Source organism: Chaetodon trifascialis, chromosome 4 (genome assembly GCF_039877785.1).
Source record: "Chaetodon trifascialis isolate fChaTrf1 chromosome 4, fChaTrf1.hap1, whole genome shotgun sequence".
Taxonomy (NCBI): Eukaryota; Metazoa; Chordata; class Actinopteri; order Chaetodontiformes; family Chaetodontidae; genus Chaetodon; species Chaetodon trifascialis.
The window spans coordinates 12,960,717-13,088,288 of record NC_092059.1 but is presented as its reverse complement, the minus strand read 5'-3'; the positions used below and the strand labels follow the sequence as shown (position 1 = coordinate 13,088,288).

The 127,572-nt window shown below is 43.1% G+C and overlaps 8 protein-coding genes across 9 annotated transcripts; 5 read left to right on the top strand and 3 right to left on the bottom strand.

The window, feature by feature from the left end:
* Window positions 1-12,897: 12,897 nt before the first annotated feature.
* Window positions 12,898-15,645, top strand: LOC139330149 (claudin-19). The gene is made up of 4 exons (XM_070960888.1): window positions 12,898-13,273; window positions 13,661-13,825; window positions 14,593-14,671; window positions 14,790-15,645. Exons 1-4 carry the CDS (start codon window positions 13,072-13,074, stop codon window positions 14,953-14,955), a joined length of 612 nt encoding a protein of 203 aa, XP_070816989.1. The 5' UTR covers window positions 12,898-13,071; the 3' UTR covers window positions 14,956-15,645.
* Window positions 15,646-18,557: 2,912 nt separating this feature from the next.
* p3h2 (prolyl 3-hydroxylase 2) lies at window positions 18,558-77,444 on the top strand. The gene is made up of 15 exons (XM_070960699.1): window positions 18,558-19,144; window positions 59,299-59,451; window positions 60,166-60,355; window positions 66,329-66,460; window positions 69,409-69,536; window positions 72,493-72,582; window positions 72,950-72,990; window positions 73,557-73,648; window positions 73,794-73,921; window positions 74,124-74,219; window positions 74,382-74,532; window positions 74,705-74,822; window positions 74,964-75,039; window positions 75,282-75,422; window positions 76,167-77,444. The coding sequence occupies exons 1-15, from the start codon at window positions 18,728-18,730 to the stop codon at window positions 76,257-76,259; spliced, it is 2,046 nt and encodes a 681-aa protein (XP_070816800.1). The 5' UTR covers window positions 18,558-18,727; the 3' UTR covers window positions 76,260-77,444.
* ccdc181 (coiled-coil domain containing 181) lies at window positions 77,440-81,815 on the bottom strand. Its single transcript, XM_070960701.1, has 6 exons — window positions 81,617-81,815; window positions 80,767-80,876; window positions 79,415-80,416; window positions 79,141-79,287; window positions 78,606-78,763; window positions 77,440-78,395 (listed from the first exon to the last, which is right to left on the bottom strand). The coding sequence occupies exons 2-6, from the start codon at window positions 80,866-80,868 to the stop codon at window positions 78,224-78,226; spliced, it is 1,581 nt and encodes a 526-aa protein (XP_070816802.1). The 5' UTR covers window positions 80,869-80,876; window positions 81,617-81,815; the 3' UTR covers window positions 77,440-78,223.
* Window positions 81,816-82,616: 801 nt separating this feature from the next.
* cpox (coproporphyrinogen oxidase) lies at window positions 82,617-86,139 on the top strand. The gene is made up of 7 exons (XM_070960698.1): window positions 82,617-83,390; window positions 83,542-83,685; window positions 83,809-83,919; window positions 84,029-84,170; window positions 84,991-85,209; window positions 85,329-85,433; window positions 85,521-86,139. Exons 1-7 carry the CDS (start codon window positions 82,823-82,825, stop codon window positions 85,603-85,605), a joined length of 1,374 nt encoding a protein of 457 aa, XP_070816799.1. The 5' UTR covers window positions 82,617-82,822; the 3' UTR covers window positions 85,606-86,139.
* Window positions 86,140-89,227: 3,088 nt separating this feature from the next.
* Window positions 89,228-93,753, bottom strand: prrg1 (proline rich Gla (G-carboxyglutamic acid) 1). Its single transcript, XM_070961388.1, has 4 exons — window positions 93,676-93,753; window positions 92,781-92,821; window positions 91,780-91,940; window positions 89,228-90,512 (listed from the first exon to the last, which is right to left on the bottom strand). Exons 2-4 carry the CDS (start codon window positions 92,788-92,790, stop codon window positions 90,048-90,050), a joined length of 636 nt encoding a protein of 211 aa, XP_070817489.1. The 5' UTR covers window positions 92,791-92,821; window positions 93,676-93,753; the 3' UTR covers window positions 89,228-90,047.
* Window positions 93,754-97,315: 3,562 nt separating this feature from the next.
* tmem47 (transmembrane protein 47) lies at window positions 97,316-104,231 on the top strand. Its single transcript, XM_070961496.1, has 3 exons — window positions 97,316-97,765; window positions 102,074-102,214; window positions 102,448-104,231. The coding sequence occupies exons 1-3, from the start codon at window positions 97,540-97,542 to the stop codon at window positions 102,624-102,626; spliced, it is 546 nt and encodes a 181-aa protein (XP_070817597.1). The 5' UTR covers window positions 97,316-97,539; the 3' UTR covers window positions 102,627-104,231.
* A 70-nt stretch (window positions 104,232-104,301) lies between these two features.
* tab3 (TGF-beta activated kinase 1 (MAP3K7) binding protein 3) lies at window positions 104,302-111,522 on the bottom strand. The gene is made up of 7 exons (XM_070961519.1): window positions 111,337-111,522; window positions 110,445-110,616; window positions 108,930-110,202; window positions 107,501-107,661; window positions 107,000-107,093; window positions 105,652-105,735; window positions 104,302-105,203 (listed from the first exon to the last, which is right to left on the bottom strand). Exons 2-7 carry the CDS (start codon window positions 110,544-110,546, stop codon window positions 105,058-105,060), a joined length of 1,860 nt encoding a protein of 619 aa, XP_070817620.1. The 5' UTR covers window positions 110,547-110,616; window positions 111,337-111,522; the 3' UTR covers window positions 104,302-105,057.
* A 7,139-nt stretch (window positions 111,523-118,661) lies between these two features.
* Window positions 118,662-127,271, top strand: nexn (nexilin (F actin binding protein)). Of its 2 annotated transcripts, XM_070961154.1 has the most exons (13): window positions 118,662-119,033; window positions 119,146-119,343; window positions 120,807-120,891; window positions 121,000-121,148; window positions 122,771-122,971; window positions 123,103-123,276; window positions 123,383-123,571; window positions 124,888-125,079; window positions 125,381-125,425; window positions 125,732-125,926; window positions 126,128-126,349; window positions 126,476-126,664; window positions 126,782-127,271. In XM_070961154.1, exons 1-13 carry the CDS (start codon window positions 118,677-118,679, stop codon window positions 127,163-127,165), a joined length of 2,580 nt encoding a protein of 859 aa, XP_070817255.1. In that variant the 5' UTR covers window positions 118,662-118,676; the 3' UTR covers window positions 127,166-127,271. The 2 variants fall into 2 exon arrangements, with proteins under 2 accessions (XP_070817255.1, XP_070817256.1); XM_070961155.1 differs by lacking the exon at window positions 125,381-125,425.
* The last annotated feature ends 301 nt before the right edge of the window (window positions 127,272-127,572 follow it).

Sequence of the window (127,572 nt, the reverse complement as noted above, 5' to 3'; positions counted from 1 at the left end):
TTTTTATACAAGATTTTGTTGCTCTTTCCACACACTGTTCCCTTAATTTCCATTCCCCCAAGCCTTCCTGCAGTCACTTCCAGTCCTCTTCTTTGTCTCAGAGGCAGATTTCACTTCCTGCCTGCAGAATAAGCAAACATTCCCACAATAGATCTGGATGGAGGGAAATCAGTCACAGGACACAAATCTTGTATCACTGCTCAAAGGAAACCATTTTAGTGTTTTTACTGCTCCAGGATCCATGACGTTCTGTTCATATTGAATACGGATGATAAGGAAAATAAAGCACCGTCAGGCTTTTGAGGTGATTGAAATGTTTGTGATGGCCTCAGTGATTCACTGGAGTGAACATGCAGTGCTGCTTCCCGGGTTGTCATGTTGTGATAAATGTTGCTGAAATCACTTCACAGAATGATTCCCTCCGTGTTCAGAGAGCATTAGCAGTTTTCCTCGCCCAGGTGTTCGGTGTGTGTATTGCTGAGGACAGACAGACGGGTCGTGTTGAACTCTCATCTGTGAGACTTGCTGTAGACAGACTGAGATTCGTGCCATATGTTTGTCATTTTTTTTCAGGGACTTGAAAATGGGAAAAGCTAAATATTTGCTGTGGTTGTAGCAGAGCTGCCACACCCACCGAGGTGGGACTCGTAATTTATTTGGTGAGAGCACCACCTTGTGGACATGTCGACAATTGAGAAAAGTGTACAAAAAGGATCTGATGAGGACGTCTTTGTGTATTTGTGGATGTTGTGCGTCAGACTTTGGAACCGAGTGCTGTCTACATCAAACATGGAGTGTTATGTTTTTTTTATTTTCTTTAATCCAGGGCTTGTATGCAATCAAATCATGATTCAGCACAAATGTGTTGGCACTTGCTGTAACAGAACTTTTTTAAGTACAATGAATTAACAAGTTGCTTTTACCTATAGCATCTCAAAATGTAATAAACTGTATCAGCATTTCCACTGTTCATCAATACGACTCATTCATTATGTCACTGAGCACACGAGGCGTGCAGCTACTGTAATAAAACAGCTCAGGCCTCCAAAACCTTTGAAAAAACACCTCAAGGCGGCTCTAAAAGGTTTCTTTAGCACCCGTTCATTGCTAGAATGTCATCTAACCACAAAGATGACACACTGTCTACCTGTAGTACAGGTTTTAATCTGCACAAGAATGGCTAACACTGCCCACAGCAACCAAGAAAAGATGAATTTGTGTGTTATCTTCAGCCTCCACCCTTTGACCTGCGGAAACCTTTGGGCCCAGAGGAAAATCTGCATAGTAAAAGGCACAAAAGACATTTACATTTTAAATTGTGGAGGTGTTGGCTGACACCTAGTTTCATCTCACATTTGTTCTGAATGTTTACTAACTGTTGGACAACATTTGCACAGGTTAACTAATTAATGATACTAATTCAAGCCAGAAGACTTAAACCGTCCATATACAGTGCAGTAACTGCTGCGTCATGTTTATTTTTGGTGGCACAGATACACAAGCACATAGTCACTGAAAGCATTTGCTGATTTGCAGCAGTTGTCTTCTATAAGTTTAGAAAAACAGACAAACACTTTGATCCCGTGCTAATTCTTTTATGTCTGTCATGGAGTCGCTGTGCAGTCATTTCCTTGTGTGAAGTGCTTCCTGTCAGTGGCGGGTTGTCTTTTATTGTCAACATATTTAATAAATCATGCCACTCTCAAGGAAAGTACAGAGTTACACCCATCAAATGAGAACGGCTGAGTGGAGCTGGTTCATCAACATACCTGACATACTGATGCTTCGTCTGCATGTGGTAACACCACTGCCATGCCCTCAGTGGGATATGTCACAACCAAACCACTGGAAGATACACCCCCCATAACCAGAAAAGTGGCTGCTGCTGAGATTTGAGATTTTAAGGCTTTAGTATCTGTTGAATTTTCAGCTGAAATGCTCCTCAGATGAAACCAGTGTCTGACGTATTAAAAGCATTAGACACCAAGCCTTCCAACATTTAGCTGGTGGCCTGCAACGTCCAATGCTGCTCTAACAGATATTGACCAATTCTGCAGTGATGATGCAGACTTTGGCTTTGCTTTCCAGACAGCTGAGCTCTGCAGCGTTTCAGGCGGTTCATGTTTTTACAAACATACGAAATCTTTCAGAAGCACAGTTCAGCCTCGCACCTCAGCCTGAAAACTACAGCAACAGGAGGCTCCCAGGGAGAAATCCGTCCAGAACCCCACTGCGGTCCCTCTGCTGGACCTTGGATGCACATTACACACACGACCAGAAACAATGACTGAAATTTATGAGCACACAAATTCCCAGGCAAAGTTTCCAGCTGAGCGGGTAACAGAAAGGCTGTGAAAGAATCCTGCGAAGAGAAACAGAGTTATTGTTTTGTATAGAAACAGTATATAGGCCTGCCTGTGTGTGCGGGTGGAGGTGTGTAGTACATGTTTGGTCGTGCTCTTCTTTTACTCATACACCACAAAATACACACAGCAATCCTCCTTGCTGCAAGCAAATATTTATTCATGCTCAGGCTCAAACTTTGATGTGTTGTCTTGTCAGTCAGACTGATGGCTGTCTGCTGCAGCAGGCCAACAGGTGTTTGCGCTGAAAACTGAAAAGAACACGGTGACATGGCGTCATAACTGCTGCTGAGACCGTCCATTACCGCGCAGATAAAACTCAAGCATATGTACATACAGGTGAATGAACTCACCTGTCCTGGCCGGTGTCATCCAATCAGTCGGCGGCCTGCGAGTGATGAAGACGCTGCTGTATTAACCGAGTGAGAGAAATTAGCTCTGAGGACTGAAAGCCGAGGCTCACCTGGCAGGTAAAAAAGGTGAGTGCAGCTGTCTATCAACTGAAGCACGCCGTGTTGAGACACGAAGACACACCCACTTATTAAAGAGAGAGAGAGAGAGAGAGAGAGAGAGAGAGAGAGAGAGAGAGAGAGAGAGAGAGAGAGAGAGAGAGAGAGAGAGAGAGAGTACTAATTACACTCTGATGTCCTGTCTATCCAGACCAGATCTTTATGGAAACGTAAATCATCCCGAAAGAAAAAATAAAAATAAGTGCTCCATCCACACTCTTTGCTCTAAAGCAGAAAGCTCCAGACATATTTAAGGCGGTGTACTGCATGCTCCTCTCTCTCTCTCTCTCTCTCTCTCTCTCTCTCTCTCTCTCTCTCTCTCTCTCTCTCGGCCTGCGCGGTGAAGCCTGCGGCGCGTCTTCAGGAAAAACTGGTAGAGGTGGTCATAGAGCCAGTGATGGGAATCACGTCTCCCTGGAGGGATCCGCATCTTATGGCTGCCTTTCCAAGAGCCGTTCAAAACAAAGACTTCTCGTTCTTTTATTCTTCTTTTTAATGGGCGGGGTTTGGTTTATCTGCTCAATGATCAGGACCGGGTAAGACCTGGATCAGATTCAAGCTTAGACATCCCACCAATGTCATTTCATTTCGCATGCGGACAAGGTTTAGCAGCACTAAAAGAGCCACAATCCCAGACCTAATGGAAATGATCTGTAAACAGATTCAGATCAATGGCAAACAAACAAAAATAATGGCTGCTCCCAAAGAGGCTTGATGCTGCTGCATCATCAGTTAAATCAGAACTTCCACCAAATTTGAAGTAATAATTATCATAGACTTGTTTTTCATGTTCTGTCCTTCTCGTTGTTACCTAACCCAAAATAAAACCTGTTAAATGTAACCCAGAAAACACAAACACTGCTCAGAGTGTGAAAATATGGTCACCCATCATGAGGTTCATTGATCTGATTGGTTGAAGTGAGCCTGTGATGGAGACACAAGTCTTCCAATCAAACTCTAAGTATTTATCTGTTTATTTGGCTGTCAGGTAATGAACTGATTATTGATTAATGAGACTTAATTGTTAAAAGAATCTGATCATTCTCTTTACGCTGTACCTATAAACCACTAGATGTAAGATTGTCCTAATGTTGCTAATAATGACAATGACTGTTGATTCATTAATTCTAACTACAGAGCACTCGTTATATCTGAGGGCACGATCATAACGAGAACCTCCAGAGTCTCACCAAGTACGACTCTGCTGCTGCCTCAAAGGGAGGGAAGCAGCCTCTGTCTTTCTTTAATGTGAGGGGATCATTGCAGGCAGAAATAGGAAATTAACAATATGCCGTCTAATAGGCTGCATCGCATCGAGGTCAGCGTCAGCCCTCTCTTTCTGTGTCAGTTATTCATCCTGCACTGACAGGTTGCATCAGCAGAGGGGCCACACCTGCAGCCACAAACTGTCTTTTCCAAAATCAGTCATAATTGATTTTACTGTGAAACCTGAACTCAAACGTGTCCACTTTGCATGTGCAGAGCAGATCTCACGAGCCTGCACTGAACTTATTTATTCTTTTCAGATCACTTACATAACCTTATATTGTAAACTCATGGAAAGATCAGATTTTGTTATTCATATTGTGTATTCATATGTGTTTGCATAATGTGCATGTTATCTACTCACTTTTTTAATCTACCCTGGCTCAAGACTTTCTACATTAATCAAATGAAGTGTAGAATGACACTCTCACAGTTTCTGAGGAGTGTCTGTCATACTTTGAAGGTTGAAATGGAGCTGCAGTGGGTGACGGCTCCTGAATGTTGGCATGTGGACAAAGGCAGACATTCTCATCATGAGGTGTAAAAATTAAGCAGGCCGTTTGGCCTGAGGCGCTCTGTTGCTGTGCCTGATGCAGGAATGACATCGGACTGGTTTGTAGCACCATAGGCCCATCTGTGCTGGGACTCACCCTTGTGTGCTTGCCAAGGCAATCCTCAGGTGCTTTGTTTAAGCTTGCACAAAGGGACTGAGTACTACTGAATTTATTTTAGGGTATTGATCCACTGCTACAGCTGCAGTTAAAAGACGAAGCTCTACAATATGGATGTTACATTGACTTTTCATTGTTTAGTTTTTTTAATCAAGTTTAGCCTTTTATGTTAATCTTTTAATTTCAATGACGGTTTGCCTGGCTTTCAGTCGTCTACAGTTGCCACAGGTGTGCTTGTAATAGGTCTCTTCCACAGCAGATATTTTGGTGTGGAAAATCACAGGTCTAAATAATTAACAATGGCTGAATTCCATTTAGCTGCTTCAGTTTGAGGGTCCTGGTGTCATACACGCTGGCTCGTTTTTAATTTAGTTAATCAGTAACACCTGTTCTTGCCCTAAAATGACAAATCACAAAGTCTGCTGTGAGGCTGGTATGCATCGACTTCAACAACCTTACACTTGGCAGCACGCTCTGGGTCCTTGCTGAGCAGCTTTTGAGTACTTCACAGGTCTGACACAACTTGAAAAATGGCATTTGTAATGGTACTGGTGCAAAATGAGGACTGCAGCCTGCAACCCTGTTGTTCAGGAGAGCACACCTGACTGTGACAGCATGAGAACATGCTGTGAAAAGGTGCTGTTGTTTTCAAAAACGTCGCTTTCCTGACCTTAGAGGACCTGAAGCAGTCCAGCTGTATTGCAGCAACACTTAACTGGTAATCGCTTTTATGCATCTTCCATCCACTTGAGGCAGCACTGAGTGCATCACTGCTGCTGAGCAGGACTACTGCAACTACTGTCTGCAGACAGACCTATTTGCTCCTGTCGTTCCTGCATTTTTTATTTTTACATGTTGCGCTGTGTTTAATGAAAAAAGTCTCTCTCTGACAGAATTTGTCAGGATTTCTGGCGCTTTCTGTGCACATCACGTAACTTTTTCAAAGTCGCTGAGAAGATAAGCACATGATGTATGTACAGTAGCACAGCTTGAAAACCGAGTAGACTGCAGACATTAATGTTATATGTTACACCTGTTTCTGACTAGTCAAACTAGTTCACCTTCCTTACATAAGAAAAGCGTACTGGCTGTCCCAGTCCTCCCAGAAGCCACCTCTGACCACCAGGTGTTGTGACATTAATTGCCTTATCATATAACATCAGTGCAAGAGTGAGAATGTTTCTGTATCATTTTAATCTTTAAAGATCTCAAAATGATGAAAAATAACCTCAGTGACACAGTCAAAGCCTTTCTAGCAGTATATATTTGAGTCGCCTGGTTCTACAGTTGTGTATTTGATGGTTACACATTTTTTGTACTCTTGACTTTGTGTCTGTACAGCAGTAAAGCATTAGAAACCTCAGAAAATTAGCATATCATTTTGTATGAGACATCAGTGCTTTTCTGTTTTCTTGACCCCTCACATTTATCTTATGATCCCTTAAAGGGGTCCTGGCCCTCAGGTAGAGAACCTCTGGTATAGCTCATGCAATTTATATCAGTGTTTACAGATAGATTTTGCTGTCAAAGCTGCAGGTTGATGTGCTAATTTACTGAATGCGTTTGTGCAGCCACATTTTGTTAATGGAGCAGGTGTAAAGAGATGCCTGGGATCCAGCCTCTAACCTCAGAGACACTGCAGTCAGATTCGGGGGTTGTGTCAGGTGACCTGCACCTGATGGTTGTCCTGCTCAGAGCAACCACTAGATGGCATCTTCCTCACATATTTTCCAGTGTGAGACGCATCTCACCAGCACTTTGCTGGTTGTGAAACTGGCCTTTGCGCATGTAGGGTTTGCCTGGCCGGTATTTGAGAAGCCTGTTGACTCACTCATTATGTTGTAGCGTTTGTAGGTGTTGGCTGCTGTCCTTTTTGGGAGACTGTTTATTTGTGTGCACTGTAAAACGGCCCAACCTGTTGTCACATTCTTTAGTCATTAAGACCAGAGTTACAGAAAGGCACTTTAACCCACTTTCGATTCCGTCCTCTCTACTCAACGGCTCAACTAAATAAATATTTGGGTGTAATTAACTCTGATGGCTCAACGCTATTCCCAGAACTGAGATTACACTACAGTACCTCCTCCCTGATCTCGGCTACCTCCTTTTCTGTGATGATGGAGTGCATTAGACAGCACTTGCAGGAAGTCACACTTAAACTGCCCAGAGAAATCCTGGGAGGTGAGGCAGTGAGAAGGACGGGACCTCCATCCTTTTACCCCTGAGGTGGGAAAAGTATTTTAATGGTGAATTATGATGATGACCCATATTTACTGTAAATCAGACAGGAGGTTAGAAGAAACCAGTGCTTGTCAGTTCCAATCTAATCAGTTTTCTGTAAACAGTTGGTCTTTGGTTCATAGGAGCACATCACCCACAAGTTTAAATTGTAAACTTCTTACTCAGAAGTCACGCTTGAACTCCCAGAGCATCAACCTTGCAAGAAGGAGCTAAGAATAGGAGTGTGTCTGTGTGTCGTGGGTGATTTTACAACCTGCCGAGGCTCAGACACCTCTGTGTGTGGATGATAGATTAGATAGGAGGGTTGACTGGTTAGGTCACATGTGCATAAACAATAAGTCAAACGCATTACAGAGAATAGCTCATGAGAGATGCCAAAATGTGCAGCTCAGTGCATAAATGATTTTGTGGGACATACATAAGCACCACAGCACAAAACAAGGCACCGTCCACAAAGCTTTGATAGAAAACAAGTAAGAGTTTACAACTGATCCCAAAAGATTTAAGTTTCCTTTAGAGAAAAACAACCTGCACTTTACCTCTTTAAACACCACATTTACACTTTGTGGCCATTTCATCTTTCACATCCATTAAACAGCCAGACATTTATTTGTTTGAGGAAACAATCTCAGCCTGCTGATTTTTGATAAAGACTGGAATAACTGCCTCCTACTTTGTTTGGGAGGTCAATTCGGGGAATGTTTTTATGTGTGTGATAAGGTTTTGTTATTTTCCCTCAGAAACTGAGAGTCAGTTTTTCCAAATCTAAGTGCTAGTATGTGTTGTCATCTTAGCACTGTGCATTGGCTCAACTTTGGCCTTTATCCATTTAGGGGATCTGGTGTAGGCGAGACAGATTCCTCCATGTAACTAAGAGACTGAGAGTCTACTGCCATGCTAACGGTTCGGTGAGCTCAATGCTAAAACGCTCACAGTGACTTTGCTAACATACCGATGCTAAGCAGAGGCAATGTTTTATCATGACCATCATCTTAATTTAGCCTGTTAGCAAGGGCTAATTAGCAGTGAACATTAAGAGCAGCTGAGGCTGATGGGAACAAATTAAAGTCCTGAAAAAATTAAAATTTTGACCAGATGATGGTGGAACATTCAACAGAGTAGCAGATGAGGTAATAGTTTGTGAAGATTTCCTCATGTTTTGCATCATACTGTACTACTAAGATGTTTCCTGATTAACTAGTTAAACATCATCCATGGTGTCTGAAGTGCAGTGTACAGTCAGTAATCATTTTCAACATTTTAATGCCATTTCATTAAACTCTTAAAGGCAGATTTGCTATTAGAAATGAATGGTCACACTATTAGTGTCTGAGGTCCTTGGCGTGTGTGTGTGTGTGTGTGTGTGTGTGTGTGTGTGTGTGTGTGTGTCGCAGTGGATTTTCTTGCAGATGTCTTCATCTCAGGCGGATAGACTCTGACTCTATATGACTGTAGGAAGTGGGTGTATCCGCTGATCAGGCATCAGAGTCATTGTCACGCTGACCAGCCTTTTCATTGTCAGAGCAGGAATACGCGGCGGCCTCTCCCCTGTTTTGAATCACACTATGAAAAGTCATGTAGTTAATGTTACAGAATAAGCTGCACATCCACACACACTCTGTGACCTCTTCCCTTTTTGTAACATGAGGTCATGGAAAACAGCCTTGTTGGAAGCTTGAAGGGAAGTATGAATTCAATTTTGGTTGCAAATTGTGAAGCATATAATGCCCATGACACGATGGCTGAATTCGATTCTGCATCATGGTGATTTAAGCACTGCATTACTATGTCAGTGTCAAGCAAATGTATTAATGCAGTTTATTGGGATGTTCTTGTACTAGTATCACAAACCAGTTCCAAAATAGTCTGAGTACCATTGGTGAGCCCTGAAGTGTCCTACAAAGCTGAATCCTGTTCGCCAGGATTTTTCTCTCAAGCTGTGAGCACAGTTGCATGAATGAGGAAGGGTTTGTAGCAAACACCTGCCTGCAGAGATGACATCCAACATCCACAGACAAACATACAGCATCAAACATAATCAACATGAGGTATTAGGAAGTCAATCGCCAGAATAAATGTTCACATTGCACATTTCTGCAAACCTTGGATACGTTGAAACTTTACTTTTCTTTAAGTTTCAGTTTCATGTTGTGACAGCTCTGTGGTTGAGGTCTGGTTTGGTTTAGGCACAAAAGTCACTTGGTTGGGGTGAGGAAAACATCCTGTTTTGGCTTAAAGTACCTGCTTCAGTCACCACAAACACAGCCACGAAATAAAACGCTACTTGGCAGTCATTTGATTTTCCCACCACCGCCGTCCCCTCCACCTCCCGATGTAAAAAACTCGCCTCATATAGATGTGTTTGTGGTGAAATCAGGTTGTTTCGGTGACTACAGATGACATGATGCAGTGGGGTGCAGGATATGCTGTAGAAGCACACATACAGAATATGAAAAGAGGGAATTCAGATGCAGTGGTCCTGGGTTCAAACCCGGTGAACCTGACGCTTTGGCAGGTCTCTAACCTTTGTGTGTTCTTCCTGTGCCTAAGTGAGTTTCTTCCTACAGTACAGTATGTACAGTACAACTTGGCAAGTCAGTGTGACATTGTAAAGGGTAAGCAGATACTGACAATAAATGGAGAAGTGGCAAAGTCCTGGTTACTGGAGCTTAATTTTTTTACTTTTTTTTTTTTGTCTTGGCCTTTTCTATGTCCCTCATGAAAGAGAACATAAGACAGATATGTAATCACAATGTCTCTGGTTCACTTCCAGCCGGGCACCTTTGCTGCATCTCATCCTCCTCTCTCTCTCTCTCTCCCTGCATTTCCTGCATCTACCTGCACGGTCACTATCAAATAAAGACAACATACAATGAGCTAAAAACCCTCCTAATAAAGCTTGTAGACGGCAATTGGAGCCTTTCATTTAAGCTTTTTTGGACAACGAGCTCAACATCAGAGATTACAAAGAAGAAAAATATGAGATACTGTAAACAAGATGACACACAAAACACTGATTAATCTAGTAAACATGCAGACGGAGTCCAAAAGAGTGAAAGATGCATCACACTGCACAAACCAGCACCTGTTGCACATGTTGATCAGCACACACACGGATCATCATTACCATCACCATCATCACCTCACAGCGTCCTCCTCCTTGGATGTGATTCAGTCATCATTGCACACATCCGGGAGGTACCGCTGTCACTTCTGAAGCACGGCTGATTTACAAACACCATGTTCACGTGGGAGGACAGATTGCTGGGATGAGAGATGACAGATCTTTTCTACCTACACAGTCCTCTGGCTGTGAGCATGCTGTTCATATTTTGACAGAGGCCACATGGTTTGATTCAACGGTTTTTACCATGCATTTTTTACTATTTTAACACTTGATGGATGTTTTTTGTTACGCAAGAACCAGAAGGATTAGATAATCACAGGGAAATTGGTATACTTTTCCTGATATTGTCACTAACCATCCGGTTCTGCCTGCAGCCTGCAAATATACAACAGGAATTCCTTGAAAATAAAGTTTGACCCAGGCCGAAAGTGATATAAAACAATGGGAGTAAACTAAGTGCTTGTAAGGCAGGGATACAGAACAACTTGCTTTCGGCGAATTCAGATGGGAGCTATGACTTTAATTGCCGCAAATTGTTTTGATGGACGCCTATTACAGGAAAGGGTGGACACTGATCCAACTGAGCAGACGAATGCAGAGTGTTTACAAACTGGCATCCCCTTCACCAAATATGGTCAAATAATTTGGTAATTGTCTGGGTAAAATGAAGACTGAACACCGAGCTGGCTGCTGCTAATTGTGGAGGAAAGGAATTACAATTGAGCATGTGAACCTCTGCTTGTTTGGGTCAACAGCAGCAATCAGGCTCTGTCCTACTGTACAGTGAGTGGTTTGACATGACACACCGTACACAAGCAGGCTTTTAAATGCAACATCCAACAGACGCTGATAATGTGCTAAATTAAAAATGGGGGAATTTGTTTTGTTCATTCGTGAGCTAAAGAGTGATGAAGATACACAAAACATGTCAAAACTGCAGATGAAAGTGGATCAGATGAACTGAAGCTGAATGATCAAAGCCTCAGTCTGATTCTGCATGTTCTCTTCAAACACTACAGTCATATTTTGTGTGTTTTTTTGTGTATGTGTGTGTGTGTGTGTGTGTATGTGTGTGTGTGTGTGTGACCAGGTATTTATCACATTGTGGGGACAAAAATCTGTTTACACAGTCACATTGTGGGGATTGACCTCCCTTATGGGGACAAAATGCAGGTCCCCTTAATGTAAATCATTAAATTTTAGGGTGCAGACTGAGGATAGGGTTACGGGTTAGGTAAGGTTAGGTTAGGTACAGGTTTAGGAACAGGCAAATAGTGGTTATGGTTAGGGTTAGGGATAGGGTTAGGGTTAGGGTAAGGCTCCAGGAAATGAATGTAAGTCTATGTAATGTCCCCACAAGTGATTTAAACACAACGTGTGTGTGTGTGTGTGTGTGTGTGTGTGTGTGTGTGTGTGTGTGTGTTTTGTGTGTGATTTTTTTGGTGTGTGTTTTCTGTCCCTCTCTCTGCATACCTGCCTGCAATCAAACCATCACCTCCTGACTGCAAGACCCTGCACTGACAGTGAGGATCCATTCTTTGTCTATGTGCCACATTTCCAAATCACAAATATTTGTCACTATCGTCCTTGTCAAGATGTCTGTATAACTACGTGTTTGTGATTGGCTAACAGCTGGGTCCCCTTTATACAAATGTGTTCTGTAGCTATAAATGCCCCATGCCCCACATCGGCTATGCTCAGTCCACGTGGTGACCAGCAGATAACCCAGTTTGATTTGCGCCAGCCCATCACAACCCGTTTGCAGCAACAACAGCATATTGTTTGGGTTGATGCATCCTGTGGGTGTAACCAGAGACTGTGCATTAACACTGAGCTACAGTTTCAGTTTTCAGTTCAACAATAACAGGGCTGCCCAAAGTGGGGCCTATGGGCCAAAGTTGGCCCCCCCATAAGGTTCAATTTGGCCTGCCAGATGTTTCTACTGATAAACAACTTAAAAATGTATTTGAAAAAAAAAAAAAACTAATTATAATATAATTGCTGTTTATGCTGTTTTCTTTTTCATTTGGTAGAAAATGATCTTTTAAATTTTTAATTCACCATTTTGTATCACGTGAGCGCAGCTGGCAGGGTGACACTTTGAGCAACAAGTCAGTAAATTAAGGGAAGTTGCGATTCTAGTAGCACTTTGCAATGCAGTACAATAGGTGATTGCTTTTGGCCTGTGGACTGTTTCAGGTTTCGGCCCTCTAAGGGAAAAATCTCAGGCACCCCAACAGTATAAGACTGTGACAATTGTATTTCTTCAGTTGTAATACATTTGAGAGGATTAACATTACATTGTATTACAAAGGTTGCTTTGTATGTCAGTCTTATTGATTTTTATTCTTACTGATCTGCTTTGGGGTGATTTTAATGTTAATTTTACTGCTGACTGTCATATTATATGTATTGTTGTATGGACTTGATGTTAGTATGATGGTACCTGGACTTCTGCATCAGTCTTTATACAGAGACCACAATAGAAATAAATATTGGGCTTTACTGTGTTATCTTTGACATGCTGCTGGGGTCCTCGCTCACAATTAACAAATCATATAATTTTACAGCCTAACTTGTCCGTTATTGTATCACATTTTTCTCGTTCGTAAGACTCGTAAGACTTAAACTTCTTCCCATCACCCTCTGCAGGTGAAGCTGAGACCTCTCATGCGTCACGCGCTTTGGACTTTAAATAGAGGCTGCAGCGGAGCGCGCGCATAACGGTCTGAAGAGCCGCGAGGAGACATCTACAGGGGGACCACCTCAAATCAGCGACTATTGGCTCCAGCTTTTCCTTCTTCTTTGAGATTTTTTCCGCCTCACTTTTCCAACCGACATTTCGGATTTCTCCTTCTAACTCACTGGGCTTGCGCTGCTGTTATCCGGATACGATGGCCAGCTCGGGACTGCAGCTCCTCGGCTTCCTGCTGTCACTGGTCGGCCTGGCTGCCACTCTTGCCGCAACCTTCATGGTTGAATGGAAGAAGCAGTCGCAGGGCAAGACGCACCGCATCTACGAGGGCTTGTGGATGAGCTGCAGTGGCAACGAGAGAACAACCTGTGAACCTCACCAGTCCCTCCTGAAGCTGCCAAGTAAGTCTGCGTCTGCATCTCCTCTGAAAGCCAGACACTGCTTGAAGAAATTCCTTCCACTGACTATAAGTTACTATAATTATCCAGAAGTGTCTTCGTTGTGATGTTTGGATTGACCTCATCTGACTTTATGGCACCAGTCTGATGTTCATATAGGAATTTATTTTTTATTGTCGTGAGCACATTTCAGCTTTATTTTTGACAATTTTATGTATTGACAAAATTCAAATGGCAAACCAGAAACACACTGAATTGCAATACATTCAGCAACACGTGCGACATTCATCCTCTCATAGAAAGACAGTGATCATGTCCAGCAACTACAAACTGTATCAATGAGAAGTTTACAGCATATGTGTACCAACATCCCCACTTCTGCTCCTGTAGCTGAGGTCCAGGCTACCAGGGCCGTGATGCTGCTCAGCATCTTCCTCTCCACTGTTGCGGTGTTGGTCTCCACAGTGGGGATGAAGTGCACCCGCTTCATGGATGGAAAGCCTGAGAGCAAAGGCACAACTGCAGTGATCGGAGGAATCATGTTCATGGTTGCAGGTGAGTTCAGCGGCAGCAGAATCTGCTTTCACAGGCGCTCAGACTGGATATGTCAAACATAATGTCCACATGACAGAAGGCCCGAGAGGCAAGTGAGAAATTAAATTCTTAGTCAGCCAGAAAGGCTTTGGGAAGTCAGGCGATGTAGCATAAAGAGCAACAAAGCACATGTGGAGAGGAGGTTGTGGTGGATGGATGGGTCGAACAGGACTTTCACTCAGGAGATCGGGACTCATGTTAAGTATGAAACCAAAAGTCAACACTATTATTTTTAGATTTAGGTGACTTTTTCAGTTTTGGGAACAAAACTACTTAGTTTTAAAAGAAGATCATTGTGTCAAAATAGACCTTTTCACAACATCAACCAAATGTTAGAAAGACTGTTCATTAGGTAGCTAGAATATCACCTGACGCTTTTTTCACCTTTTTTTGACAGATTAATAAAAAGGTGAGAACTCAGAAAAGTTTGCATTTAGCATCACCTGTCTCACAGATGAAAAAAGAAAGATTATGGAAAGATTATTTTGGGGGAAGAAAATACTTTTGTCATAAACAGTTTCTCAATCTTTTCACAACTCCAACCTCGGGAAATTCTCTAAAATAAGCCTGGGAAAGTAAGGTGAATCAAATGGAGCAGTACGGTCATAAAGGAGGATCCTCGTCATTCGTTTAACCTGTTTGTCCTCCGTCTTTGCTCTCTGCATTTGTTCAACGATATTCAGTCAAACCCCTTTAAATGAGCAACATGGTGTGTTTTGTCTGTTCAGGCTTATTGACCCTCATCATAACCTCCTGGTATGTCACAATGATTGTTCAGACCTTCCATAAATCTCACCGTCTGGAGAGGTACACACACACACACACACACACACACACACACACACACACACACACGGTGGGATTACATGCAGTGGGTTGTGTGACACATGTGCATCTAAACGTTTGTGGTGGTTTTTCTCTGCAGCTTTGAGTTCGGGAAGGCGGTGTTTGTCAGCTGGGGTGGCGGCCTCCTCACTATGGCGGGCGGTGCTTTCTTGAGCTGTCGGAGGTGCTCGCGGTCTTCATCGAGAGAGTCCATAAGCGAAAACCACCTCTTCCACACCACCAACCAAAAGTCCAACTACGTGTAGTGGAGGAGAGTTGGGTGGAGGCCAGGAGAGGCCTTGATATAGTCAGTCCAACAGTGCATTTACCACCTGGAGCAGGTTGATGGTTCAGCGCGGAGGAAATGTCCCACTGCAGGATTATAAATCCTGAACATGAAGACAGTAACCAGGATTACACAGCAGATCAGACTGTGTGTTACGACTCTGAGGCCCGTATTTTTTTTTAGCTTGTTTGCTGAATTCTTCTGTTTCACTGTATGTTTGTTTGTTACTTGGGTGCTATTAGTCAGGAATATCTGCTGCTGTCAGCTGTTTTCTTTCAAATATGAATAAAGATTCAGTTTTCAGATAACTTCAGTTTACACACAATAAGCTTTTTCAGGCTGTTTGTATAAATATGAAATCCTGGTTTAACTCTTCACAAGTAGCAATGAAGAACACTTCACTGTATAATAATAAGTTACAGAGTCGATGTAAAGTTTTGACCCTCTGCAGCAACATTTCTGTACTTTTACAGTTTGCTTTGGCACACAAATCGTTACCTTTACCTCCGCAGTTTCACACTGGTGTTAATATACATTTATTTGTGTATGTTGTTATCATATGACTAAAGCTTTCTGTTTCAGATTGGTTGATTTTATTGTTATGTGCCAGTTTGAAACATGTATGTACATTTTGAAAAGAAAAATAAAAGGAATTTGTTTTCTTTACATTATTATATTACACACTGTGTTAAAATTATTTGTGTGTGTGTGTGTGTGTGTGTGTGTGTGTGTGTGTGTGTGTGTGTGTGTGTAAGAAATCATTACATGTTAATTTCTGCAAATCACTGCACTGCAAATAATGTAATAATTCATATTGACTTTTTCATTATATATGAAATGATACATTATCATAGTTTTTCTGTGAACTTCTGCAAATAAAACTAAAGTATTAGCATCAAAACATCCTTAAAGTACTAAGTTAAGTACTCATTCTGCAGAATGGTCCAGCTCAGAATAACATACGTTATATTGATGGATTATAGTTATTGAAGCATTAATGTGCTCATTACTTGAATGTTTAAAGGTGGAGTTAATTCTAACTCTATACTCTTCCAGGTAGCTTATATATATATATATATATATATATATATAAACAAATATTAACCCCATTAACCCACATTAGATATGGTTTTGTTCATTTTAGGTTCTATATCCCAATAAAGCTGCTGTTTTTGTGACAAAGTGGATCCCGTTGTCCTAAAAATACCAGCAGTGCTCCAGTAATTAGGGCTTTCCTGACACCGAAACAGTTTCCTTCCTTTCATATCTGCTGTGGTTTTACCCTCTAAATACTCTGCTTACTGGCATCTGTTATTGCAGCTCCTGCAGTGATGAACTCAGAGAAGTGACTGAAAGGAGCGTAAGAATTTCTGCACAAACCAAGATGAGAGTCTGACATGAGATCTGCAGCAGCTTGGTGGGCATATGAGGGACAGACATACTGGAGAAAAATAGCAAGTGTATTAAACCTTTTTGGATCAGCAAAACCATTTCCTAGAATTCAGCTAATGGTTGATTGACACTTTGCAAATTTTGTTAAGAAGGATGAAAAAGGCAGGAGACAACTACAAAAGAGGAAAGATAAACTTAAATAGTCTGAATATATATGAGCAGCAACAAATACAAATGCAAAACAAACCTCAGTGTTTTCTGACCTGCACCCTCACTGACCTCAGTCTTCAGTCAGACCGCGACAAATCAAAACAGGAGACAGTGTTGTCCTCCTCAGCGGATGTAAATAAAACAGGAGTCTCCCATAGACCGACACACTGCTGCCCTGAACTCTCAGAGGAGAGGAGAGTGGAGTGGCCGCATGATGGATGCTGTGTCAAAGGAAAATTAAAGAGCTCTTACAGGTTAAATTGACCTTCATCTTTACACATTATTATTCACATACAGATCATTGTGGCCCATCATATTTAGCATGAATTAAGTCTTAAAATTAAGCAATAATGAAAGCTAAAACATGGCAGACATGTCATGTTATTTCATGTAGTAACTTCATGACCATAATTTATTCTGTACTCCTACACGAGTGGACATATAAACAGGAACACCTGAAATACAAACAGGAAATACTTCTGATTTGACTTTGTGGTCATTTTTAAGGTGCTGATCTGTTGTGTTTGTCATATGCATGGCATCAATGAATTATTCTGTCCATTTCTTTAAGGTCTGCTGGACTTAATTACTGTACAAACACACACAGAAATATATATAGAGGTGTCTTTGCTTTGATGTGTTTTCTTTGTGCCCATTACACTCTGCACTTTATCCATTGAAACATACCTGGTTGTGAACAAATACAGTTAAAAAAATCAAACACATATTTCATACTTTAGCACATTGAGTACATGTCATCTATCTGCATTTACAGTAAGGATCTTGACATGTGTGACACATTCACTGACTCAGTCATTTATTTGAAAACATGCTTCACAAACTGAAAATGAAATTTCATCTGTACATAAACATACTGTGTTTACTGCCCTCTAGTGGTCTAATTCATATGTAGAAGCCTTTACATTTTGTTTTGAGATCACATTTGAAAAAGCTTTCGCTTCATACAAACATATTCCAGCCATGGATAATAAAAGTTTGTCCTCAGACGATAAATTTTATAAAAAAAAAAAAAAAATGAATATTAAAACAAACAGCTGGGATCATTTCTAGAAAACGTTTACCTAAACTTACAGCTGAGGTGAAACAGAAGCTCAAGCACACAATCTACAGTGTAAGTAAGGGCATCTTATTGTTTATCTATTTATGTATTTGAGTTCTCATGTCCTGAATTTTGAAGTGCTTTTCACTGAATTGGCCTCTAGAGGGAGACAGTCTCCCCTAAGTGGATAATGTGACTGTTGAAAGTCACAGTGAGCCCCTTCATCAAAAAAGAAGACAAGACAGCAGGTAGTTCATTCACACATCTCATCACAGTTGTCTGCAACTATTATAATCATCTAATCAATATCTGAATCTGTCCACTAATTTATTTATCATTTATTGGTTTATTCATCAGGGAACTAATAAACAAGAGGTTAATTTTCATATGCAGCCCCTGAACAGATGCGTCACCCTAATAAAGAATATGAGTGATGGCAGAAGTTTAATGCTCTAAACTTTAATTGGAGCATTTTTAATACATTAGATTTAAATGTAGGGCTGTGATATTAATAAGCTTGTTTGATCAAAAGTTGTTTTAAATGGTCACATTTTAATGTCAGTCTATGAAGTGAAGCCTCTGTTTTGTGTTTGGTGCCGTTTTCTGGTCAGGGTCTCGCTCCTTTTTCAGGCATGTTTGTAGTCACTTTGTCTGTGGAGAAGAAGCGCGCGCCTCCTTTCCAGACCAACACCTGAACTTGTTTGTAAAGAAAAAACACACCTGTCGTTCAAATCCAAAAGTCCGTGTGGTGAAATGAAGTGAAATCAGTGTTATTGGCGCTGTTTGAGGGACTCCCTGAAGGACCCCCGCCGGGTCCTGCCTGCCGGCTCTAGGAGCCTGTGAGGAGCTCTGATTGTTCTCTGCCCATTCATGTGTCGGAGGGAGGAGTTAGCGGAGCCACACAGGGGTCATAACAAAATGTGTGTCCCCGACTAAAGCCACATTATTTCCGCCCCGGTCCGTTGCCGTCCTGAACATCTCTGCGAGGAGCTTTAAATGGACTCTAAAACGAGGCTGAGCTGATAGTGACTGACAGCCGCTCCGTCTGCTCTCCGCCTGCCGCTCCTCACGGTCTGAACCGAAGCAGAGGATGGATGGAAACTTTTCACCGGCTGCTGTCTCGTCAATAGTCCTGCTCACCGTCGTGTTGTCAACCTCTGCATCTCTCCTGGAGCCTTACGACCTTTTGTACGACAACGCGGTGCGGGCGTTTTACAACAGCGACTATAATAATGTGGTGCGCTACATGGAGGGAGCGCTCAGCAGCCACAAAGAAGCCCGGCGCACCAGAGTCCGGTGCCGGCTGAGGTGCCAGGACCAGCATCCGTTTGATGAGACGTTCTCGGACCTGCGCTTCTCCGACGTGGTCCTCCGGAGAGCAGCGTGTATGAACAGATGCATCGAGGAGAAACTTGGCTCGCAGTCTCTGCATAAAGTCAGCGAGGATGTAGTGCAGGACTTCAACAGGAGGATCCCCTACAACTATCTTCAGCTTGCTTATCAGAAGGTAGGGGGGGAGGGGATGTGCATGTGAGCCACAGTAAACTGGATCTGCTCTGCTTCACTCTACCTGCAGCAGTCTTCATCAGCTGCTGCAGCAACGTGATGCAGAGTGATGAGAGGAGAGCTGCAGAGCACACGTGCAGGCAGGACAGGCATGTACCAGAGCCGATATACACACATATATGGGACATAGGTGCAGTGTATGTTACAAAACATCTCAGACCTCTGAAATTTGACAAAAACAAGGTTGACTGACAACTTCACTGCAGAAGTACAGCCTGACTGATGTTGTTTTTTTCTTGTCCCAATATTGATATTTAAGAGTAGTTTTTTGTTAATGAATGCATAGAATTGGTCAGTATTTGGCTTTTGCAATAACACAAAGGCCTGTACAGGACCGGGCTAAAGTTTCCTGCAATAACATAATGTAAAGCAAACTTGCAGAGGATGGCTGCATTTTTCTGCAGGATGTTTTACAGTTGAACAGCTTGTCTGTATTCAGAGCTGAGGGTAATAGTTAAACCTGTTGACCTGTATCTGGAATGGGAATAGGCTGTATAAGGTTTGGGCAAAATAAGTGTCCAGTAAACATTATAACATTAAATGCAGGGAAAACAAGAATACTTCCTATCTGCTAGAAATGCTGATGTATGTGTGATACTTACCAATAATATTGGCTTGCTGCTGATATCCCTGCAGAAACTTGAATAATACACAGCTGTCAGGCCGAAGTTGAAATGATGGAAAGGTGAAGTTTTCTGTCCTGACAGCAGCGACATGCAGCAGTGTGATGTAATGCACACGCACCACACGCCTTTGTGTCCATCACACACATATCAAAGACCCCTGTGTTGTTGGTATTACTTGCAGGTAGATCAAGGCTCAGCAGCCCAGTCGCAGCAGGTTGACTCTACAGATGTCTGTGCACTTGCTTCAGTCCTTTGTTTACAGCCACGCTTTGTTTTTTTATGGCTCCTCTGTGTGCTGTGTTATTTTTGAAGAAATGTTTGTGGGTTTTTCTGTTTTGGCAGCTCTTTTCTTTTTCTTTCCTGCTTCATCCCGTGCGCACACTGGTAGCTGCACATGTGCTGGAGGAGAGCGTGTGACTCAGTCAGTGAGTAGGTTCAGTATGCATTATTGCAGCACTCCTAAACTGCCATCATTTCTCAATCTCTGCATGGTAGTAATCTGTGTTATCCGCTCTATGCACATACGAATTTCCAGAACAGCATTTCCCATGAGGCCCATCTTTTGGCTGGGATGATGTTGAGCACTGCTTGGCGTGGGAACAATCTAAGATACATAAAACAGGAGAGAGAGAGGACGAAGTGCTTATTCAGACTCTGTGCTGTGTTTGTCCCAGAGGAGCAAACATGGTTTATGAACACATTTCATGGATATTTTTATTCAAAGCTCCTTCTTTTGAAAGAGTTGGAACCCCCCTTGTGCATTGATCTGTTCAGCATTATTATTTATTTGCATGTTTTGTGTAGAAGAAAAACTGCAACAGGAACATCCCGCACGTCTCCAGCTCCAGGCTGGACTTCCGACAGATGAAAAGAGTTCAGCTGAGCTTTGCAAACACTTCATTCAACATGCAGGCGTACAATAAGATGTCTGATTGCAACAATGATACAATGAGTCCTGCAGGGAAATTGTCTGTCTGCATCCGTCCCTCAACAGCATGCTCAGGGTCAACTTCAGGACACTTCAGGGGGTGGATACTTGCAGTTTCAGGGGCATGAAGTGTATCTGTTCTACATGTTAGTATTTAGAAAGAATGAACTCTGGTTGTGTTTGAATCTTACTCGGGTTTTTACCCTCATTTGAGTGACATTTTAACCTAGTTGTATCTCAGTTGAGAAGCTGGCACCAACCCCTCACATGAACCTGAGACCCAGTCCACTTCCACCGCCGCTGACTGCAGACCAGCTCAGAAATGCCAGGGTGATGACACACAGCTTCCACTGCTCAGAAGTGGTGGGAAGTTAATCGGCCCTCACTGTCTGCGGGCAGATGGTTTCTGCATTTTTTTCTGAATCAGCAAAGAAAGACTAAGAGCTGATGTGCTCCTCTAATAAAAGTGCACGCTCCTGTCTAGACATGAGCGTAGACTACGGCCTTCTACGCAGATCCTCGCCCAGCTGTAAAAATATTACCAATCTTTTGTGTAAAGAATTATGATTTCTCTGACATCTGTTTGGAGAAAAAGACCAACATTATGTTTTTTTTCTCTCACAGCAAAGAAGGAACTGACGCTCTCGTGATGTTTTAGTCGATCTTTGCTCTCTCTCACGTGTCATGTTGACGTCTTTATGAACTGAGTACATGGCAGCACATCAAGGCTGAGAGCTCTGATGTTGATTTTACCACAGGTAAGGAGAGGCAGAGCTGGAGCGTTCCTATTGGCCAGGCTGATCAGAGAACATCAGACCAGTCAGTGTTTACCTATGTGCATTAGTATCTGAATTGTATGTGTGTGTGTGCGTGTGGGTACCCTCACATGTGTGTTATACTATGGGGGTACTTGGTGGTGTTTGCAAAAATAAATAACATTCCTGCAGTATTTAACATTCCAGCGTCACACACCCTCTCCTGACAGCCTCTGGCATAATGCTGCCATTGGGCCTGTTAGAAGCGGCTCCACAGTCTCCAACTGTTCTCCTCACGCCCCCAGCTATGTCCCCAGCTCGCCCATCATTTAGCCTGGCAAATATTTTATTTTCCTGTTGTGGTCTGTTTGCTTTTCTAAAAAAAGAGAGGCACGCCACCTTCTGCAGGTATTAAAGGGAGACTTCTGTAGTTGCCACTGGACCAGACCCTGGCTCCAGTGATTCCTGCCGCTGCCCGCGGCGCTCGCTGTACAGTCACGATCAAAGGCCCTGAACTGTCCTCAGGGGGCAAGAAAAGACTGTATCTCCCTCTACTGGATCCTTAATCTGATCAGTCTCACACTGCTGCTATTCCATGAAGAGATTATGAAAGCATGGCCAGGGGTGGAAGAGGTGCTCAGATCTTATACTTAAGTAAAAGCAGCAATGACACAGTGTAGAAATACTCTGTTACAAGTGAAAGTCATGCATTTAGATTTTTACTTAAGTAAAAGTATGAATGTATTAGCATCAAAATATACTGAAAGTACCAAAATTGAAAATACTCATTAGGCAGAATGGCATATTTCAGAATAACATGTGTTCTTGCATTATATTTGCAGTGCACATTCCACAAGTACCGGTAATTAAGAGGTCTGATGATGCTCCATAATGACCCGTCGATGCACTCACCCTGTGGGCCCAGTTCAACCCCGGTTTTGAGGACATTTGGAGCCATAAATGTTGGGATTTACAAAACTCTCACAAATCTAAATTGACTATGATCTGACGCATGCGCATTTCTTCCAACTGCGCTGACATCATGGAAAAGCAGGCAGCTTTCTCGTGAGCTCGTTAAATTAATTTGTCTTGGGAATTGGGACACATGACTCAATAACCGTCCCATCGTCATTTTGTTTTGAGAACTTCCCCCGTGTCTCCCAGCATGACGTCCAAAGGTGATAGTAGGTCAGAACGTCTCTGAAGCCTGCTGATGTTATGAGCCTCCTCTGGAATTTTCTCTTTAAAGTCCGACGCATTCATGATTCCACTGTGAACACCGTGGTTTGATTACAACACAGCAGGCAGCTCCTGGCTCAACTACAGTCCTGCTTAGGTGGAATCTGCTGCCTGGGTTGTGATTAAAGTTTAGGTGTGTCTGTGTGTGTGTTAAGAGCCGGCAATGATTGCAGTGTTATGGTGAATTCTTGCTGTGACTTGTTTCATCTCCCCTTTTTAGCTTATTGAGAGAAATTGGCAGAATTAGGCTGCAGCGTGGGGGGAAACATCTTTGCAGATTTCCAGCTCCCACATCAGCTGGAACCCCAGCGAGGAATGTTGGACTTTTGAGTGGAAAATGAAGAGATTTTATACGGACAGAGCTCATTGCAGTGAGTGTTTGTGCACTAGATGGAAATCACAGATGATGTTATTGTCATCTGCAGCTGATAATAAGGGGACCAAAGGGACCGAGTGATTGTGTCTTTGGATTGGTTAAAGCAAGCAGTAATGCTGCCATTTGCTCAGAGGCAGGCAGGTTGTTTGCAGCCAAGTCAGATTTATGTGTTTGATGTATCCGCGGGGTCATTCTGCTGTTATGCTTTTTGCAAAGTGACTGGGAGCCTGGGAGGGGGGCGAGAAGTGGTGCGTGAGTAGATCATAGTGGAAATTGGCTCTGCAACTGAGTCTTTGCTCTGCACGTATGTTTGACTGAAGGAAATGAAGACTGTGACTCACTGAAAAGTCCATTTAGAGTTTGTGAGACATAAAGTAGTTCAGCATGAAAGCTCATGAAGCGATAATACACTGAAGCAAGGTTTAGTCGTAAGTGTGTCAGTTCCATACTTCAGTCCTTTGACCTGGAGTGTCCACTGGTTGCATGGCCAAGAAAAGGTCCAGAGCTCCCCATAAAACCACAACAAATTGTTTTAACGCTTTGATTATTGAGCTTTAAAGCTGCTGGTAGATGGTTTTTCTTACATTTGGACAGAGCTAGGCTAGCAGTTTCCCTTTGTTTCCAGTCCCTGTGCTAAGCTATGTTAGGCTAACTGCTGCTGAATTTACCAAACAGACATCACAGTGATATCACTCGACTGACTCTTGGCCAGAAAGTGACGAATTTCCAAGAATGTCAAACTATTCCTGTAATGTGCTGTTTGCTTGTCTATCAATACATCAAACCTTTTACAAAACAGAGTTGACATATTTTACCAGAGGGTGCCCCTTGATACACTGCTGCTGACAGATTAAGTGACGCCGACTGTTTATGACATAATAAAGAGACTCAACCCTGAGGTTGAAGGAGTATTTCACAAGAAGCCAGAGCATAAAAACTAACAATAATTAGAATGAAACAATTGGGAAAACATTTTTCTTAGATGCAAATTTTCTTCTTGCACTTGCTGGGCGAGACCGAACTCGTTTCGATGAGATTCAAGTACTTTCTAGTCCTCTCTCATTGAAATTTCCAAAAACATTATTATCTTGTGTGTCATTGCCTTAAATAATATTTGTTCTGGGAAAAGGGGATCAGTAAAAAGAGGGATGCTTTCCTTAATGAATGTAAATAATCGCCTTAATGATGATCACCATCACCTTTTCCTATGCACACACCTGGAGTGCCACTGTGCTGCTCTCCTCTGACCTAGCGTGCAGTGCTTTGCCCAGACAGTCAGACATTGTGGCACTAGGCTGTGCCAAAGGCCTTCTGCATGACTGGATTTGAGCGGATAACGGGCCACAGGAATGTGAGGGCACGCTGTGGCGTAACACACCAATATTGTTCTCGCCCTGATTAACAATTAAATGGCTGCAGGAGAGGAGGAGGCAGGAGGCTGGTTAAGGATCACTGCTGAAAACACTGCAGCGGCTTTTGGGCTGGGATGAGACAGCAGCAGGTTGTGGAAGGGAGTCGGACTTGGCTCGGAGGTGATGTTGTCAAGAGCTGGCATCTGCGAATGTGTAGCTGAGGCCAACTAAAACAGCAGACTGGCCTGAAGCAGGGACTGACGGAAATCAGGAACATTTTTGATTCAAGTTCCAATCTTTCGGTCTTGATTAATTGAGATATTTACCACTGCGACTGCGTTCTGAGCGGAGTGTATTCTCAATTTGTGAAAGATCACAATCCTCCCTTATCACAAAAAGGAGGATTTAGGCCAAGAACCACAGTCTAGATCTCAACAGCTGGAGACAGCATTTACATACATGTATATGTTTGTATGTGGATTTCATATGTTCAGTAACTGAAGGGTTGGCAGCAAGGACAGTTGTTGCTACTGCAGATCCATCATGTGTGTAAATTCTGGTTGTGTGTGTATTATTCTTTTATTCTTTGTGTTTTGTGATTATCAGTCTGGCCTAAGACTCCCAGTTGTCTGAGTGGAGAAATCAGGGCTGGGATGGAAAAACCACACTTTGCCAGGCATCTGTTCAGCTTCACTGGTGACTCGGACTATGTGTTGGCTGCTGCAGAGGTGCAGGCAGAGAAAGCACGTCATGTTATCTTCTACACAGCAGACAGAATCACTTTTTTGTTTTCCATCAAATCGTGAAAAGGGAGAAAGTCTTTAATGCTCCGTCAAGTGTGACAGCCACATAAAAAAACAACTGGAGTAAAATGTTTCCTTTTCCGAGAAATATACCTAATTGTACTTTGGACAGTTCTGAGGATGTTCTTCTTCAGACAGAGCATCTATAGACAGCTCGCTGTAAATCCTGCAGCGGCTGCTTCAGAGAGCAGGAACCTTTTCTGTATTTATGGGTGATGAAGAAAATACATTGCTCTCTGATGTTTACTCATTCATACACCCATGTGTGTGTCATATTCACTACTGTAAACATAGATGTTAAAATAGAGGAGATGGAAAGCTGACTCGCAGTGTTGTTAATTTTCTGAATATTTGTTGAGGTGAACCCAGTGGCCAGTTCAGGATCTTTTCTGTCTTCTGTCTGTTCTGTGATTAAACACATATTTGGTTCTGACAGGGGTGTTGGCACAGGTTTAAGCCAACCTTTCAGTCCACACAAAGAGTAAAATGTTCGTCAGGTTTTCTGCGGTATCCTATATCCACCTCACAGCTTGTTCGGCACAACCGTGAGCTATAAATTGTGCTAACGTCTCAAGTTGCTTCCGTCCTCAGCGGATCATTTCTCACAGTGGAGAGTTGTGGGCTCCGGGGTGGAAACCACAAGCGGGTCGAGGGTACAGGAAGTCAAATCTGTTGTGGAAAACACTGGAAAAACGAAGCAGTTTCCCATGTTAGTTTGATTTTAAGTTAAAGTATAGAAGGTCTGTATCCTTTTGTTTTCCAGTACGCAAGACATATAGTTTTATAAATATTTAATCTGCGGTGTTCAGTCATGTATTAAACTGAAGGCTTCTCTGCTAAATTGGTAAAAAAAAATTGTTAAGACACCTGTGGAGGAAGATTTATGGTATTTAGTATGTGGCTGCTGTGGTCGCAGTACCAGGAAGCCTATTCAGACCCACAGCAGGGCCACATGTCTCCTGTGCCCTTTTTCCACTGGTTTGGTGATGCACACACATGCTATGGCGTGCCGTCACGTCATCATATGCATCTCCACTGCACCTTCAAAGCAGGAGGAAGCGTGGAGCTGTCTCGTTGTTTAGGGTCAAATGGGACTCAGATGCTAATGTTGTTTTCTGTGAACATAACTCTATAAACACAGTTCTATGCATAGAAGCACACAGGCTGTAGTTTCTAATCATATTTCTGCACTTTGCAACAACAAAGTAATTCATGATTTTATTTCCACAAACAGAATCTATTTCTAGGGAGATAACACATGACCCTCCAGAGTCATGCCCATGTCATGAGACACAGACTATAATTACAGTAATTTCTGATATACGACTGAATGAGTTGAACCTACTTTAGAGGAATACAGTGCAGTTTAGTTGATCAGAAAAGAAGTTGCTGAACATTCTCCGTTTTCTGTGTAAACAAATTGAATATCTTTGGGTTTTGATTGGACAAAACAGTCTATTTGAAGAGGACAGCCTGGCATTTTTACTGTTCTCAGACGTTTTATGGACCAAATACTGAATTAATTAAACGGGAAAATAATCTGCAGATGAATCAATAACATAAATAATTATTATTTCCTTCCCTAGAATGCAGTAATCATGCTAATGTGGGCAAACTGTATCATGTTACATTTGATTCATCATTGATTATCAATCAGATTTGATAATATAAATCCTGAATCCTGTGCCAGCTCCTCCAGTGCTCCTCAGAAGTGAGAATCATTCATATTTTGAGGGCAGTTTATTTGCCTTTTTGACCCCACAGCTGTTTCCTGTAAAATTCCATCTGCAGTGTTGATTGTTTATCCAGGCCAGCTCCGCTGTCGTCAGCCTGCAGGGCGATGGTCCCATGGTGACTCCGTAGTAAATGTTTGCTTATGTGGCACTGTTGGTGTGTGTACTCTATGTGTGCGTTAGAAAAGATGTATAGCTGGATATCAGAGTATGTGTTATACCAAAAGGTCAGCAAGGACCAGCCTGAGCTGTACTCCAGCCATGTCCTACCTGTCCTGTGTTATATCTTTATTTCACACCGTGAGAGGACAGCATGACAGCTCTCTGAATCCACCCAGCTGGCATCGAGAAGGCGGCTATTTCCAATTTGCACACATCCTCCCTCCTGCCTCTGACTGCCGAATAATAATTCATCTTAGAGGTGCATAACGCCAGGATTTCCAACTATTATCCCCTGTTGCTCTGTGATCTGCTTATCTTAGTCGTTAGATCTCAGCATCTCTTCTCCCCGAAAGGTTTTTCCCTGCAGGGAACAGGTACCATTACGCGTATTTAGAGGACAGGAGAAAGTAGTTTTAATGATCCCATGCTGACCTGACCCCTGGCCGACACTGACCTCGCGCCGTCTCCACATCTGGTTCAGATCACTGACAATTGCAGCGAACAACAGTGCTCAACAACATTAGGCACAAGGAGTCCGGCCTTTATGAAAGTCGTGTGACAGGAATGGCAGAAAGTGAGGTTGAGGCTGAGCTGCGCAGTCAAATACTTTTCTTCTTGGGTCGCAGTTATGTCATCTCTAGCCAATTAGAGGTCCTGCTCAGTGGCTCAAGTAACGAGGTCATGGCTATCAGCAGAGTGCTGGTGTAAATTCTTTGGGTGAGCCATCTATCAGCTGTATGAAGTACTTATCTAAACACAGTAGCCTTTGTTTCTGAGCTGCTTTATAGCCTCAACCTGCCTCTATGTTGTTGTTTACACCATAATCCATGCAGCTTAAATGGAACTGAGACAATTGTTTAGAGAAAAAGAATTCATCTGTTTCTAAAATAAATCCCTCAAGAAAGCTGAAAGTAGTTTTAGACTCCCAACGTGTGGAGTTGAATCTCGAGGCTACCAGAGATGGTAATTAAAAAGGACATAAAACATAAAACGTGCACATGTGTGGGTCTGCCCTCAGAAGCGTCCTGAGGCAGATTTCCTTAAAGAACCTTTGCTGTAGATTTGGGACTTCCCGTGAGCAGCAGGAGTATATCATCTGAGAAAAGGGAAAGTGAGGTCAGTCCTGCATCCTCCTCCTACAGCACGCTTTACAGATTAGCTGAACTGATTGATAGGGCAGAAAGTGGGACAGTTGCTCAGGACTGAAACTCCTTGACAGCTCTCAGGCTTGGAAAATAAAAGAGTTCAAGACAAGTAAATCTTGTGTCAAACAGAGTTAGTACCCATCTGCTCAAAGCAGGCCTGCAACAAATTAATACCTTGGCAAATCAGTAATTCTGATTATTCTTGCAATTAATTGCCCTGCTAGCTTAAAAACCATAACTCAGGCAATTACAGTTGCTTATTTACACTTCGTGCATCATTTGTGTTTCTGTCATCCTTTTAGCTCCGTTTTCGTCTCAACCAACTCCTGAGCGAAATATCTGACTCTTCAGCTGATAAATGCTCCACGATATTCACCAGCTAGTTGCTAACTTTGTCTGTCTGCTGTTCAGCCCTGAACAGGTACCATACAGTGAGCGTTTTCACTGAAAACAGCTACTCGAAGCAGCCAAAGATGATGCTATGAGAGCGAGGCAAAACAGCAAAGTTACAGGCTGTAAAACCAAAATAATGAGCTGAAAGTTGGAAGCACTTAGAAGCTGAAAGTTGCTGCTCAGCTGCAACCATTAGCACCTGCCAATCATTGGGTTTCTCACTACAGCTGAGCCCTTTCGCATCTATAGTCATGTGATCCATTGCCAATATAGAGCACTATCCTAACAAATGAATTTGGCTTGCAAAGCTATGCAGAGTAAACACAGTAAGAGTCACATTCTGAGTGTTAGTTTTTGCTGTGTGTCCTGCCCCAGAATTGCGAAAGCTGTTTACAGCCCTGTCTCAAGAATGACATGTGTACTTTAAAAGCTGTGATGCGAGCACAGAGAAAAACAACTCGGCGGCACCAGCCCTGATAAGCCTCCACCACAACTGCAGGACGTGCACGCAAGTCATGGTTTTATGGCTTCTGTGCAGTAAAAGTAATATAATCTTTTACAAGACTTTTAAAATCGCTGGAAGTTGAAAGCTTTAATTTACTGAATCAAAGGTATATGCTGATTATCACTTGTTGGACTATTTACTCTGCTTATATCTTCAAGAATTAGCTGAAACTATGGGTTTATTCAGTCTGAGTATTTCTGAAAGTAACAAATCCATCTTCATTCAGGATGAGGTAAAACGATTTTCTCATGAAGGCCCACCCTAAACTATGCAAGGCCCGGTTAAATCCCTGAAGTCTGCCGTCAGCTAACACCTCACGTCCAAGCTTCAGCTCATTTTACAGCTGCTTTTTACAGTTGGCTCCGTGTTTATGTTCATCTCTGTTTGCCAATTTGGTAATGACTCATTAAAATGAAGATTTGGAAGCTCAGTTTGTGTAAAGCGTCCAGAGGTCTGTGATGTCACCCAGTGGGAGAGCCCCCGCAAAGAATGTAAACTTTTTGGCTCCAGACGTGATTTTGGGAGAAAACGACCTCAGCGCTGCCATGAAGACGATGTATTACCCGTGACCACATGCAGTCAGTAAAGGGGGAAGGCATCAGTCTTCTTGAGCGTCTACATGCAGACGTAATCATTGAAGTTGTGGAGACAGAGGAATACAGGAAAATAAACGCTTCCTCCTGCTGTAATCATAAACATTGTGACACAGCCAAGGCTGGAGACTCCTTCAGCCTCTGGAGGAAAGAGACTTCTAGAAAGTTCACAGACTGTTTGGTATGCATGCAGAGGGTATCAGATGTCATCCTCAATATGTCTGCTTTGTGTAATGGTGTGGCACGTTTACAGCCATTTATTGTTTTGTCCTTGGAGCTCTTCTGTTGTTCCATCTCTGGTTCCTGTTTGCCAAAGTCCTGAGTTTTGTTGTTCTAGTTATGGTGGATATTAGTGTTTATTGCACAAAGGAAGGGACTTCACGTACTTCACGGTGTAGATGAGCAAGATATGAACAAAAGCAAAGATCATTTCTTCTCCGTATTTTCATTTCTCTGCTTAATCGCTAGTTAAGTGTCCAGTCCTCATAGCCTACATTAGCATGCAACACAGTTTCCTCAAAGTTTATCCATTTCAGAAATTTTGTCCTCTGTCCAGCTAAAGGCAGGACATTATTATTGATTATGGAAAGCTGTCCTTCACCCGTGTAATGACTGACAGTGAGGAAAATAAAGCTGTGAACACTACAGATATGTGGTTGCTGTTAAGGAGAAGAAACTATTTTGATTTTAATACAGATGCCATTTAAAACAAGGGCAGCTGTGTCTTTGCTTTCGGAGGAACATTAACATTTTTTCCCTGCTGTGACAGCTCTGGGTAATAGGAATTTAATAGAAACAGGATTACCCTCTTGTATTGTTGTCTGGTATGGTAAGATTTCCACATGGCCAGTAAAAGAGACTTGACAGCCTTCTTAATTTAGCAGCAAAGTAGTTGGGGTGCTTTAGGCCCAGCTCAGCGGTATTTACAGAATGTGGGTCCTCTGGAAGGCCAAGGCCATCTTAGACTGTCCTGACCAGCACAAAGAGTTTGAACTGCTGCCATCAGGCCACTGCTGCGAAGTGCGTGCTAGGAGGGCAAAGCCACCGCAGGTTGCTTTTATATCCAAGGCCATCAGTCCTGCTCAACATGGAAGAGCTTGTTGCTCATAACAAGCTGCCCTCTTTGCCTCTTTCCGCACTCTGAACTTCCACTCGCACAAGTATTTGCATGTTCCTCACTTTTGATCTTATCTGCTGATCTTTGCGTGCAGTTGTGCTGTTTGCACTGCCACAGCGGTTGGGGTGGTATCAAACCTGGCAGTACATTTCCCCCCATGGGATAATTAGACTAACCTGATCAGACTTGACTCTCACTTGACCTTTAGAATTTAATCTGTTCATATTTACTTGGTTACCAACTTGTCTAATTGAGCTTCGTTCTACCACACTCTGTTCTATCAGTTCATATGAGGTGATGTTTGCTCTGCTGGGTAGGAACACTGTGTTTCCTGTTGCTAAGCATAGCTGCTAATCATAGTGAGTGAACAGTTGATGTCAAGTTAATTATCTTAACACTGGCCAAGTTGATGATAAAGCATGCTGACTCCTTATTAATACTCACTCAGAATTACTGTTATCTTGTAATAATAATTGCATGCATTCAGCACCGGTGATGAACTTGTTATTGTTGGCACAGACGTCGTGTCGTCCTCTTAAAAGATTGCACTATTGTGTCATGGTGTTGTTAAGTGGTCCAGCAGACAGGCCGGGTGCTGCTGAGTGAGATTGTAATCTTTGACAACAATGCATCTGTTGTACACAGGCAGCTTCACGGCTGTATCACATCCCTGTCGGAACATCTGTGAAGCAAACACATCAGCTACAGCGTGTAATGAGCCCCGCTGTCTCCTGACATGTGGATGAGTCCTCAGAGCGCTTAACTTTAACCAGACTGTTTGAAATAAATACCAAAACTGCTTCCTCTCTTCCGTAGATCGCTGAAACACGTTTAGCTCAGCTGGCTTCCTCTGAGGAGTGTACAGTTTTCCGTTGAAGAATCACAGAGCTGACGCATTGGTGATATTCCATTTCATGTTGTTTTACCGGCAAAACCCCAACCTCTTGTAAAGTCAGGCCTAAATATTTGCTTTTACTGGTCTAAATAAGGCTTTGCATGGTTGTTAAAGTGGTTTGGTTAATTATAGGTGTGAAGTTCTAAGAATATTCCACATGTTTATGGCATATGTTGGCAAGAGTGTAATGTTTTGAGTTCCTTGGCACAGCTGAAATAAATCATAAACTGCGTACTGTAATTAAGCACATTCCTTACTTTAACTGCGGCTGAACCACATCTCATTAAGATGCTGAATGTCATCCTTGCAGCAGTGTTGATGAGCATGTCCGCCATTGTTTTGTTTCCACTTCCTCACAGACTAAGCTACTTATTAATTAAACCCAGGGCGGGAGCTCACCTTGTGGGCTGGTTTCTAAGCAGCAGCAGGGATACAAACACAACCAATGAGAGACTTGCTCCTCTGTGGTTATGTGGCCAATAGCATCTCTTCATCAAAGAGGAATTTTTACGTGGTTTGGGCCGAAAGGCTGAATCTTGGAGACTGTGTCATTCCAAGGAAATGAGCGGTTAATTCCCCAAGAGAGTCTGTAATATGGACTCAGATTGGGACTAGAGGAATATGACTTTTGTACAGTGGGGCCATTGTAGCACTGTGTTGAAGCTGCTTCATGACATCATGTAGATGTTGGACAGTAAACAACTATTCTTTGTTATACACAGTTTGAGTGGGAAAATCTTGCCACGGCTTATTAGAATTCCATAATGTAGTTTCTCTGAAGTCTTATTGGTTTTACTACTGGCAGCATGTCACCTTATCTTGACAGCTTTTAATATACATCAGGCCAGCTGTACTCAATGAAGAAGACCTGCTGTCTGCCTCTCATGACAGCAGGTCTTCTTCATCGTGGGATCTTTTCGGATAGACTTTTTAAAAGTGTGTTTTAATAAGCTTTCTCACTGGTGATGCTCTGTGTCTCTTCATCCTCGCAGCCTCCTCACTCTTTCAGTCCTGTGTGGGCCTCTGCTCACAGTGGCTCCATTGCTGCCAACAATAACGCAGCCCTTGATGTCCTCTCACTTGCCAGCTGCTGTGTGGTTTTCAGTAATGTGTAGGCATGTCAAGCATACAGCGAGGCCTCCGTGTTTCATGTTTTCCATGAGCTGCTTTGCGTCTGCTGTAGAGCCCGACTGCGGTTTATGGCCGAGGTGGTCAGGTTTTAGTGCACCGTCAGCCTGTAGGAGGCTGCACGTGTGGTGTGACGTCGTATCACCGCCAGGGCAGAATGAACTCATTGAGTTTGTGCTGCTACAGTAGAATTTATATGTGGAATGAATGATGCATGTCGAGCAATCGTAGTTTTCCCAGCATGAATTCTGTCCAGGGTGAATGCTCATCTCATTCACGCAGTTGTGCCACATTCACACCAGACATGTTTGATCGGGATCAGTCCAAATCTGGAGATCTTTAGTTCTCTAGCCATGTTTCCAACATAGTTTCATCCACACTTTGAAGTATTGCCTTATAAAAAGCTGATGGAAACTGCTGACCTTTGGGACTTTTTTTGGGTGGGTATACAGAGCATTCAAGTTGACACTCTTTCCATATCACTTTTTCAAACTGATACACAATATCTGTAATGGGTTTATATCAGCAGATATCCTGTATATCAATCTGGACGGTTTATTGGTCTAACAGAGGTGGTTGCTGCCACTGCGAGTAGTCATACTGTACATGTTTGAAACCATAAGGTTAAGACACAGTCTTAACTGATGATCATATTCCACTCTGTCATCCTGCTGTTGTTTAAGTGCTGTGAACCATGACTCTAGATAGTGTGTCACAGTATCCAGTGCCTGAAGATGAGGTATTAGCTCTGGAATGGAAAGAGCTTCTGTGCATACTGGCACAGAGCTGTTATTTTCTATCTAGTTAGAGTGGTCTGCCAGTGGCTCTGCGGTGTCAGAGGGAAGTGTTTGGAAAAGAACCCCTGCCCTGTGTGTTTTCAATCATTTCAGCTCTGTCTCTAAATCACCCTCACCTTTGTTTCAACTTCTCGTCTATGCTCTGAAGCAAACGAGCGCACACATGTCAAGACTGTTATATCAGCCTCTGAGTAAGTGCTGCAGATAAGACAATGGCGGTGGTGGCATTGTAGTAGTGTGCCTCACTCTATTCTGTAAGAACAAAACTATAATTAAATGATATTAGTGGTCTTTTTATTATCTCCTATAAGCTACATGCCGTCTATAGACATGTCTTAGTTCTGGGTTTCTTCTTTTCAATCCCACCACTTACAGCTGTCATGGCTTAGTGCAGAAATGTACACTCAAAACAATCCTTCATCCTCAGTTATCCTGCAGGCCTTAGAAAGACTACAGTCGGTATTATTAACTGCCTTACAAGTGGCTTATTCCAACACTGCAAATGTTGGTACATCTCGCTTGTGGGTTGTTCAGTGAAAGTATAGTCACATACCTGCCACCCCCTGCTTTGTAATTGTAGTGTTTTGGGGAATTACCCCTATTTTGTAAGCATGTTATTATGATGTTTTCAGTTAACACATGCATTCAGTGGTCACTGTGCCTCCTCAGGCTATCAGAAGCATCAAGTGAGCCCCTTTTTCCAATGACGTGATGGTGAAGAATGTGAAATTCAGGTTTTATGACCGTGATTATTTCATTTTCTGCCTGTTTCCAGCTATTACCCTTCCTCACAGTGCCCCACTTAATATAGATCACAGCAATTCCTGGCACCGCAGCCCCACAATGAATCTCAAACAAAAGAGCTGTCATTGGAGTATTGTGTCTGCGGATTGCGGTCTGCAGCTAATCAAGTTAATGGAAACAGCAGTTGTGTGGTTGGATGCTGTGTCACATCTCCGTCCCGGGTGAACGGAGGCAGGAAGACGAGACAAGGGAAGATATGGCTGGTTTTATTCTCAGGGGCTCAGTGCGAGCCAGCTGTGGACGAGGAGGAAATGAGGTCAGCCCCTACTTAGGGACTCACATCTTTGGAAACGCCCCCGACACGGTCATCACCAGCAATGATGATGCATTTTTCCATCTCTTTTTATCATCTCCTTATGTTTAAATACACTTTTACGGGACACTTGTCTAGCAGAAACTCCACCTGGTTCAGTTTGTGATACTGCTGGTGATCAAGCTCTCCGCACAGCTTTTGTTTTGGGAGGTCTTGGGAGTTTTTCCCCTCCTGGTTGTTGGGGATTTCCTCTCCTCCTGTGGGGACATCCTGTTATCTGAGCTGTGAGTCAGTGGAAAGACCTCCTTTCGGTAACTGGACCTTTTCTTCCCTGTAAATTACTACATTTGATTGATGCAATAATTTTTTTTCTAATCTAAAAATACCTTTGTTCCATTTTGCAACCTTGATGCGTATTTAATCAAGTTAGGAAACATCACCATTAAGTTCTTCAGCTGACAAAGGAAATGATATATGGATCAATCAGTCTCTCCGATAGCTTTAGCAGCTGTGTGTGGGATGACTCAGGTCTGGACAAAAGGAAAAGCTTTTGAAAGGGGAAATTAATATAGCAGCTCTGACTCTAAGATTTCCTTTTGAGGGAGGAAAAACTGAACCAATCTCTGTAGTTCACAAAGGTAGAAGAGGGTTGAAAATTCAAAGTTCATCTGTTGAGACAAAATGATTTTTATGAACACATCAGGGTCATAAAGGGACTTTAAGTTAGGTCAGATGTAACTTGGAGGACACTGAACCGCTGAAAAAGTCTTTGTGCAACACAACAACACTAAAACTGAAATCACCTGCTCAACTTTGTAAACAGTGAAGAATTTTTAAGCTTCCTCAGCTCGAAGGAGAGTCAGTGTTCGTCAGTCGGTCCAACAAGTCGTCCAAAGTAAAGACAAAATATGTTGTTTGTCCTTACAGAATAACATGGAAGGGTTTTCTGATCTGATGCCTCTATGAGCAGGACATTTGTCTCTGTTTGGTTAGGTTTTGGCATGAAAACATTAGGTTTGGTCAGAGTTGGAATAAGGACTTTGTTAGGATTGGGGAACAATGTGAAATCATGGTGGAAAAACGTGCTCGTGGTCTGACGTTTTGTTGACCCATCGATCCCTTTGCAGATTTTGTTGCTCTATACTAATGTCACCTGATTTGCTCCTTTGCTCCCATCATAAGTACTACAGCCCTCGGAGGAACTGGAACTTGAATGTTAACGTGTTGTTTTTTGGCAGCTGCTGAAACGTCTGATGCTGTCGTTCATCTTGGGAGGACACTGTGGTCCGCCTGTTGTCTAACACACTGATCCAGACTGAAGTACCTTGAGAAGAGTTGGAAGGATTGAGATAAAAAACATTCTTGGTCCCCATAGGATAACTCCTAATGATTATCATCCTTTGTCATGTAGCACAACAAGTTCACACCGTGTTTACAATATTTAAGCTTTGATTTTGTGCCAAAAGTCTGGGCCTTTTGAAAATACAGCCACATCAGCTGTTCAGCAGGCTTGTATCTGGTATATTTGTGTGGGTTTGTGTCTCATCAGGATGGAAAGATCACCCATGAACCAACACCAATGAAAAAAAAACCTGACCTTTGTTCAGTGTTAATGCCTGTTTTGTCTACACTGGTCCTGATTGATAAGACAGTGGTTTCTCTCAAGATAAGTAGCATTGCTACGTCCTGTGAGGTCAAAGGAAGGAAACTATATAGAAATACAAAGGCCAGTTGTGTCTGAGGGCCTGTTGTTAAACAGCTGGGTGGGGTTAACTCTGCCTTCCCTGGCTGTACTTGGGTTATTTTGAAACTTTTTTTCCTCCCTAAAAAGTCTCATCAATACATCTACTGTCAGTCAGGAGAGACTTCATTAAGAGTGAGCAAATATTTTACAGTGAAGATGACAAACGTGAGTCCTTGGCGATTAGTATCCTGTATTAGTAGTACAGGATTCCCCCTGATGGAGTCAAGACACTGGTGGTGGTGGGATGCAGAGAATGATTGAGATCTGGATGGATGTGAAGAGGGTTGGGCTTCAGGTGACCCCAGACCTGGATGCTGTAAGCAATGAAAATGGAGGGGAATGGTTTAGAGGAGGGCTGCGACGAATGAATGAGGAGCTAAAAATAGTCTTCCTGATTGAGTCACTGTGCCATACTGCAGCAGAGTGGGTATGGAGTCACCATGAAAGATGCTATGAAAAATAAAGTTGTGAAAGTTTTATACATGACTGACATTGGGGATTCATGCATCCAATAACAGCTGAAAGCAAAATTGCATTTGATTGAAACAGAGCGAGGCAGAAACATCTGGATGCCAACATCAGCGCTACGGCTGTTTGCACCTTGTTTGTTTTCCTCTTGTCCAAAAACTCTCCAGTTTAATGAGCAAACCTGTGTTCCTGGGCCTCCTGACTCATAGCTTGAATCTTGTTCAAGTTTAGTATCAGACATTTTCCTCTCTTCATTTCCTCCTTCACTTTAAGGTCTGGATCAGGATGTTGGGATCAGCATATGTGTGTGAAGACTGCAAGTCTGGAATTTGGAAATTAATCCGTGTCAGACTTCAAGAGACACATTTTTATTCATCAGCTTGAGAATTTGCTGAAATCACGAATACAGGCTTCAGGGGAGTTATTTCTCTGTCAACATGTGCTCTATTCTTCTCACAGTGGTCAGCTTTAAAGGACCCTTCAGAGGGCCCAAAATTTTCTGGCCTGTTGACCCTACTTTAAGGTCTGAAGCAATGCATGACAGGTATTTATATTAAAGACATTTATCTGCTATTCGATGCTTGATTAATGCTAGACAAAAGTATTAAAGCAGCTATAATCTACATTTTTAATTATAATGTATCTGCCATAGCAAGTTTAAGCTCATTGTTTGCCTCTTATAGCATCATAGCGCTATTTTCACCCGCAGCATGCAGCTATTTTCAGCTGAAAAGCTCTAAAGACCCCCTGTATGCTACCTGTTTAGCACCAAACAACAGAGAGACACAGTCAGCAACTAACTGGTGGACAAAGGGAAGCATTTAGCACCTCAAGACCCAGATATTTCCCTTAGGGGATGGTGGAGACCAAAAACAGAGCCAAAAGGAAAGTGAATATTGTCCTCTGTGACCGCGAGATGTGTAAATAAGCAACTGGTCCTAACACTTATGCCATATCAACATAAAAGGTGAAGTCAAAGCATGTGTTTGTGGCCAAAAAAATCATCAGTTATTGTAGGTTTACTGAAGAGTTATGACAGAATATTTGGTCTACAGTCGATGCCACTAAAGAGTCCTAAAACTCACAACAATATGTTGACATTGATGCTCATTTGAATGCTCAAAGTCTGACAGGATTGTTGTGGGGTGAAGTCAAGAGTTCACATCTCATCTGTAACGTCAAGCCTGGGCTGGTGCCGGGTGGAGCACTGAATCCAGCTTCACACAAGTCCTCGCAAAGGGAAGAATAAGTTTTAAAGCACACCTTCCTAAACCCTTCTTTGTCTGAACCAAAAGTCTTTGTTGTGTTTCGTAGCGTGACAGCTCGGTCAGCTGGCCCCAAGGCTGGGAATGGACTGTCCGAACTCTTCTTCCAAGAAACTCAAGGAACTGAATAACATCCGTGATCCTTGATGTAATCTGAGCACCAGGATTTGCAGCATGAACTGTGGCTTCACTTTTTACACCTAAAGGAGTTTTCTGTCCCAGTTACACTGGCAGACCTGATTTTCTGATGATTTTATGCAGAGTTAATTAAAGCAAGCTTCAGATTGAAATGCCAACCAGATAATAAGAGGGGGACTTACTGCATTAACTCAGTCATCTGACGAAACCTGACTGGTATGTCTCACCTTCTCTATGGCAGAATGTCTCCAGGCTTTTCTGTTTCATTAGTTTCTACCATCCAGCTGGCTAGACCAATGATTAATTAAAAGTGTTTCAGCTTTAATGAGCCAATTTTAATACTGTTCTTGGATGTGTTAATGAGTTAACAGGCACATTTGTCTTGCGGTGAATCTGACTTCAGCCTGGATTTCATTGTGTGGCACATGTGGTTCTTGGTTCGGTGTTTGTTTCCCTTTTGAGATATTTATCTGCTTTATGTTTTGTTTCCTGCCAAAGCAGATCAACTGTGTTTTTAGATGCAATAGAGATTATTTCATAATTCCATCTTCAGGACAGAGGTGTTTGTGAAACAAAGTCAGATGTTGAGGGGGCTCTGTTGACCGCGGTCTGCCGGCTACAACCAGGATTTCTCTGCAGCAGAAGAGAAACAGACTTCTTATAATGAACAGATGTCTAATTCCAGACCTCCTGTGTGTCCCTCTTTGCCAAACCACTTCCTCACAGGAGTTTAAGAGGGCAGAGTCCAGACCTGAAACTTCAGACCGTTGAGCCTTTCACCTCTGTACTTACAGGTGACGTCCGTCCAATGAATGTCTCAAAATACTCAGCAGGGTTTAACAGTCGCTGAGGTCCAGAAGCCTCTCTGGTAGCTATTTTAAGTGGCAGATGGCATTGGTTCCTGCCAGTGTCACAGCCCTGAAAATAAGGTTTTAAGTGGAGTGAAGAGTTTCAGAGCTGCCAGAGTCTGAATGTTCGAGATTCTTGGAAGAAGAGATCCTCTTAGCCTGTGTTGTGGTGTTCGGCTGAAGGAAGCCCGGACAGTTTGGCTCTGTCTGCTTTAGTGCATTGCTGGGGAGAAAGAGACGTTCGAGGGGAGAATGCACAAAAGTCGGCAGAGCATCTGTCTCCTTTTTCGAGGGTCAGCGCCCATCGTCATTTATTCTCCCTGCTCAATTAGACCAGAGAGTCTGCAACCTCTCAAACCCAGCAGGGAGATTTGAGCACAGATGGGTGAACATGCGGATACACACATTCATGCATGAGCACACAGACGCTCATATAAACTTCTGCCTGAGGTGTACACATGCGAGACTGCACACACACGGGCCGGGAAGCCGATGCAGGTGGGACACATCAACAAGCAATAACTCAACACATGCATCCTCCTGCCCACACACATCTTGTCCAGTTCTCTCCAATCCAAGCTGATATCGCGGTGACTCTTCTTTAACCTCGACAGGTAATCTCAGCGCATGTTTTTATTTCCCGAGGTGCCGTTTTGAGGACGGGGCCAGTGTTCAATAGTACAGTAGAAAGCGTGTTGATTTTATTGCCTGTGACCCAGCATGACCGCAGCAGAAACCATTGCCAGGTGGGCTGCTCCACTGTGCAGACTGAGGGATGCCGATGGATATCTCTGTCTGTAAGTGTTTCAGGATGGCTGCTACAGAGGCATTAGCTGCTGTCAGTCATTCACTGTCAGGGGCAGCGCGCAGAGAAACAACACATACAGAAACACTTTCTCCAAATGGAGTCTGGTGCTGCTGGTGGTTTTGCTGTTGAGACAGTGTCACGATAGGTTGTCAGCCTGACTGCCTGTTCATCAGTCAGTCAGTGAAGCTGCGGTCAAACTACAGGCCTTCGTTACTCTTTGAATTTTTGCTGGTTTTCATATTTACCCTGAGATTTAAAATCCATCTGCTAACAACATGAACCAAAAGCAATAAAGATTTAATGAGTAACAATTAAAAAAAACACAATTTTTAGCCGTGTTGGTGCTGTGGCTCCAGGGGCGGGCGGTCAGTCAGTCCTCTGCTCTGTCTGAGACTGAAATATCTCAGCAACTATTGGATGGATTGCTATGAAATTTTGTACAGACAGTCACGGTCATCTGAGATTGAGGCCTGCTGAGTTTGTGGATTCCTTGACTTTTCCTCTAGTGCCACCATGAGGTTGACATTTGAGGTTTTGAGTGAAATTGTCTTTACAACTATTGAAAGGGTTGATTTGGTAGAGACATACACACCCCCTTCAGGGTGATCCTCAAAGTGATCACAAATCACTTTTCATCCATCAGCATCATCAGTTCAAACTTTCAATCCAAATATTCAAATATTCTCAAACCTAATGACATTCCCATCATCCTCAGCTGTTTAGTGCAAATTAGAAAATGTTAGCATGCAAAGATGCTCCATCAAGGTGATGAAGATGGTAAATATTACCTGATAAACATCAGCATGTTGACGTCTTTACCAAAGTGCAGCCTCACGGAGCTTCTATCATTGCTATAAACTCTTCTGTGGAAGTGTTTTCATGTGTTTCCTTAATTACCAGTTCAACTCTTTCATTTTCCCTCCATTGTGTTATTATGCTTCAAGCTAATGATGTCTGAGTGGAGCTACCATGGTTGCCAGTATTATAAGCCATTGTCTCTTTTGAATAATAGTCTTGGCTGTGCTGACAGACTCCAGTTTGAGTGGTCAGATGCCAGTTGCATGAAGGATTTAAACCATTAGATGTGGAAAGAAAAAAACTGTCTACGCAGCATTTTGCCATTCATGCTGATTAGAAAGTACATGTCTGATCTGTGTGGCTTGTGTGGGAAAGCATCAAAATTTAGGCACTTATCATTTGCGGTTTGATTCTATCTGAAGACAGTCAGTCAATCATAATATTGACGTAAAAATCCTCTCAAGGGAGGTTCAAGGCTCTATCTCCACAGGAAATGAGATCTTTTTCAGAAAGATGGAGGTGATTATTTTCATCTCCCACAGCGCTATCCTCTGATAGTGGCCTCAGGTGCTGGTGTGAGTCTGAGGTTGTGGAAAAGTCTATTTTTTTCTTCTTTTTAGGAAACAGTCAGTGCCCTTTTTTACTGATGTTTTGTGCTAAAACTTTTTTGAGTGAAATCTGCTTGGTTATTTTTGTTCCGTCTAGCTTAAATTGCACATATTTATTCACGTTTTCTTGAACCTCAAAACCATAATCTCACAGAGTCTCACTGATAAAAATGCAACTTGTTGAGTCTGTGGCGTTTTCTCGTTCACATAATCTGACGAACACACACATACACGAGGACACCGGAGCTCTCAGTGTGTGGCCAGGCAGGATTCGCTTCAACAGGATATAGAATGTAAACGATTTTATCAACAGACAAGCAAATAGTGTAAAACGACACATCTGGACCAGATGCCTCCTCTATCCCTCTTTTTTTTCTACCTATCACACCGTGAAGAATTCATTTAGTTTCTGCAACTTGAGTTCAGTTTCCCTAAACTGGCCCAATCATGGAGACAGACTTTGACTGTCTTTAATTTGGCATGGAATAAAAACCAAATGGACAGACTTGGACTCAACTGGGGTCAATTGCTTTCCATTAGCCTGCACCCACATAGTGGTCCCAGTACCTCGAGCAGCAGAGGCATGCGAGGGTTGCCCTTCTAACAAAGAACAATGGAGGGCAGAAGTAAAGTGGAAGCAGCTTTTCATAATGAAAGATGGAAATCCTTGCTGGAGCCATATTTAAGGCCTCAGGGGAAAGCACACATGGAGCATATTATTACCAGGTCAGAATTTATGATTGTAAGAGATTAGCGTGGCTCTACTATTGTGGGTTTTTGTTTCTAGATATGACTGCGGTGCCCTCTGTATATGTTTCATCATCATTGAACTTGAAATGCTGCATGTTCTGGGCTGCTGACGCTGAAGTCGCAGCAGCAGCATCATTGAAATTACAGGCAGGATCCAACTCCTCACTGTTTCCTTCATGTTGTACAAAACCACAGCTTAGATTACATGGTGCAGTCAAAGTCTACCCTGCCCTGTTATCAGCACAACACACACGCAGAGTCTCTTTCATGTGGCAAGGCAGTACTGGGCTGTACCACTGTCACTACTCACCTCTTAACCACAGTTTGAGCCTGGTGAGGCTTTTGAGAGCATCCCTCTTACATCCAGATTTCCAGCTGGTGCAGTAAAACACACGAAAGAGTTCACAAGTGAGGGAAAGGAGGAAAGTTCTTAGCCGAGTTTTCCACAGTAGAGATCCAGGCTGCTCGTAGCTCTTCCTTGGTGAGGCTTTTTATAGTCTTTTACCCAGAAAAAGCAATAAAAAAGTCTAAACATCACATCATGAGTGTCAGATGTCCACAGCATTTGTCTGCAGTGGACACATTAGTCACCTTAATGCAGCCTGATGATTACATATAAAACAACAATAATCTACAGCCATGCTAACAGCTCTGCAAGGCTGTACTTATATATAGCACATAATGATGGACAGACCAAGACTGATTGGAGCGATGATCGCTGAATTGACACTGCAGAGTCTCTCTTCATCTGTCGGTGGACTGTAGTTGCCTCCAGCGCTGTGTCTAGTCCGAACATCCCCGCTGCTCCGTCACTGCTTGAGAATGTGAGGCATGCTGGTTCCTGGGACGTCTCACCACTAAGTCATCAGCCTGGCACCCGCACGACCCCTGACCTCAGCCCTGTCCAGCCACTCACGGCCGGTCACATCAAAGGAGCAGGCCGAGGGGGGAGTCCCTGCCCCTGCAGAGGGTGTAGCTGCAGACAGGAAGAGGTGGACAGGCGCAGACTTGCTCGCTTATGCACTTATTTTACACAACACTTGTTTATCCCTGACTCTGTAAAACTGAGAGCAAATAGCATTTCTCCTGAAAGCAACTGATCATTTGGATTTTACTGTGGTGGAGAACATCTGCTTATGTCAGTATGATAGAGAGAGAGGTATAGATGTTTGGAGACCCTCTGTCTCTCTCTCTCTCTCTCTCTCACACACACACACACACACACACACACACACACACACACACACACACACACACACACACACACACACACACACACACACACACTTTCAGTCCCCAATTCGTCAGAACTTGTTGGATCGTACAAAAGGTCTGATAATCAATATCATGTGATCTGAAATGTGTGTGTGTGTTAGAGAGAGAGGGTTTGGACCGAATTCCAGTCAGCATGCTGTGTGTCAAGAGTGCTAGATTTGTGTAATGTGACAGCAGCAACAGGAATATGTCATGTTTATGAAGGGAGTACAAATCACTTTCAGAGGCCTTTGAGGAGATTTACCTCCACCTCCTTGTGGGTGGCTCTTAATTATGTTCACCAATTAAACTGAAGAGAAGGTCACATTATTTGGAAGGACGATACCTCAAAAAGTTATGAACTGATAAGATGTCATGTGAATTTGAGGTAACCAAACTAATTTGAACCGTTCTGGGGATCCAGTTACAGTTACAGTTTGTTTGAAAAGAACTGATTTGAATCGATTGTACCTAAAACTCACCAATGTATTCGTCCCCATTTATGTGCATGTGTGTGATGGATATAAAATCCATTTGCAATTTAATTTTCCACAACGCACATAGTTTTTTGGGGTGAACCTGATAGCCTGAGCTGGAGGCCTGCATTTTTCAGGTCATGTTTGCCTTTTTCTGCTCTCCAGGTTTAAAGATCCCTTTACATGTAAATGAACATCCGTTATTTTTAGGCCCTTGCCAAATAAATTCCCACAATGTTGATTGAGCTTATCATAGTCAGATAAATGTTTATTTCACAGTATACAGGAGATTTTAAATCAGGTGACTGTGGTAACATCCCTGCACTGATGAACTGGTGCTGATGCATTTTACTTCAGCCAGCAGTGATTGCTTTGCCAGAGCTAAAGGGGAGCGACCTTTTTTTCCTAGGATGGCAAAGGCATGGCCTGCCCTTCTCTGTCTCTGATTGGCTTGCCCTGATATTCTTAAACTAACCAATCTCACTCCTCATGCCTAAACCTAACCAGTCCATTTCACAAAGGCAATAAGTACTAGCCAATCAAAGGCAGAGTACGGCAGGTCATGACTTCACCATCCTAGGAGGGTAGGATGGCGTAGGCTACGGCAGCTGGGACTAGGGCTCTGACACCGTGTGTGTAATTATTCTCACTGCCAGAGAGGGTAGACACAAGATCCACTGCAGGTTTACCAAATATTTTAAGGTGACTACATAAATCCTGTCTGCAGGAGGTTTTGAAACTCTCCTATAGTTTTAGACTGTTGCAAAAGTTAATGCGAAGCTGATGGCCCTCCAGTGTTCAGAGTGCAGCCACATTTTTAATCACGACTTTCATGAAAATTGTAATTATGTGCTGTAAGTTGCCAAATTGACATCATCCCTCTTCTTCTTTTTGTCACATTTCTAAAAGGGAGCAGCGTCACTAATTAGCCTCTCTGCTGTAAATAAGTCACCTCGTGTCCTTGTGTGTGCACACACTCGTGCAGAAGAGTTATGGCCACTCGCTCGCACACCAGCTAACACACACGGTCTCTCACACATGCAATCAAATTCATGAGTTTGGGGTTTTCCCACACGCACTCTGACTCACAGTGAGTGTGTGTTAAAAGCTAGATGAAGTGCAGCGGTGTGTCAACCTCGTGACAGGGCAGCGTGGCCTGGTTTTTGAAACAGCACCCCAGAGGGAAGTGGTGACGGGCTGAGAAAATGTCGGCAATGAGGTCTTGTCAGCTTTTTCTCCGGACACTTCCACTGAGAATTTGTGTTCTGTATCATCTCATTATGTTCAGAGTGTATGTTGAATGTTCTACTCTACTATAAATTTGAGTTATTGTTGCTGTCACATGCACTCACTCTGTGCCAAGGTCTCCCAGTGGGTGAAAGTAAAAATGTGTGCTTGGGTGTGTGAGTGTTTGTGCAAATCTCTTTACAGTTGGACCTTAAATCATTTCTCAGTTGTTAGTTGGGCTTCAAACTATGTCAAGAATTTCTTCTATCCACAAAATAGTTTCAGGCCAAATTTATGTCCAACACTTTGGTCTCATTGTATGTCAGTGTCAATGGGATGTTTTTTGTTGTTGTTTTTTTGTTCTTCTTTTCTGTACTGGGCAGCACAACAAAGCTTCCCACTGTTGTCTCAGATTTATGAGAAGCCAGTGGAGGCCGGTCTTAAATAAGCTGTTAGATTTGCTGTGTAATTAAAAAACATCCTAAATAAACCTCAGCTGGTGATGGATGCCTCATCTGTGAAACAATGCAGTCCAGTCTGAGTGGTGCCTGATCTTCATAAAGATGGCATGATTGGAGAAAAAGTAAAGTAAAGTAAGCAACAGGTCTGCTTTGTTTTCCTGTTGTGACAGAAAAGGCTTGTGAGAAACATCAAATTAAAAAAACTATCAAGTTTCTCACCAGTACACCCTCAAGTCACACTGCTTACATTTTCTGAGCAGGAATCTCCCTTTTGCCTCCCGCTGAGTGTTTACTTGACCAACCTCTGTCTGCATTTCTTACCTCCCTTTTGCAGCTGAGCTCTAAGCTCTTCTCCCCCTTCTTCCCCCTTAAAATCTGCTGTTCAACCCCGATGGGAGCGTACCCTGAGTCTGGATCCGGTTGCATCCTCTCTGCAGGGGAACTGAACTGTGTAAAGAACTTACTGTAAATTCCACAGCATTTTATCTGTTTATGGCCCTTATACGACCATTATATACAGCCTAGTCACCAAAATTAAATGTTTCTTCATGTGTCATATCAGTGTTTCTATAATAGGTAAGTGATGCAGTTCAGACTACCGGCACATTTTAATGAGCTGAGTGTCTCGTCGGGAGGAGGAGGGGATGGTGGTGGAACAGCTAGGCGAGATGAGTGCTGACCAGCAGACGTCTGTCAGACACATGATTGTGGTGACAAAACCGGGTATTCTTAAGGAGACGTTGGATCACAAGTGGTTTTTGTGCCTAAACCTAAGCAGACCTTAACCACAGCGTTGTCACAATATAAAATAGAAAACTGAAACATCAAGAAATCTAATGTTTGACTGGAAAGAAACTTAAAGTTTCAACATATCCATGGTTTGCAGAAGTGTACAATACCAACATGTATTCTGGTGATTGGGTTACTTCATATCATGGACCGCTGGTCTCTCTGATTGACAGTTCAGCCCTCATACTTTGCTGTGGATCTAGATAGCTTTGCCTCAGCTCACATACCACAGACAGCTTTAGGTAGAGACTCAAGGGGTGCATTCTTCTCTCCTTTAGGTAATCCTTAAATCACACTGACTCTTTTTTTCTGCTTACTTTCCTGGCCATTTCTTGACCTTTTCCACTGAACTGAAGTATGCCTGGGGAGGTTTTCTTTTTCCCAGGTTCAGGAGGTGGCGGATTGATTGATGGGCTGATGTTGTGATGAAACCATTGGAGAGGACTGCTCTGTCATTGTTTGATTTAGCCTCCAGAAAAAGGTGTATCCATTATCTCATCAGAGGGAGAGAGTGGGACTGAACCACGTTTGAAGTTTGAACCAGGAAATACTCCTTCAGGGCACTTGAACCTCTCATACTGTAATCTGGGGGAAGATTCTCTTAAATCCCATGCAAAACAAGTTTATGTTGATTTGAGTCAAATTAAAGGACACATGTTCGACGGCTTCCAAAACTTTCCTAACTTATAACTCCCCTGTTATAAACCTTTACACATTAGTTCTCAGATGGATTTCAGCCTCTCAGCACAGCCGCCTCAGCTGAAGTTGACTGTTGTGGGTGTTGTGTAATGCCCTTTGTCTTTTAAAAGCTGCTCATTGCAACATCAGATTGATTTCAGCATGAACAAATATATTGTATACTTCTCTGGGGTATGTGGAGGCCGGACAGGGTGAGAACTGAGTAGCTGGATGAATGCTGGCATTGTCTGCTGGGACACACATACCCAGTGCCTCACACACACACACACACACACACACACACACACACACACACACACACACACCTACACACAATTCCACATAGCGTGCTTGCTTGTGCTTTTCTTGAAGACCCTGTTGTGTTTGAACTAAACATTTGTCTGCTTTAGATTTAACACTTAAACGCCACATCATGTTCACCTTTTCTTATTTTTCCAGCACGTCTTTATAGGGGCAGTGGAAAAGCTGAATGCACCCACGCTCATGTGAGAAGGCGACCTTTGACCCCTGTCCCCGAGTGGCGTGCCCGTAAATGTTTCCGTCCAAGTGTGCTGTTCCTCGTAATGTTCCTCTCAGACGGGAAATCCCCTCATTTCTGGAGCTTTATGAGGAAACAAAGTGAAAGGTCTACAAAATTTTTGAAGTGGTTTGGTCTCATGTTACAGTATCTCCTCTGAGATAGTAGTGACTTCTGAGGCAAACATGTCAGAGTTAACATTTTGCTTATTTGCTTTCCTGCCAAGAGAAGCTGGAAGCAAGCAAACGTAAACAAGACTCGTTCAGACAGGTGTGTGACCTACGTGTCCAGTGTCAGCTTCAAGTTCAGCAAATCACAATGTAAAGAAAAGGTAGAAGAAGTCAAGACACGGTGGTAAACAAGCCACGACATCCGTGAAACAAACATGAAAGACTTTGGATGTAACAACAGAAATGGATGGACAATGATGAGATTGTTATGGTGCTATTATGCTGAAATTTACGCCCAAACTGAAATAAAAAGAGAAGTTCAACAAATTCAAAAATCAGATACACACTTAAGAGGGGCTGTTCTTTATGCTAAGCTAAGCTAACCTGCTGCTGGCCTTATCTTTTTATTTACAGTGAGACCTACAGCTGAAAAACATGGCTGAAACTCCCCCTGTGTGGACATGCTGTAACATTTGCAAGAAAACAAATAAGTCTGTTCCCCAAAATGTCCAGCTTGTCCCGTAAGCTTTTGCAGCACAGTAGACGTTGCTGAGGAAAAGCCTGACTGCTAGTATCTGTGGTGTCCCATGTGTGGGCTCCAGTTCCAGTCTGTATACACCTTGGATACACACACCACATCCTCAACCAAAGGCAAAGAGACAAAACACAACTGTTCGCCACATTTCAGATTTCTGGGACCAGAGAGTGAGTTTTTCCAGTCCTGAAAATGCCACCTTTATATGACTGGAAACTGGTTGAGAGTGAAATCAGAGGATCTTAGCTTAAAAATAAGATGTGGACTAACCAGGCCTGTTTTTAGAAGTCCCTGAGAGAAAAGTGTGTGTGCTTGTGTGTGTTACTGTATTTTGGGCAGAATGGAACGTGAGAGACGTGTTGGGAGGAGGGCATGAAGGCGGCAGGGGAGGAGGAAGACATTATAGGTGATTTTCCACCCCGTCTGCGCTACTTAAAACATACACACCTTGTGTTTTTGAGGTTTCCACACAAAGCTGGCCTTGTGTGTCCTGAAACTGCCCAGGAAGCGAGATCAGACATGGGAAAGAGTGTGATGGTTGACTAAGGATACAGTAGCTGGTGTGGTGTCGGGTGGCCTCAAGATAGCTCAGAGGAAAGAGTTGTGTAGTCTCTCAGTGTTTGCTCCCACAAAGCTTAACTGGGCTGTCACCGGAGATGGAGAGGATAATGGAAGCAGTCATTTCCCTCCGCAGCCAAATGATGTCAGCCACAGGGCAGACAGAGATACACATGTACAACCACCACCTCACTTCAAGTTGCCTGATCCAGATTAGCTCATAATGGCTATGAACTGTGTTTTGATAGCTGATCATGAGCGCCTGTTCCCCATTCTGGGTTCCTCATGAGGTGGTCAAGTATGTTCATTCATTCCCCCCCTCAGAGCTTACAGCTCAGGCATGCAACACTAAGCCAAGGTCAAGGCTGTCTCCTGTGCACAGTGACATTAATATTATTCTACCACTGTTTTCTTTTTGATGTACAGTCTCTGCTCTCTGCCTGCCAGGGATCTCTAAGAAAGAGCATTTTCCCAACTCGTCACGTCTCCTGTGTCTTCACAGGGCAATGAAAGAGGCTTTTTAGCAGCGACAGCGGTGAGGCTTTTTCAGGCATTCCTTTGACATGACCTTATAGGAGGAACAGGCTCTGGCCCAGGGTGGGGCGAGGACAGGCAGAAAGAGGCGACTGTGTAGTGCTGTCAGCAGGATGGAGAGATGAGAGAAAGAGGCCTGGTGTGATGGAGACAGCAAGTAAGAGAGGGAGGGAGGACATCAAGGTGGACAACTTTTACCCATGACATCACTAAGAGGAAACGCTCCCCTCACGCTCACATTTTTGTCCCCCACATTCATGTGCTTAACGTGTTCGCCATACTGCATGTATGTAATGGACACCTTGACTGGCTGGCTGGTTTCCGGACTGGCACAGCAGAAATACGAGCTACAGTCCAGGTCTTGTGTTAAAGTGTTATTTGATTTAGCAGCAGAGCAAAAACAAACCCTTGTCTGGTTCAGTTAGCAGAGATTATCACGCGACTAATTCACACCTTCAGTGTACAGTAAAGACATTATGTGGTTTGTGTGTACAGTAAGCATGTGCTGAAGCAGTTTTTTGTCCATCAATTACTGAGTTAATGAAATGAAAGAGTTAAGGGTGCGTGATGGAGAGGTTAATTTGTAGGGGCCGTAATGTTTTCCTGTCTAATTAGCGTGACACATACATCATGAGCACCGTTTGCCTCTGTATGTTTTAGTGTTGGAGCATGGGGTTGGACACGTATGCCAATGTGTGTCCAATGAAATGATTCATCCTCATGAAATCCTACCAAAGTCTGGTTGGACGGGGGAGCTACATATGCTCTTACAGTAGTGGATCTTCCAGTGTAAACACTCAAAAACAGCCATAAGTTGTTTTCCAGACTTCCAAGAATTTCTGAAGTTCCTTGAATCATCAATCAAAGTGCTCGCTGTGCGCCTTTGACATGATCCAGAGTGGAAGGAAATGGGGCGCTCGCCTCACGGGGAGGTGATCAGCCATTCACACAAACTTTCCTATTGTGAGTTCCTCATGCCAGGCTATGATGCCAGCGCCTTCCCTCAGGCGTAGCTGCTACAGCTAGAACTGGCAATAAAAAGCACATTTGTGGGCGTATGCATCTTTCCTCGCCAGTCAAATGTGATCCCAATTTTATTCCCATTTGTTAATGATTAACAAGTATTGGGAAATACTCTCATTCCTCTATCCAACCAGATGCTCATATCCAAGTGCCAGCCTCTTTAAGTGCCATATGTTTTCTCAAGCTTGAAACCCATTAATGAAATGGACCACAACAGTGGAAACCGTAAAGACCACATTGTTTATGTAGCGAATAGAAAGACTACTGTGCATTCCATGTCCATATTCCAGACATTGGTCAGATGTGTATTTCTGTTTAAAGGTAAAATATGTAACATTTTTAATTAGAGTGTCCAAAAATGACTAGATCTGTGTTATCTATTTTGTTGAGTGGTTTACTTACAATATCCCAAAAGTTTCCAACGACGTTCAAACCAAGAGAAATCTGTATTTTTGTGTGTGCAGTGCGTTTCACTTGGTTGCCTGTCAGTGATGTTGTATCTCCTTTTCCCCCCGTAGTTGCTATATCCCGTGATCCCACACTACTTTATGACATCATTGAACTTTGGGTTTTGTATTGAGCAAGTCATCATTATGGTTTACATAAATGTGTCCAAGATGTGTGTTGATATTTCAGGATTAAGGTTAATGTTTAATATTAGCTATGTTGATCAGAAATTGGTTAAATGCTAATGTTAGCTGGTAGGTAATGAGTTTAATATGTTGTTTTATCTTGAAATATGGCCAATGTCCCTCCAGATTTCCACTATCCATTATCTTTTTAGTTGCTAATCAATCTGGAAGCGGTGAAATGATAAAGTTTCCTACATTTATACAACATACAACCAGGAACACAGCGGTGCGACATTATCCTTAATGACAGCATTTGAGCTTCCCGCCCTGAGTGTGACATCAGAGGAAAATGGCCACCATGTGAATAGGGTCTGTTTGCCTGAGCTGTGGACACAGATGCTATCACTAAAGTGTTTTGATACCCAGCCCTTCTAATAAACATGCAGCCGAGCAAGAAGCAACAACCCCTTGCTCCTTCTTGTCGCATACTCAGAATCTCTTATCATAAAGTCACCTCATATTGTGTCCAAACTGCTGAAATGTTTGGCTTTGTTATGTCTTCTCCAAAAACATCTGCACTCCTAATTTGCTGCTGAACCAAAGCCAGATCATTATGTGGTTTACATGCTTGCTTGGGGGATAAATACCAAGTGGCAAATATACCTCAAAGCCTCTACCTCATGACACAAATATTGGTTTAGTGACAGTAAACTTGTTATTGGTCTGGTCAGAAAAATGATTACTGTGTATATGGAGGAGTAAATATTCTTCCCATTAAAACGTTCCCTGGACGGGTAAACAAACTCATTGCTCCTCAGACAGATGGCTGCAGTATTTAGGGTCGTACAGTGCAGTAAGGATGTCTTTCTTTGTGTTAGTTCACACTTTCACAAGTAGATTGTGAAAGTGTACGAGTAGATAGAAGCTCTTAGCAGTTAAATCTCGTCTGTCTGCCTTTCAACACAGAGCTCCACTTAAGGTTTTTTCTTTCCATCCCCTCTTTCAAGAGTTTTTACAAGCTCAAATTTAGCTGCAAACATTTTTTTTTTGGTTTGCATTTTAAGAGACGTTGCCAGAGACATGGCCTACAAATCACCTTTATCATCTGGCTGTTTATCTGTGATGACATGGAAGCACAGCTCTGCGGCATCCCCTGTAGTAATGGATAGGTTTGCTTTAGATATTGTTTGTGACAGTTCCTCCACAGCACATTCCTAAACAGCTGTATCACATCGGCCTTTCTGAAGCAGGCATGACTTCTCTCTTTCACTCCTGTTAAAACCATTTTTGGCTGAATAAGGACACTGTTATCACGCTCGCAGATGTTTCCGCTGGAATGTGTTCAGTGCAAAGTGGTGTGAGGCCACACTGTTCCATAGGTAACCAGCAATGATCAAGACTTAGCAGAGCAAATGGTTGTTTGATGTCAGATGGCTGGACTGGTATGAGTGTGTTGTTTCAGGTACCAGAGAGATGATAAAATGCAATCTAGGAAGTCCAACTGGAGTAATACATTAGTGTGTTTTAAGGCTTATCAGATGCCAAAACTCTCATTTTATCCTCTGTCTTTATGATGATGATGATGATGATGATGATGATGTAAACAATAGATTTGTCACTTTACAACCAACAGGAATGTGTATCTGTACATATCTGATTTTCGAGTGCATTGAATTATCGAATGACTTTGCAATGCCTTGCAGCAAAAGTCCATCCGTGCTCCACTGTGTCATCACCCACACTGTGTCAATGCTGGTCCTTCAGGTGGGAGTGTGCTCAAAGTTAACTAGTTCATATGACATGTGAGCCTGACTGTAGGAAGGCAAGTGTTTTATATAACTGTTCCGCATGGCCACACTCACTGACAAAAAGTCAGCCATCATAGAGAATATGGAGGTTACAGCATGCTTTCAGTATTCCTCGGAAGACAGTTATAGTGTTTCATGAGTTTGAGAGAGAAGTTCAAACCCGGAGTCCTTTCTCGCCTTTGCTCCGCTCACCAGTCGCAGCGTGAAGCAGGTGTCGGATCGTCATTTTCAGAAAGTTAAAAATAACTGTCAGACATATGTCCTGCATAAATCTGGCAATCAGTTTTGAATGGAGGGGGATTTCAGATACTTCGGTTGGAGTGTGCCACCACCTTTAGGCCCACGCTTGGAGGTCTGCAGGACACTCTCCTCACTGCATGTGGACTTCTTCTCATTGCAGCTGTTCTCTTGTCCAGAGTTAACTTCAACACTAACCTTTGTCTACTCCGCTAGAGTTTCCTATCCTCATGGGAGCTCTATAAACTCTTTCAAACAGCTTGTCTCGAGAGTATTCAGGACTGCGGTTGCCAGGTTTGACCACAAGTTTACCACTTGTTTCCAGCTCCTCTCTCATTTTTTGGGTGGTAGCTCTGCCTCTGACCAGCCATCTGTGTAACTGTCTCCTGGCTTTTTTGAAGCAACATGATACGTGCTTTTTGTCACAACATCATCTCTGAGTCTGTGGCGCCAGCCCAAGCCTATTTACATACCTGTGAATCCTGCAGGAGGCCCAGAGGAGAAAAGCATGCAAAAGTACATTTGGCTTGGCACTACGTGGTGCCCACATCAAGAGCACTTCTCTCAGAGTGGCAGGGCGGTCCAGCAGCTCTAACACAGGTTACTCTTTAGTGAGGAGGGCAAACGGAGGGCTTAGACTGAGTGGTAGTTGTTCACCTCTACAGGTGCCCCTTTGATATTCATGTGAGAGGAAAAATGTACTCATGCAGTACAAGATGTACACTTCTGAATGTGTCCAAAGATTTTCTTTTAATGGCAGGGTTTTAGTGGTGCTGTGATTTTAAGTCTTGTACAGTTCAAAGTCAGAATGAAGCCATAAAGTTCAGATTGAATATTTCTTGTTGTTTAGTGCTTTAGCTCGTCAACATTTTTCAGGGTCTGTATCTGGAGCAAAATGACTTGAGAGCAATTTAACATGCAACATGCGAGAGTTAGCTAAATGCTGTGGTTGAATTTGTGTAATTTACAGTGTCAAATAATTTGATAAGAACTGTGCAATGAACATATCCTTGTAAAGGAATAATTAAACATTTGAGAAAATAGACTCACTCACTTCATGTTATGTATGAAGGTACCAGCAGCCGGTTAGCCTGCCCTTCAATTCCTTTTAAATCTCTGATTGTATTTGCACCATTTTGGACAATAGACAAAATAATCAGGACTGTTTTACAGTAAAACATGATTCGATTTTTACTGTGCAGGCTGCACGGTGGCGCAGCAGGTAGTGCGCGTGCCTCACAGCAACAAGGTTGCAGGTTCGATTCCCGGGTCGGGCCTTTCTGTGTGAAGTTAGCATGTTCTTCCCGTGCATGCATGGGTACTCCGGCTTCCTCCCACAGACCAAAAACATGCTCATTAGGTTGATTGGTGACTCTAAATTGCCCCTAGGTGTGAGTGTGAGTGTGAATGGTTGTGTGTATGTGCCCTGCGATCGGCTGGCGACCGGTCCAGGGTGTACCCTGCCTCTCGCCCGTTGACAGCCGAGATAGGCTCCGGCCCCCCCCCGCTACCCTGAAAGGGATAAACGGCATAGAAAATGGATGGATGGATTTTTACTGCAGTTTTTAATCTAGCCAAAAACAAATCATCTTGATTTTTCTGATTATTAACCACAAACAGTTTCTCAACTCATTTTCCAGAAAATGCTGAATATCCCAAAATAGATTGATTTCATCCATAGTGTCCACTCCTAGTGAAAGAAGTAGCACAAAGGTTTTCACAGAACATGACTGACTTTCTTTGTTTGGGTCGAGCCATTCTGATTTACCCATGTGTGGCTCTTTCCAGGCTGCATTGTTTTCCATTACACCATTCAGTATAATGGCAAGCTCACTTTAAACCCATGACTGATTTCTGCTCTGTCATCCTGAGGGGATGTTTTATCCTTTCACTCTGCTCAGTTTGATATATGAGCATGTGTTTTCATTTTCCGAACCTCCAAGCTTGGACCCTTTTGGGTTTTTGACAGTTTGATACAGAGCTCGGACTCCCAGAAATCCTCCATGTTGACTTATCTGTGTCCATAAAGTAATCGTGACCGTCTCATGTGCGCAAGCTCAGGTGCTGTTAAATATGATTGTAAATCCATTATCACCCGAGTGTGAGTCTTTTTTCTTCTGACCTCTCTGTTCCACATAACTCCTGGATAGGATGCTTGTTTTTTTTACTATCAAATGTAAATTTAAGGCTTTGGGCCCAGTTCATTTTATATTTGTGTTCCTTTTAAATGAAGCGTTGTTCCTAAATCATAACTTTAACACAATGGTTTCACAATATTGCTTTATTTCTTAGAACTGTTAACCTTGACGCTGGGCCTCCCATGCTCATGAAGGCTTCCCCAGGTTCTGGGATATCAAGTCCCCGGACAGTGGATCTGGCAGTGGCTGACCACAGCTGTGTTTGTGCTGGGATGATGTACTGGAGTAATTCCACCCTTCCTCCAGCCGACCCCCTGGCCTGAACCGAGCCGTCCTTGAGGGGCTGAGGGTGGCCGGGGCAAGAGGAGGTGGGGTCAGGTGACAAACACCTCTTCCCTCCTTTGTACACACATCCTGTGTGATCTTTACAGTGTAGTCTCCGTGAACCTGGAAGAAACATCTCACAGATAATGATCAAACCCAGTAAAGCCAAGCTGACATTGGTGTCTTTAAGGAGGAAGTGCTCCCTGAAATATCTCGGGGCGACTTTGTGAGGGATGCAGCAGCGGGCACATGATAGAGCTTGGCTGTGTGCTGGAGGTTGTGCCATCAGTTAGGAAAACCCCCAGATACACTTACGCTGATTTCATCAGTGTTTAATGCACTTCATGTTTTGCAGTGTTGCAACTGAGTTTTTGTTGTACTCAGGTTTCCCACTGTGCAGTCTGTTTCTACCTTACTTGACCGTGATGTCCATTTACATATGTCATAAGAGCTCTTTTGACTCGTTGCATTAACTCGACTGTGCATGTAAGTGCAGTTAGTTGTTCTGTTGATTTTCTGTCATGAGTTTCTTCCAAAATTTTCGAGACCTCAAAACCCAGTGACTGCTGTTGGCGTAAGAACCCTGAAAATTGTTCTATGTTTAACATCAGTTGTAGCTGCACTGGAAATAAAAAGCAAGGCATTTCATTTTCCATGCGAATAAGAGTCACCGCAAATCAACATGACTGATCCTTGAATTCCCACTCCAGCTATTTCATGCACATCAGCAGGGATTTTGCGTTCAAGACACAAAACCTTTGATGCATTATTCTCAGAGGGAATGTATCCATTAACATCCGTATTTGGCAAGTAAATTGTAGGCTTTTTACTGTGAGCTCTGGCTTTGCTCTCTCTTCAGTTGTTACACACAGTGAGCTAATATAAGGCCTCATATGTGCCACTCACCTACGCCAGCACTCCCTCTCCCTTGTTGGTTGGTCGGTCAAGCTGTGGTGGCTCCAGCCAGGTGATCTGACCAGGAATGCACTCGACGCCACCTCAGTCTTTGGCCTTTCAGGGGTAACCAAGCATGTCCAGCTGGGCTTTTCTTCTTCTGCCTCTTCTGCTGCCACATGAAAGAGATCCGATTCAGTCTGACAGGGGAGTCGTTCTTAAGAACGAAGTGGGATGCTTATGGAGGAAAAAAAAAAAAATTCTGCTTCTTCTATCAGAGCAGTTCACTTTGTGCTTAATGATTTATTGTGCAGACTTTGTGGAAATTGTTTGCCTCCCCCATAGAAAGCACAAAGTGTTTTGTTTTTGTATCTACGTGGGTCCTTCTGCTCTTGAACTATGCAGCATTTCTTGGATGAATGTGGGAATTACTGAGCTTTATCTTGCTAATTTAACCCATGAAAACAAAGCGGGAAGTTCACATTTTTTCATTGTAACAGATGTCTTTCCTGGCAAACATGAACCAGCGCTGAGTGGCAAAGGGGCGTGGGGTTAAGCAGCTTTCTCAGCCAGTTGTGTTTTTGGCAGCTGGGCCAGACTGACCTTCACTGTCAGGGAAGGAGCTGTGAAACGCTGGGATCTGCTTTACGTTTGCACCTGTTGGGAACATGAAGGATTTAAACAAATGCAGTCAGACGTCTCGGCAAGACTGACTGAGTCAGTGTTGCTGCAGTCCTCTGCAAGAGAGCAGCTCTAACCTCGTCTGCTCTCACCTCTCTGTATCTGTTTTTCTCAGCACGTCATCCACCTTCTGTTTCCTGCTTAACTCCCACTCTCTCTCTCTTAGTTTCTACTCAGTTGACTCACTGTCAAACACAACATAGCTCCACTTTTAGAATTTTTAATGCTTTCTGATATTACGCTTTGTTAGTCAGTACTGTGTGCCACTCAGAATTAATGGAAAGAGTGAACTGACATGCAGCAAAGGTCACATGGCAGCATATACCTTCAACTGTTTATCTCCTAGAGGGTAAGAACTGGCTGTGTTGAGTTCATGGGCCTGTGCAGTGAACCAAACTCGTAGAGGGCTATTATGCAAGGTGTTGTGTTCCTGTGGGACTATAGAGGGGAGAAACCTAACCCTCGCTGAGTCTGGAGCATGATTAGGATCTTATCCTATGGAGATCAGACATGTTCTGATGGTTGAGTTCTTCCAAAATGACGTCTAAATCTACAAGATTTGCACCAGACATCTGGGATCTCCTCTGAATTGAGCTTTGTGTTTTTTTACCCATCCACAACAGTTGTGTGTTGAGTAATATCAGAGAGTAGATGTCTGCATACCTCTGGCCTTCCTCTTATTCAGTACTCGAGTCTTTCTTGTGGACCTGATCCTCTGCGGTGAACTTTGATGTTAAAGGAAAGCATCTTAACTGATGGACTGCATAGTGTGATGCAGTCATGGTGGCAAAAGGGAATATTTTTCCTGCTTCACCTGTGCTGCCTTGACACAGCAACTGACAGAGGTGATGACTACTGGGGGGATAAATCCATTGAATGTGGTAGTGCTGTTTAATTATGAACTTGTTTTAAAATAATTCTGGAACCTGGGAATTAATTTTTAATGCGCTGTTGACAACATAAATGATAGGTTTGATGAGAAGATTTCCTGTATGATTGTCAGACAGATCCTGGCAAGTTCTGCCAAATCCCATCCCAAGCTGAAACTACATCAAAGAAAATTAATCTGCAGCAATTTCGATTCATAACATTTGGAACATTATTCACTGGCTCCAGCTTCTCCAATGAGAGAATTTACAGCTTGTTTTTGCTTCACATCACTGTAAACTGAATATCTTTCAGACATATTGTACTGTTTTCTGACCTTTTATTGACTCAACAAATAATCCGTTGAGAAAATAATGCAGATTAATTCATAAATGCAAGTTAAAACATGCATGTAACCCTTTCAGAATTGATTTGTATTAAATAAGGCACAATAAGCTCTCCTGCACTTCTTATCTGTCTCTGTGTACTACTGTTGCACTCATATGTGCAAATTAAAAATTCCATGCGTAGTGTATATATCAACTTTGAAACATGAATCATCTTTAACCATAACAGTTTATAAAATGTGCTTTTTCTGCTTGGGTTCGTTTATCCGTAAACCAGCTGCCAATGCTGACATAAAACAGCTGCTGTCTTTCATCCTCTTGATCTTGAAGTCATTCACGCTGGACGTGGTCTGCGCCATATCAGCATCACTCATTAACATGCTCTTCCTTGCCAATCAGTGTTTCCCTTATCTAATATGCAACTATCAACATTAAACTGCCTTTTCTAATGTGTTTATGTAAGATATGTTTCCCTAGAAGAGGATGGGACAACTGTTGGTGGTTAAAGTATTTAAATGTTTTACTCCCAGCATCCATTGAGCTCATGTGCTCTGAGTGCAGAGACCTCATCCATCATATTAGCTGTAATAATGATACTGTAGTTCTCTCTAATGACAGGATGTGGATGGGAACAGCGCGTCTCTGTAAATCTGCTCAGTTCTTCTCTGCTCAGATGAATCAAATTCATAAATATTACTTATTCCAAGTGATTTCCAAACGAGTTCCAAGAATATATATTTTTGGAGGGGGCTGAATGAGCTCTTGTGTTTTGGCCCTTCGTCTGCTCCTCATCTGTTTTTCCTTACCTTCTAAGATTCAGAGTAACATTTGAACTTTGTTTATTTTTTAAGGAACTTTTAATGCTGAGGACCCGTCCATCTATTTCTGTTTTAATGCACAGGTTTCTGTTTTTATAACTTTAATAACGTCTCTCTTTCCTTCTCTCTGTTCAGTTGAAGCAGCCGGACAAGGCAGCGGCAGCGGCTCACACATACTTCCAGGCCAACCCGGAACACGTGGAGATGGGTCAGAACCTGGAGCAGTACAAAGACCTGGAGGGCGTGAAGGAGGACCACTTTGTGGACCGAGAAGCCCGGCCTCACCAGGTAAGCCAGCATACCTCAATATATGAGTTTGGATGTTGTTTGGTTGTTTCTGAATAGTTTTACCTCTTTCCTGTTTCATGCTCCTGCCTGAGCTCGTCTTTCTTTCAGCCATCTTTTTTCAGTCTTCAGTCAGTACTACTTTGCTTCTTTCCTAAGAGGGAAAATTGAAGCTGTTGTCACTGTACGAAGAGGCATTTTTGTTAATGGCCCTTGCAGTTTAATGACTGGAAAGTCATTTAGGCCTTTTAGTGCTGGTTTGTGGTGAAGCCCTGAATGCCAAACAGTCTTGGATCCTTTGTGTGCTGATTCATTCACAGTTTTTCACCCTCTCTCGTTCCCCTCCCTGCTCGTCCGTTCTCTCTTTATCTTAAGAGCACAAGTTCCTACACGACCTTCTGGGCGAAGCTGCTTACTCAGAAGTCAGACTGCCGTAAACTGTCATTCATGCCAATTCATACCTCAACGAGACTTAAAGCATGACTGATGATTTTAGGCTACTGTGCCTCTGTGGCTTTACTCCACTTATCATCACTTAGCTCTGCACTGTTAGTGTACTTAACATTTGTGCCAAGGTTTTTTTGTGTGTTTCTTTGCTTTAACTCCAACTATAAAAATGAATAACAAACTTTTGCTTATATACTCAGCACCAAAAGTCTTAATCGCTCATCCCATCATTCCTCTGTCTCTCGATCCTCGGCCTCTCCTCCATCACAGCGCTCCTTCACAGCAGCCGTGAGGTTGTATGACAAAAGCGACTACGAGGGGGCCATCGCTCTGTTTGAGGAGGCTCTGGTGGAGTACTTCAGAGCAGACGTGGAGTGTCGGGCCCTGTGTCAGTGGCCACAGAGGTTTGAGGGTTACGACTACCTCCGCTACCGTTACAGCCTCCATGAAGTCATATCAGGTAAGAGCCAACATCTGGATGTATTTGGATGGACAGGATGTGGATTTTGGATATGATTTGTTGGGGTAATCCGCTGTATATATTCTTTACATGTGGCAGAATCAGAGAAATAATTAACTATTTATGCTGTACATTTTTAATTTGAACCATGACTTTTGTTGTCCAGGTTGTGTTTTAAATTGTTTACACACTCTTTGTATGATGTGGAAATAACAGCTGGCACTAATTTAGAAACCTGTGTACATACAATGACAGAACATAACAGCATATTTCAGTGCTACGATGTCTTTGTGACCACCTGCACGTTGAGATTGGACTCTTGCTCCGATGTTTAGATCCTCCGCCTTCTGAGAAACCCTGCCTGCCTTGTTGACTTGTAAACACCACTTTGATTAGTTAATTTTTGCACACACAACCTCTCCATCAGTGGTTTCACAGATCAAGCCTCAGAGGTCCATTAGTCTCAGATGAGAGGAATGAGAGTGTTTATTTGGTGTGTGGAGCATTTTATCAACCTGTCGTGACTGTTCCACCAACGCGTCTGACTGTCCTGCGTGGCCCTGAGCCCGGGCTGGGACGTGCTGTGCTGAGAGAGCCTGAGGAGGCTTAGACGAGGCCAAACAACACAGCGGTTTGGCACTGGATGGAGGGTGACACGGGGTCAAAGGTCAGACGAGGGACGTCAGTCATGTTACTGTAGGTTCCTCAAGTTATTTCCATAACCGTAATGGTGACACACATTGGAAAACAGTAATGGAGTGTCAGTAAATTTATTCCAGTACTGTATATTTGTGGTGCTTGTTGTCCACCACAATTCAGAGGGAAGTATTGCACTTTTTAATTAACTATAATTATTTATTTTAGATTGTTTGACAGCTTTATTTACTTCACAAAATAAGGTTTTTGCACACAAAGTGTACAAATTCAGCTGAAATGCTTTCACTTCAATGTATGAGAAATAATAACTTCATATGTATTACTACAACAATCACGGAGACATTTTTCTGTCTTTACTTTACTTTCTGTATTTTAGTTATAGTAACCCCCCAGAGCGACACTGTCATTCCCTCTCCATCTGCCTCTCTCTACTGTCCACCTTTGAAAGCAGGCCCATAAATACTTAAAAAAAAAAAGAAATACTGACTGCTGAAGTCAAGTTTCAAATTATTTTATCAATATTTGTATTATATCGGTTGCCAAGCTTTCCCTGGCAGGCCACATGTTGAAAAACAGAGATTTATATGTTAGTGCGTTGGCTTGAATCTCTTGGAAGTAGAGAGGTGTAAATAATGTCTAGGCTTCAGAGCAGATTCATAAGTACAAATCAGAGCAGGGTGCATACAGCAAGCAAGGCACATAGACATCAGGCCCCCTGCACAGATTTGGCAAGACGTTTTCCTACAAAAATTCCTGATTTTATTTTTTATTTTTTTCATTTTTGGATGGTTTACCACAGCACCGAGCTCTCAGGCCACATCGTACAACCCTGATCCCAAAGAAATGTTGGGATAATGTGTAAAATGTAAAATAAAACGGAACACAATCGTTTGCAAATGAACTGTGTTCATTCAACGGTTTTATGAAACATTCCAGAGCCCATGTAGTAACATCCTTTATACAGTCATGTGTTCACAGAGTGGTGAACCTCCCTCCATCCGCACTTGTGAATGACTGAGCCTTTCCATACCCAATCATGACACTCTCACCTGTTACCAATGAGCCTGTTTACCTGTGGAATGATCCAAACAGGTGTTTTTGTTTCTTTTGTTGCTCCTGAACCAACTGGTTTGAAATGTGTCAAAAAGGGTTAGCAAGGCATTACATTCAGTTTTACTTATGTTTTACACAGGTGTCTCTGACTTTTTGGAATCAGGGTTGTATAACATTATGGACCCCTGGGGGTCAGTGAAGCCTACTTACTGTATGATGCCATTAAAATGTGTTGAGCCATGATGTAGAAGACTCATGGCACAGACCACAGCCTGCTGATTTTGGAAGTTTTTAGCTTGCACTGTATATTTTAGCAAACTGTCTACACTTAATAACAAAGGAAAATCAACTCTCCAGAAATCAGTACATTGAATTATTGCACACGGCTTCTTAAATAAATGAAATGATGAAAAAATAACAGTAAGAAATAACTGAAAGGAAAGTCCGCCCGGGCCCTTGTTACTGCTGATGTATTGATGTTCTGCGCTGCTGTAAAGTGAGCGCTGCGCTGGTTTGGGTTCCACTCGTAGGATTTGGTAGACATGCTCTGTTACCATCTCTGACAGCGCAGAAAAACAGTCTGAACCAGGGCCAGGAGAGCAGCCTGAGCGTACCTGGAACTCCACGGGCTCACTGCGAGTAGTTGGTGTTCTTCTTCTGCTGCTGCTGCTTGTTGTTGTTGTTGTTCTTCTTCTTCTTCTGCTTCTTCTTCTTCATCTTGTTCTTCTTCTTCATCTTCTTCTTCTTCGTGTTCTTCTCTTGCTTCTTCGTTTTCTCAACTTTTCTTGGCATGTTTTCATGAAGGAACATTCTGGTATTTTTATGGGTATTTTTTTTTTTTTTTATGTTTTTTTTTATGTTATTCTTGTTTGGGATTCCAGTTGGAAATAAGTTTTTTTAGTTCAGTCCAGTCTCTGTTTCTCTAAATTAATGTAATAATAAATCATTTAAATGTATTAATTGTGCTGCACAGTGGCGCAGCAGGTAGTGCACATGCCTCACAGCAACAAGGTTGCCGGTTTGATTCCCAGGTCAGGCCTTTCTGTGTGAAGTTTGCATGTTCTTCCCTTGGGTTCTCTCCGGGCACTCCGGCTTTCTCCCACAGACCAAAAACATGCTCATTAGGTTAATTGATGACTCTAAAATTGCCCTTAGGTGTGAGTGTGTGTGTGTGTGTGTGTGTGTGTGTGTGTGTGTGTGTGTGTGTGTGTGTGTGTGTGTGTGTGTGTGTGTGTGTGTGAATGGTTGTTTGTTTGTGCCCTGCGATCAACTGGCAACCGGTCCAGGGTGTACCCCGCTCCAGCCCCCCCGGCAACCCCGAAAGGGATAGGCGGTATAGAAAATGGATAGATGGATAGATGGATGGATGGATGTATTAATTGTGCTAATAAAACACTACATATTGCCATTTAATTTTTTGTATTTTATTTTTTTAATATTGTGAGAATGTGGTTCATACATATTGAAAGTCTCTGAATAAAGCAAACTGTTAAAAAAAAAAACAAGTTTCCGGTTCAGAAGCTTCCTCAAATGAGATTTGACTGTTGGCTGCTTCATATTAAAACCATTTGGCAGGTGACTCTTAAAATTCAAGTTTAAATTCAGGTTTTGGAGCTTTCTGCTAGCACGTGAACTCAACACCTGGCAACCTTTTCAGCAACAGTCCGTGCTTTCAGGTTCATTTCAGTACGTTTTGTACTGTAAACAATAATGTATATTTGACCAACTGTGTACTGTTTGATTTATTTTGAGGAACACGCACGTTAATTTCCTGAGGAAATAAATCAAAACTGATGTGAGGGTGCTCTCTGTGCAGTGAACAGGACAGAGCAGTTCAGCAACAGAGGTCACTGTGAGACGGCTCAGCTCATCAAACTGGAGCCTCATGTTATTTCCTCATCAAGCATTTCTCACACAGTTTTAATGAGCTTCATTACCAACCTCACATTTTGTCTACTGTGTTCCTATTGTATGTTGTTTACAGCGTGGTGTGCTGCCAACAGGAGTCTGAGGGCTTTAACTGTCATCCTGCATCAGGCGTGTTTGATGTGGAAGGATGTGTGTATCCACAGCAAAACTCTTGCACCAGATCACAATTACGCGATTATACTGTTACGCATATACACCAGCTTTGGTCAGTGGTGCTTTTGTTGACAGGAACTGGGCCTTTTCTCTGGAAATTGAGGTGAGTTTTGTGCAGTAGCCGCAGCTTAATTGCTGACAAGTGTGCTTTGTCTCAAATATGCATGGCCCGGTTGCATAAACACAGAAAAGACGGCTAATTAGTTTTGGCCGTGCTTTGTTTTAGTTACAATCAGAGGATTTTTTTCCATAGCACCACTATAGGAGAGCCTGTGATTATGATGTTTATTTGTGTTAAGAGTATGCCATTTTTGAGTGTAATATAATCTTTTATGTTAGTTTAATACAAGAGAAAGGATCTCATGGAATTACTTCCTCATATAGTGGTTTTGGTTTCTTTTGACCCAGAAACTGCATCCCTGATGATTCTGATTCTGGACTAATACTTCAGATCTCTGCTCCTCTGAGACTCTGGAAGAGATTGAAACAGACTGTGCTGTCTGAGTGTGAGGAAAGTAGTGCTGCAGCTGCTCGAGAGTGACCTCACTGTACATTCACGCTCTCAACACACACACACACACACACACACACACACACACACACACACACGCACGCACGCACATGCCCTGCTGGCTCGACATAAGGAAATGATATGTAGCACCCTGTGAAATCTGTCTTCCCTGGAGGATCAACAAACAACAGAGATTCATCACCACCGCAGGAGCAACAAAGGCATGAGAGCACTGTACTGCTGAAAAGGGGACATTTATTTGATGTACTTCACAGGGAACGACATCATGTTGGACTGGTTGCATTTGATTGGTTACAGCTCATCAACTCATTCCAATGTTCTTTTTTTTTCTTTTTCTCACATAAATTCATATTCAGATAAATCTTAAACTGGACAAGAGGGAACAAGAGACATTTAACAACACTGCTGCACTTTAAGAAAAGTTTTCAACATCTGCTTCATATACAGGTTTTGTTATTTTTAGCACTGGGATGCATTATGAAATGCTCTCATGATCAATGGGCATCCGTACATTGAACAAAACTTAAGTGGCTGTAGCTTTGATCTCCATATATCAGCTGCTGTTGATCTCCATTAGACCGCCTGTAATGCTGACAAGTCATCATTCTTTTAGCTGGTTGTCAAGTGTGTAATAAATCAGAGAGGTCCTTTAACCCAAAGCTGATATCACACCAGTGATCTCAGCAGAGTTAATGGCGGTGGACATGAGATCATTCTCTAATACTGACTGTGTTGCACTGATGCGTTAAATTTACACCAGACCACACAGAGCCTTTTAACTGAGTCAAGAGGCGCAGCGCTATGGTCATATAATAAACTGTAGGGGAAACACTCTGTAATGGGAACTGGTGGCCAGTGTTTGTTTGATAAACAATGGTTTACTGGTTTGAACTATGTGGGACTGACCAAAGCATTGTTTTACATACAATCAACCAATACAGAAGGTTTTCTGTGCACAGGACAGAGTAGACAGGAAGAGGGACCCCTCCTCTGTGGCTCTACCTGAGGTTTCTTCCTTTTTTGTGGTGGATTTTTTCCTTTTCTGAATCAAAGGTCAGAGGATGAAGAGAGTCGTGTGTCGTGCAGATTGGAAAACCCTTTAAGGCAAATTTGTGGTTTTGGCCTAGATAAATATAATTGACTTCACTTGATTTCATATGAGGTAACCGTTTAGAAACTCTTCCAAAATGATTTCAGATGCAGATATGCAATTCTTATTATTTCTAAGAATGTATGATGAAATGTTTTAGGACCACATTAGAGCTTTTTTAATGTTTGTTTGCGGTTCTGAAATACTGTGACTTTATTTATGTTAATCCAGTGCACTGACCCTTATAACATTTTGGAGTGATAAGTTCCTTCAGAAGTTTCATCTTGAGAGTTGCAGTATATTTGTTTTAATCATGATTATTACGTGTTGGTTTACTGCAGGTGTTGTATGTTTGACCATATTCTTGCCAAGAAAAATGAAACTGCATTCCAGTTCCATTTTGCAAGTTTTAAAGCTGCAGAAAACATTCCAGGATTAACAAACTTTTCTCTGTTTATATTGCTGATTGGGGGGCTGTATCCTTAAACCACACTAAGACTTAAACTGTTTATGCCAAATTTAAGAAGTGGTTGATGATCTGAAACCATTTTTGTTGCAGATCACTTCACTCAGGTGCTGCACTGTGAACATGAGTGTGTTCGAGACCTCGCCACCCGGCCGGGTCGCCTCTCGCCCATGGAGAACTACCTGCCGCTGCACTACGACTACCTGCAGTTTGCCTACTTCCAGGGTAAGTTGTTGACTGTGTGGCGCGGGGAGCAAAACCTTTGCCTAACATGACCTTGAGCTGAGTTCGCTCGGTGGAATTATAAACAAAGGAGATGGATACGGCCATAAATCATACACACACATACACACACACACACACACACACACACACACACACACACACACACACACACACACACACACACACACACACACACACACACCTACACACAGACAGGTCGATCAACAGATGACCACGCCCTGTCTGCAGGTTCACATCTCACAAGTATTAATGACATTATCTGCCATGTGTTTGTGTGCCTGCCTGCCTGGCGAATCTTTGTATCAGTGTATCCAGTCTGATGTCAGGCTCTCAGGTGTGTGTGTGTGTGTGTGCGTGTGTGTGTGTATGAATAAATGGATAGCCTTGAATCTTCTGTTGTTGATGAAGCAGTGAAAAGCTCTTCTAATCGAGGGTGTGGCCATGACACTGGAGCCTATAAAGCTAGTTGGGAAAGACAATGTGCTGAATGGTTGTGAGCTCACCAGATTATACTAAATGACCCATAAGCATGTGGCTCTAATAAAGCGAAGTGGATCACTGGGTCTGTGCAAACCCAGTGTGAGAGCAGGCTTTGATTCCTAACAGTCACCGATGGGTGTGTTTGTAAGTCTGTGGAAACCACTAAACCTTTTTTTAACTTTGTAAAAAGTGTCTTTGTGAATCAGTTTGTCTACTGTATTGTATGTTTGGATACGGCTAAGAGTTTAGTCTGTATCACTGCTTATGAAACGTTTAATCTTCTTCAGTTTTTTTGTTTGTTTTTTTAGTTATATTCTCACTTTATTCATTTATATGTGTGCAGTTTTCTTTATTAAAGGTCCAGTATGTAGGACAATCTGTTGTCAGAAATGGAATACAACAATCATAAGTGTGTTTTCATTAGTGTATAATCACCTGAAAAGAAGAATTGTTGTGTTTTCATGACCTTAGAATGAGCTCTGTATCTCTTCAGAGGGAGCAGGTCCTCTTCTGCAGAGTGCACTATGTTGCACCGCCACGTTTCTCCAGTAGCTCAGAGTGGACAAACTGGCTCTAGAGAGCCTGAAGGCCATTATAGGTTCTCCTGCACGACTGGAAAAGGAGGGTTTAGGGGAGGGGTACTTAGTTGCACCAAATGCTACACACTAGTCCCTCAAGGTTCAATCAATCTTCGCGCCATGTTTGATTGAGTGTGCTGTAAGCAGGTTAGCCTTCCTCTGTTGCATTTCCAGCACAATTAGTCAATACACACATCATTGCGAATTGAACTCAGGTTACATTCAGATGTATTTTCTTACCACCCTTAATATTAAAAAGACATGTTGAATAAGCACTCATTAAATCACTTTTGTGTCATCCTCCTCAACTTCAAAACCAGACCGCTAACACTGAGCCATGCTCATTTACAGCAAAGTTACTCAGGTTGTTTATTTTAGCGTGCATGACAGACAGCAGGATTTTCACACCTGCCTTTTTAAGTACCTGCATTCCTACTGTCAAAATCAGAAGTCTGTGTCAGTTACCTCTTGCCACACGTCAGTAATCTGAGTCCTCTAACACCCAGCAGCACTCTGGCCTGCTATGTTCTTAGCGGCTCCACTCCACACTGCCGCAGTGGACGTTTGCCATCACTCAGCAGTCGCTCGTTGTACTTGAGCTGCTTAAGTTTCCTAAATAAATCCACAGTGACGTTTTACTGTTTGACTGAGCTCAAATCTCCAGACTCGTATTGACCTGGGAACACACAGCTGACAGCAGCAGATATGCTGCGTCAGCCTCAGCCAAGACAGGAAGTCTTTGGTTAACCCTGCGCCTTTACAAGCTAGTAAAGAATGTGTTTGTGAGCGCGTCTAGCAGCGCTGGTGTCAGCACAAGGTGTGTAGTGGGTGTTAGTGTATGTTTGTGCATCTGTGTTTGAGTGAATATAGTTTGGCTCTTCGTGTGTGTGTGTGTGTGTGTCTGTGTGTGTGTATGTGTTTGCACATGTGGGTGTGCTTTTTCCACTATGTCAACCAGAGTGCAGCTTTTGCTCCATTGTGGTAATGGTGTTGGAATGTCATCCGAGATACATTTCCACATTTCACGCACACACACACACACACACACACACACACACACACACACACACACATGCACACACTGGACATCCAACTGATAGCTCAGCAGCTCTGTCGAAATCAGTAGAAACCCAAAGCAACTCATCTGCTCCTGCCATGATCCCTCACCATCGCACTCACAGTGAAAGCCTGACTGCTCAGGTCCTTGTTTGCATCACACCACAGAACTGGTCACTGAAACAATGGCTGTACAGGGCACATCTCGACAGATAAGCGGACCTTATAACAAAGGACATATCAAACTATTTTCCACCCGCAGAGAAAAGCTTTCCTGTGTCAAAGCTTCCATGTTCTGCAACAGTAACCCAGATATTTTTCACATCTTTCTGCCAATGCACCAGATGTTGCCATGGTCCAAGTCAGGGTTGTTTTAGAGGTGGCCTGGACCTTTGACTTTAGTCTAGAGGAAGCCTTTATGACCAAGGTCATCATTAAATACCAACCACTTCTAAATACCACCTCAGGGTTAGGTTGGCAGCCTGGGACATACTCGCAGATTAGTCGTAAGAAGTTTCTACAACTTGCGATGGCCAAAAGGAGGCTAAATGACTTAAAATACTGATGCATTTCCTTTCCAATAAATATACTGAATAAATTTGTTCCTCATGAAACAGTTGCAAAGCTGATTTTTTTTTTGAATATTTTAGATTTGTCCTCTTGTTCTTGAGGCATTACTTCTACCTGTTGATTAGTGAAACCCGCTGATCAACCATAAATATACAGCTCCATAACACTGCTTAAGGTCGAAAACATCTTTACTTGTGTTCATATGTGAATTTCACTTTATCTGCTTTGTGTCTCTCTCTGCAGTGGACAGGTTGGAGGAGGCGCTTCAGTGTGCTCTGACCTACCTGTTATTCCATGAGGGAGAGGAGTTCATAATGGAGAACGTGGATTACTACAGAGAGGAGCTGGGCCATGATGGCAAGCCACGAGAGGTCAGCTGTTATCTGCTGTTATTGTGGGCTGGGGAGGGGTGGGGGGTTTGAAAGCTGAGAGTGAACACAGTAAATACCAGGGAGATGGGGAATCTTCTCATGAGGATTGTGTCAGTGTGTTAAGAATTGATGCATTATTATCAATGACATAAAGAAATGAAAAAAATGAAAGAGCAAAGAGCAATAATTATCATTTAAATAGGCTGAATAACAAAACACAGGTTGGTTGAGATGATTAAAATTTAGAAAGAAAAATGAAAATTACACGAGGTAAAGGCAGGTTTGTAAAAAGAGAAAGGCCAAGGTTTAAATATTTAAACTGTGTGCAGAATCAGGGGCAATATGGGAACCTGGTCCAGATTTTGGTGGGATTGGACCTTTTTTTTATTACATATGTGTTATTATTTAGAGATACTATTATTTAGCAAAAAAAACAAAAAACAAACACAAACCACAGCACATCCAGTTTCCATTTTTGTCATCACCATGGGATTTTCTTTAACATCACCAATAAAGTATTGGTGAATTTTGTCCATAGTAACTGAAAGTATGACACTTAAAACTGCAGTAATGTGAAGAGACCATGCGTTTGAAGGCTGGCACAAGACTCTTGAACGGGTCGTGGACAATTAATTGAAGCCTGAGAAAACTGGGTGGAAAAAGCATGGTAATAACATGAGCAGGAGTGTGGGGAGAGAGAAGGGAAGAAGACATGCAGGGAAGGAGACTGGAGAGGAAAAGTGTGGATTTGAGTGAAAAGGAGGAGATGGGAGGCAGCCGGCCGTTCGCTGTATTTCTTGGATGAACTGGCTACTTGCAGCTTGGCAGCATTCGCCTCTTCAAGTTTGCTTTTCACTTGTATATGTTCTCCATCCAGCTGGAAGTAGTGAGCAAATTTTTCTACGTCAATGTGTTTACAACCACATATTTTTTTCCCCTTGACCGGCTCTTTACTGTTTCCTTGCCCCCTGGTATTCACAATTAAAGTCTGAACGTCCGCCCACTAGCGAGAAATCCAATTTGTTAAGTCTGGCTACCCATCAGCCACTTCAGCACTGAGAATTTGTCCTTCCTAAGCTCTGATCAGTTAAACGGAAAAGTCAAGCAGCGCCTTGTTTAAGTCCCAAATTCACAACCTCTTTTTCCTAGAAAGCCTGGGACTCATTAGAGCGAGCGAGGCTCCCAGCAGGACTGTGTGAATGTGTGAGTGTGTGTGAGGCTGAGAGCCGACGTGTTGCTGCTCATGCTTGTGTTTTTCTACTCATAGCTTACATTTTTCCAGCCCTCAAGTCTTTGCACTCCCGTCAGTTTACAGTATAGTCGCCGGCCGACAGATCGCCTCTCCTCTCTGCGTCCTCCGGCCTCGGGGAGCTCATTTACAGAGCCCTAGATCTCAGCGCCAGGCCCGACCTGCCTCCCTGCCAAAGAATCCGGCCTTTCAGGAATAGTGGAGGAGGAGGAAAAGTCATGTCAGAGTGCCCACAGAACTCTCTGGAACATTTTGGGGGGTGTTTGTATTAAGGGTGCTGGGGAAAAAGGGGCTTCTCTTTTTTTTAACTACAATAAAGAAAACGCTACTAGATGGCTGAGTTTCATAATACTCATCATCATTGCCTCGCTCCCTCTGGAAGCCCCCCCTTCCAGCCTCCTCTCCCCTGCTCACGCAGACAAAAATCCAACAAAGCAGCACTGTATGTAGTTTCACAGCCCATTTGCACATGAATGTGCACTCACACACTCTGCCACTTTCTGCGAAAACACACACATATATACACAACAATATTAGACCGATAAATCAGCTGATATTATCGCAAATATATGTGTATCGGCATGTATCATCCAATAAGAAGATGAAGTGCAGAAAAGCCAAAGTGTTTCCATTACGGAGTTTGTCCACCAGAGAGCACTGACTAGTTCAATGTTGCGCATCAAAAATGTTTCTGTTGTGTGTTTATGTATGAAAGAATGAATATCCGCCATTTTTATAATGTTTTGAATTTTAATCAAAATCAGTATTGGCTTCAAAAATCCTCTCTGTCATTGTCTTTCTGTCACAATCCACCTTGAGGCAAAGCCAAAAGCAGCGCCTGTTCTTAATGTATTGTTTCAGGCTTTAGAAACCACAGATTTTATTTCCATTAAAGTTTCTGGTCCAGACAGGAAACAGAAGCAAAACTGTCTCTCTGAGAGGACACGCAGAAAGAGAGAGGGCATCACACTCCATTAGTCCTGGCACTGAGGCGAGGAGAACCAAGGGAAAAACGCCGCCTGGTTCTTTCTGTTCAGCTGCTGAAGGAGCGAGGACAGGAGCTCAGTGTCACTGTTAGAGTTATGTTAAGTTATGGTGATGAGCTTTGAGGCTTGAAAGGTGAATAATAAACCACTGATACGCTGCCGTAACTGTACAGATGAAAGCAATGCTGTGACATTCAAAGTGTGCAGAGAAAAGAACAAAGAGTAAAAAAAACATTTGTGACTATCAAGCAGCAACCTCCAGGGCTGAAAAATGAAGTGCTAAGAACTGCAGTTCCTCAAATGGCCACTTGAGGCTGCAAGTCAATCCCCATAGACCCCCATGTTAAAATGCCCAATTTAACAGCAGAAATAAAAATGTTTACAGCCTGGCACAAAAATAGCTTTGGTCTCTATAGATCATTTCACTGTTCACTGAGCCTCACAATGGCTCTTCAGAAGCCATTGAGTGAAGTCCCAGCGACTAAGTCCGTGTTTATGCAGTCTGTGGTGACAACACCCTCTGAGCAAAGAAAGATTTAAAAGATGGTTCCCGAAGCTGAAACATAAAAATGGAACTTTCGTTTATGCTGCCCTTTAATATATAATGTATTTTTCTGCCTTTTCTACAGTTATTAACCAACATCTCTCGCATACAGTTACAGTTTCCTTAATAAGACAGGAAACTGTTTAGCATAAACCTCTGATGTGTCTTTGTTCCAAGGAGGCTGCATGGTACCTGAGGAGGCACAAACAGGAACTGGAGCTCCTTCTGATTGGCAGTAAAACCATGGGTGTGGAATTTACTGAAGGGGTGAGTTAATCGAAAAAACAACATCCCAGATCATGTTCATTCTTCATGTGCAACTATAAACTCAAAGCAGACTCTAAGTATTCACTGGCAGACCAGTGCCCTTTAATTTGCAAAAGAGATTGTGTAGTTTAATGGGCAGTTATCCCTAAGCCAGTCCACATGTCTCTGATGCAGTGCAGCTCTTCTGCTGGGCGTGTAAACCATTAATGTGTCCCTGCTGCCTGGCTGACTCAAAGCAGGGTAACAGGTGTCTGGCACAGCCCGCGCATAGCTGTCCTCTCAGCCAACAGCGACATCTGCTGGCCAAACAGACACACGACATGTTTCGCACTTCAGTGTGGATCATACATACTGGTCTTTCTTTCAGAATTACTGGAGCAGCACAGGTGGAAGAGACGACTCGAACAGGTAAAGAGACCTCTGCATCTGTAAAGCTTTGAAAAATGTAACATCAAGCGTCCTCTTGAATATATTAAAATACATTTTGAGGCATCCTGCATTGTAGTAGCAAAAGTAAGCAGATGTTAAAAATTCAAAGCAGCCATAATCGACATTTTTATAATAACAGTGCATCAAATGTGTGCAGGGTTTTTTGTAATGACGAACCAACAGAGAATGATCGTTTCCCTCTGTTCTAGAGATTTATGGCTTATTTCAGCTCATTGGTTAGTTCCAACTCTGCTGTTTTAGTTGCTCTGAGCATTGAACAGCTAAAGATTGAAATAGTTCCCTCAGGTGGAGACCAAAACAGAGCTAAAAGGAGAGTGAAAATTTAGAGTAATCAGGTGGCCAGAAGCACAACTCAAAATGAGTGATAATGCTGCTTTGTACTTGCTGGATGTGTAAGTACTGGTAACACCATATCAACTTAAACTCAATGATAATGTGTCGGTGTTTTGTTCACAGCTTGCCTCCAAGTGGCCATTGCAAGTTTAAAATCCTAATTTTGACTCCTTGACTCTCCATTCTCCCAGGATTCCCTCTGGTACGGACGGCTGGATGGAGTACGTTCCCATCTCAGAGAAGAAGAACATGTCGGTCATTGCTCCACAGCAACTCAAAGAAGGTAGACGTTCACTGAAACCAGAGTTTGCAAACTGTGGTAAACTGTTAAGAGGAAGTCATTAGTGTTTCCTCGTTAAAGCCTCCCTGACCACCATGGTTGAGATAACATGTTGCATTCTTTAAATGCTGCTCTGTGATCTGTGTAGGTGGCCCCTTGGTGTATGACAGTGTGCAGCTGGTGCAGAACTCTGCAGCCTTGAACGGGAGCCAGCGGGTGCTGCTAGATCAAGTCATATCTGAGGAGGAGTGTGCAGACCTCAGACACCTGGCACACGTGAGCCCATTACACCACCTTAACAGAATAAGGATTTGAAATCACTGGAACCGTCGAGGACAACAATATAACTTACTCTGTCGGTTTACTCGAAGACTACACTTGACTAATGATAAATGAGTGTTTGTTCCTGCGCTAACAGTAAGGGTCAGCATACAGGCCTTTATTTGAAGCTTAAGTCAGGCTTTTTTCTCGTCTCCAGGCGGTCACCATGGCAGGAGACGGTTACAGAGGGAGGATGTCTCCACACACTCCCAATGAGAAGTTTGAAGGAGCCACTGTGCTCAAAACCCTGCAGGTACACAAACCATTTCACATGAACAAATGCCACGATCCCACTGCGTGATTTACAAAGAGCGCATGCGCCCAAATAATTGTCAAGGCTGCAATGAACAAATATGTTGTCAAAAAAAAAAAGAATTTAAATTATAGTCTCTCTTCTGTCTTTTCGTCCCTGCAGTATGGCTACGAGGGCAGAGTGCCCATGAGGAGCGCTCGACTGTTCTACGATATCAGCGAGCGAGCGAGACGCATTATCGAGTCTTACTTCTTGCTCAACTCCACCCTGCACTTCTCCTACACACACCTGGTGTGCCGGACAGCCATCACAGGTCACTCGCACGCAGACGCACTGTTCACTTGACACCAAAACACATATACCGTCATTTGATATTGCGTCTTTGACCGAACGAGGGCAACACAGACTCAGCTCAGCCACAGTATCAGCTTCAATTCCTGCATTCCTTGTATTTATGCTGTTTGTGTGCTGTTGTGTGCTCACAGGCCAGCAAGATCACAGGAATGACCTGAGCCATCCCATCCACGCTGACAACTGTCTGCTGGACCCTGAGGCCAATGAGTGCTGGAAAGAACCGCCAGCATACACATACAGAGACTACAGGTACCAGGCTACCACTGGAAACTCAGAAATACTTAAGCCGCTTTTCTGCAGCTGTATTGCAGTGAAACATGAATAATGGTCACTGTCATCATCTCACTTTGAGTCTGTACTGATCTCCTCTTGCTTTCTGACTGTTTTCAGTGCACTGTTATATCTAAATGGAGATTTTGAAGGAGGGGAGTTCATATTCACAGAAATGGATGCCAAAACAGTCACGGTAAGATGTTTCTTCGATGTGAGATTTACCTCTTCCTACAACACTCTCCCAACAGAACTATTTTGACCCCCATCTTTAGCTGAAAAAGGAACCACACACACTCTCATCTAAAGGAGGTCATATGAGGGCTAAATAATACATCGACTCTATTGACAGTAACAGTGAAGTGTCACGAACATGATCAGATAACGGTCATTTTAACCTGACCTCTCCTCCTGCTCTGGCTCCTCCATCCTCTCCAGGCATCAGTGAAGCCTCAGTGTGGCAGGATGGTGGGTTTCTCATCAGGAGGGGAGAATCCACACGGTGTGAAGGCCGTCACCAGCGGGCAGAGGTGTGCTGTCGCTCTGTGGTTCACCCTGGACCCGCTCTTCAGAGAACTGGTAAACTAATGCTTCAAAGAACTTTGGCCAAAATTGTATAATAATAATAATAATAATAATAATAATAATAATAATAATAATAAATGTCATTAGGGATTGTTTTAGGGATTTACTGTCTATTCTAATGGGGTCATAGCAGATGCCAGGCTAGCAGTGTGCTCTATGGATGGTAATGTCGGCCTGTCAGTCGCTTCACCACTTTGGTCCACACGGAAATATCTCAACAATTATAGCATAGACGAAGATTAAATTTCGTACAGACACTCATGATCCCCAGAGGATGAATCATACTAACTTTTGATGATCCTCTGACCTTTCGTCTGTTGTCATCATCAGGTCAAAATTGCAATTAGCCCAACACTTTTATCATGAAATAACTGCATGCTAACATGCTGAACAAAGACTTCTTAGCATTTAGTTCTCAACACTCTCGACTTCTTCCCCATAAATGAAAGGCCATAGATCGCTATTTGTAATAATATATAATACTATGTTATTGTTCAAATCAAAGTCCATTTCACCCTCAGAGAGCATTGAGCCCGTGGTCACCTCTTCATGAGTCAGCCTTCCTTTAAATGCCACATTCACTGCAGCTCTCTTGTTGTTTTCTTTCTTTCTTTCTTTCTTTCTTTCTTTCTTTCTTTCTTTCTTTCTTTCTTTCTTTCTTTCTTTCTTTCTTTCTTTCTTTCTTTCCTTGTCTTCTTCCACCATTCTGACCTCTCCCTCAATCCTTTTCCCTGCCAGGAGAGACTGCAGGCGGATGAGGTGATCCAGGCGTTGGACACGCAGTCAGTGTGGGGTCACGGTCTCAACATCAACCCTAAAGATGAACTGTAGAAGCAGAAAAACAGCTTCGCCCCATCCCCATCTATCAAATCCTGCTATATATTTTAACTATTTATTGAATTGACCTTTGGATCAGAACATTTCTATTTTTGTACTGTTTGAAGTGCAAGATTAATAATATTTTTGTGTTTTGTACTTGACTTTATCTTTGGTTCTGTGTCTCTCCCTCCAGCGACAGCCTCTGGTAGAGAAAATGTCCATTTCGCTTTGTTTTCTTGTTCCTGGTGAGTCGGCAAAGTTTCATGTTTCGTACCTGTAATATCACTGAACTGTGAAGAAGCCAAAGAGAAGAACGGGGTTGACTGTTTCTTTTTCGCTTTGAGTAGAGTCGTATTCAAAAACAGTATGTACAAATATGAAACAAATACCTTCATTCAGTGGTCAGTAGTTATATTAGATTCAACCTTCACAAATGGTACTGTTACATATGCTATTACTAACAACATTATGTTACTCTAGTGTTTTTTTTTTTTTAATTTCAGTGCCAGTAATAATTATTCTCAACGTAGCCAACGCACTGTTTCTGATCTGAGTATCTGATTCTCAAACAGCGCTCGTACAAAGACTTTCACAAAGAGGTATGTTCTGATATGCTGAATATTTCACGATCGTGCACTCTGTCCTTCTCTGTGTGTCTGAAACTGAAAATGTCTTCTCTCACTACTTTGGTCCACTTTTCCTCTCGCTGTTGGCGTGACGAATCGCTCCAATCCTCTCGGGACGCACAGAACAGAATTCTGGTTTATGTGTTCACTGACATGAGAACACGGTGTTTGTGTTCATGGTTTACTTTTATTTATGTGTTTTTGATAACAGACAGCTGTTGTAACTGTCGGCATTTAATATGGGGAACTTTTATTGATAAAAGATGTCAATCGTTCCTGTTTCAAGGAATACATATTTTTTTCGGTCTTTTATTTCTTTATATTTGTGTTGATGATACAGATGATAGGCCAAGTCGTGCACTGTAAATCCAATGGAAAGAAGCAGAGTAGCTTTCTTTTTTTTTTCTTTTTTTTTTTTGAGATAGATTTAAACAGCTAACCAGAAACTTAATCCTGCCGTTTTATGAGGTTGGCCACTTTTGTTTCACTGATATTTAATTCTGAAATGCTGTAGCACACAAAATGTATGTGTACATGCCTATAAATTAAAAACACAATGTTCCATATCTATATTTAGTTGTGTACTTTTGTTTTATTGATTCATGTCATATTGTTTTGCATGAAATTAAACATCAGGCATATTTACCAAGAGGATTTTCCTCTTACAGATACATAATTTCATCCTTGTATAACTTTGTAACTTAACACTCTCTGACAAAAGGCATACAGTAACAAACGTTTCAGCTCCCGTAATTAAGAAGAACTCAATGTAAAGTGCATCTGCCTCTACGCAAACTATGAGTAAATACAGTAAAAAAAATCATGTACTCATTTTACATTTTTAGTCGAGGTTATGGCGGTAAACATTTTTTTAACACAGCACAGAAATTGTAATAATATAACTGTAGCAACAACCGAACACAGAATAAACTATGCCTGCTCCACACAAGTCATCCAGTCCGTGGGTTAATGATACTGCGTGATGAGAGTTGTAGCATCAAGGTAGAATCTATTTTTTTAGGGCTGAACAATTAATTCAAATATTGAAATGGCAACGTGGCCAAGTGCTGTATCCAAATCGCAGGAAGTGCAGTTTTTTGATAGAGGTGAAATGTAGAAATGAGGGAGGGGAGGCTCTGGCCTGTAAATCATAGTCTACATGTCACCTAACGTGCTTGTTTGGTACAGACTCCAGCAAAAATCCCATTATTTTTAGATAATTTTCAGTGAAGATGAAATGCAAAAACGACCATTCCCACTAAAAATGTTTAATTATATCTGTCAAAATCCAGTTTTTTTGCATATCATTCAGCGTCCTTTTTTTTTTTTCCAACAAAGGTTGTGTGTGGTTCAGAAGCGGTAGGCCAGCTGTTCGTTGAATCTGAAAGCCTTGCTTTCATTGACAGAGCACAGCAGGTCCCTCATGCGTCGAGCACGTCGCTCCTCCAGCACCAGCCTGCGGGAGCGCTCTCGAGCCGCCTGCTGCTCTGCCCGCTTCTCCGCCCGCTTCCTCTTCAGCCACCTGAGGATGTGAGGAACATGGAAATGGAGATGCCATGTCAACAAAAACCCATTTTATAGTGCATGTAAGAGGACACAGTCGCTCATAATGTAATTTCTATGTAATGTATGTAATCTTACGTCAGCACCCAGAAAGTCATACTGATGCACTTATGAAGCACACACACTGTGTTGCTGCAGGCCTCGACTGAAAAGCTAAAAGTGAACTCACAGTTTGAAGGCATGTTCACACTCCTCGCGGCTGCGTGAGAGGTAACCGCTGTCCTCCTCCAGCCTCTTTATCTCCTCCAGCTGTCGCTCTCTGTGCTGCTGCTCCTGCTTCCTCTGAAGCCACAGCCTGAAGGACTCCTCCGGGTCACTGGAGTCTCTCTGCAGGAGGGCGCAGAAACACATCCAGTAATACAGCGGAAACGATGGGAAAAATGCATCACAGCAATGCGTTGAAATTACCCTGACTGTGATTTTCTTTACTGTGAATGAGGTTTTGAGGATTATTGTCTCTCACTGAGCAGAGAACCCCACTTACCTTCCCCTGTTTTTAACAGACCACTCAGGTTAAACAATTTATTTGCAGGAGAGGTTTTTTTTTCTGGAAGATTAACTGCTCTGCTACCAAGTGTCTAAAAACGCTTGGTGTGCAAAATAGTCAACTCGACAGTTGAAATCGGATTAAAACCTAAATAAAATAACTACCACTGAATAAACCTACCATCCAGAGCCTCCATCACTGCCCCTTGTGGTCGTACCTTAGAGTTCATCCTCTCCATTTCCTGAGCTCGGTGGATCCGTTTCGCCTCCTGATACTGCTCTCTCTTCCTCATCATCCAGGCCTTAAACGCCAGCTCGTTCTCCTGCCTCTTCTGCTCGTCCTCCTCGTGTTTCCTCTGCTCTGCCTGACAAGGGACATGAGGGTGTTTAAAATAGTGATTTAAGGCATTAACAACAAGCCTTAAAGTGGAGAAAATAAACATAATGCATTATGTGTCCTCTAACTGACCAGCTACAGCCCTTCATTCCTACCTCTCTGGCCAGCTTCTCCTTCCTTTCCCGGATCCTCTGCAGCACCTCTTTCTGATGGGGCGTGAGGGTGTAGGTGGACTGGCAGGGGGTCCCTGTGGCCGACTGCACCCGCCGCTTGTTGCCGTTCCTCTGACTGCCCCTCTGGCTGTGGCTGGCTGAGCTGGGCCTACTCTTGGGTTGAGCTGGAGGTCTGGGCGCTCGGAGGTGATCAACGCCTTGCTGGAACGGGGAAGAGCTGGCACGAGGGTGGGGGGAGGAGGAGGACCTGTGGGTCTTACTGGAGCTTGTAGTCTGCTCCTGGGGATGTGAGGAGAAGCGCGAGTAGTCGCTGTAGTTGTTTGCTATAGGAGGGAGAAGCCCTTGACTCTCCACCTCATTCAGGCTGACCAGGTCAAACTTGCCATCCTTTTCTACAAGGACTCTGCCCTCCTTTACCCCCTGCCCCCCCTCACTGCTGTCCAAAGCGCCACCATATCCTCCACTTTCCTCCCGAGGAGAAAGTTTGAGCTCAGAAAGCTTCCCTGACACTTCAATCTCTGCCTCAAAATCCTTGGCTCTCTCCCTGCTGCCTTTCCCGCCATCCACCTCACTACTGTTGCCATCTTTCTCTAACCGCAGTGGAGGCACCACCAGGTCCACCAGCTTCTCTTTAAAATGCAGCCGCCTGCGCCTCGTCATATCCGGAGCCTCCTGGTCCTGCAGCTCCCGATTAGCTTGCTGAATCTTCTCCAGAATGTACTTCTTCTCCTCATCTGTCTGGTCATCCATCCCTGGAGGAGGTGGGATTATCAGTGATGACTTACTTGGGCTATCTCTGTCTGAGTCATACTCTAATGGCTCCATAGGTGAGGGCCACCTCTCTTCATCCTCCTCCAGCTCCTCTGTTTTGTTGCCTCCCTTCTCCTCCTTGCAGCTTTTTGACTTTCTCTTCATTTCTTGCTGTTTCTCATCCTCTTCCAGTTCTTTGTCAATTTCTGCTTCTATGTCCTCATAGTCATTATCCTGTGGGGTGGAGAGGCAGACACTCTGCATTCATTCATTAGGTCTGAATGTAACTGAGGAAGCAACGTCAGTACTTAGCAGGTAAAAGGCATGCCGCTGTGATAACAGACATGTGTAAGTGTGTTCATCAATATTACATCCAGCAGTAGCACGGTGAAAGTATGTCACTGTATGTCCTCAGAGTAGGTTTCACATGCAAACAAGGAGATGTGGCAGCTTGGGTAACTCAACACTACACACTGGACCCATGCAGCACCCAGTCTGCAGTAAGTAGAGCAGCACTCAACACTGAGATGCAGTCGGTCTGTCTAGTGATCCTATCGATCTTTGTACAGAGTGGCCCGACTCACCTGGTCCTCACTCCGGCTTTCCTCACTGATCAGCCAGTCCAGATCTTTTTCAAAGTCATCCTCATATTCCTCCTGCGACTTTGTGTAAACAACCTCACTCATAATCCTCACTGGAGGAAGACCAGAGACAGATTTCAGATATGGTTCCCACCACACTAGCAGCACAGTTTTAAGAAAGCGATATCAGTGAGTCAGTGCTGAGCAACAGATCTCAGGTTACAGGGTGATTCCCGATGATTTTGAATCTTATGCCACCATTAAACCAAAATATCCTCTTGACCTACACCTGGTCGATGGCAAGTTCTCTCTCTCTCTCTCTTATTTTATTTTTATTTATTTATTTTTTTTTCACATGGATTGAAGACCTGGATTTTCTGGTATCAATTACACCATCCAGGAATCCATCAATACCTGCTCAGCCATTATCACACCACTGTCTGTGCTTTGAATATCTGGGTTACGCAGAGCTGGACTGTACTTGTGTAAGGGATTGGTCGCCACCTGCTGGACTGCAATTAGTATTACAAGGTTACCAGTAAACTATTTTCTTGCTTTTCGTCACAAATATGCTCCTTCTTCTCACGTGTGTGTTATGTTTAACGTAGATGTAATTAGTTCTGTTGCGACTCAGAACCAGATTCAATGGCTGCAGAACAGATATTAACATACATAAACTATAATCCTGTTTATTTTTATAGGTCTGCGGGCTGTAAAAATAAACAGGCAGAATTAAGAAGACGAGCTGTAGGGCACAGATCGCGCCTGCGGGAATACTTTTAATGAAAATGGTTGGCTACATTGGAATAAATAGCACTAAAAACTGAGGCAATGTGGTTGATAGTAAACTCACCACAGGCAGGTTCTTGCGTCGTATCTCTGTTGAGTTAAAAGCGGTGAAAGTACACATCCAGCCGGCTTGTTTTGAGACACTCTCTGCATTTAACTGGCCCACATAGTGCCTCGCAGTCAGCGGAGAAACACCTGTGCACATAATCTGCGCCTAGTCCCTCTATATGCAGCCCTAAAAGGTTTAATACACCCGTCGTCATAGAGACCTACAACACGCTTTACTACTTGCGCATGCGCAAACAGGACTTCTCTACAGCAAGAGTCGCTCATAAGAGAGCCAGTGAAGTCTCCATGTGTACACTAAAAACAGGGGGAGACATCGAAGCTGTATCCGAGCAATCTGACAAGATATTTCAAAAGAAACTACAGTGTGTGTGTTTGTTTGCAGTATGCAAAGGATAAAGACCTAATAAATAAATATTCAGGCAGCACATAAAATAACATTAAGATACATTGTGGCATAACAATGCTAAGAAGACTGAAATAAGTTAAGAACAGAGACAAATAACAAAGGTGACAAAGGTTTTAAATTCATACATAGAATAATATTTAACCAAGATATCACAAACAGATCATTGCAGGTTAATTTTTAATTCGACAGCACATGACCATCGTACTGAGGTACCAATTAGTGAATCCAATGACTTTATTTCGGACCTTTAATCCAGAGAAGAAAAAGATACCGATAGGTGTGATAAAACACAAAAATCATTAAAAACAAACAAACAAACAAAAACATCTACCCTGAGTTATTGATGTCGCGATCTTCGAGATTGTTTTATAAGCAAAATATAATACATGTCTAGGCTAAATGTGTTGAAATTCTAATCAGACTATAATTCAAGTTTCGTCTATTCATTCATAATTACTGTCGTTTGAAGATTTGTAAAAGTCAATCACGTAACAGAAGCGCTTGAAATCGTCGTCAATGCCATCCTCGAAATTCGGATCATAGGAGGAGTCCCTGAACACAACATGCTTCTTCGCGCTCTGCACGCTTCACTACTCGCTGAGCGTGGTATCGCGACGACGAACGACATTTCCCATGGTGCCTCTGTCAGGGAATAACACGCCCCTTAATATCAAATTTCGGAAGCACTACTGACAGTGCGTCAGCACAACTTAGGATAATGTTTTGAGTAACGAACTATCTCGTAATACTACAACCTGTTGTCCGACGAGGAAGGAGCTAGCATTTCTCCTACAAATGGCGACTATCGTCTTTTGCTCTGTCAACAAAATGGCTGGGACTTCCGCGAGACAATGTTTGACTTCACATTTGAAGGGCCTTGTTAGTGCTGGAGAGTCACATTTGCCGCTATCCTCCGCTCACAGCCCGTCACCGACTTTGCTTCGGGGAATTAAATCGTTTTCCAGGGGCTTCAGCGTACGGTTCATGTCCCATGGGGCCGCAGGCAGATCCTCAGCCGGGCGAACCAGAACGAGAGCCCTGACTCTCGGTGGAGCCGTAGCCGTAACAGCAGCTGCGGCAGTATCGGGGTTTTTAGTTAACGCAAACCACTTCCAGCGTGCTGAAATGGCAGCGAAAGTAAGCCAAGCCACCGAGGAGAAGGAACAAGAGGGGGATATCTTGGAAAGATGCCGGGGGTTCATGTCTCCTCCGGTGACCGACATCCGTGTGCTGCAGGAAAGCAAAGGGAAGATGCGGACGAAGATGGAATTGTTGATCATGGAGACGCAGGCCAAATTCTGCAAAGCCCTGGAAGAGGTCGACGGTGAGAAGTTCAGGGTGGACCAGTGGCACAAGACGGATGGTGAGCAGGGGACAGGCTCACCAGACATGAGGATGACGCTTCATCCTGACCATATGGTGTCAACGAGATTGTCAACGTCAGGGGTCAGAACAGCCAATCTCTTGGAGGTCTCTCTCAGTTTCTCCCCTTTTTGATCATGTTTGTGTGTCAGGTGGCGGAGGAATCAGCTGTGTGCTGCAAGATGGAAAGGTGTTTGAGAGGGCAGGGGTCAATGTGTCAGTGGTGAGCGGATACTTGACTGAGGAGGCCGCCAAGCAGATGAGGAGCAGAGGCAAAGTGCTCAAAGGGAAAGATGGTAAGCTCTGTTCACTTGATATTTGAGTGCAGCCTTCGAGCTTGATGCAGTTTTTGACAAGAGTTGTGATCGCCTGCATGCAGAGTGTTACGGAACAGATAACAGCTCGTGCTTTTCTCCTAGGTAAATTGCCATTTTGTGCCATGGGGGTGAGCTCCGTTATCCACCCCAAGAACCCCCACATCCCCACACTGCACTTCAACTACAGATACTTTGAGATCGAAGAGGAGGATGGTGAGTGTGCGACGCCGCGGCCGTGTCTTGGTGTCAGTGACACGATTGAGTGCGTGAATGAATGATAACCCTTGTTTTCTCCTTCCTCCTCTCTGCCTGTGCGCTCCAGGCTCTCACCAGTGGTGGTTTGGAGGAGGCACAGACCTGACCCCAGTTTACATCAATGAAGAAGACGCCTTTCACTTCCACAACTCCCTAAAGGAGGCCTGCGACAAGCACCACTCGCAGTACTACTCCAAATTTAAGAAATGGTACAGTTTGGCTTGAGATTAGTCCTGTCTAATGTGTGTGTGTGTGTGTGCACGTGTGCCTCTGCATGTGTGCATCTGGAAGCCTGATTTCAGCATAGTGGCGTGTGTGGATCGCAGTGGGTGTATCCTCACTGTCAGATGATGATAAGAGGTCTGACTAAGTGTCTGACTAAAACCTGCAGTTGGAGAAAAACCGTTGAGCCCAGATGTTAGCAGTGAATGGTCACTGGGGATATGACAAGGGTGGGAGCGGTTTATCTGATGGGGCTTGTAATTAGCAAATGCTGTCAAGTTTTTGTTAATTTCAAGTTAAATTTGAAAGGCCCAGTGTGTAGGATTTAGGTGGATCTGTCGGCAGAAATCCATTCGAATATTCATGAATGGTTATGTTTTCATAATCGCCTGAAACCATGAATCATTGTGTTTTCATTACCTTAGAACGACCTGCAAAAGACAAAACGAGGACAGGTTGATGTGCTTGGGTCGGCATTCACTCCCAGGCAAATGACTCAGCAATAATCCTGCTCTGAAAGGTGACACTGCTGATTGTCACCTCTTGTCCAGCAGGATGCTATGACTCATCACTTAAGTTCAGACACTGGTGCGTTAATAGCCTGAAAACTCAAAATACTCGGACATCGCTCAATCGACATTGAGATTGAGACTGAAGTAAAAAATCTAAAAAATCTTTTTAAAAGCCTGCATATACACACTCATTTTACAGTGCACCTGTGCAGGTTGTTCTCTCAGCTGTTTCCATAATGAAATCTATTTGCCGACGTGGAAACTGATTCTCTTTTCTGACTCCTCTGGTGTCCAGGTGTGACCAATACTTCTACATTAAGCACAGAGGAGAGACTCGCGGTATAGGAGGCATCTTCTTTGATGACCTGGACACCCCGAGCCAGGAGGAGGCGTTCAGCTTCGTCAAGAGCTGCGCCGACACTGTGGTGCCCTGCTACCTGCCCATCGTGTACAAACACCTCAACGACTCCTTTACTGCTGAGGAGAAGGGCTGGCAGCAGCTGCGAAGAGGAAGGTAAGAATCAGTGGATGTTAATGGGTAACATGTACTTTTTACAAAGGAAATTGTGTTAAAATCAGAAATTGATCAGCTGTGACTTAACTGAGTGAGTTAATTGTGTGTTTGCGCTGTAGATACGTGGAGTTCAACCTGGTGTATGACCGGGGAGTGAAGTTCGGTTTGGCCACTCCTGGCTCCAGAATCGAAAGCATCCTCATGTCCCTCCCCCTCACCGCCAGGTAAGACAACACTGGTTTCTAACCCTGCTCTTGTGTGACGGTGATGAGTGGTTGTTGCTTGGTAACGAACTCACCCTTCATCCCCAGGTGGGAGTACATGAACGAGCCTCCCAAAGGGACCCGAGAAGCCGAGATGCTGGAGGTGTTGCGAAACCCCAAGGAGTGGGTGTGAGTGTTCACAGGCTTTCATGACAGTATGGACAAACATCAAGGAAGTCACCCTTATCATGTTTTATAACGGTGTGACCTGTGAAAAGATGTTTACCAAAATAATGCACTCGTCTGAATGTTTCAATCAACGTAGGTACTGCTCTGCCTTTCCTGTTTGCGCTGTTTTATCAGATCACTTTTGTTAACATTTAACCACATGGTGATTGCATTCAGACTCATGATATTACTTGACCTTTATGCTCGCTGCCTGGCAAGCTGAAGGGAGATCAAACAAAGTAACGTCAGAGACTGTCTTTGTACCAGCTTTTCAGTGATCTCACCGTGATCGTGTGCTCCTTTTTAAGACTTTGTGTCAAACACTAGCTGTGTTTTTTTTCACGTGTGTGCTAAATGTGGCTTGCTCTACTTGAAGCTATCAGAGTGCTGCTCTCCGCCTCTGTAATGAACAACTGAAAGGGAAAATGGGGACACTGTTTGTATGCGTGTGCCGGCAGGTGTCAAATGTTAATAAATGTGTTTCGGATGATTCAATGCATCTGCTGACAACAATGTGTTATTTTTGAGTGGAATCGTAACCACGGACGGACCCCTCTTGCGCCCCATTTACATTGTGGTTTGGCCTTCATTTGAGGTTAATGAGTCACAACACTTGGATTTTGGTTCACGTTCCGCAGAGGATGAGAGTGAATCACAGGTCAGGCTGCTCATTGAAGAACGGTAGTAAAACAATACTGCTTGAAATGTAAAAATAACTTATAGATAAGTTATTTGTTCTGATACAGTTGACCCTAAGTTTCCACACTTTGAGGATTTTTTTCTCTTTGTTCCAGCAACACATTTAACTTTAATTCACCTTTTAATGTACCTTTTGAATCTTACAATGTATCATGTTTCTACTCACCATAGAGTAGAACAATAAAACTCAAAGTACAAAAGTAAATTTAAGGAGGCGCATGACACATTTTTAATGTTTTATTACAAATTAATTCAAGCTTCTGCACAAGGATTTATAACAAGTTCCCTTGCATTTAATGTTATATAACATTTTGTTTGATAAGGCATTGTAAAAAAAAAAAAAAAGGGAGGAGGGGGGCTCTGCAAGTAACAACTGACCTAAACCAACATTGCAACTTCCACCAGCACAACTCAGTTCAAGGTCATAGCAAGTGCTGAGGTTCACAGGTCGACTCACAAAAAAGTAGAAGAATGATAATCAGTGCTCAAAGTCTGTGAGGTGGAGACACGAAATGTGACATTTATCACTATCTGTGAACAGTAACAGATATATTTGGTTTTTAGTGTATGCAGCAACATTGCATATAGAGTATGAGCACTTTTTATTCCAGAGGATTACAGTGACATCGTTACGGCTGAGAGCGACGCTGAGCACGTCACACCAGACCTGTCCTAGTTTCCATCAAACAGCCCATTTCGAGCTTCAACACAAAGTGCCTTCATGTGTTCTCGACTTACTGTATAAGTTATCATTCCTATGCAGTAAAAAAAACAATCTCACTGTAACTTAGTTTCACACATACAGACTATACATATTTATATACAAGTACATACAAGTACACATGCTAAACGTGAACTTTGTCCATAGTGAATTTAAATACAGAATCTCATCTCTGGTAACTTTTCCCAATGCTTTCTGTGTCACATTCATGTGCAAGTCAACCCACAATTTACATGTATGCTGTAGCTGCAAACCTATTTGAAGAGTCCTCAGTGTACTATTAGTGAGAGTGGCACAGCAGAAGACTCTGTAGTCATATCCAACATGGTAACATTTGCTTCAAGGGAAAGGTTAGGGACGGGTTTTCACAGTTAAAGCGGGCTCAAAAAAACAGCCCCAAAGGTGGACACGGGCCAGCGAAGCACTGACCATCAATAAACAGTGCACAGCCAGATCCAACCTCAGGGGTACAGACCAAGCTGCATGCATTACCAAAATATACACACATATGACACACATACACAAAACACATTTCAGCACCTCCTTCATAACCGATTGAAATTTAAACATTTTAAATTGAAAACATTCACAAGTGTATACTGAAGTTGGACCGATGCTTTCATTTGGCAACCTGACTAGTTAATCCTGCATTTAGTTATATTTTTGATCAAATTGCTGATTGTAAAGTGGAAGGGTTGCTAGAAGAGTCAAACCCACTGAGAATGAACAGCATGGCAGAACTCTGCAGCTCGATCAGTGCTGGCTGATTGTTTTGGTTCTGTGGCCTGATCATTTACTAAATGCTTGGGACACAAAGCTCCCTTTTTATTTCCTATTTACGGTTCACAAGCCTACACAAACCAAGCATCCAAACTGCAAAGAAAAAAGACGGAAAAAAGTCTTAATATTTATGAGCTATAGGCTGAAAACATTCCTCTCAGGAGCTAGTCAAACAAACTAGAGCTGACAAGTAAATATTGGACTCAGCTGTAACTGTGAGGTAATTGTGCTTAATGCTGTGTGTCTTTAGGATGTGAGTAGATAATTGTGTGTCTGCAAGTACAGTAAATTGCCAAAAGTACTGGCTCACCTGACTTATGACACATGAACTTAAGTGACATCCCACTCCATAGGGTTTAATATGACCTCGGTCCACCCTTTGCAGCCATAACAGCGTCATCTCTTCTGGGAAGGCTTTCCGCAAGGTTTAGGAGTGTGTTTATGGGTATTTTTGACCATTCTTCCAGAAGGGTATTTATGAGGTCACACACTGATGTTGGACAAGAAGGCCTGGCTCTCAGTCTCACTCTAATTCATCCCAAAGGTGTTCTATCGGGTTGAAGTCAGGACAGGCCAGTCAAGTTTTTCGACACCAAACTCCATCACCCATGTCTTTATGGACCTTGCTTTGTGCACTCGTGCACAGTCATGTAGGAACAGGAAGGGGCCATCCCTAAACTGTTCCCACAAAGTTGGGAGCATGGAATTGTACTAAATCTCTTGGTATCCTGAAGCATTCAGGGTTCCTTTCACTGGAACTGAGGGGCCAAGCCCAGCTCCTGAAACACAACCCCACACCATAATCCCCCCTCCACCAAACTTTACACTTGGCACAATACAGTCAGACAAGTACTGTCCTCCTGGCAACCGCCAAACCCAGACTCATCCATCAGATCGGCAGATGGTGAAGCCTGATTCGTCACTCCAGAGAACGCATCTCCACTGCTCTAGAGTCCAGTGGCGGAGTGCTTTACACCACTGCATCCGACGCTTTGCATTGCACCTTGCGCTGTATGGTGTGGATGCAGCTGCTCGGCCACGGAAACCCATTCCATGAAGCTCTCTACGCACTGTTCTTGAGCTAATCTGAAGGCCACATGAAGTTTGTAGCTCAGTAGCAACTGACTCTGCAGAAATTTGGCGACCTCTGCACACTGTGCGCCTCAGCATCTGCTGACCCCGCTCCGTTGTTTTACGTGGCCTACCACTTTGTGGATGAGTTGATGTCATTCCCAATCGCTTCCACTTTGTTGAAATACCACTGACAGTTGACTGTGGAATATTTAGGAGAGAGGAAATTTCACGAATGGACTTGTTGCACAGGTGGCATGCAATCACAGTACCACGCAGGAATTCACTGAGCTCCTGAGCGCGACCCATTCTTTCACAAATGTTTGTAGAAACAGTCTACATGCCTTGGTGCTTGATTTTATACACCTGTGGCCATGGAAGTGATTGGAACACCTGATTTGAATTATTTAGATGGGTGAGTGAATACTTTTGGCAATATAACGTATATCATAGGAAATGAGCTTGATTTTGAGTTTTTTTGCCCCTGGTGGTCAAAAATCACTTTATGCAACTTAAATTTGTGTTTAAGTGGAATTGTTTTGTGGTTCACTGCAAATGCTGTTTCAAAATCTTGCAAAGCAAACTTTTAGCTAAACTATGCAATATATGCAATTCTAGATGGAAACAGTAAGTATTATTTTTGACAACAAAGAGGTCAAATTTAAAAGGTGTTAGCAGTATCCACTTCTGACAAGAAAATTGGCACTAACCTACAATAAAGCATCAGTTCAACCCCATATACACTTTTAGAACAGTTGCCCTCCATGACGGCAGTCAGAACCCTTCATCTCTTTACGCTACGTGCTTCATTCATTATGCCTGCTGACTTAAATGATTTGCGACATTTGTGACAGCACAGATGCAACTTCAGCAAAATCAGCAGAGGTGTGGTTTGTTTTGGTACTGCAATATCATATGCTCCTTCCTGCTGTCACTTCACCTCGCTGATGAAAGGTTAGTGCAAATTTCAGCAGCTCTGGCAAAGATTGCATTAGTCCATTGACCAGACAGTTAATAGTGTTTCTTCATGTGCTGAATGGGGAAGGCTGGTGATACCACAACAGTGGCACTGCTAAATGACAAGACGGTCTTAGTGTAGGTTAGGGCTTTTGTTGGGGTGCTGGTGAGAGACAGGTTTACCTCCTGTGGCCACCGTTGACACTAGTAGAGCTGGTGTTGACTATGTCCTCATACTGTGGAGGTGGCTCCGTCTCTATGTGGACATCTGTATGGCCCACAGCCTCCTCATAAGATGGGGGCGGGTCTCCTGCACTTCCTCTGCCTGATGTGAGCTCTGAGCCTGGATAAGCTGGGCTGCTGTGGACACTGAGTTCTGATTGGTCTCCGTGGTGGTAATCCCTCCCCCAATGGTCCATAGAGACCACTGACAGGACGTGGTCGTGATGTGAATGTCCAAGGCTGGGGCTGCGCTGCGAGCGCTTGCGGGAGTGGCAGCGCCACACAGTGATGGCGACGGCAGCAATGATGAACACGACCAGCAGCAATGGCACAATCAAGTAGAGAGAGTGGACTCCACCAACCACTGTCTCCAGCCCGCCGGATGGACTGCTCTCCCGTACGTATTCCTCCCAGAACCGTCTCTGCAGCCAGTCAGGGGACAGATACACATATTGTCAAAAGACACAAGATCACCAACATTTTATTCAGGATAAGATAACATTCATGCAGGCTACAGTGGACACAGTGGACTAAAACTGCCCTACTGTCGCAGGACACACACACAGTGTCCACTGTACAAATGATTTTGATCTGGATCAGTGCTACACAAAGGCTGCAGACAACAACACCCGAACAAAAAGCGACCACATTGTGGATTGTGCATGTCCATCTGTGTGACTTTGCTCTCTGGCCTCTCACAATAGTTTTACAAATGCGCCATCCTCTCTAGCATACACTCAGCTGTTCTTCCTGCTGATAATCATCACTTCCTGAAAAAACACCCACATTCCACAAGCAACCACTCTCGGCATAGGATTTCATTGCTGGACACATGAGCCCTGCAAAGTAGCACTTTAAAGGGATGTGTTGGATGTTTTTACATAGTGCAGCTGGTATGAGTTTCTCAGCAGTAGTAATATTGATTTGTGGCTTTTAACTCCAACTGGGTGCCATGTTCCAGCGTCCAGGCCAGCTCCAGGTCAAAATAAGAATTAGTACAAGAATTCCACTCATGAAATAAGTTTTGTACTACCCTGTAGATAATTGTGCATTTTTATTATGGGGTTGTTGCTTGTTATTTTTGTTCAAATAGCCCCATGAGATGAGAAATTTATGACTGAATGGTCTGTTGGACATACTGAACCATACCGGTTCCAAAAAAGTGGGTTCACTCTGTAAAACATAAACAAAACTGAATGTGATAAGTTGCTAATCCTTTTTGGCATATGCTCAAATGAAAACAGTACAAAGACAATATATTTAATGTTTGACCTCACCAGCTTCATTGGTTTTTGTAAATATATTCTTATTCTGAATTTGATGCAGCAACACGTTTCAAACAAGTTGGGACAGGAGCAAGAAAACACTGGGAAAGATGTGGAATGCTCCAAAAACACCTGATTTGATCATTCCACGGGTAAACAGGTTGATTGATAACAGGTGATAGTATCATGATTGGGTATGAAAGGGGCATCCTGGAAAGGCTCAGTCGTTCACAAGCAAGGATGGAGCGAGGTTCACCACTTTGTGAACACATGATCATATAAAGCAGGGGTCCCCAAAGACCAGCCCATGGACCAGCACCAGGGTGTGGATCATTTGGTACCTTCTTTCCTATTTGTATATGTATTTAGTTTTTAAGAAAGGATAAATTGTAGGTCTGATGTGATTTGTCTCTCATCCGCTCACCGTCTTCTCATCGTTCTCAAAAGCCTCGCGGGCCTCCTCGTAGTTGCAGATCTCCTCACGGCACTCCCGCTGGATGTTACCCTGCTTCATCTCCTCCAGCAAGAAGTTGGCCCTGCGCAGCCGTCGCAGCACCGAGTGGGCTGCGTCCGCCGGCAGGAACACTGAGACACGAGTGGTGAGAGGAGGAGAGGACAGAGAGGGGGGAAAGGATGTTAGACTGAGAGAAGTGTGAGAAAAAAAATGCATGAATCACAATAACAAGCGGAGACAAAAAAAGAGCGAAAAAGAGGAAAGTAGTGGTGAGTCACTAAGCGGAACCGCATGGGATAGGAAGTAAAAGGGGGGGAAATATAAGCAAAGAGAGTACTGAAAGAGAGGAGTGAGACAGGAGGAGGAAAAGGATAGAGGTGCTGAAAAAAAGCAAAAAAGGGAGAAGGAGAGAGGTGGGAACTGAAACAAAGGCTGCAGAGCCGAGCCAAGTGCTACCCAGTGCCCACATTTCTGCATAAAAACAAAAGCTCCTTTGATTTAGGCATCCATCCCTGGGCCACATAAGAGAAACTGCGGGAATGAACTTAGAGAGACAGAGCGGCCCTCTGTTTCACACATCCAGGATAAAAACATGAACACTCAAACAAAAACTGCATGCAAGTTGCCACAACACGCCCTGGGAATGTCTGATGTGCTGCCTAACAGAGAGGTAATGGCGTCCGTGTGACTCATAAATTCAGGGACCAGATCAGCGCAGGACTTGAAATGCTAAACAAAGAGTAATGGGCGAACAGGAAACTGTCCAGGGAAAGAATGGGAATTGTGTGCTTACGACAACAGATGGAAACCTGAAGAGTCAAAGCCAGTGACTTACTTGTGTTTGACAAACAAGACTGAAGATAAACACAGCAGAAACGAAAAGCAGAAATTGGATGGACGGCTGCAGGTGATGATGTGCAAATTTATTTCTGTCTTTGGGCTAATTGCATAAGCATAGTGGGTAAACTTACCACTCCCCATGTTTCCTGGGAGTCTCTTTGAGTTGGTTTATCTGTAGAAAACCAAACACACATTAAGATACACTTCAGAACCTACAAGTCACACAATAATCAGCCAAGATCCCCTCACATGTACAATTCTTTCTTTCTTAAGATTAACAGTTAACAGCGACAACATCCAAATAACTTATGAGGGACGGAAAAGGAGGTCATGCCACACATTTTCAAGAGCTGTGAACATCCAAAACAGGTCAGAACATCTGATATCAGCCAGCGTTTCTCCCTTCAGGGGGAGAAAAGTTGATTTGAGGAGGGGACTGTGAGCTAATGCAGGACATGACAGCAGCACAGTCTGATGACAACACCACATCCATTCGTCAACACATTTCTACATGCTGTGGGAAATATAACACTACATTAATATGACAGAATGGATGGATATGGGTATTGGCGCAACAGCTAGGCGTTAAAGGGCGTCGCTGTGCGGTAAATGTGAGAGCGAAGTGACAGTGACCAATGGCGGCTCGCTGGCCAGCGCTACACACGGAGGTGTTACGGGAATGCTGCTCGCTGCTGCCCGAAATAGATGACGAGCGGCGCAAACATCCCTAACAAAGCGCCGCCGCCCCGTTACACAAATCACAAGAGAGACGGGACAACCACCGAAAGCTACCACGGTGTTAGCTAAGCTTTGCTGTGAGGGTCTAACCTCGCCTTCGTATGTGTCGGTTAGCGCCCCGTGTATTGACAAGCGACGATGATTTATCGGATGAGATTTAACGAGCGAGACATGGTTCAAACGGCCCGATAACCACACACAGCGGTGGATAAAAGGACTCCCGCGAAATACTGCACGTCTTTACTGCCCTCTGTTAGTACAGATAAAAAGTTTCTCACTTCAGCTCACCTCTTTTCGTCCCTAAAATGCGCATGAAAGATTCCTCTTCTTTGCATCTGCCCCGAAGTGTTGCTAAAGCGCGACGCGCATGCGCAGAGCTCCGTTTGCGTGCAGCGGGCCCATGAAAGGCCCCTTCCCCTGAGTTAAAGGGACAGATCACAGTGACCACAGTCATCCCAGCTGACATTGATAACTTTGTGTGGCACAAACTAACTTTATGGAAGTCATCAACTGAACAAAATCAATTTTGACAGTTATAACAATTATCTTAGTTACTTATCATAAGGTATTAATGCACACTAAGAAGAATTAAGTACAACTTTACTTCAAATTGAAAGGTTAAAAATTCTAATGAAATGCATCCTTTGCAAGTGTTTTTGTGGCCACCAGAAGTTACTCTTTGTTGTCCGTTATTCGTTAGAACTGTGTATGTCAAATCAGTCGTTAAACAAGCCAACCAATATCATAATGTTAACATAAAAATGCAAAGGTTTTAGTCCATTTCCATCTTTCTGGATTTTGACTGATGTGCATATTCGCACCAAATTTTATTTATATTTATTTAAATTCAGATAATCAATTAAATCAAATTAAGTTGACATCATTGCACTGCAGTGATTTATGCAAGCAAAATGATTTGTTTGTTTCATGTTTGACATTTTCTGTACTATTGATTTTCTCAGTAAATTTAACATGAAATTGGATTGTATTCATTTAGATTATAAAAGAATTCTGTTTTGTTTTTACTGTGAAAAATGTTGCTGTTTTTAAAGAGAAGAAAGGCTATGATTAGTGCTAAAAATATCAGTATTAGCCATGTGGTGCAGCAGTAATCAGTCATGGTGGCATTAATGGTGACAAGTTGCACAATTTGAAATTTACTTTGGTGTCTAATTCCAGTTAGTTGCAATGGCTGTAAAATGCATTTAAAAAGACACTGCACTGATTGCAATAATTTATCACCTCCCATTATGGTGAGTTTCTGTAACCGCTGACATTTGCATGGCCTTGAAGATAAAGAATTAAAATGCCATTCCACTGAATTAAGCCTGTTTTTTTAATTCAGTGGTTTAATTTGCTCACATAAACTAATCAGCTGTGGTGCACTGCCAGCCAGTTATTGATGGCAGAGGAGGAGACAATAGTTATCAATTTGTTTCCATGCTTTTTAATTATTGCTCAATGTTCTGACTGTCAGTCAATTTGGACATTTCAACCCGAGCAGGGATTCTTTGTACCTTACTCGTGCAATTAAATATGCTTACATCAACTCTAGATATGTTACATTAATGCTGATTAGATCTGTGTGTGTGTGTGTGTGTGTGTGTGTGTGTGTGTGTGTGTGTGTGTGTGTATGCACGGTCGTGCGTCTGTGCATGTGTGTGTTTGTACCCACTGAGTCTCTGCTGATTACAATCTGTAATCATCAGTAATGATGTTGAAAGACTTTGCCGCCAGGAACAGTTGACCTACACTCCTGTAACTCAAAGACACACACACACACACACACACACACACACACACACACACACACACACACACACACACACACACAAAACTTAAATCAAAACTGCCATCATAATATAAACCTGCCTGTACAAAAGTTACAGATATGATACAGATCTATTTGGTTCATGACTACCACTAAATGTTGTTGTTGTTGTTGTTGTGTAAATTGTGTTTTATTCTCTTTGCTATTTCCTTAAATTCAGTGATTCAGTGATTCCACCAACCAGCAAGTAGTCTTTTGCTTCAATTTACAAGGAGCCTAACACAGATATTAATGCTGAAAATGTTTAAATGTAACTATGAAGATAATTTGCTTCAAATTGTGTGTGTGTGTGTGTGTGTGTGTGTGTGTGTGTGTGTGTGTGTGTGTGTGTGTGTGTGTGTGTGTGTGTGTTAATCAATATGAATTAATTCCAAGATTCTTCCCTAAGGACAGAGGATTAGCTAAGTTCAATTAGGAAAAAAATGAACAGTGTAAGCTTCCCTCAGCATAGTGTGTGTGTGTGTGTGTGTGTGTGTGTGTGTGTGTGTGTGTGTGTGTGTGTGTGTGTGTGTGCGTTTGTGTGTGTGTGTGTGTGTGTGTGTGTGTGTGTGTGTGTGTGTGTGTGTGTGAGAGAGAGAGAGAGAGAGAGAGAGAGAGAGAATAAAGTGATACTAAGCAAAGTGTTACCTGAGAGGACAGAGAAAAGGAGAAGTAGGGTACAGTGTGTCGCAAGAGACACAAGCAGTGATGTCGTGAGACGGTGAACCCACTGAGATACTGGATGGCAGTTAAAGTAGGAAAAATACATCAATTGTGGAGCTTCATGATGGCTGAATTTGGTGGCTGCATTTTGCAAATTTTCCACATAAATGTGATATTTTTCCTTCAGGGGACAGCAGCATCCATTCATAAATCCAAGGCACTGTCAGTGGTTCTGAAGCAGCACCATGGACAGCATCTTTATTTACACCTTTTATCGCACCTTTTTCTCTCAGTCCTCTCCCTAGTTTGGAGTTGGATCTGTAATATTTTCCAAACTTTATGCTACAAACACTACATTCTACACTATGATGTTTCCAATGTTGAGTCAGTGTGTGACGTTCAGTGCCTGTAATTTAAAGTGATGTAATCAAGTGGCAACCTCTGGGCCTGTGCTGAAGCGCCAAAAACTACAGTTCCTTGAATGACCACTTGAGGCTGGCTCCAAAAGTCAGTTAATCCCTATAGATCCCAATTTTAATATTGTGTTTACAGCCTGGTACACAAAAGGGTTTTGGTCTCTATGGCTAATTCCCCGTTCATGACGACTGCACAGGGGTGAATTTTTAAATGACTTTTAAATTATGTTAAGGCTTAATTTTATTCATAAATATGGGCATAGCTGCTTTGAGTGACAGCTAATTTCAGTCACCAGGCATCATTTGGCCCCCCTCAGCAATTTTTTGGATTTGCTGGGAGTTTGGCAGTCAGGCACTGCCGAAATGTCACTGAGCTCCACAATGGCTCTTCAGAAACCTGCAGGTCTTAACATCCATGTTTTATACAGTCTGTGGTTGACATTTACACGTATAAGTGCCCTATTTTGCATTGAGCTGTGCCTGCGGTGTCTTCATTTCCCAGAATGCTATTTGAAAACCACAGACAAAAGACTATGATGTAAAACAGTATTTTATGAGCGAAAAAAAGCAAGAGTGGTAGGCCTAAGTGTCCATTACTGAACTTTGTATACTGTGAGTGGAAGAATATGATTTGTTTAAAATCTATTGGGAGAAAAAAAGAAAGGGATTTAAAAAATATATATTAATGTGCACATAAATAAGATGCAACGATTTTTGCATTAATCTTGTCTATTGGGCTTCATTGAAAGTTGTGGAATCAGCACCTCTTCTACCTTGCAAAGAAGTTGACCATAAAACATTTCTGTTTCCAGAGCACTTGCATCGGGTATCAAGGGGCATGATTAAACTGCACCACCAGCCATCATTGAAAAGCCACAGACTAATGTCTTCACGACCTACAAAGCTATTATTTTTACTCCCTTACCAGAGTAACAGAGGGGGAGAGAGATGCTGTGGAAGTGTAAGGAGGACTAGGCACTAGGACCCAGCAGGTGCAGCACCGTGTTATTTCAGCGATCTGCAGCACAGTCCCGTCCGCAGAGCGCTGGGTCTACAGCAGCGGCAGCAGCGTCCCGGCACTCAGGGCGCGGAGTGAGCGGCGGCTCTCCATCCTGCGACCCAGAGCACGCGCACGGAGGAGGAGGAGGGGACAACTAAACTTAAACAAGGTCTATTTTGTCGTCACCCGAGGAAGAACAGAATCCTCAGCAGGAAAACACTTCTTCTTCTTGTTTTTGTTTTAATGAGTAAGATACTTTAAATATGGCTTCATCCGTGAGCGGCACAGAGGAGGTCCGGGTGTCGGCGTTGACGCCCCTGAAGTTGGTGGGACTGGTGTGCGTCTTTCTCGCCCTGTGCCTGGATGTCGGGGCCGTGCTGAGCCCGGCGTGGGTCACGGCGGATGACCAGTACTACCTGTCCATGTGGGTCTCCTGCTGGAAGCCCGTCAGCTCCGTGGAATGGTCCTGCAACAGCACGCTGGCCACCGGTGAGACAGACGCTCATGTGCCTGACACACACACACACACACACACACACACACACACACACACACACACACACACACACACACACACACGCCGACCTGCTGTAGCTGATGGGGCGATGCGCCACCATGTTGTTTTGGAAGTTTTAAAACCAGTTGGGTGATGTAGTTTTATCACCCTTGAAATGGTAGGATTTGGGGGTGCAGACAGACACCCGCATTCATATTCAAATGAAAGTCGGATGCACAGCTCAGGGGTAACAAAGGATCCCTGCAGACAGTGCACTGCTGAACCAATCTGTTCTGTGGGTGAGAGTTACCAAACATCACCCAGGAGAGCGCTCACTGTTAATTACTTTATGATTAGCTATTGCTTGGTTAATTTAAACTGCAAAACTTTCTAGATGAAATAAGATGCACAATTGGTTGCGCACCCAAGCGGGAAATAATCGACTATTAAAAAAAGTTTATCCATCAGCCTCAGATGAATAAGACCTCTGGTTTTCTATCTAGACGAGTTAACTTCGCTTCTGAAACAGTTGCCCAGTGCCCCACTGAAGGATGTGGGAATACTGGCTCGCCAGGAGCGGTCCAGCTGGGGTTTCATTTGGCCTTTTGTTGCGCACAAAATGAGCCTTTGTGTGAGTTTCTTCGCCGGCCAAGGAGCGAGGGCAGCTCAGAGCAGAGAGCTCCCCAGAGATCCAGATGCCTGGAGATTAGTAACCAGGGAAACAAGTGAAGCACTCCACAAATGCTGATTTTCTCTATTAAGGAAACTTCTTTCCTGACATCGAGTCCCCAAGATTTTTTTTTTTTTTTTTTCCTGGACGCATTTCATATTTCCATCACAGTCGCTCAATCAGTGATAAAACAAAATATGGTGGTTGAGAAAAGGTCACTAAAAAGCAATCCTGTGCGTATGTAAAATAATCCAATACAACAGCCAGCAATTTGTGAAGCTTATAATCATTTTTATTGAGACCCTTGTGCGTTTTAAGGCCAGGGTTTGTGGTAATGCTGTGCTGGATTACACTGGATTATAAAGTGGACAAAATAAGAGAAACCCTTTACAGTATGATCCAGTCCAGAACAAACACCACAAGCTAAAGCCTCCAAAATGAAAGAAAAACTTAGTTCAAGGCTTCTTAAAGGTAGAATTTACTGCAAGGCTTTTTCTGAGGATGCATTGTTTGTTTATGTTTTTTTTGTTGTTGTTGTTGTTGTTTTTTTTGGTGTTTCACTATAGTCTGCTACACTTAACACTTAATATAGTGTGACTTTATCTCTTGGGATTTTCATCAGCCTAAAAATTGTCTAAACCTCATTCCTCAAATGCAAAATATGGATAAAACTGCACTCCTGACTTCATTTTGTGTGTGTGTGCTGCTATTTATATATATATATAATTTCACTTTCTGCTGCCTCTGACCTCCTCCTGTGTGCTGAGTGGTGAATTGTGTTTTTGTTCGTCAGACAAAATGTTTTCTTTCTGTCTGAGAGATGAGTAACGGTGGGTCACGCTGGCCCCGATCCTCCCCTGTCAGCGCAGACAAAGTGCACTTTGGTGCCATATAAAGACATGCAGTCTCCGTGTCAGCTCTCAGCTCTCAGCAGCAGCATACCACAGTAAATGCACACAGCGAACTGCCCATTTCCTCCGGCTTGTGCTTGGCTAGGCTTATTGATTTGAATCCCAGTAATCAGTTTCTACCCCCCTCGTCAGCCCCCCAATATTTCCTCAGTGTCATGCTCTGGGCATTAAATAAATCCTGTTAGTTTGAAACACCAGCTGGCCGCTCAGATGTTTTGAGCTTGTTCTGCAAGGCCTGCGTGTGTGCGTGTGTGTGCAATATGCAGTGTGAATTAGAAAGGAGGCATATTGTCTTGCTACTTGCTCATGGAGCATTTAAAATATACACAAATGGTAGTTTCTCTCCCTTGCACACACGCGCTTAAGCAGGGGGTCGGAGGTCAAGTATAACACACACAGACCTGACACAGGGCGAGGAATGTGGGACGTTCGTGCAAGATCAGCGTGTGTGCACGCCAGGTCGGTGCGAGATGAAGGGACGAATGTGGAGCCACAGTGCGAGCGAGTCCAACTCAGGCAGACGCAGTGATGGCAAAGCATATTAATAATGTAATACGTTATCGATCTTGTATTTGGGTGGCTGGGGTCACAGCACGGTGTTGGATACAGAGAGCTTGTAAAGGTTCAGCGTCTCGCTCACAGACCCTGCGGTCTTGAACCAGGAACCTCTGGTTGAAGATCTTCCTGCTTCTTAAACTTCTGCTGCCCTGAGAGAGTGAGGCTAAGTGTGTGTGACAGCAAGAGAGATACTTGAGGCTCTTCTGTGACACAGATCTTCCACCATTGTCTCAGACAAAGGAACAGAATCGGGGCCCTGGAGGATTTTTTCGATCAACACTTCAGCAGCCCCTGACATGCACACATGAGACTATAATTAATGCTCAGATTGGATCTTGTGTACTGTATCTCCTTTTCCATCTGTCATCACGCGGGGCTCAGATTAATAGTTTGGCGCTTCCTGCTCGTCAAAGCCTTTAAGCACTCCGACTCTGGCTGTGTTTCTTGCACAGCGAACAGGGTCTGTTCCAAATCTGAAATGAGATGACTCTCTGCATCCTGCTGTTTCATGGGTGCACTGATAAGGCTTTTGGTTCCACGCTGGCTGGGCTGAAGGCACCAGACTGACCTAGAGAAGATATCTCACCAACGATGGGCTTTGACAACTCCAGGTCAAGTCACTTTGGCCCTGTGCAGAGAGGCAGCCAGCGAGGCGGTGGCAGAGAAAGTCCAGGGGTCGGTCCTTCAGGGGGCCTCGTGTTGTGCAAACTGGAGGCTGGAGGGAGCTGGTGCTCTGCTTTTCATGGGCTCTCTCCAACATCCTGTGGTGACAGGGCCCATTTTTAAACTAAATCCTGAACCATATTTGGTCAAAAGTAGTTGATGTTTGTTTATATTTGAGCTGCTTGGCCCCTGGAATAAAGTTTCCCTCCAACACGAGTGGGAACTGTATTTTAAGGAGCTTATATTCTGTCACTTTCTCTCCGCTGGTGAATGTTTTAATGATTTTCTGCCTCAATAGAGAGGAAATATTCTTGGCAGTGCTTAATCTTTTTTTTTATTTCCTGCGCTCCATAATAGGCAATATCATGTATACGTGCAAAAAAAAAAGGCAAAACATATTCTTAAGTCTTTCGGTGTGAACTTTTCCACCCTCCGTGATGCTGAATTTCTTATGCAGAGCTCCCTTTATGCTTTGATGTTATTTATTTTTTTGTCAGCCACTGTACTCTAAATTATTTCCTCCCGTGTAATCAAATGCCTCATCATAATATCCTCTGCTTGTTTACATGTAGACCTCCTGTTTCCGCGAGTACACGGTAAAGCTACGAAAGAGACCTTTAATCTCTGAGCAATAACATGGTGTGTCTCAGTTACTGTTCCACGGCTAATTAAGTCTGTAAAAAACTGGTTTTCTCAAATGCTCTCCTCTGCTCAAATGATTTTCTTTTGCGCAACAAACATCTCAACTATGATGTTTTTCTCTTTTTTGACGAACACACAGGCTTCCCATTCTGTCTCCACCTTCCAACAAGGATGGGGAAACGAGATTGAGACGGCTGTTAATTCCAGTTGAGTGTTTCTGGAGTAAACCTGAATGAAATGCTGAGAATGCTGCTGAGCTGGCATCAACCAAGAGGGAGGGGTACTCATTATCTGAGTCACCTCACAGAATCACTTTGCCTTTCTGCTGCATTAGTATCCGTCACTGAACCGTCGAAATCCGCCTGTGCGCGTGTTTGTTTGTTCCTTGTCAGCCAGAAAGTGCCGCGCTGCGTTCGAGGGGTTATTCACTGCATGGTTCACATTCTTCTTCTGCCGCTGACCGCGGGTCCCCAGCGGTTCACGTCAAAACATTACGAGCCATTGCTTCTCAGAATATGCACGAGGAGCCGTCTCGGCCTCTGAACCGCAAATAGTTTGTGTTTACACAGCGATGATTCACCACAAACTTCAGGGGGAGGAATCGTTTTTCTCTTGTGTGAGACTGAGCATGGCAGTGTTTCTGTGTGTGGCTCACCAACATGGACTGTGACCTGCTCTGCTACCTCCTTTTCTTTCAGCCCTCCTCCTCTATCCACCTCCCTGCCTCCTGTCAACAGGACAGACAAGGCTCTCCAGAGTAACCCCGTTTTAGCTACCTATGTCACTCCCTATCTCAGTGTGATTTCATGCCTTTCCTCCCTCCCTCCCTTCTGTCCCTGTGTGTGTGTTTGTCTCAGACTGGCAGATCGCCACACTGGCCCTGCTGCTGGGGGGGGCGGCCCTCACCCTGCTCTCCTTCCTCGTGGCGCTGATCTCCCTGTGCTTCAGCTCCAGGAGTCGCTGCTACAAGCCTGTGGCTGTCATGCTGTTTTCTGCAGGTACGCAAAGATAGAGAGAGAAAAAAAGAAGTAAGAGCTGAAGGACAGTCCAAAAATACAAAACAATGACTGTCCAGCTTCCAAAAAAACCTGTCCATGGAAGGCTGGCTTTCAGGGGAGGGATCAATGAGAGATGAATCTTACTTCTTTTGTTTTAATCTTTATCATTCTGTATGCATTTACCACACTTCATGATATTAGTATGTTCTCCCTTTCCCTGTTTTGCTCCGCAGTGGTGCTCCAGGTCTGCAGCTTGGTCCTGTTCCCCATCAAGTTCATTGAGACGGTCAGTCTGAGGGTGTACCATGAGTTTAACTGGGGCTACGGTCTGGCCTGGGGATCCACCATCTTCTCTTTCGGAGGAGCCATCCTCTATTGCCTCAACCCCAAAAACTATGAAGACTACTACTAAAATGGGAGGGAAGAAGAGAAATTGAGACTCTCTGTTTCACCCCGTGTCCTCTCCGTCGTAAGAACTTTCTGTTACACAGTGCACAACCACGGACTAGAAAAGTAGGAATAAGCAAATGCTTGTTTTTAGTTTCAGGACTGGAAATGAGCTCTTCCATTTGATACTGTGAACTCTCAAAGACTGTCCTCACTCATTGGACAAAAGCCCCGTGCACTCTTTTTTTTGGCACCAAACCCGGCTGTGAAAAAGAAATCCAAACCAGCTGCTTTCATTTGGGAGAGAATGTCACCACTCAGATAAGTCTGCGTCCCCTTTAAGTGGGACTCCAGTAGGTCTTAGATTCGGGCAGAAAATCTGGAGGGAACAGATGGATTCACTGACCCCATACCAGGACGAATTGGTGAACTAATCAACCAATCAGAGCAGAGAAGGCAAAGAATGATTTAAACTCGGGCCAATCAGGGAAGTAACGGATCCAGGGAGGAAAGTATCCCATTGAAATGACATCCTGAGGATGACAAAGCGAGGAAGACAGGGCACACCTCAGGAAATGCGACATGCTGCATTTCCCCAGAGATTGGCTTCATCTGGAACTTGGCCTAGCCTTCTTCCTCCAGCAGAGTTCAGCAGCTTGGTGAAAGCATGTTTTCTCCTGTTCTGTTCGAGTCTATTAAAAGGCTCAGAAATACTCATAATAATCAGAAGCTACCTAAGACAGTAAAAACATTCCACAGACTCCTTCTAAATGATATCCTGGTGAGAGGAACATTTCCTGGTTAATGAATAGCACAGTCGGTCACACCGTAAACAGCGGTAAATACCTTTGGGTGCTACTGTAAACCTGCAGCAAAACCCCAGTTATCCCTGCTTTTTGATAAAACTGTTGTATTATATGTAAGTATGTGCGGTGAGCATCATAAAGTAATAGTCATTCAAAGAAGACCAGTGGGAAGGAAGATGGCAAATGACCATGTCTGCTGAGTGTGTGCACAAGACTGCATGATCACCACCCAGCATGTGCTTCCACACTTCCCCATGTGATGCCTCATCTTCTCACCCTGTAGGAAATGGGAATGCTCCGAGTAGAATAAGCACCATTGAGAATACCACGGTAGATTTTTCCGCTTCAGATAAGAAGTTTTAGAAAAAGTCAGCATATTTAGTTTTTGCATCCAAGTTAAGGTCCACAATAAAGCATTTTAGGAGATGCCAGAGTGCAATGTGAAGTGCATGAGTAGCGTTATGAGCACCAGGGGATCAATCGAGAGGAACGTGGAAATTTTCAAACCTCGCCAAAGGTCTGCAGTTGAAAATTAGCCAGCTGGATAACACTAGCACATTTACAGAAATGTTGATTGTGTCGTGTTCTTATAAATAAATAAATAAAAGAAAAAAGAAACCTGAAGGACAGTGTAATCATGAGAGGTGAGACTTGCACTTATCTGCTCTAACCATCTTCTTGAGCCTTGAGGTGGCCAGAAACGCCTCCAGTCCCCTGCTGCAACACTGGTGAAAGTGATTGAGTGTGTGCATGCCGCTACCATTTGCTGATGTGTTTCTGATTCCCACTGGTTTGATTACTAACATAATAAACATCTACTGGGAGGATCAAGGTGTGTTTGGTTCATTTGGGGGGAAAAGGAGCTTTGGTGAATTACGACAAACTGTGCAGAGGTGCCAGCTGTGCGTGGTCAAGTCACATAGAATCAGCTCCTTTATTAAGTACAGCAAGTTGAGGCATTTGCACAGGAAGTCAACATCATTTGAACACATGATACAGGGTGTCATAATATGCATAAAAGTACCAGGAATATACTCATATGCAAGTGTCTTTAGTGTTCTTCTTTCAGTGAAATGAGCTCTAATACAGAGCCAGATACAGTGTACAGTCTACATTTCGCATTAGTCAGAACGTATATACCATTGCTTGCATTGTTCCACTGTCAGAGAGGGAGTTACAGGTCCTGGATTAAAGTGGAAGTGCCTCCATTTTGAGTTCAGGAATGGGTGCAGTTTGTGTAAACAGGGCAGTCAGTCATTCTGCGTGGAATGTTCTCAAGCGAAACCGTAGCTCCTCCTCCTCAATCCTCAGTCGGTTTGACCTTTCCGAAGCCCCGACCCGCCCACTGCCAGCGTCGCAGTGTGTCACTCCCTCTTTTATACATCTGACACGAGAAGAGTCTCCAGCTGTCCTAAAAAAGTATCATCATCTGCCAATGGGAAACCAAGGGTCAAAGTGCACAGGAGTATTTGATGGGAGCAGGACACGTGGGCAGAGAGAGATAGTGGCTCTTCCTCAGCAGGTAAGAGGGGCTTATATACTGATTGACAGGGGAAGACCTCTAGACAGATTTTGGAGGGGTGGGGCTTATACTATCCAAGGATTGGCAGGGGATGGGGCAGGCGTGGGCAACACAGCGCAGTGCCAAGCTCAGGTGTAGCGCGGCATCTCGCACTGTTCACAGCGGTTGAGTGCAGGGTGGTTGAGGAAGGTGCAGCTTTCACAGTTCCATTGGGCGCCTTCAAAGTCCTCGTCCCTCTGGGGCCCCGGCACTGGCTTGGAGCCCTGCTCCCCTTCTAACAAAAACACAGGGAAGCACTACTTTAATAAAGCCTCTTTATTCACTGATAAAGTGCATAACGCAACGACAATTTAAGCGCCTAAAACTCAGGGCTGGCTTTAACCATGGCTGTCACTCAGCAGACGTGTGTGAGGCACGCATTCAGGCATCAGCCATTCAGCACAAATGTTGATAGACATCGGCATTCACGACATAGCACGGTTTCTCATCTAGTTTCCATGCCGACAGATTTGTGGAGTTCAACACAGACCAAAGTCAGTTGAGCTTTTAGTCTCGCAAGCCAAATCAGACAAACACTGTAATGTGAGTACTGACCTGAATGGTCGTGCACTGAAATTCAAATCTGTATCACAGCAACAGTATTAACACATGATTTTACCCTGGAGAACGTCTCGTCTTCTAGTTTGTAATTATTTTCTGAAACTACGTTGGACAATTCTCACCTTTCCTCCCAGGTTTGGGTGGCACGACTGGACCAGGCTGAATGTTGTCATAAAAGTTGCTCATTGCCTTTGGGTCAAACTTCCCTGTGGAGGAAAGCAGAAAGGAGACACAACAGTCTGTTTAGAAGTTTATCTCCCCACCAGAGATCCAATCAGTCTAATTGTTTGACTGATTTTCACGTTCAGACTGACAGTGACAGCCTCCTCATGAGTAAACACAACTCCAGCAAAAACAGAAAGCAGGGTCAACAGGCAAAAAAGGTTTTGCAGCAATATAATGAAACATCATCTGGGTCGACCACAGTTGTTGGAAACTGCTGTGCAGTGTTTTGGCAACCAAAAAGCCTTAAAATTGATGGGTCTATTACTCAAACTGACCATACTGGATTGTATTTAATCATCTCACTGGCACCCAAATCAACACGCCCAAACCAATGCAGCCCCTTGCATCCTGTTAATGTAGCAATTAATTTGGTCTAAAGGCCATTGGCACAATCACTGATGCTACGACGAATGAGCCAATTCAAGCGCAACTCACTCCTTTACAGAATTTTGCCAGGAGATGGCGCCTTGCTTTCTCTGCTAGCTGCAGGCTTACAGTCAGATGTTAACTTGTGTTGCTGATTTATTTTTGCAGCTGGATGGAATTTTCTGCGAGAAAAGTTCTCAAGCTAAATAAGCGGCTTTGTGAGTGTACGAAAGCTGAGCTCCCAGAAGCCTGCAAAGATCACTTGCACAGATGGTCCCAACAAAGGCCAGAATTAACACTATTTTTCAGTCCTACAACAACAACCATCCACCCAAGCCGTCCCCTTATACACTGTACATGCAACAACTGCTGCTGCTGCTGCAGAGGTGAGTAAAGAGGAAGCCAGTGTTTAAAACAACATGCATGCATGACAACTTGACCAGTGTTTCCCAAAAATGAATTTTGAAGACTAAAACAAAGCTGTCAAATGCTTCAGTAATTCTCTGGCTAGACTGCGGCCCAAAACTGGTCACACACTTAAGCCTGCTGCCAGTTACCAAAACACAACTACCGGGGCACTTCGAGGCAACGCTGTCATAAATTACGTAATCGACAAGAATCATGTACCAGTCAAACACTGTGCAAGGGCCCAATGAGGGTCAAATGTGGATCCGCCCGGGTCCTGTCACAGACCAGCCGGTCATTTTAGAACGCTGCATCTGTATGCACAGTGATGGAGCCTCATCCATCACTCTGGACCCGACGCCGTCTGCTTCTGGGCTTGGCTTTTTCAAGATCAATGCTTTCAAATAAATCAGAGACACACTTCAAAGGTTTGTGTGTAGGAGTGTGCATTTATGTGTGCGTGTATATGTATACCTCTAGACTGCAGTAGATCCGTCTCCTTCAGGGTACAGTCGATATCAATCTGAAGCTGTCTGTTTAGACTCCGTAATCGGGTCATCTCTTCAGGCTGCAGCCGGCGCAAACACACAACCCACTTACATTAGACAAAAATAGACAACCAAATATTCCCCATCTCTTTCAAACTTCTTCTTACAAGTAAGAAATCACTTTGCATGACACAATAGTGCAGTTTGTATTATTATCATTGCTGCATGTTAGCTGCATCTAGACTACTAAGTTAAGTTTGATTGTTTTAAGAACAATTGTACTCTTTTGCCTTTTAAAACAGCCCACTTGACAGTTACCATGTAGCTGCTACAACCCACTGAGCTGCCACAACTTTGGGATAAAGATAAATTATTATTAATCCTGAACTTGTGGAATAATTAATCATTTCGCAGCATATGACTGTAAATGATCTTTTGTGGTGCCAGAAAATTGTAAAGAACAAACAAGTATGCATTCAGTCCTTACTCTGGGTATAAGACTGGTGGAGTTTACTCTTCGAAAGCGTCTCTGAAGGGCGTCATATTCCATATTGTTGACATCGGCCTTCAGATGCTCTAGTTTCTGCTTCTCCAGCAGCAGCTCCTTCAATAGACGCTCCATCCTGGCCCGCTGGTGGAGCAAGAGCGCTGGAGGGAGATAGAATGTCTCTTCTCTTACTTTAGTGCTCTTTCATTACTCCGTATGAATTTACAAGCACAGCAATGACATTAACGTACAGGGCTAAAATATGGCAACACCACAGAAGCTAAACGCCACAAAATGACATTAATCACTTCTTCAACACTTCTGTCAGTTTCAAAAAAGTTGTGACAAAGTTGCCATGTGAGGGTGTCAATACAGGTTGTCAAAAGTATTGATACTGATACTTTTCAATACCATGTCTTTAAAACGATATGATCTCCACTCGGAGCTTCTACTAAAGATTATCAAATAAACTTTCTATAATGAATATAACTCGTTTTGTCAACATCAATAAAAGTAGGCAGGGGGCTAATCCAATCAAATAAAATGTTTCCAAACTGGCCATTTCTTCAACATCATCTGTCATTTGTATGCAAGTGATGAAGTGTTGATAGAGTGTTGAGTGCCAAGCAAATGTGAGCATATAACATGATTTTTTTTTTGTACTGACTTACGTAATTTACTATAATAGAATTAGCGCCAACATAGATTATGGTTACATAAATGTACTTAAAATGGGTGCATGCTTCCCTTTGTGTGGAGCAAGCGGGAGGGCAGACTGTGTTTTGACAGCAGTGAAAATGTTGCTCTTGAAAGGCTAAACAGCAGCAAATATGGACTGAAGTAGAATATTTCACTGGATTAAAAAAAATTGTGAATTTTGGAAATTATTACATCTATCATTTTACGACTGTCTGGAGTACAAACAAATACATTTTTAAAAAGTATAATTTTTTATACTAGCACTGTCTCAATGTTTAAAATTCTGGTAACATTACTTCCAGTTATGGTAGATACACCTTCGATCCATGACACACTCAAAGCTGCAGTACATACCTGAATAAGAAGTTGCATCTTATGCCAGGTCTGTGCCAGACAGTCACATGTTCAATATTTGCAAATATTTTTAAGAATATGTAACCCTTTAACAAATACACCCAGCTAGAATCAGACTAGGGACGCTGTGGTTATATGGTCAATATCTTAACCACTAATACCCAAAATTATCAAAAACCTTGCTCAACAATAGTTTCACACAGTCAAATGTCTTCAAAAACAAGTCAGCTATTCTCAGGCTAAAGGGTGTCTTTAGACTTTAATCGAGACAACACTGCCCCAAAACACACATCCTATGTTAACTCAAAGCAGAAAACAAAAGACACAAAGTCACAAACATGGAGGGAAATAGACATAAAAATCAAAAATCTCTTACCTTGTGTGTAAGCATAGTCATCGGAGCCTGAGCTTGAACGTCGGGGCATTTGCTGAAACTGATTGGCAACGTTCCCTGGAAGAGCAGAGATAGGCAGGATGGGTGCAGGTGCAGCGTTGTGCGCCCCTTGGTCTTCTATGTTGAGTAGAGACTCTGGTTCAACCACAGGAGGTGAGCTGGGTGGCCTCTGGGCCTGGCCTCCTGGGGACACTTTGATTTTGAAAGTGTAGGCTGACTGACCCGGTTGAGGAGAGGAGGCCGGCCGAGGCCTTGCGGGGCCCTGATGTTGTAGGTACATGCCAGGGTGGAAGGATGCCGGGCCTGGAGGTCCGCTCATAGTGATGCCCCTGGAAGGGGAGCTGGGCGAGGGGCTAGTGGCCATATAAAGCGCTCCTTGGGGATGGGGGGTGTGCACAGGTGAGTTGCTGCGTGGTCTTGGACCCTCCAGGGTAATTTCTATCTGGTTCTTTAGTGAGCTTTTTGTGTGGTAGGGCCTATATACTGCTGGCTGTTGCTGGGGTTGTTGCTGGTGATGGTAGGGCATGCTAGGAAGGGTTGGGGAGCTAATAGGGAGGAAGACATATTGCTGGTGCTGGGGTTGGTGCTGGGGTTGCGGCTGGGGCTGTGGTTGTGGTGGCTGTACCTGATGCTGCGGGGAGCTGTAAGGTGAGCCATATGTGGGAGTACTGTAGGGGGACTGCTGATGCTGATACACAGGTGCCCCTGAGGAGGACCAGGGTGCTGGCTGTGGGCTCTGGGAGGGTGAGGGACGAATATACAGGGTGGCATTAGTGCTGTTAGCATAGTGCCCAGGAGGGATCTGCAGAGCTTGTGGGACATTGGGTATACTTTGCGAAAGTGTGACTGTTATAGGGTTCATAGTGTAACGTGGGACAGGGGAGTATGTGGGAGACATGCCCTGGATTGAGGGTGGAGGTGTGGGAGTGCTAGCCGACCGGCTCTGATCGTTCATAAAGAAAGGATTGTAACCCGGGGAGGGGGCCATGGTGGCAGGGGCTGACAGCGGCTCAGGGTAGCTGGGCCGCTGGGGTTCGATATGACTGTCACTGGTGCTGTGCACTAGGGAGCGGCCTACTCCTGTTGCTCCTCCATTTGCTTTGCTTGCCTCAGAGCCCGGGTAGCCCAGGCTAATGTGCAGCATGTGGTTTCGGCTCAGTCGCCCCTCCTCTGGACTGTGATGGAACTCGCCATACAGGTATCTATTACTCTCCTGAGCCAGCAGGTGGCAGCAGAGATCCAGGTTATTGTTGTTCTGCGAGAGCAACAGAGAACAGTCCCAATCATGCAGTCTGCAGTGTTTAAGTGCTCATCTTGCTGTTACTGTCCATTACACATGATAAGGAATAACACTAGAGGCTGGTAATCGATTAGTACAAACATAGCAAGACAACTTCCTGCCAAATGGAATATCACATTGTCACTATTTTCCAATATTCTCCCAAGAGCTTTCTTGAGCATATGCAGGATTAAGTGTGTGAGGGTATGTGTGTATACCTGCAGAAGGCACTGTGACACTACCCCCTCTGGGATCTCTGGGAAACGCTGCTTGAGGTCCTGCAGGATGTGGTAGTCGAGCTGAGCGCCTCCCTGCGCCATCCTCAGCCAACACAGAGAGTCAACGATCCCAAAGCTGCAAACGCTTGAATAACCGAACTCGTCTCATCCCCTGAAGATACAAAGATAGCAGACAAAACTGAGGACCAAACTCAAATGTCATGGGAACGCTCGCAATAATCCTATTACCGCTGTTGGCCTGCCAAATGTCTGCCACACACCCAATGTGTCAGCAGTAATTACCGCGAACATGTCAAATAATCAAAACAAAGTCTTTGTGAGGCATGTCAACCTTAGCTTTCAAAAAGAGTGTAAATTACCCATCAAGAGGGGTGAAACAGCCCGAAAACAACACACGAACACAAACACAACACGCCAGCGTAGCTGCTATTCATTCACATTAGCGCACAAGTGCTAGCAAGGTGCCTGTCAGTCTGTTGTTGTTTGTTTAGCCATACCGTTGCACCAGCAACGACGACATATCATTGCTAGCTAGCAGGCTAGTTATCAGCATCAGTTAGCCTCCGTGCATCACTCAAACAAACTACACCGGTGTAACTGGGTGGCTACGACAGGAAATAGGTCTACCAATCTGAAGAGATTGTCCGATGTTGCCCGTTACAAAATCGGCAGCATAATCTCCCAAACAAGTTCACTGTTAAAATAAGATTAACTCAATTCGTCAACTGCCTGCCAGCTAACTTTGCTAGTGCTAACCTTAGCTTGGTCCTATTGGTTGGTCAGCTGTCACAAGCCTGGGTGTTGATGGATTAGCTAGCTAGCCATGCTAAAATCAGCGAGCGTTTTCCACTGGCGGCTTTATTAAACTTACCATATGCTAAGAGTCTCCCTCATGTCTCGGACCATAGCTGAGTCCCGAGGAGAGCTGCGATATTTCTGAAATGGTACAGCGAGGTTTGTCAAAATTTTGTTTTGGCTAAATAACTTGTAGTTTCACATTCCAGCGTCAGGGCCCTGCCGCTGAATTGCATACGAACTGGCTGTCTATCGCGATAATGTCAGATTTTCCCGGACCAGGAAGTTGTTCAAATCGGCTCGCTCGACGCTGTCAATAGTACGCATGTCTGCAATGCCGTGCAGCTCTGGCGATCGTGCAGCAGAACTCCATTCAGTTTTTACTCATTTCTACTCAAAAGCCACAGTTTTCCCCTCCAAATCTATGTTGGTCGCTTCACTACACAGTGATTCAACAAATTAGAGCTCTTAAATCTTTTCAGCCTGCACCAGCTACCAATAACTATCCATAGCAAATATTATAATCAGAATTCAAAATTAGAATTATTTTATTTAATAATTCGTTTTAAGATTTTTTATTTTATTCTGCTACAACTTACATTTCAGTGTGCGACCCTGTAGTAAAATAACAAATAGATGACCTTGATTTCTTGATTAATGTTGTAATTACGACACCAAAATTTACATTAAACAGCGTGAATGAAAAACTGTTCATTCGACACTTTCAGCACTGAGGTAGTAATTCTAATCTTTATTTCTAGAGCCCTCTCAAAACCCAGGTTACAAAGTGCTTCACAAAAGGAAAAAAAAAAAAAAAAGAATCAACAAGTTATAAATTGTTTGATTTGAGTTTGTGGGCTCATAATACATAATTGAGCTCCCTTCAATAGTCAGGAGATATTTCCATGAAAAATAAATTACTCCATATTGAATACTAAGTCACACAACAAGTTCCTTTCAGCCATATACCTCTAAACTACCAACATACTGTATATCATTCATATTGTTGTTGAACCCCCAAATGACAGTATTTTACTTGCTATACATTCAACACTGAAGTGAGATAGGGGCCTACAGCACAAACAATATTAAGTTGAAATAGGACAAAGAATAAATTTCATGTTTGTGTCTAAATGACAACTGTCACATGAATTATTGTCAAAATGCAAAAACTGAGTGTGACTTTCCAAACAAACAATGCATTTAAAAGAAAATGCACTGATCAAGAATGCTATTTGATATGCATTTTTTGTTGTGTTTCTTGCTATGTATCTTTTGTAATTTCTCTGTAAAGCACTTTGATCATCTGTCTGATGTTGTAAGGTGCTATAAAAAAAAAAGAAAAAAAATTTGCTGCTCCCTTTAAAACTTACAGGAATTCTGTGATGGAAGTCAGCTCTGAATGTGGGATGGGGAAGGAGCTCAAACATACAGTGCAGACTTTAGTAATGAGCTCACGTTAAATGTTTAAAAACATGCGTGAATGAGCGCTCAGTGTTCTTATTCTAAAGAAAGGCACATCATATTCCACATGCTCATGTGAGTCTGCAGAAGAGATCAGTCATCTGATCTAAATGCATTTTGCATGACTTGATAATTGCTTTTGGCACACTGATGTGGACTGACAAAGTAAATATGAGTAAAAACAAAAGAAAAAAAACAGGAAGTAACCATGTTTTTCATCTCTTATCAAGTCCATCTTTCAGTTGCTCAGTCTACTTTCAACTCTGAACTAAAACAACACACATGTATAAAAGAAAATAGAGTGATTTAGAGTTTTACAGTTTTACAGATTTTGATTGTTAGCATGGGATCAACAGCACCTGTAATTAAATACTAAGACAGAGATTGTAACAGGAAAGAGGGTTTGTGTCAGAGGCATTTCTGTGTGTTCACTAGGGGGCAGTGAGAGATCCATGAATTCTGCACAAGCTCACTTGAGCGACAATAACACGAAGGAGCTTGGATGGGTTCCTCTAAGGGAAAATCTCCATTATGATTTAACTAGTTTTACAGCTGAAGAGGCAAAACACATGCACCCACTCTCATGATTCCTCCAACAAAAACTGTCAAATGAAATTTTTGAGGCCAGGGCATGTGACCGATTTTTGCTTAGCTGTTGGTGCTGTTAAGGGACTGCGGTCAGTCATGGATAGCACCACTTTTCAACACTCTTTCCACGGTAGGGTTGTCAACAAGTTAGTGATGCAGATTTATGTCTCGCTTATGCCAGTGCTGACAGGGCTGACGTTAGGTTTTTGAATACTGCACGGAGGAAGGACACAGGGCTTTTTAAGTCTGGTCCATTTCAGACTTCTTACCACTTATTTTCAGTCACAGTCTTGCAGTATATTGTAGCAAAATGTTTTAAGTCATATCGATCCATTTTTGCAACCTTCCCTCTAATATTGATTTTAATGACTAACTACTCTGCAGCAGCAGCAACAGGCTGGTAGAGGCTGGCTCTGTCTACAAACAGCACCTGTGGATTTGCTTTTTCTTCATAAAACAGCTGAGCACTCAGCAGTCACAGCTGGGAAATTATGACATGTATTCACTGCTTGTGTAGGTCAAGAGAGAAACAGCTAAAAAGCAGACCTCAGAGAAATAAACACGTCAGTATCTCAAAGATAAATTGTTCAAAATGAATGGTAGACTATTCTGACTCTTCTAAGGTAGAATACCAGTGTAACATATTGCAGTTTGCTTGTCCTCAATATATTCAAGAGACTATGGCCAGTCAGTTCAGCAGCACTATTCTAACCTCAGTTAACCCTGCAACTGGGCAGCTGCAGGGCAAAAGATAGAGGAGCATCATCGGGTGTTACAGTTCATTATCTATGGAGTCTGCTCACAGTCTGGTTAGCATATGCAAGCCCTCAGCAACAAAACAATAGAGAGTTCTTACTAAATGTTACATTTTCAGCATAAAATGAGTATTTTGAGTATAATGAGTGGTAAGCTCAACTCAGCAGCGCCAGACACAGACAGTAAGTTGTGACACACAGTGCATTGGGTATGCGCTGTAATTGTTGGGCAGGAAACTGTAGCACCACAACAGCAAGGCGAGTGGACTGAGATGATTTCACCTGACAGTTTGATTATATTTGTGACATAGTGCCTCCACTGATGGGAGAGAGGAAGTCATCACCTCATCTTGGATGATTTGTAGACAATTTGTGAAGTGTGATCGGTGTATGAAAGTTGGGGTGGGGGGCACTGTTCACAGAATAAGCAGACGGTGGCCTGATATTTGTTATGAACTGAAACTGTGTCTGTAGAGGTGTGGACAGCTGGTACTTGTGTGCCCACCCACCATCACAGGATACAGTTTTGACCTGCTGAGCCAATCTATTGGGACTTCGGCAGGGGGTGTGGGCTGTACCACCACAGAAACATTCATGGGGGTGTCAGAGCTGAGTCGCAGCAGCTGTAGCTGAGGCCCAGTCTGACTCAGGTTAGCTGTCCTTACAGTGATGATTAGTTGCCACAACTGTGGTGCTATTTAAAGAAGTCCCCTTGTTGTCCCTGATACCCTGCAGGACTTAGAACAGAGGCAGATGGAGCCCCAGTGGCCTGAGAGTTCACATGACAGACCCCCACCCACTTTATGCCTTAATCTGAGCAGGAAGTGCATGAATGATGAGGTGAAAAGAGCTGAACACTGGCAAGTCTGTAGGGTGCAGAAGGGCAGTACTGTTTCGTGAAATTTCATGTTCAAATTAATTTCCAAGACGTTCTGTGTTAGCTGCAAAAAAGTACACTGAACTTGAAGTACACTGGCTGGCAGTGAACACTATGTATTATATTACAACAAGTCTTATGTCTGTTTACTGTGTTTTCTGAATTGTGTGCAACAGTAGGTTTTACTTTTTGCAAAAAGGACCTTCCAGTAGTCTTTATGTTCTTTCATCAAAAGAACCCCACTTTCTTTTCTTCTGACAGGGGCCTGGCTCTCAGATTTCACTTCAGTATTAGCAGGAGCTTTGGCCCTGTTGTTGGGTATTTCCCAAAGCCAGGGGGACAGCGATTGCTGAAATTATGCAATCTCTGTTTATCCCGACGTTCTTTTAACCTGTAATAGTGATTTCACATGATCTTCCTCAAGTCAATCCTGTAATACAAGGTGCTAAACAAGGATTATTTAGGCTGGGCTTAAAAATATCTGACAGCAAGATCAATAAAGGCTTTTGTGTGCCACCTCTCAAAAAATCTCTATAACATTCCTTGAATACTTGAATGGGGACTTGGTGGATTTTCTGCCTGAGGCCTGCTTGGCCAGTGAGTCAGCAGCTGTGTGTGGAGCCATTAAGGCAGACAAAATGTGTCTGCTGCATGGTTTCTATTTACATCCACCCACAGTGAGAGAACTACTTTCTCATCTCAGTTTAAAGGAATACTCAGCCATCGGGTAGCGTATCTTAACTATACGGTTTATATATGTTTTTAAATGTGTGGCTCTTGGGACTTGGGTGACAAACGCTTTTGGTATGATGATATGAGGTCCAACCGTCATTGCATATCAAATTGGCAGCAATATCTAGGTTAGGCGGGAAAAACAAAGGCCAAGCTGGTTTCCCTCTTAACTGATAAGTCAGGAATCCTGGCACAACAGGCCAACAAGCAGATAACGACAATGTCTGTCTGCATTTAGGTTGTAGGCCTCTCAAACAGACCTGACCAGAGAAATGTCCAATCCAATGTAGCAGACAATTCAACTCTTCTTATCTCAGTGGTCCACACCTGGTAAAAATACATGTGTAATGTATGTGACCCTGGATTAAGATCATTAGTCAGGCACAATTATAGCTGGTACAATAATGAAAAACAGGAAATGGCAAACATATGAAAAAAAAAAACATGGCAGACAGGTGAGGGTAGAAACAGCAAATAAACACTGAGTTGTTCGTCTACTTCAATGACCCTTATGTCTGCACAAAACTATTGGCCTAAATTAGAGGTTACACCTCTAACAACTGAACAACAAACACTATATCATGTGGGAATTTCACAGTTATACACTGGTAGCTACAGCCATCAAATCTTAAACTTAATTATTACAGCCACACTATCTTTGCATTAGGGCTATTGTGGAAATATTATTGTGATATCACAGAAAATAAATATCATTATAACCTCATTAGTCAATAACCTGATTTTGAAATAGATATAGTGAATCTGTACAATAAAACAGCACAAGTTAACCACTGAGAAGACAACAATAGGCCCCATTGATCCACTGAAAATAGTTAAAGACAATTAACAGCTGCTACTGCAAATGATCAGGATGAGACTGTGCGTGCGCTTGTGTGTGCGCGCGCACGAGGGGACAGCTGAACCTGCGGCAGGCGCGTGCGGAATGCAGTATCCGGTAGAAAGTAACGGTACTTTTATGGAAACGGCAACCAGCAGCCAGTCGAGTTGGTCGCATCTCGGATTGTCCCGCTTGGCCTGCGTTTCACTTCATCTGGTTTATATCTGGTTTATATCTACCAAAAGGATTTTTTTTTTTCTTCTTCAATCAAAACAGGAGGACGACAGCGCGCGCTAAAGAGGTAAACTCCAATTTGGTGCATGATGAAGGAGACGGAGGTCTGTGGAACTGTTAACGAGTGTGGTCAGCATTATGTAGCAAGGTCAAAACTATGTGAGTTTAATGAAAAGTTAACTTAAACGTACCACACATGTGAATTTAGGCAGACATCCGGGACACCAGGTATATTAAAGTGTAAATCATGACTTATTTAATTGCAGTTGCAGGTAGTTGCAATTCCTGTCCACAACATATGATCAGACAGACAAGAACAGATACACCATAATTCTGATGTGCAGCAGTTAGAAAGAGAAATGAACTTGTTCATTTGTGCCAAACTCTGATTTCTTTCTGACACTCACTGTCATGATGCCTTGTGCCAGCTGAGTACAGAAATAGGACATCAAAACCCAACCTCATGTTTTTCCTCTAACTGGAATTTTTTATTGTGTTGATTTCCCAAATTTGACATTATCAGAAACAAAATAACCTGATTCACATTTTAAATGGGCAGATTTATGTGAGGTGTCTTGTGTTTGCACAAACTTTTTCAACATCAGCCTGACTACGAAGTTAATATCCTTCAAATCACAAACAACATCATCATCATCAAAGATCATATGATGATAAAGAAAATGGCAGGTGAGGATCTAAAGCAGTTGTCAGTTCAACCTCCTGACATTCACCTCCTTGTTAGTAGGACTGACACTGAGTGATGAGGGAAACCACACGTTTAGATTGTGTTGTAAAGCCTGTTAGAAGAACGGTGGAGCCTACAGTGTGTTGACTGATTACACTGGTTTTAAGTCTAAAAATCACTGTGATGTGGATGATTTTGAGCCTAAAAATAAGACACTCTGGTACATTTTTGCACCCCAATTCAACACTGACATCAAGCTCCTGATTAGCAGCATCGTGTGATCTTCACACCTGAATATAAAAGGTATTTGAGGTCACTGATAAACGGCAGCGCATTCAGTGTTGGATGACTAATAGTCCAAACAGCTCTCATTCATCCAGCTGTCTAGCTCTTAGTCTGGCCATTTTGTCAAGAGTCTGTGGGGCGACATGTGGGTGCCGACTTGAGCTCCGTCCAGCTGCCTATCACACATTCAAAATAGCCATGATCACATGTCCTGGACGCACAAGTGGGCTATAAATAGAGGTTAGCTAGCTTCCATCCTTTCTCAACATACTGGGTAGTGGAGCAGCTTTCTGTGCCCCTAAAGCCGTAGTCAGGAAGGTCCTGTCACACATATAAATCTCAGCCCCAGACTAGAAAAAGGTTATATTTCAGAATCATAAATTAACTGGGATCTAGCATTTCAAATGGCTGTAAAGTGGTTGTTTGATATTCAAATGGAAAAATAATAAAGATTATAGCTACATGAAAAAGTAAGATAGTCAAACACACCTATACAAATTAACTAAACAATAAAAACATGAATCACAGAAAGACTTTCAAAAGGACCATTTTAATCAAGTTTGATTAAAGTGAATTTTGTCAGCAATCTTGATTTTTTAAAGGGTGCACAGAAAACTCAGGGGACAGCCAATGAATGCTCTTCTTGCATCCTGCAGTGAAATAACAAACACTAATGTATTTCACAAATGCATAAATCTCAAAAGTCATGCATTCAAGAGTTTTTTTTTTTTTTTGCAGTGCCAATGAATGAAAGGGCGTAGATACTGCATTTAAAAAGAAATGCATCTGATAATTCAATGATAATGTGACTGTTTATGTCACATGGTCAAATTTCTGTTGCTTCCTTAACTTTTGCGACATTCAGAGCAGAGAGCAAAGTCACCTGAACCATTCCTCCTTCACTTTGCAGGTAACATTTCACAGAGCCTGTTTGTCAGCTTGTCGTTGTGTTGCAAACATGACTGAGGTGGCGCAGGTTGCGGCTGTAGTGGCCCACGACATGGACGACGTCACGAATGAAGATGAAAACAACATGAGTGATGCAGAAAACAAGGGAGATGACGTTAATGAAGAAAGCGAGGAGACGTCACGCACTGAGGACGAGAAGCTTTGCCACGTGAATGATGACGCAAGTAAAGAGACTGAGAAGACATGCATGAATGGTGTGAGATACAAAGAGAGCAAACATAAGGAAGATGAAGATGAAGGGTCAGAGGCTGTTAATGGTGTAGCGCAGGACGCAGAGACGAAGGGGGATGCAAAACCTGACACAAACGAAGACGAGAATATTTCTGACTTGACCCTTAAGAAAGAGGTGAGTGAGGAATTTAAGGTCATGACTGATAAGTTGGATGTAGCCCTTCACAGAAATCATTTACCCCTGCTGCACGAATGATTTTATCTTCCCTCACACTGTGAAACTACAGAAACTCCTGCGATCCAGAAAGCCGGTGGCCAGAAGCTACGTGCCGAAGCTGAACAAAGAAAAGGGGGACGTGACGAACAAGTTTGAGGCCATGCAGAAGGCCAGAGAGGAACGCAGCAGGCAGAGAAACAAAGAGGAGCAGCAGAAGAGGAAAGAGCAATACATCAAGGAGAGAGAGTGGAATCGCAGGAAGCAGCAGGTCAAAGACAGATAACCCCACTAACCTCCGACTGTGACCTGCATGGCATGATGAGGCATGACGGGGTGACGAGGCTGCCAGTTTGCGTGAGAATTCACTGTCGTCTATACACCACACCATGTTTTACAAAATTAACCGATTAATAATCATTTAATTTAATGTTCAACTTTGGTTTGTGCTTGACTTTAAAAGACAACTTTAACCAGCTCACAAGAAGCAGTAAAGGACTGAACCCTACTAGTCCTCCAATGGGTCTCACACAATTCTACATGCACGTCATGCAGCAGAGCATTGTTCAACTCATTGAACTTTATTTTATATGGTAATCGCACATCCCAAACTTTACACATACAGGCAGAAATGCAGGAAAAATGTATGTAAATTAGTGCTGAAACAAATAGTTAGGAGAGCACCGCTGAATGGACACTTGAGAGTCTTGCAGAGTACCACTGCACGCATGCAAAAAGTTGTATGAAGCCTTTTGAGCTGCCTCGAGTGATGTCACCTGAGTCAGTGTTGGTTTGAGTTTTAAAAATGAAATGAATCTTTTGGCGGGCAACAAGAGAAAAATGAGCTTTACCAGACCTCTGTAGCCTGCTCCTGATCTCCGCATGAGGCTGCAACTGTGCGGAAGAGAATCTTCCTGTTGGCAAGTTGCATTGTGGGTAATGTGGCTGCCAGGTTTTGGCAAGTAGGAAGAATGCATAGCAAAAAAAAGACAGTTTTTTTGTCATCTAACAATGTTGTAGGAGTGCAATGCTAAAAGAGTTTAGTGCTTTTTTACCCCTCAAATATTTGACAATGGAATAATCTCAAATTTTCAAGGAAATACAGCAAATGCTTTTGTCTGATTTACAACTTATTTGTTTTGGTTTTCAACTGTCAGTCAGATAAAACAAGACATGTGAAAATATCACTCTGGGCTCTCAAATCAACTAATCATAAAACAATGGACGGATTAGTCAGTAATGTAAAGATTTACAAATGGTAAATCATGAAAACATGGTGTCTCAGACACAGAATATACATACTTGTGGATGACACATACAATGTGGAGGAAATATTTTTGTGACCGAGAAGCTGTGTGCATCAACTTTAAAGAGGAATCTCAGAGATCAAGAATTCAAGGTTGAGACAGCTTTTCTTCGAGATCAACTGTGGTGAAATAAATGCAGTGATACGGTGCTATGTGAGTGGATTATCAGTGATACTCAGTGAGAGAGAACAACCTCCCTGTTTATAGCCGTGCAGTAGCTGGCCAGGCTCGGACACCTTGGCTCATCTCCTGTCTGTGCAAGAACACCACGGCCCAATCAGAGGTCCACCTGCAGGTCACGTGACTCAGCTATTAGCAGGGATTAGGTTCTTGTTCTTGCTGGGACCAGCATGGCTCCTGAATGGCAAAGGAGATGATCCCAGCTAAACCGTAACCTCACCACCACTCTCCATCTGATCCGCCACAGATAAAGGAACTACTCGCTTCCAGTGATGAGGAAGAAGAGGTGAAGCCAGCAAAGGTAGAAAAATCCTATGTCCCCAAAATCACAGGTAAGACAGGCAGAGGGATGCGAAGGGTGTGAAAGGTAGCTGTTCAGTGAGGGATCTGGGAGGAAGAGGAGGCTGAAAGGCTTGTGTTATGCTCTGTGAAATCCTCAGGCAGCGTGAAGGGGAAGTTTGCAGAAATGGAAAAACAAAGACAGGAAGGAGAAAGGAGGAAGATGGAAGGAGAAAGGAAGAAGAGGGAAGCCCAGGACAAAATAGAAAAAGCCAAAATACAGAAGGAACTGGCTCAGAAAGCAGCTGAGGTGAGTATACCTGGGCATACAGGGTCTCATCGCTCTCTGGAAAGTGGGACAGCATGTCTAGATGGGTTCAGTGCTGCCTTTCTGATGAGAATGTACTTGTAACTGTAATGATTCACGTAATCCTCAGCTGCCACTCGGATGAGTTATTTTAAGTGGCATTTGAGATCCAAACAGTTGGCAGAGACTGGATATAGGTCTGAAATGGCTCTGTTGACATGGCCATCATGTGAACTCATGGTAAATGGGACACTTTTATTTTATCTTACCATGTAAGACTTGTGCTAGTTCAGAAAAAATGAAAAACATTTCCAATCGGTACAGTACAGATAGAATGACTTGAATGGAGTTTTGAGGCCTATTATACCTTCAGACAGTGCAGTTCTTTGGAATGGTTATGCAAGTATTCTTGTGCCAGGCAATTACAGGCAATTACCTGCTACTTCTTTGCCCTAATTCCACTCTCGCACAGTGAGAACAGGCAAACGTATAACAACGCTACCAACGCTGTATATGTTCAACAGCTACACAAAAATCTTTACCAGTGGTGATTTTATTCAGCTTTTTATTTTGAATATGTCTTTATAACTCTGCCTTTATCACCGTCAGTAATGATCAGGGCCATAACACCACTGAGGAAACTGAGCTCATGTCCTGTGTATTTTGGGGGGGAATTTTGAGGTTGTAAGCAACAACAGTTAAACTTAGACATTGTTTATTTAGTGTTACTTGACACTGTATTTTTAATAATAAAGCCTCTTTCTTTTTGGGGGAGTGTGAGGGTGTTTGGGGCTGTTGACAGCCCTGGAAACAATGCAGACAAAATCATTATTGTCAATTAAACCCTGCTGGCTGCACCATTCCCTACAAACTTTCTTCTGAAGGGTGAATCATTAATGCAAAAGCAATCTACAATTACATTCATGTGTAAGTACCACAATGTTTTAGCTTGCCCAACTATGTTCTTTCTTGCCCATATATGAGAGAAGACAGGATTATGCCTTACACCTTTGGGGTAATGTCTCACAGTTAAAATGACCCTGTTCAACAGGAAGCACTGACTTAATGATCTAGAAACAAATGGAACAGGCACACAGCGCTGCCAGGTGTAGACAGCATATGACTGGCAACTGTTTCCCACACCTTCCAGCAGCTAAAATAGCTCTAGACCTCCTTACAGTGACAGAATTAGACTCTGCTATCTTAGACTGACGTTGAGACTCTGACCTACTGCAAATGGTGACATTAGGCCGGCGGAGTTGCCCCCGATCCACACACATGCTCTGATTCCCAGTCGGTGTGTGTGGGAATGTGCTGAGATTGAGCTGAAGTTGTTTTCCCTTTACAGTATGACTAATGAGATCCTACAAGAGCTCAAGCTAGGTTGCTGAAAAAGTTTTCAGATGATTAAAAGTATTCATATAACAATGTAAAAGTGGAGTAGAAGTGCAAAGTACCATACAATAAAATGGACAACACATCAAGTACAATAACTTCAAAATCGTACAGTACTACTTTGTTACTTTCCCCACCTTCAACCACTTTCACATGACTTTATTCGCCATCATGCATTTAATTTGATAAATCTTTATTTTATTAATCTTACATGATCAAATACCTCTTAGGAAGGAGATGACACAATCTTGGTACGAGTGGTTCCAGCGAAATCATCGCGACCTCCCGGCAAAATCAAGATGAACTTTGAAGACATGGAGAAGAATCGAGAGGAGGAACTGCTGAAGAAGGCAGAGGAGGAGAAGAAGAGACGATACGATGAAAACAGGCGCTCCTTCAGGGATGCCAAGCGACGCTCAATTGTTCAGCAGGTAGGAATATGAAGAAATAAACATTTTTGTTAACATTCAGCTCAAATAAGATCTTGTTTTGCAGCCACCTTCATGATCGTGCATCACAGTTAAACAACATCTACTGACTTCTTACACTCGTTTGGATTTAGGATGAAGAAGAGAAGCCTTCAGAGAAGATGCAGGTGACTCCTGGAAAGCTGAAGCTGGCATTTGAGGAGATGGAGAAGGAAAGGCAGGAACAGAGAAAGAAGCACGCTGAGGAAGAAGCCAAACGCCGCCTCCTGGATGAGAAGAAAGCTTTTGAGGAGGCCAAGCTGGAAATGGTAAACAAAACTCCATCTAAAAAAAATAACTACCACATCTTAATACATGTAAAACACTTTACTATCCCCTTTTCCTTGTGTTTGTAATACTTTTGCTTGCTGTCAGGCAGAAGATAAGGAGGACGCCAAGCCAGCTCAGGAAGACAAGGAGGAGTTACGACCTGGAAAACTGAGGCTGAGCTTTGAAGAGCTGGAAAGGCAAAGGGTAGAAGAAGAGCGTAAGAAAGCAGAGGACGAGGCCAAGAGACGAATGGTGGAAGAGAGAAGAGCTTTTGCTGAAGCCAGGAAGAGCATGGTCAGTGTGCTATTCAATATGCTTCCCATAAATAAATACAAATGAATACAAAATTCAATTGAAAAAAACAAACAAACAAAAAAAACAGTAAAAATGATCTTGATCTGAAATGTCTTTGGAGGAATAGTTAGATTTTCTGGTGGAGAGTTTGAGCAGAAGATTGATACCATATCTTTACGCAAAGTGTAAGGCATAAGCAAGCAGTTAGGTAGCTGGCTATAGCTAGCAGCCAATTAGCATAAATGCTGGAAGTAGGGGAGAAACAGCTAGCTTTGCTCTGTCTAAAGGTAACAAAATCTGCCTTACAACACCTTTAAACCTCACTAATTGAGTTCATTTTGATTAATTCATACAAAAACCACGGTGTAAAAATGACAATTGAATGTTTTTTGGAGTCCCAGACTATAGGTTGTTTGTATCACGTTACTCTTTTGTTGTGGCATGAAATGCAGATGGAGTTTGTGAGTGGTTAACTTAGCAAACAACCATAACGTAAACATCAACATTCAGCACTGCGGCCCTTAACGTTGTTGCTAGGTTAATCTATATGACAGTTAAAGCTATGTACCCTAGCTTTATGCTTTAATTTGGTGTCTTGAGTAGAGTAAGGTCTGAGTGACCAGGTTGTTGGTTATATCTACTGCCTCAATAGCAGCAGATCATTCAGATCAGTTGAAAAATTGCTCCTCTTCATAACATAAGGGTGACATCCAACATATGAGCTGAGTTTCTGTTGATACATTTCTCCTGTGGTTTAATCTAAATTAGCCCAGTCAGAACTTTCCTCCATGTCGTCCATTGTGGTTTTCACTTCCTGCCCTCCATCTGAATTTAACGTCAGGTGACTACAAACAACCTATTTCTTGGCTGGGAACTGTAACTGCCTGGAATCTCCCTGGTAACAGCTCAATAAAAAGTAATTATAATAATAATCGGGCTCATAACACCTTTGAAATGCCAAACAGTTGTTTTAACTAAGCAAACCAGAAATATCATGTTAATCAGTTAGCTTTAGAGATACTGGTAGTTTGTTTGAAAGCTGTTTGAAAGTGTCCAGTATTTGTGCTAACTAAGCTAACCGGCTACTGGCTATGACTTTACATTTATCAGACAGACTTGAGAGCAGAATTGGTCTAGTCTTCTCACTCTCTACCAGACAGCAAATAAGCTAATCACTCAAAATGCCAATCTCTGCCTTTAAGGTAGTTTTCAGCTAAACCAGCAGCCTTTAGCACAAATGTTGTCACACAAATAGCCTCATTTTGAAAAGCTGCACGAAACTGGTGCTGAAACTGCCTTGCTGTGTTCTTACTCAGCTTGTAGATGAAGATGACGAGGTGCTGATGGCCTTACTGAACCTGGAGGGCAGTAAACCCGGGAAGATATGTGTCAGTTTTGAGGAGCTGGAGCGCCAGAGAAGAGAGGAGGAGCAGAAGAAGGCGGAGGAGGAGGCCAAGAAGAGACTGGAAGAGGAGAAAAGGCTCTTTGCCGAGGCCCGCAAGAGCATGGTAAGTCTACACTGTATTGAAGACTCTGCATGTATTGTGCTTTGGCTTAATTTACTTCGGCCAGCTGCACAGCTTTCCATTTTATAAGAACAGGGAAACCTGCATTATGACAAAATGATCAATTGCCCAAGCACACACAAAAACAGCTCATACATACACTTTATTTATATTTTACCATTATGTAAGTGTTTCTAATTTTAATTGGAAGAAGATGACTCATTTTTGTTACTGTGTAATCAGTCTGATGGGCTCATATGGTACACCTGCATTGCTGTTCCCTTGTCCAAATTATTTCTTAAAGAGCCCTGGCCTGGATCAGGAAAGGTCTGGATATGGAGATGAAACAGTAAGATATTTTCATTTTCAAATGTATGTTTTGTATACCATCACCATGTACAAGAGGAAACAAAGCAAAGGTTGACAGATGCTGATGTGTTTTTTTTTTTTTTTGGCCGCATGTTGTCTTTAAATGTGCAACTATAACAATGGCTCATGCTTAGTTTTTGTTGGTTTTATGACATTGAATGTTGGGTAAGTAGTTGGACTCTATTTTAAACTGAAGTCAATCCTGACTGTAATACAACATGGATATAATACTTGATGCAGTCATTTATTGTACCACCAAACCTTTGTGTGTACTTTGTGTGTATAGATACTAGATGAGGAAGAAGGGATGGTGAAGAGTGAATCTCAGGAAGCACTGCACCCTAGAAAACTGGAGATCAACTTTGAAGAGCTACTCAAAGAGAAGGAGGAGGCCGAGAGGAGACGCAAGGCAGAGGAGCGCAAAAAGAAAATGGAGCAGGAGAAGCAGGAATTTGAACAACTCAGACAAGAGATGGGCGAGGTCAGTCCGGAACAGATTTATGCAGGCCATGAGGACCACGTACTCTGTAACTTTCTCAGCCAACTATGCCTGAGAACATAGCACTTGTTTCCAAATACATGTACTGAATTCCTAAGCTCATACATGACGTACAGAATCTAATACCAAAAACAAATGTGACCTCTCTCTGCTATGGAAAATCATTTGTCTTGTGTCTCACAGGATGAAGTGAACGAAAGCTCAGATGTCGTAAGCAAAGAGTATGAAGAACTGACCAAGCTCAAGAGAACAGGCTCCATCCAGGCCAAGAACCTCAAGTCCAAATTTGAAAAGATCAAGCAGCTGACTGAGGAGGAAATTCAGAAAAAGATTGAGATGGAGAGAGCGCGGAGGAAGGCCATCGATGATGAAATTAAAGAGAGAGAAGCTGAGAGGTTCCAGGGGGTAAGAGTATACACACAGTATACAGGGATGTGAAAAACAAGTAGTTAACATGACCAGAAAATGTTGCCATAGCCTTCATTTCTTTATTATATCTGTGTCACATATGAGAATTGCTGTGTTTTTCAGGAGGATGAGGAAGGAGAAACAACTCCAGTGAGGGCAGAGGAGTCACCATTCAAGCAGAAGGTGGACATGCGAGCCCGATTTCAACAAATGGCCAAAGCCAGAGAAGATGAGGAGAGGAGGAGGATAGAGGAACAGAAGCTGCAGAGGATGCAGTTTGAGCAGCAAGAGATTGATGCTGCCCTCCAAAAAGTAAACCATATGTGCAAGATCCTTCCTCATGCATGAGAGCATAGTGCAACTCTGGTTTAAGGTTGCTTTGACCCTGGCAATAGTTTGTAATTTTTTTTAAATGTCATCTGTTTGCAGAAGAAGGAGGATGATGTGGAGGATGAGGGTAGCATCATCAACGGCTCTGCAGCCTATGAAGATGAGGAAGATCATGCCAGGTCGGGGGCTCCGTGGTTTAAAAAGCCCCTTAAAAATCAATCAGTGGTGGACTCGGAGCCAGTGCGGTTCACCGTTAAGATCACCGGGGAGCCCAAGCCAGAAGTGACCTGGTGGTTTGAGGGAGAGATGCTCCAGGACTGTGAGGACTATCAGTACATCGAGAGAGGAGAGACATACTGCCTCTACCTGCCAGAGACCTTCCCAGAGGATGAGGGAGAGTACATGTGCAAGGCTGTGAACAGCAGAGGCACAGCAGCAAGCACCTGCATCCTCACAATAGAAAGTAAGACCACCTTGGTGTAATTGCATGCCTGCACCTTCCTTCCTCTCTATGAAGTGGATCGCATGCTCCTCTTCCTCATGAACTCGAGCTGACTGGCAGATGTGGATAACTGCTCTTCTGTTTCTTTCTTGCAGCTTATGACTACTGATGCCCCTCCACAATCTGGAAACTTTCCCTATTGTCTCTCACTCCTTTTGTAAAACTTTGTCCCGCGTGGTATGGTCAAACAGCAGAGGGAGGAAAAGGGCAGTATGCTTGGCATTCCTAAGGGAGGGATACACAAAAAAAAAGAGCAAGATGTTGTTTACGTATTGCTTAGTTGTAAAGCTGCACTCCCTGTTAGAGTAGCATGATACCTGTGCCAAAAACAGAGAAGATTCTTGTTTGTTTCTTGTTCAAAACTATCTTTGGTGCAAGACCCTTTACA

Excerpts from the sequence above, each read along its gene's own strand:
- LOC139330149 (XM_070960888.1), top strand. The coding sequence starts at position 13,072 with ATGGCCAGCTCGGGACTGCAGCTCCTCGGCTTCCTGCTGTCACTGGTC. Across the intron at positions 13,826-14,592 it reads AATCATGTTCATGGTTGCAG|GCTTATTGACCCTCATCATA; the intron begins GTGAGTTCAGCG and ends TTGTCTGTTCAG. Across the intron at positions 14,672-14,789 it reads AAATCTCACCGTCTGGAGAG|CTTTGAGTTCGGGAAGGCGG; the intron begins GTACACACACAC and ends TTTTCTCTGCAG.
- p3h2 (XM_070960699.1), top strand. The coding sequence starts at position 18,728 with ATGGATGGAAACTTTTCACCGGCTGCTGTCTCGTCAATAGTCCTGCTC. Across the intron at positions 69,537-72,492 it reads ATGATGGCAAGCCACGAGAG|GAGGCTGCATGGTACCTGAG; the intron begins GTCAGCTGTTAT and ends CTTTGTTCCAAG. Across the intron at positions 73,922-74,123 it reads ACCTCAGACACCTGGCACAC|GCGGTCACCATGGCAGGAGA; the intron begins GTGAGCCCATTA and ends TCTCGTCTCCAG.
- ccdc181 (XM_070960701.1), bottom strand. The coding sequence starts at position 80,868 with ATGAGTGAGGTTGTTTACACAAAGTCGCAGGAGGAATATGAGGATGAC. Across the intron at positions 80,417-80,766 it reads AAAGCCGGAGTGAGGACCAG|GATAATGACTATGAGGACAT; the intron begins GTGAGTCGGGCC and ends TCCACCCCACAG. Across the intron at positions 78,396-78,605 it reads TGTGAACATGCCTTCAAACT|GTGGCTGAAGAGGAAGCGGG; the intron begins GTGAGTTCACTT and ends TCACATCCTCAG.
- cpox (XM_070960698.1), top strand. The coding sequence starts at position 82,823 with ATGGCGACTATCGTCTTTTGCTCTGTCAACAAAATGGCTGGGACTTCC. Across the intron at positions 83,686-83,808 it reads AGTGCTCAAAGGGAAAGATG|GTAAATTGCCATTTTGTGCC; the intron begins GTAAGCTCTGTT and ends CTTTTCTCCTAG. Across the intron at positions 83,920-84,028 it reads TGAGATCGAAGAGGAGGATG|GCTCTCACCAGTGGTGGTTT; the intron begins GTGAGTGTGCGA and ends TGTGCGCTCCAG.
- prrg1 (XM_070961388.1), bottom strand. Across the intron at positions 90,513-91,779 it reads TTGAGAACGATGAGAAGACG|AGACGGTTCTGGGAGGAATA; the intron begins GTGAGCGGATGA and ends GACTGGCTGCAG.
- tmem47 (XM_070961496.1), top strand. The coding sequence starts at position 97,540 with ATGGCTTCATCCGTGAGCGGCACAGAGGAGGTCCGGGTGTCGGCGTTG. Across the intron at positions 97,766-102,073 it reads CAACAGCACGCTGGCCACCG|ACTGGCAGATCGCCACACTG; the intron begins GTGAGACAGACG and ends TGTTTGTCTCAG. Across the intron at positions 102,215-102,447 it reads TGTCATGCTGTTTTCTGCAG|TGGTGCTCCAGGTCTGCAGC; the intron begins GTACGCAAAGAT and ends TTTGCTCCGCAG.
- tab3 (XM_070961519.1), bottom strand. The coding sequence starts at position 110,546 with ATGGCGCAGGGAGGCGCTCAGCTCGACTACCACATCCTGCAGGACCTC. Across the intron at positions 107,662-108,929 it reads TGACTATGCTTACACACAAG|CGCTCTTGCTCCACCAGCGG; the intron begins GTAAGAGATTTT and ends ATCTCCCTCCAG. Across the intron at positions 107,094-107,500 it reads CCACCAGTCTTATACCCAGA|CCTGAAGAGATGACCCGATT; the intron begins GTAAGGACTGAA and ends CGCCGGCTGCAG.
- nexn (XM_070961154.1), top strand. The coding sequence starts at position 118,677 with ATGACTGAGGTGGCGCAGGTTGCGGCTGTAGTGGCCCACGACATGGAC. Across the intron at positions 126,350-126,475 it reads AAGCTGAGAGGTTCCAGGGG|GAGGATGAGGAAGGAGAAAC; the intron begins GTAAGAGTATAC and ends TGTGTTTTTCAG. Across the intron at positions 126,665-126,781 it reads TTGATGCTGCCCTCCAAAAA|AAGAAGGAGGATGATGTGGA; the intron begins GTAAACCATATG and ends ATCTGTTTGCAG.